This window comes from Sciurus vulgaris (genome assembly GCF_902686455.1).
Source record: "Sciurus vulgaris genome assembly, chromosome: 15".
NCBI lineage: Eukaryota > Metazoa > Chordata > Mammalia > Rodentia > Sciuridae > Sciurus > Sciurus vulgaris.
In genome coordinates this window covers 6,619,217-6,763,395 of record NC_136476.1, presented here as the reverse complement: position 1 = coordinate 6,763,395, position 144,179 = coordinate 6,619,217, and the positions used below count along the sequence as shown (strand labels likewise).

The window sequence follows — 144,179 nt, the reverse complement described above, 5'->3', positions numbered from 1 at the left end:
TCATGGGCAGAGTCCAAACCTTATTTTTCTTGGGTCCTCTGTCACTGGTCTATAGTAGATACTTTATGGTTGTGTATTAAATAAATCACACTCTTATCTGTAAAAAGCTATAAGAAACAATATGTCTTATGCAATGAACCGAATGTGTCCCTTCAAAATTCGTGTATGGAAATTCTAACCCCCAGTAGGATGACTCAAGAATTTGAGGACTTTGGAAGGTAATTAAGTCATGAAGGTGGAGCTCATGAATGGGATTAGTGACTTGTTAAGAGATTCCAGAGAACTATCTCACCCTCTTTTCATCACTTGAGGATATAATGAGAAGATGGTAGTCTTTTACCCAGGAGAGGATTCTCACTAGATCTGAACCAGGCTGGCACCCTCATCTTGGACTTCCACCCCCCAGATCTCTGAGAGAGTTCTGTTATTTACAAGGCACCGAGTCTATGGTACTTTTTTATAGCAGCCCAAACCAACTAAGACACCTTGTAATACAAATGACCGTCAACTGAGAATTCACTATCATTCCTGTTTGGAGAAGTAGACAATGATTCTTTTACTTATTCCTTAAAATGCACTGGTGTCTTGGGTCCTGGATCTCTAAATTCCTTAAAAGTTAAGAAAGAGGAAAATGGATACATGGAGGGGAAGAAAGAAGGAATGAGAGAGAAGTAAAAAATAGAATAAGAGATAAAAAGGGAAGGAGGAAGGATGTTAGGAAAGAAGAAAAGGGAGGGAGACCCATAGCTGTGTCCAACATACAGAGAGGAGTGTGATGATGAGGAAGTAATGTTAATGAATATAGAGTGATCAAGTAAGCACTATTTTTTGAAGATGAGACAAAACAAGATTTAGAATTCTATTTCCAGAGACATGGCAGACTAATCCCTCCAGGCAGAACTAAAATGCTGAATAAAATATTTAAAATGTCATTTGAATGCATGACTTGGCTGGCAAGAAAATATAGGGATGGATTGGAGGCCGGAGATGAAGTATGAATCTAAAAAGATAAGCAAACAGTAGAGAAGCTGTCTAACAACCCTCAAGGGGCCTATAGCTCATATTTTACTGGGCTGTGCCCAGTACGACTTGGAGCTCTAGCAAGGGAACGGGTCCGATTAGAGAGCTTGGGCATAAAGCTGTCTTACCCAAATGCATACATTCTCAACACAGGAGAAAACCTATTCCACACACATTACAAAGGGAGGTATTTGGCATTTATACCTCCATTGGCCTTGGCCACTTCTTCTCAAGAATTTCTAAATACAGGTTTTACTTACATGGGTTTAATGTCAGAATTCCCACTGTCCGTGTGGCTCCCCTAAAGAAAGATACTCTAGAATAAATGTTTTCTTTAGATGGTCTAGCCATCTCATCCACATGCTATGGATACAAGAGAAAAAAGGGAGAAAGAAGAGCCCTGTCAGTTTTCCAGAAATTCTATATGTCCTTTCTGGCCATAATTTTGTTATATGACCAAATGTAGCTTTTAAGAGTACTGGGAGACCAGGCGCAGTAGTGCACACCTGTAATCCCAGCAACTCGGGAGGCTGAGGCAGGAGGATTGCTAATTTGAGGTCATCCTGGGAAATGTAATAATACCCTTTTTTCAAAAAAAAAAAAAGCAATAAGGGCTGGGATATCATTAGTGATAGAGCACTCCTGGGTTCAATCCCCAATACCACATACCAAAAAAAAAAGAGAAGAAGAAGAAGGAAAAGGAGGAGGAGGAGGAGGAGGAGGAGGAGGAGGAGGAGGAGGAGAAATAATAATAATAATAATAATAATAATAATAATAATGCTGGTAAATGTGCCTTTATTCTAAATTCCAGGGTTCTACTAATGAAGAAAAACTGAAGAATGAGTATTGGGGTGGGGAGTTGGGAGTAAGCTCTGCCTTTATCTTCAAACACTGTGATGACTCCCAAAGAGAGAATCAAGGTAATGCTTGTCCCCGGGACATCTTTCTGCTTAGTAAGACAGGATCTTGGAGACCTATTGTGAAATAAATCAGTTTGGCTTTGTTCTCAATGTTTCATTTAAAAAGTTCCAAAAATATTTGAAATTGGGGATCAATTTCTTTTTTGTTCTTTTCCAATTTCTTAAATAGTAAGAAAAAGAGAAGAAGAATCCAAACCAAGAAATCATCTGTGCTGCAATTAAATTAAAGTCCTTTTCCTCAGGAACCTGAAGTCCCTAGGGGAGACAAAGCTGATCAGAACAGAAGAGGACTTGCTGTTTCTTTTCTGTTTCCTTTCATTTTGCTTCTCATGACACAAATTTCCTCAAAAGAGTACAACGGCAATACCCTCCCACAGAGCTGGAAAAACGGAAATAATCAACCAGGGCTTTCTTTTCTCTCTTTCTCTCTCTCTCTCTCTCTCTCTTTTTTTTTTTTTTTTTTTTTTTTTTTTTATGAGCTGTTGTTTTTTGGGGGTTTTGTTTTGTTTTTTAGGCTTCTGAGTAATGCATAGAAAAATGCAATCTTAAATTTCTTGAAGGTTGGGAAAAGAATATGTTCTATAATAAGGGAGCTTCTTAAAAACACACAGTTAATGCTCTAAATGTTCTTAGTGAAAAGGGTCTGTAAGTTTCTCTTTATAAGATTAGCTTTACAATATAAAAAGAAAATCAGAGCACTGAATCAGAAAGCTTACAATATGGTCATACACAATTTCACAGAAATCAGGGGGATAGTTTATTTATTCTATGGTACTTACAGTAATTTATAAGAAAAATAAAAAAATTCTCTTATGCACATATCAAAATGACAATGATGTAGTAACAATCATGCTGGTTTTTTGTTTTTTGGGGTTTTTTTTCCCCCTGGTTTTGTAGTACTGGGGATTGAACCAAGGGGTGCTGTACTACATCCCCAACCCTTTCTATTTTTCATTTTGTGACAGGGTCTCACAAAGTTGCTGAGACTGGCCTCAGACTTGAAATCCTCCTGCCTAAGCTTCCAGAATAGCTAGGATCACAGGCATGCACACAGTGCCTGGCTTATCCTGGCTATTTTAAAGAAAGAATTAAATATTTGGGTTGAGTGGGGGTGTAAGGAGGAGAACTCTGTTGTGTCAAACTCTCACACCTCCACACACTCTTGCACACTCAACATACACCTGAAACGTAAATCACGTGTGAGTCATAGTAGCACAAAAGATTTCCAGATGATTCAGCTTTATTGTAGGAAATTTCAGATATCAGGTCTGTACATGGACAGCAAAAAAAAAAAAAAAAAAAAAAAAAATCTGTTATACTCTAGTATCACAGGAGCGGTGGAAACAAACAAGAAATAGGTTGCTTTTTGAAGAGCAAGTATGGTAGGTACGTTTTGTCATCTACATTTTAAATGAATCCAGATGTGTTTGTTAAGTTTATACCTCGTGGCAGATTGTGCTGCCATCCTCTGCACTCAGTTGTTTTCCCTTCTATTTCTGAGAACACTGGGGTTCATATTAGTAGGCCACCAAAATGTACAACTATTCCAATAGACTTAATTTTCAGAAAGATTGTAACAATGAAACATACTAAAGATAATTAAGGCATGATTTGACATGGATGTATTTTCTAAGCTTGTTTTCAGTCAATATAATGTAGATCCACATAAAAAGGCTTACCCAAGAAAATTTAAATTTTTCTCAGGTAGCGAGTCCAGGAATACATCATCCTGTTCTATTTCTCTCTTTTCACTCTGCCACCTTTAGCAGTTTGCTTTCATCCTCATGGTTTCAATATAGTAGCTGTTCCTCCAGGTATCACATCCACATTCCAGGAAGGAAGAAGAACAAACTGATGAAGAGGAAATGAGAATATTTTTATCAGGAAGACAAAACTTTCTCAGATACTCCAAATAAAATTTGGCATATGCTTCACTGATCAGAAATGAGAGTAAAACCACAAGAAACTGTGGGAAAATGGGCTGTTTGTAGTAAATGATTTGCCATCTCAAAAAAACAACAAAAAAAAAAAACAGAATCTGTTGTGCATGGTGGCACACACCTGTAATTCCAGCAACTTTGGAGGCTAAAGTAGGAGGCTGGCAAGTTTGAGTCCAGTCTGGGAATGAATCTTAGGGAGACTCTGTCTCAAAATTTAAAAATTAAAAGGGCTGGGAATATAGCTTAGTAGTAGATTACCCCGGGTTCAATCCCTACTGCTGGGGGGAAAAAAACAAAAGAATCAAGGTTGTGATAGTAAAGACTAGAAAGAATGTCATAAATATTGAATGCCAAGATTCTAGAATTTCAACCCATGGAGAAAGTAATTAGGCTCCTCGGGGGAGGTATAATGTCATATTCAGTTTTTATTCTCCAAGTGCTGACACACAGTATGTACTCATTCAAAAACTATTTCCCAAACCTCTATTATGTGCCAGGTGCTATTTTAGGTACTTGGGATTCACCCAGATAAAAATTCTTGTCCCCTTAGATCTTCTAGCAGGTGGAGACAGATAATAAACTGTAGTCACAATAAATAAATACGGTCTACAGTTTGTCCAAAGGTGATAAGCCCTATGGAAAAAAAGCCGAAGTACAGCTGAGTACAGAGAATTAGGAACAGGCAGAAGGAACAGGTTGAAATAAAAACAACACAAGAATTACGCATTAATCTGTCTGTTTCCTTCCTCAGACCCTTCTAATTTCCGAAGAGCATAGTGTGTTTTATCTCGAAAAACATAGTTCATTATTTTTTTCAACTCCCTTTCTTGAAAGTGCTGAGTTTGCCGCTGTTATTTACACGAGAAATGTCAACGATTGTGTCAGGCAGTATGGGCAGCTAGACATTGCTCCACACCAGGGGGAATGTTTGCAATTTACTTAAAGGGTTTAATTCCATAAGGAAGGACGAAAATTCAGTGGGATAAAAGCACAATCAACAAAGAGAAAATGCTCTCCTGACCTTGTGTCTTTTGAGTGTCAGTAGCATGGCCTTTCTGGGCAATGTGACTTTTCAATAGACAGAAGGTTATTGGATTAACCCTCCTCTGCTCTTAATAATAAAAATAAGAACTACACACACACACACACACACACACACACACACACACACACACCTCACACTAAGGAGTTACACATCAGAGTTTAGGAAAAAAAATTCCAAAGTCAACATCTCCCATGGGATTGGGGTTGATTGATTTTATTTAAACTCTGGGTGGGTTCTGACCACTAAATATTTGCTTAATTATCCCAGCAATGAAGAGTGATGCTCTCATTAGCAGGGGTTAGAAGCCCATCTGTGTTCTCTGTCAGTTTTTTATACAGGATTGTAAACCTGCAAATTGCATGTATAGTTGGGGAGTCAGAAAACTATAATTGCAGCTCTGATATTCATTATCCCATGAACTTGGGTAAAGCGATTTTCCCCCCTGGGCCTTGGCCTATTTGTGCATAAATTTTAGTTAATAGTACTCCACTGAAATACCCAATTTCATTTTTTTTTTTTTCTAGGCCAAAAAGCCTTGCCTTGGCAAAAACATTGGCAAAAACAATGCCCTATCAGATTCCAAAGCTGAGGTTATTACACAGAACCCAGAGAAACCGCCACACAATTAGAAAGCAAGGGGAATCTTATCACTCTGGAATTTGAAAACAGAGAGATCTCAAACATGTTTGTCCCTCTCCCTGAAGAAAACCAAAAGGGAATGCTTCTCGGGAGGAAACACCAAGAGCTGAATTTCACAAGTGTTTCGGGAGATGACCTAACAAAAGTCGTTTGATACTTATTCCCATCAGGGACAGGTCCAGATTTTGTGAGATCTGAAGATTTTATATTTTTGTGAGAAAAAGGCAGATGTTCTTTAGTAAAAGGAATACTTAATGACTATGCCTTCAGAATGAAAAAGTTACAACACACTGAATTTTTAATAGAAAATATCACAGAATACATGAAGATACTAATATTTGTAACTGTCTGGTATACCACTATAATATTTTCCCTATGTGTTTTGTCTGAATTCCAAACCACTGTCTTCACAGCGCACCAATTTTTTTTTTATTATTGTAAACAAATGGGATACATGTTGTTTCTCTGTTTGTACATGGAGTCAAGGCATACCATTTGTGTAATCATAAATTTACATAGGGTAATGTTGTTTGATTCATTCTGGTTTTTTTTTTCCCTTCCCCCCACCCCTCCCACCCCTCTTTTCCCTCTCAGCCCTTCCTTCCTCCATTCTTACCACCCTCCTTATCCCTAACCCTAAACCTAACCCTAACCCCAATGCTAACCCCTCCCACCCCCCATCATATGTCCTCATCCACTTATCAGTGATCATTTGTCCTTTAGTTTTTTGACATTGGCTTATCTCATTTAGCATGATATTCTCCAATTTCATCCATTTGCTGCAAATGCCATAATTTTATCATTCTTCATGGCAGAGTAATATTCCATTGTATATATATGCCACAGTTTCTTTATCCATTCATCAACTGAAGGGCATCTAGGATGGTTCCACAATCTGGCTATGGTGAATTGAGCAGCAATGAACATTGATGTGCACAGCACACCAATTTTGAAGAAACCTTTTCAGAGGTGGATTTACCATGAAGCTCCGGCATCAGAGCCCTTGACACCCATGGATCCCTTGCAAATTTCCATACTACTCTTGTAGTTCCCTTAAGTCCTACAAAGAACAAAAAAGAAATGCCCATGTCTTAATAATTGTGCATGTTGTATTATAGGATTATATTCCTGCAAAGAAAGGAACATAAAACTCCATTCTCTAAGCTTCAGTGAGAACCACATTTTCTACTTAGAGCTGATGATTGGACAAATTTTCCATACTAGCTTCTGACTCTGTGCTTCAAACTTCATTTTTCCTAACTGGTAGCACAGGCTACTCAGAGGCTGAGGCAGGACAATCACAATTTAAAAGGCCAGCCTCAGCAACTTAGTAAGATCCTGTCTCAAAATAAAATAAAAACAAAGAAGGAAAAAAAAAAAACAGGGGAGGGGGAGAGAAAGAAGTAGGGGAAAGGTGACTAGGGATGTAGCTCAGTGGTAGAGCACTTAAATATGAAGACCTGGTTTTAATCCCTACCACAAAAAAAAAAACAAGGCACAACAGCACACATTTTGCATCTACTTCTCTCACACTTACAATGCTGGGCTCTATAAGTCACACTCATAGTGCATTAATTCTTCCTCACTTCTTTCTAACACACTAGGTCAATTAGCACAACGGGCAATAGAAGTATTCCTAGAAGATTCCCATAACAGACAGTTGGTGTCATTTCCCTTCTAAGTAAACATTGACTACGTCTCCAGAAGTGACTGAATCCAGAAGTGCATTCTGCTAAACTCAACAGCATTCATGGCCAGCCCAATGCCCTCTCGAACAAGAGAAAGAACAGTGGAGGGAAAGTTGGAATGATCTTTAAACATAAACACATTGTTCAATATAAACATATTGTTTAATATGTTTAAAATCTTTTCTGCCAATTTTATGGAAATTTTACAAGTAAGCAGCCTGGAAGTTTAAGCATCATTCATTCAATGGTAAATGCTCTTCTGATTCTTAGTTCTCATGGCTCCATGCTGCCCCTTGAAGGCGCAGGGCAATGCCCAAAGGAAATAGATGTTGAACAGATACACAGTGTTGTGGTTTTCAGATGTGTATTTGGGTTTGGACTTCAGAGGACACAATTTTTCACTCAGCTATGGTTTACTCATCTTTCAAGTCACCCCAAAATACTTGTGGAACCCTATCATCATTTAATGTGCCAAGAGTTGTGACTGATTTCAAAATAAGTAAGCCACAGTCCCTGTCCTCAAGGGACCTAGCATAGTAGAGAAGACAAAAACATACATAAATTATAATGCAAGGCAGACAGTATTGGAAGAACAAAGGAAATAGACGTCTGAGTTGGAGTCCAAATGATCAAACTGTTGGCCTATTGCTTTGAATAATCTCATAACCTCTGATCCTTTCTGATCCTCAGTTTCCCCATCTATAAAGAACAGGTGTGATACTTCATGTCACAAGACTAATATAAAGATGAAAGGTGATAAAAATTATACAAAATTGCCAGAACGTAAGGCTTTCTACAAATATGACTCCCTAGACACTAAACAATCTTATTTTTATATCTACTTCTATTCCATTGCTTAATAAATCTCTGTTGAAAATATAATAATGAATAACATGATGAATGAGATTAAAAATGAGAAAGGATGCTAAGGACTTCCCAGAGAACACCCACCCTTACCTGAATTTCAGAGAACTTTGGACATGGTGAGGAGATACCAAGAACGTATAGGACAGGCAGAGTCTTTCTGTAACAAGTGGCAGAAAGAGAAATCAACTAGCTTAAGCAAAAAAGAGGAAATGGTTGGCTCATAAAAATAGGAGGTTCAGGGGCAAACTTAGCTCTAGGTTGGCAGGACCCTGGATCTGAACAATATTTCTGGAACCAGTCTCTCTCTGTTGCTTGGCCCTGCTCTTCTTCATGTTGGTCGTATTCCCAGGCAGGATCTTTCCACACAGTGGCAAATGGTCACTTGCCTGGCCAGATTTATGTGGGACCAAATTTGCCATCACTGTGGAAAGAGTCTCAGATTCGGAACCTGCTGATGAGCTCACCCATGGAGATGGGCTGGAGGGATGGGGTGCAGACAGGGAGGCACTCAGCCCAAACTGGATCAGGGCCTGAAAATCCAGCAGGTCAGCAGAAGGAGGGGAAAGGACTGCTGCAAAATTCTCCTAAGAAGCACATTTCAGGTAGAGAACAAGAGCAAAAACACAAATGTTTACAGAGCACATATTGCCCTGGTGACTGGAAGGATAGGAAGGTGAGGAAAATTTGATTCTGGCCTCAAGTAGGGGAGGTAAGACATGTCTCAAAAATAAACAGCCCTAATCCACGGTAGGAAGTGAGTAAAGCCCTAAAAGGGTTGATAAATGCCATTTGTTCAGAGAAGGCTGAGATCTCTTTCAGCTGGAGGGATTGGAAACTTTTCAGAAAAGATGTGCCACCGGAATTGGATTTTGAAAGAGCTTGTAGGGAAAATGATGCTCATAAATCATCTGAAAATTGAAATATCTCAGAGCCAGTCCTAGCATTGGCCTTTGAAGCTGTGGAGTTATTGAGGGTCCTGACACCTGACAATTTCCAGTCATTTCTCACATCATTGTCATGGAACAAAGGCAGATAAGAAAGGTGATAGGGTGGTATGTATCCTGCGAAGAGTTACACTCCATTTTATTTTTCAAATAATTATATCTTCTTGCATTTGTTTCTTCACTTATTAATTTAACTAGATTTCTTTCTCGTATCGAGGTAAAAGTTGCATCATATAAAATCAACCATGTTAAAGTATATATAATTCAGTGGCATTTAGTAAATCTGCAATATTGTTTAACCATCACCTCTACTTCCAAAACATTGTCATCTCACCGAAAGAAAAACAGTACCCATTAATTAGTCCCCACCGACCCCCACACCCTAGCTTTCCGCTACCACTGACTTGTTTGGTATCACTATAGATTTACCTGTTCTGAATATTTCATATAAATGGAAGCATACAGTTCGTGACATTTTGTGTCTGGCTTTTTTCACTAAACATATGTTTTCAAGGTTAACTAGACCTCTTTTAATATTCCTTCCTATATTCTGTAAGATGGAGCTGTATAGACTGACTCTGTACCTAAATTCCATACCCAAACTCCATACCCAAACAGTTCACTGTGGGAGTCCATGTCTCCAGGGACCATGTCTTAACTCCTTGGGGCTCTACTGAGATAGAAACAAATTTTCATTGATGTATAATGACGAGTAAATGAGCTGAGTGCAGTAGCCTCCTTAATACATTGTTCTGGATAAACAGAGCCCCTTCTCCAAGGACGATCAGTCAAGCACAAGAGGTAGGCAGCTGCAGGGTGGCAGAGCCTGATTTAGGATTACCAGCTCAATCTTTAGTCCTTCTACCAGGTTCTGCCCTTCACCACAGAATTTGAAATCTGGAAGACTTCTTCATAAACATCCATTTTTTTCCAGAAAATCAAACTGATGCCCTAGAAAGTTAAAAAAAAAAAAAAAAAAAAAAAAAGATATTCGAGCCAGGTGCAGTGGCACATGCCTGTAATCTCAGCAGCTTGAGAGACTGAGGTAGGAGAATCTCAAGTTCAAAGTCAGCCTCAGCAATGGTGAGGCACTAAAGAACTCAGCAAGACCTTGTCTCTAAATAAAATACAAAATAAGGCTGGGGATGTGGATCAGTGTTTGAGTGCCCCTGAGTTCAATCCCCAGTACATTCCCCCAACAAAAAAAAAAAAAAAAAAAAAAGATGTTCACGACCACACAGTTACAGCACCAGCATCCATTACATTGATACAACATGGTTCCCAATACTTTTGTCTCCAGAAGCAAGTACTAATTGTTAAGAAGGCAGCACATCTCAAGAAAATCTATTGACCCTGGAAAAGTAGAAAGGAATCCCATTCAGCAATTTGTTTTAATCTGTGTAAATAAAGGGGATGATGCTACACTTCACAAAGGCAGAAAAGCCAAAACTGGGAGTAATTTTGATCTGAAATTATGAGCATGGATAGGAATGAATGGGCAAGGCTTTCTATCATGTATACACTTGGAGCTACCTTTGGAGTCATTCTTGCCTGAGTGGGGTTTCTTCTTGTCATCATGGCTGATGTCTTCCTGCTTTATGGCTGTAACAATTTCCATCCCGCCACCTCATTTCAGCTTTGTCCTCAAGGGTACTGAGAATAAATGACACAGTAATAGGGAGGGGCGTGTGGCCGATGCTGAGGGGACAATATTTAGGACATGGCAGCAGCGAGGGCATTCTACCCACTCAGGAGCCGCTAAGCTGCTCTTCTCCCTCTCCAAAATATCACCTGTAAAAAGGAGCTCCGATCCTTCTAGGTAGAAATGCAGGCCTGTAAATACCATGTCAGGATCTTTATTTTTTTGTAACATAAAGTTAATGATGCTTAAAATATGCACAATATGTACCCCTGTGGAACACTGAATTATCTTGATGTCTGAACTTCTGGGGATGGTCTATAAAGAAAATAATTCAGAAGTGAGTAGAAATAGATGGAATTGTAAAACGCAATTAGGGACGGGAAGAAAAGCCCCAGGTGTATGCACAGCAGAACAGAGGGAGAAACGAAACAGTGCTCAAATGTGCTCATCCTTGTTCTTTAATCTCCTCTTTGAAAGATTGACTTCCTGGATTTTTGCCTCAGAGATTCGTGAACATTTCCTTAAGATAATTTACTTCTTGCTTTTTTAACTCAGGGAAAAGGTGCTTTGAAAAACAAGCTAACTGGACTGTTTTCCCCTGCAGAGGTCCAGCGCTCAAACCCTCTCCGCCTAAAACAAACAAATAAATCAGAACCAAACCAAAACAACAGCAACGACAAACTTCTAATATTTAAGCTTTCAAAAGCAGGTTGGCCGCGAGTCTCACTAGGATAATCATCTGCACCCTTCTTCAGCCACATATAATACAGTCTTTATTCAGCAAATAGCAAAGTCGTTTCCCGGAAAGTCAAAGGTCAGTTTTTGCTGTATTAATAGCTGCTCTGGGAGGGTCAGTGTTGTGCTATCCTACATTTTTTCCAGGGCCTGGAGATGCAATTTCCTACAATCTGCAGGCAATTTCCCACCAATTTTCTTGGGGAGCTAATAGGCTGTGACAGGAGATGGAGCTAGCAAGCAGCAGGCGGCTTCAGAAAAGACAAATTGCATCTCTGCCACCTAACTGGGCAATCTAGATCGACAGAGTTTATAGCTTTGTAGTGTTATTGGGCCCCATGCTAACAGCAAATCATTCACGCTGCTCGCTGAATTTCATATTCCCTTCCTTCTGAATTTGTTATTGCCACATATCACTTTGTAGCACTTTCCCTGGAAATTGCAATAAAAAGAGGGATCATGTGTGTATGTGCGTGTATGTGTACATATATGTGTGCATATACATATATTTATATATTAAATGTTTCCTCAATTGCTTACCAGAAATTATGAGCACTCAATAATTTCTGTTTACAAAGTTAGGAAGCCAGTCATTTTTAAGCAGTGGTGTAGGAAGGTCGGAAAGAAGACCCAAAAAGGAATGAAGAAGGTATAATACAACAGGTCGCAGTCTTTGGCTGGCAAGTAGAGACTATTCTTACATGTAGTAGGTCCGTGGCTATCTGTATAGTCAAATGCATTTCAAAAACATAATATAAATGTTTGCAAAACATGCTAGCAATACTGATTTACACTTTGTCTAGATTGTTTTTTTTTTAAAGCTGATAGTTTAACAACAGAGATGTTTTCATAGAATTAAATGGAAATGCCCTCATTTTATTTAACTTGTGTGTTTTTGTTTTTGTTTTTGTGGTGCTGGGTATTGTACCCAGGGTCTTGTGCGTGCTCTATCACGAGCTCCACTCCCAGCCCTAAATCTTTTCTTTCTTTTCTTTTTTATTACTTAAATAATGCATGTTGAATCTAAAAGATTTAAAGAGGTTGGACATGATTAAAGAAAAAACCAGCATTGTAGTAACTTAAGCATTATTTTAAAATTAATTTATAAAAGACCTACTCTGTGGCAGGCATAGCAAGTCCTAAGCTGCAAAGTTTAGGACTTTGCTGAAGCCCTGCTGCTGGGATTTCACAGTCTAGTGGAGAAGACAGGCATGTAAACAGATAAATTGCAAGATGTTGTGGTGGCAGCTGCCTGAATGCTACTTTTGAAGAAAGGGGGAACAGAGGTCTGAAGAAGTCAACTGTAATGGGAGGTTGACGAGCTCAGATGGAGCAAATGCAGGTAAATCAACAGCCAAGACTCAGTCAGCTCAGCTTTCCTAACCTCGTTCTATTTGAGATGACTAATATGGAAATAGTAACCAATCTACTCTACGATTATTTGCATCCAGAGACTGTCAGTTGAAAAGCGTGTCACCAGAAATGCTTTGGACAACCCGATCTGTGCTCTGATGATTTCACTAACATTAGGGCGATTGCACACTCCTGTCCTGGTATAGTGTCATGGTGCTCTATCAGTTCATTATCATACTGGGTACCATAACGTTAGGTCAAAAAGATCATCTCAGAGAGAAAAAGAAAGAAGTTTTGGCTGGAATGAGCCCTTGGGTAACAGGAACCCACATGGCTAGGGATGAAGAGCCTTGTATATGCCAGAGTAAAATGCAGAATTCCTAGTTAATCTTATAAACCTCATTCCTAACTTATGTCGATCTCAAAGAACTTTAATTTGGGGTGGGGGGAATACTCCAGGAAGACTAATCACTTTCTAAAGATTAGAAAGCATCTAATCTTTACAGATTAGTAAGCACTGAGGCAGAAACACCTCCCGTCTCTCTGGGATGGCTTGACTGCTGGAAGGAGTATGTAGTCTCTGCTGTATTTGCTGATATGGCAGATATGTCTATAAAAAGTAGTATGAGGATGTTTTTTATTAGTTTATTATCATATCAGGTATGCATAACATTAGGCAAAAAAAAAAATCATCTCAAAGTGAAAAAGAAACAAGTGGAAATTTTCCAACCTTGTGATTTGCAGAGTTGATTTAAGGAGCTCTTCAGGGCTCATCCTGCCTCACTTGAGGACAGGAAGGGGAGATTTGCCCAAGCAGTAGAAATGTAAGGAGTCCCAGCAAGGTCACTAACGCAAATGATCTCTTCGACTCACCGATTGTGAGATCTGAAACTTCATCATCCATACTTATTCACATCCTGAAGCCTTATTTTGATGATCATAAGTCTTAGAGTGTTTTTAATCTCAAAATGTCCAGAGCTAAACCTCTAATAATCCTCTGTATATACTGATTGACTGAATAGAATGAAGAGTGCCTTAGCTAAAATATTAATACAATCATCCTTTAGTATGCACAGGGGATTGGTTCCAGGACCCCTGCAGATACCAAAATCCACAGATGCTCAAGTTCCCTTATGTAAAATGATGTAGTATTTATATATAATCGATACACATCCTCCCATTATTTATGTCATCTCTAGCTTACTTATGATACCTGATACAATGTGAATGATATGTAAATAATGGTTATAGGATATTATGTAGAGAATAACAAGCAAAAACATTTGTACATGTTCAGTAAGGGACACTTTTTCTTTTTCAAATATGTTTCACCCTTAGTTAAGTCCATGGATGTGGAACCTGCAGATACAAAAAACTGTATTCCCCCACACAAGCCAGTCACTACCCATGCACTCCCACTGGAGAGAAATCCAACCGAGTATGTCTGGGAAAGGCCTCAGGGTCTACAGGGCTCCTTCTGCTCTAGAGCTAGATTTGAAAATGCCTGGGATAGGCATGGGGTGAAGAGTAGAATGGACACTAAACATACATCCCGAGGATGGCAGGAACACGTTGTAGAAAGAAGCACGGCAATGGGCCCTCCCTTCAAAGCCCCACTTTAAATCTTATGAGCTATGGGAATTTAGCCAACTGACCTAGCCCGGACTTTGTTCCCTCAACTGCTACAGTGCAGGTAGTTGTAAGGATTACGGGAGGCAACGGTTTTGTGGCTCACCCCATTATGACCAGTGCTGGCAAAGCACTTTATATAGGGAACGTTCCGCCAAGCTGGCCAGGCGCGGTGGCGCACGCCGGTCATGCCAGCGACTCAGGAGGCTGAGGCAGGAAGATCGCGAGTTCAAAGCCAGCCCGGCAACTTAGTGAGGCCCTAAGCAACTCAGCAAGACCCGGACTCTAAATAAAAAATGAAAAGATCTGGGGAAGTGGTTAAGCGCCCTGGATTCAATTCCCAGTACCAAAAGAAAAAAAAAAAAAAAAAAAAAAAGTTTTTATGTAGGGAATGTTCACAGCCTTTCTCCATTTCCTCCACCTTCTCCCTTTTCCTCCTCTTTCCATTTTCTTCTTCCTCCACCTCTTATCCTCCCTCCTACCTCCTTCTCCCAGTTAGCAATGCTATTTCCCCTAGTCAAGCCACTCCCTAACTATGTGATTTTGTGTGTGTGTGTGTGCTGGGGATTGAACCCAGGGCCTTGTGCTTTCAAGGCAGGCACTCTACCAACTGAGCTATCTCCCCAGCCCCCACCCCTAACTGTGAAGTACAATGACTACCAGGTCACATGAAATCAGCGCAGGCTCTGGGTATAGTGCTCTTTCTCCACCCTCCCTCTGTCACTGCATTCTCTTGGTCACAGCTTCCAAAGAGCATGCCATTAGGGAATATTATTTCTCCATGAATAGATGCCTTCAGTTACTTGTTATTTGTAGACAAAATGGTTTTTAATCAGATTCTGTATCATTTCTTGTATGCTACATTCACTTCTCTCTTTCTATAAGTAATAGAAAAGTGAGCCCTAGAGTTGATACCAGCAAAACAGTAGTACACAAAATGGCACCCTTTTGACTCGCTGAGGGCAGCACTTGTGACTGCAAGACCAGGAATTAAGTATGAGAGAGAATTTAGCTCATTCAGCTTCTTTCATAAAGATACATCAAATACTTTCCCAAGATCACGTAGCATTTCATATACTCCACAATCTTAAAAATGTTTTAAAAATTATGAGCAGGGTAGGGTGGTGCACACCTATAATCCCAGTGGCTCAGGAGGCTGATGCAGGAGGATCTCAAATTCAAAGCCAGCCTCAGCAACTTAGCAAGGCCTTACGTAACTCAGTGAGACCCTGTCTTTAAATAAAATACAAAAATGGGCTGGGGATGTTTCTCAGTGGTTAAGTGCTCCTGAGTTCAATCCCTGGTACCAAAAAAAAAAAAAAAAAAAAACCAAACAAAATATTATGAGCACATTTGTATAAACCTAGGAACAAATGGTTCAGACCCTATAAGTTGTCTGAAGGTACCCCAAAATTAGGAATGAATTAGTAAAGGTCACTAGTGAGAAAATACATCTTTCATTTATGTTTAACCTTTAATATTACATGTATATTAATTACTGAATTCTAGGATATTTTAGAAGGACATGAGGTTGAATAGATTAGGAAGGTATGTGAGTCTTCATGAACAGTGGTAAGTGAGAAAGAATTAAAAATATTTCCTACTTAAATTAACTCTGTCCAGTGGGAAAGAAAATTAGTTTATGCTTAGTATAAGGATACATAAAATTTTACTATAATTCAGCCCTAAGGAATTTTTTAATTACCTCAGTAATGAAAAATGTAAAATCACCATAAGCACTTGTACTGGAATCTCACAACACCCTCTCCTCAGCTTAAACCACTTGCCATTTTAAAATTCAATTTTATAAATAAGATATTTCCAAAACATTTGGCCCTTCAGAGCAAGACAACAGTGAGTAAACAATAACATCTAGCTACAATTTATATCTGACAAGGGGGAAAAAAGGTAATATCCATGGATTGTGCTAACCGAACTACGTTTAAATGCAAGCCAGTCATTTCTTAATGAGGAACAGTGACAAAATCACAAATTCCATTGCTGCTCTGTCTTCAGAATTAGTTCCAACAAATAAAAAATAATGACCTTCACTAGTTTGTGTGGTCTGGCAAAGGATTAAGCCAAAAAATAAAATATTTTCCCAATCAGCAAATGTTCCTATGAATGGACTGGCCAACAACCCCAAGTGTATTTCTTTGAATTATATCTCGCATGCAATCCCATTTTTCCAATGATCCATTAGTTAACCAGAAATACTGTACATATTTTAATGGGTTAGGAGATCTTAAGGGAATTGATGCATCTCAAATGAATGCCCCAGGGGACTCTGGTTTATTGCACAGAAGATAATTCTTTCCTGAAAAAGGAGCAAGCTTCATTTGAAATTAAGATTTGGAGATCATAAATGGAATCAATTGAGCCAAGAAGTCCTTTGTAATGTATGGCCCATGGGAGGCAAATAGGCATTTGCAGGTTGAGGAGTAAGAGAAAAGTCTGAAAGAGCGACAGGAATCTTTTCCCCTACTTGTGGCACTTCAGATCCTGTTAAGAGTCTGTTTTGTGAAGGGGACTTAAAGGATTTTCCCTGTCAATGTGCCATACTAACAGAGGAGAGGGAGAGGGAGAGGGGGAGAAAGGAGGAAGAAAGAAAGAGAATGAATGAATGTTGGCCATGTTCCAGAATATCTTGATGCAGTTAACCACAAAGTAAGTTATTAGCTTATTGTAAGTGCAGCCAGTTTTTAAAGTAATGGAGCAGTCCACTGTGGATTGCAGCAAGGAAATGGAACAAAGGGTGTGAAATGAACAGATGGATTTGATTTTAAACAAATTAGACCCGTGACAAGGGATGTAGCAAGTCATTTTTCAGTTTTCCATGCTATGGGTTAACTTCCCTTTGTGACCTTTCCAGCCTGCAAACTCATTGTTCTACCAGGAACTCGGAACTTTCTGGAAGAGCAGCTTTTATGCTTTGCAATTGTAAACCACTGTCTCCTACTTCTGCTAAACTGATCAAACAAGTCACCAGGGGGACTGCCCGAACAGTGCTTGATTACTTAATCTCCAAACTATTTGTTCTCTTAATCTTGTACTTATTCCTGGACATGTTGATAAATACCAGAACAAATGTTCTGGGGGCACCACCCCTTTGTCACCCTGGATTCTGAGTATTTCAGAGCCCTATATTGACATACCCACCTGTGGGGCTTATGTCTACCATAGAGAGATCCATGACATGTGTCACCTCGGTCCCTTTCATGACATGTGTCACCTCGGTCCCTTTCACTCTTTCGTTAGTCCCACCCCAGCCTCCTTGTCCCAGCTTCCATGTGTTCAGTGACTGGAAGTTTCCAGGGAGGCACCATTTTAGCAAGACACACTCTTCCACCAAGCAATGATATCCACTGGTCATATCCAAAATTTCCTTCTGTCTCCTCACCATCTCAGTGAAACTCATCTCCTTACTACAAACACCAACTAGAGTAAGAGTTTTGAAAGACAGGCATATATATATATATATATATATATTTTTTTTTTTTTTCTTTTTTCTTTTCCCCACACTAAAAGGCTCATTTGACCTAAATTGCAAGACTCCCAACTGACCCATGTCCTCTAGGCCACCTTCATAGAGCCATTTAGGATGATCTGATGAAAATGAAAGCATGGTCAGGTTCTGGTGGTTCCCTGTGACCCACAAAAAATGCTCAAGTCCCCACCTTTACTCCACCTGCATCCCCATCCTCCCTATCTGGAGACCACATCTGCCCAGGACTTAAACCCTGCTCCTCCTTCTTCCTATCATGAACACATACTGAAGCATTTACCTTTCTTCTAAACTTTCCTAACTTAGGGCACACTTTCTTAACTGGAGATTGAACCCAGGGCCTCATGCATGCTAGGCAAGCACTCTACCACTGAGCTACATCCCAAGGCCATTCATGACCATTTGGCAAAATCTGAAGTCAAACTAGGTGTGGTGGCACATGCCAGTTTAATCTCAGTTACTCCAGAGACTGAGGCAGAAGGATTGGACGTTCCAAGCCAAACTCAATAACTAAGCAAGACCCTGTTTCAAAGAAATAAAAAGTGGGCTGTAGCTCAGTGATAGAGGACCCCTGGGTTCAACCCGTAGTACCACAAAATATAAAAATTTTCATCTAAAAACATCAGTTCTAGCATCACCCCCTCTGGAAATTTCCCTGAATCACACCACCTTAAGCAAGGTCATTCCTTTCTCATTGATGTTAAAATCTTACCGAGTTTATGACAGTGACTCTCCCCAACATTCACTTCATTTCTGCAAATTCAGCCCTACCTAAATTGTTCTATTAATCACCTATAAAAAGTGACTGAATGACACTTTTGTATTAACAGGAAAGCAAATAATTCAGGGTTTGAATAAGTGTCATAAAATGAGAATATGTGATAGAGAAGAGTCAACACAAAGAGGAGACTGGGAGTTGGTTGGTTTTCCCAGAATGAGAGACCCTGAGGCGTTATCCTTTAGTCTCATTCCATAGATATCAGGTAGAAACCTAATGGACTGAGGCAGGAAATGTGCTGTCGAAGTTCTAGAGATTATATCAGCCCCAACAGCTGCTGTACAATCTGAAGACTATCAACCAGGTCTCCCAAATATGCCCTCCAAACCCCTTTCTTCCCTACAGAGATGTCTGGTTTCGTCAGCCTAACTCTGTTTTGTGGTCATGCCGAATCCAGAAAACGTGTGGCAGGAACAGCATGAGAGAGGCAACAGGAATGCAGAGTGATATCTCTTTGCACGATCAGCTCTCATTTCCTCATTTCTGTAGAGGGAATTAGTGGGGTGAAAAAAGCAAAACAAAGAGCTGAATGGGTCACAGAGAATGAGAGAGGGGAGGGAGACCAGAAAGGTACGTGGGTTGGGTCTAGGAGATTCTTGAAGTTCAGAAGTAAAAGGCCTTGTGACCATTCAGGGTAGAAACAAATTGGGCAACAGAGGAAGGGTTTGTTGAGAAATGCTGCTATGGTTTCACAAGAACATAAAGATGGACTTCATTCAAAATGGCAGCTGCTTTGGCATGAGTAAGGACACACAGGAGCCTTCTAAGGTTCTGGAAATGCTCCATATCTTGAACTGTGTGGTATAGCCTAACTAGATAAAATATAGGAGACCCCATCAAATGTTGAGGATGTACTGATATAAAAAATTACTTTGTTGTTGATCAGAAACCCAAATGTAACTGATTATCTTGTATTTTTACTGGCTAAATCTGGTAACTTTAGGGTGGTGGTTCTTACCTGAGGATGATTTTGTCCCAGGAGATATTTGGCAGTGTCTGGAGATATTCTGTTGTGACTGCTGGGTAGGGGGACATGAACTGACACCAATAGGGTAGAGTCCGGAAATACTACTAAAATTCCTGAATTGCATAGGACAGTCCCCCACAAAAAGAATTATCCAGTCAAAATGTCAATAATGTATACCTCTGTAAACATTCAGCAAAATGATGCTTGCCAATATGTTGTTTTTACTATACATATCACAAAAAAATTATGATAAAAAATAATTCTTAGGGCTGGGGATATAGCTCAGTTGGTAGAGTGCTTGCCTTGCAAGCACAAGGCCCTGGGTTCAATCCTCAGCACTACAAAAAAAAAAAAAAAAAAAAAAAGAAAGAAAGAAAGAAAAAAAATTCTGAACCAACAAAATTATTTACTCTGTAATATTAGAGACCTCAAAATGGGTAAAATTTTGAATTTAGTTGGGATAATGAATCTCAAAAACATCAGAAAATATGGACTCCATTTATAGCTACCCATGTTAATAGGTTTCCCCTAAATATAAGTCCATAAAGAGAGTCATAGTGGAACACCAACATTTACATAAGACTCATGGTTCCCTGAGACATCCCAGAAATCACAGGGATACCCTAAAATACTTTAAATTTTCAAGGGAAATGCAGAGATACTCAACACCAGCCATTGTATCAATGGCTCGCTCCAGGTAGTTCATGGTTTTAAACAGGTCACAAAAGTCAGTGTGAAACAGAAACTCGGGAGTGGTGGTACTCAGTCTGCTTCCAAAATTCAAGAAGTTGTTAAGTTCCCAACTAGTAGATATATCTCATTAATAAGTGTGGTCCTCTAAAATTTTTTCTGTTGTTTTATATGTGTTTGTTTAAACATCTACTAAGTGTATAGACATGGATATGATTAAGTTGTTTGGGCCTAACTATTTAATAAGCAGAACTCTAAATTTCTTTAGGGTTCCATATCATCAAAACATTACTGTGGGGTTGGGGCTGTAGATCAGTGGTAGACTGCTTGCCTAGCATGTGTGAGGCACTGGGTTTGAGTCTCAGCACCACATAAAAATAATAAATAAATTAAATAAAGGTATCATGTCTGTGCACAACTAAAAATTTAAAAAACAAAACAAAAATATTACTGTGTTCTGTAAAACAGAACATTTGGGAGCCTCTACGTAAGAGAATGAAATGGTTATATAAATTCAGAATTTATATAACACATAGCTCACTATTTTGCAGTTTTCAAAAATAAGCACATCTCCCCTCCTTGAGGGAAGGAATGGTCTTATTTATCTTTATCTGTCCAAAGTCAGTAAGTATTTGTAGAAAGACTGTTGAATGAAGAGGAGAAATGACTTTTTTTTTTTGCTTTTCATTTCTTCTTCTTCTTACTATTATTATTATTATTATTTATTTATTTATTTATTTGCGGTACTGAGTAACCTACCACTGATCTACATCCCCAGTCTTTATTTTGTTTTTTGAGACCAGGTCTCACTAAGTTATCCAGGCTGGCTTTAAATTTGCCCTCCTCCTGCCTCAACCACCCATCTAGCTGGGATTACAGGCCTGTACCACCGTGCCCCACAGAAATTACTTTTTAAAGAGGGAGCTTGTTACTCCCAGAAGAATGGAGTCAATGTGTGATTCCAGTCAATGGGATAAAAACGTGAAACTCCACGATAGAGAAAAAAGGAAGGAAGATTTGGGATCAGAAGATTTGAGGAATGGGGCTTCCTCTGCCTTCTGTGTCCTGACATGACCTAGAAGATTCAGACACCTCCTCTGCTTGTGGGAGGGTCACTTCCTGTCAGCACAAAAGGCACAAGATAAAATTCCTTGGGTTGAACGTTGGAGCAGCTAATGTCACCTAATCTATCTCATAATCAGCAGTGGAAAACAGCCCATTTGCCTCGAGATAGCAGAGAATTTTTCAGTGCGTTTCATGCATTGCCACAGGCAGGCTCATTTTGTCACCTGCTTCTCACTTAGCCAACAGCATGAACATCATTGGGCTCCCCAGGCTGGCCCAGGTTCAAATTCCCTGGTTTTCTAGAAACCAGGCCTCTCTGCTCTTGTCCAGGGCAGTAGCCCCTTGACCTTTTGCAATTTTCCATGATTGTGTCATATCCAGTCAGTCGCAGGCAAGCACAATTAGTTGTACTGCCAAGTGCTGATGGAGAAATGCCAAGCTGGTGAGGAAGTGGATCAAAATGAATTGAAATTACCTGCAGAGAACTGATGAGGAAGATACAGGCTGCAGCAAAAATCAATGAGTTGGGGGGTGGGGGCAAGTGTACCGAAGGAAATCAATGAAATCTGAATGGGACTGATCATAGAGAAAAATTCTCTCTTACACAACCTGTGCCGGTCTCAGATGTACAAGGCAAATCCAGCTTTTGTCCAGCTTATTGAAGAGAGCATAACCAGGGCTTCTCAAGATTTCATGTGTACATAAGTTATCCAGGAATCCTTGGTAATTTCTTGTTAACTTATAGATTCTGACTTTAGTAGATAAGGGGTAGAGCCCAAGAGTGTACATTTCTAACAGGGTTTCAGAAGATACTGCACACTTTGAGTAGCTGGTAACTAAAGGAATGTGGCTTCTCAAAGTGTGGCCCTTGGATAAGTATCATCAAAGAAATGGTCAGAAATGTGTTTTTTAACTTCCACCCCAGACAGACTGAATCAGAAACTCTGGGATAGGATCCATGAGTTTTAACAAGCCCTCTTGGTGATTCTGATGTGTTCCAAAGTTTAAGGACCACAAATATTCTACATCTAGATTGCCTTCATATAGGTTTTTGTCCAACTCTACTATGAAAACTTTTCATGTTAACCAAACCCTAAGACACTAAGATCTGTTTGTTGCCTTCCTCTAAATCATCATCCCTATTATTATTATTATTATTATTTGATCATACTTGGGATTGAACTCAGAGGCACTCTACCTCTGAGTTACAATCCCAGTCTTTTTATTTATTTACTTTAGTTTGAGACGGATATCTCACTAAGTGGTTGAGGATGGCCTCTAACTGGTGATCCTTCTGCCCCAGCCTCTGATTAGTTGACTTACAGGCACTCAACACCATGCCATGCTAAAATCATCATCTCTCAAATTTTTATTTCTTATGAACTTTCACATCTTTTATTTACCTTCCAAATTATATCAACAGCTATTGTCTTATCTTGCAAACTTCATTAAGAGCTTCTTGAGATCAGGAACCACCTTGTTCTGCTCTGCATCTCCAACTTAGTAGTGTTTGCCATTTCTGAATAGGTTGATGGATATTATGTTGAAGCCAAATTCAATCAAATGATATGCAGGAATTCATTTCTAGTTTGAGCATTCTTCTCAAGTGAATAAATATAAGTATTTGTATCAATTATCTAATGCTGCACAACAAACCACCAACAATCTTAGTGGCTTAAAGCAACAATATTCATTTTTCACTTTTCATATTTTTTACATATTAGGAATTTGGGACCAGCAAAACTGGCAGTTCTGACTTGGCTTGGGGTCTCTTATGAGTTAACAGCCAGATACTGGCAGGCTAAAGCTAACCAAAGACTTGGCAGGACCTGAAGGATCTGCTTCTAAGATGGCTCACTCAGATGGTCAAAAAAATTGGTGTTGGCTGTTAGCAAAGACCTCAGTTCCTCTCCACAGGGCTCCTTCCAACATGGCAATGGCTTCCACCTAAAGGAAGCAATCCAACAGACCAAGACAGAGTCCATGATGTCATTTTATTAATATTCTACTGGTCACATAGGTTAGCACTGATTCATTGACATTCAGGCATGGTGGCACATGCCTCTAATTCCAGTGACTTAGAAGGCTGAGACAGGAGGATCAAAAGTTTGAGGCCAGCTTCGGCAACTCATTAAGACTCTCAGCAACTTAGCAAAAGACCCTGTCTCAAAATTAAAAAATAAAAAGGGCTAGGGATTAGCTCAGCAGCAAAGCACCCTGGGTTCAATCCCTAGTACAAAAAAGAAAAAAAAAAGACACCATATAAAGACTATACAAGTGCATGAATTATAGGAGGCAAATATCACTGGGGCCATCTTGGAGGCTGGCTATTGCTGTATGCGCCTTGGGGTTGTCGCGGATATTGTATTTGCTCTCATGGACTTCATATTCTTGTGGAAGAAAACAAACAATAAACAAGTTCACAAATAAGGACTTAAGATAGAAACACATGTTTTAAATACAGTTAAAAGGGGTATGAGGCAGGTGAGTGACATTAAATAATGAGAGCAGAGACACTATAAGATCATGGTATTTGGTTGAATCATGAGAAGGAACCTCCATGTGGCACCAGGCAGTGGGGACAGCATGTGCAAAAGTGCTGGGCTGGACCGGAAAAGGATCAGCATGTTTCAGAAACGGAAAGAAGCAAGTGTTGTGGGAGCTTAGCGAAGAAACAGAAGAGTGTCAGTGAGGATAAGCCAGAACCCAGGGAGGGAAGTGGAAAACTGGGAGTCCTATGTCTCCAAAGCCTAGAGAAGAATGTGCTGTTAGCAGGACAATCTCATGCCTTATTTTAAAAGATTCTTGAAGAAGATCCTAAAGAATTGACTGGTGAGTTGGGCAAAGAGTGTGTTGGAGACCTTCTCAAGAGCAGAATCCATGGCGAAAGTGGGGTAAAAAGTCTAATAAATGCATTGAATTGACTCCAGGGATTGAAGATTTGGAGGCAATTGGTGTGGAATTTTTCTGGAAAAGATCTCATGTCATAAGAAGACAAATGGGGCAGTACCTTGAGGGCCATGGGGTTCAGAAAACTTTTTTGTTTTGATTTGGTTCTGGGACTTGGGTTTTATATCTTGGGTTTGGTCTTAAGATGGGAAATGGGCCAGGCACAGTAGCACACTCCTGTAATCCCAGTAGCTCAGGAGGCTGAGGCAGGAGATTCTGCAAATCAGCAAGGCCCTAAATAGCTCAGCAAGAAAGATCCTGTCTCTAAATAAAATTTTAAAAGGGCTGGGGATGTTTCTCAGTTGTTAAGTGCCCCTGGGTTCAATTCCCAGTACTGAAGAAAAAAAAAAAAAAAAGTAGTCTGTCCCATCAGAAGAAGCATGCTGAAGGAAATGAGTAAGATGTAGAAGTTTCTGGAACACAGCAGTTACTCTCATCCTTATCCTTGTGACTGAGTTGCATCTCAACTCATCTAATGTGAGATTCAGAGATTTTTGTTCCTGATTTAATTGGGAATTGTAGTTCCTTTGTTAACTCCTCTCAATTTATGAATAGATACTTACATTCTCCCATCTAATTTATAGTTTAGGGAAGTAATAAATTCTGTCAAAAACACAGAATTTAAAATTCCCATTGATTTAGACTTGTCTCCTTTCTTCCACTCTTCCATTTATTCCTCTGAGTATTTTCACAAATAAATGTGGTTGGATCCAAGACCCACAGGCCAGGCTGTGCTCTGCATAGGGTGTCTCCAGTGATCTGAAGAGGTGTTGAACTTTTTCCTACAGATTATTGAAACAATTAACTTTCACTTAGTGAACTGTGAAAACTATAAAGAAGGACTCTTTAAAAGACAAATATCCAAAACAGCCCATTGGCGTTGGAGACACAGTACCAGCAGCCTCTATTTTCTATAGTTTGTTTACTTTGTTTTAGTCAGCTTTTTCACTGCTATGACTAAAGGACCTGACCCGAACAACTGTAGAGGAAAAAAGGTTTATTTAGTGGCTCACAGTTTCAGAGGTTTCAGTCCGTAAGTGACTGGTTCCATTCCTCTGGGCCCAAGATGAAGCAGGATATCATGGCAGAAGAGTGTGGCAGAGGGAACCAGCTCGCATGATGATCAGGAAGCAGAGAGAGACTCCACTTGCCAAATACAAATATGTACTCCAAAGCCACACCCCCAATTCCCACCTCCTCAGCCACACCCTACCACTTCAGTTACCACTCGCTTAATCCCTATGAGGGGATTAAATCACTGATTAGTTTAAGACTCTCACAAACCAATCATTTCGCCTCTGAAACTTCTTGCATTGTCTCACGTGTGAACTTTTGGGGGACACCTCACATCCAAACCATAACAATCTTACACATATTTTCCTTTTGCAGCCGTACCAGGACCTGGAGAAGATTAAGTGAGAGTGAAAATACAGTCCAGGCCTGCTTGCTTTTTTTCCTGGCTCCTCCTTGGTGAGCCTGAGAAAGGAGCTTAGAGTTACAGAGAAAACACTGAGTCTCAAAAGAGAAATGTCCATCAATCATTGGCAGAGTTGCCGAACAAGCAATTCATAAGCAAGTGTCCAGCCAGTGTCCTTGTGCCTGCATTCTTGCCTGCAACTTGCTGATTGGTTGAAAAAGCAAAAAGTCAAAAGAAATCTATATATATATATATATATATATATATATTTTTTTTTTTTTTTTTTTTTTTTTTTTTTTTTTTAGGGAGTATATTCATCAAAGACTTTGGTAACTAAGAAATGACTAGCCTCATTACGATAGTAAGATGTATACCCCTGGGTGGAGATTTCAGATGCTAATGAAATGTGCAGTGCAGGAAGTAGCATGATTAGATCATGCAATGCTCAAGGAAAATTGTGTAACCTTGCACTGACTCCACCTCTAGCTCAGCCCCCTAGTTACTGTCCTTGTATAAATGTCAGACCTCAGACCAAGATGACTCATTCATTCTCATTCTCTCTCTCTCTCTCTCTCTCTCTCTCTCTCTCTCATTGCCTGCTCTCCCATTCTTGGGTGTAGTTTCCCTTTATAATAAATCTTTTTCAGTTCTATTCATATCTAATACTTCCTTAAATTCTTTTCTGCAACATGTCAAAAGCCTGGAATGTCCATTAGAGGTCTCTTCAACCTCTGGAGAACCCTCCTGGGACCACCTTATAGTGACAGGCCCCTCCTCCATCAATCTTGCTTGTCCCCCTTGAATAGTTCCTATCCTCTTTCAGCTCACCAGTCTTGTATAGGACAGTGTGAAAGTTGTTGCCTAAAGAAAGAAGAAACAAAATCAGTGATACACACATGTTTTAGTTAACATCAGTTTCTGTGGTCACTGTGAGTTAGCACAAACTCTAATTAGGAATCTCCATTCGGGGGCAGACAATTAGGAAGTAAAGGACACTAGACAGGAGTCCACTCTTCAGTTTCTGCAGATGCGTCAACTACCATCATCTATATCAGCACCAGAGGATTCCTTAATTAGCATCGAGATGTTAAATTGAAGTTTTTCATTGGGAAAACAAATGTTTTCAAGAGGTATGGTTGGTTACTATGATTATGTAAATTTTAGTCAGCTTTTGCATTGCTGTGACCAGAATATCCAACAAGAACAAGTTAGAAGAGGAAAAGTTTATTTGGGGTTCAAGGTTTCAGTCAATCCATAGATGGCTGACACTATTGTTCTGGGTCCAAGGTAAGGTAGCATATTATGGGGGAAGGTTACTTAGCTCATGGTGTGGTCAGGAAGCAAAGAGAGAGAGAGAGAGAGAGAGAGAGAGAGAGAGAGAGAGAGAGAGAGAGAGAGAGAGAGAGAGAGAGAGAGAGAGAGAGAGAGAAACGAGCCTCAGGGAAGATGCACCCTCCCAGGGCATGCCCCTAGTGACCCACCTCCTCCAGCCATGTCCCATCTTGCTACAGTTACCACCTAGTCAGTGCATTCAAACTAGGATGGACCAATTAGGTTACAGCTCTCATAATCTAATCATTTTCCTCTGCATATTCTCACATTAACAGGAGCTTTGGGGGGACACCTCACAACCAAACCATAACCTACACACATAATTTTTCTGCAGGAACAAAGTATAAGCACCCAAGGAATCCCATAGCTCAATATTTTCAGAGTGGTATCCCAGTACAGAACCCCACAGGGTTAAATGACCCCATTTACAGAGGAATCTGTTGCCTGATCCAACTAGAAGACTTGCTTATCTGTTGACTTGATCACTATTTGATGATTTGTCCTTATCATGTCTGGCCATTGGTGCTGGCCATTGGTGGGGACACCTCTGTTATAATAATATATGGAACATATGTCAGTCCCCAGGGGACTAGACTAAGCTTTGTCACAGCATGATGATCTCATGCTTCCAAGAATGGAAGCTAAATGGTCTCTAGAGGAACTAGCTCAACATTACTCTGACATATACCATTGGTTAAAGCAAGTCAAGGCCAACCCAAACTCAGGGGGCAGAAAAATAGATCCTGTCAGGTGATAGAACAGTAACAACATCATATTGCAAAGAGTCCTGGCCACAGGGGATAATTGACAGGGTCATTTTCATAATGATCGACTCCATTGTCTGGTGGTGAGATGATAGGGAAAGAGACAAAGAACTCCTACTTCTGATCGTTTAACAAAAGAATCCAACAAATTAGACAAGGTGCATCCACAATCAGAATGGATGCAAACACCCTGGGTTTGTGTTTTGTTTTGTTGGTTTTTTTCCCCATCTTCTTGATAATTCTGAAATTTTCTTCAGGACAAACTTCTTATTAAATCTAATGAAAACCTTATTTTTTTAACCTCATAATTTGGCCAATGATGAATTTCAACAATTCCAAGAAGGAAAACTGTCGATACTGGCACTTTTTATTGGTTGCATCATTAGTATTATCTTCTACCTCCAGCTCCATTACTGGAAGATTTTTAAGATACTTGTACAATTGGTAAGGACAGGTAAGTCAGGACAGGTTAATTCAGAAACTTGCCTTACCTGCACACAATCTGTAACACATCACAATTTGCTATTAGAACACCATGGTCAAGTCCCCCTCTCTGTCTCTGCCATTCCTTGAGGTAGCTTATAAACAGAATGGGACATGTGACCTGCTGAAACATGAAGCAAGTAAAGGCGATATTGTCAAACCTAGGAATAAATATTAGTAAGCCTCAATTTATTAGTTTAGAATATAGGTTTTATACATGTAGATATATTTTATCTTTCCATACCTCTATCACATCCTCTTTCATACTTATCTTTGAAGACTACAATTACCTTAATGCAATACATTATTTGATAGCTTATTTTATAATTAGTATCATAAGAAACAGTTTCACTGCCCCACGAATCCTCTGTTACGGATGAATACATCCCTTCATTTTCAGTACCAGTGGTAACCACTGATCTTTCAATTGCCTCAAGAGTTATACTTTTTCCAGGATATCATTATAGTTGGAATCCTACAATATGTAGCCTTTTCAGATTGGCTTCTTTCATTTAGTAATATGCACTTAAATTTCCTTTATGGATTTTCATGGCCTGACAGCTCATTTCCTTTTAGTGCTAAGTAAGATTCCTTTGGATGTACCACAGTTTATTTATCCACGGGGTTGTATTAGTCTGGGTTCTCCAACAGGGCACATGTATGTGTGTCTTTGGGAAGGGGTGTTGAATATAAAGAATTGGCTCCTGCAGTTGTATAGGCTGAGAAGCCTGAGAATCTTCAGTTGGCAAACTGAAGCTCAGGACAGAAGAAATGATGGTAAAGTATCAGTCCAAAGGCTTGAGAACCAGGAGAGCCCATGCTATAAGTTGCAACCTGAGTCTGAGTCCAAAAGCCGAAGAGAATCAGTGTTGCAACTCCAGGATGGTCAGAGAGAACAAATTTTCCCTCACCTCTTTTGATCTGTTCAGGTCTTCAAAGGGAGTACAATCTGCTTTACTCGGTCTACTAAAGTATTAATCTCATCTAGAAACACCCTCACAGGCATACTCAGAATAATGCTTAACTAAATACTTGGGAATTTCATGACACAGTCAAGTTGACAAAATAAATTAACCACTACATTCACTAACCTACTGTAGAACATCTTAGTAGTTTCCAAGTTTTGGCAATCATGAAGAAAGCTGCTATAAACTTACGTGTGTAGGTTTTTTGTGTGGACGTACATTTCCACCTCATTTGGGTAAGAACCAAGGAACATGATTGCTGCATCCCACAGAAAGAATATGGTTAATTTTGTTAGAAACCACCAAACTGTCTTCCAAAATGACTGTACCATTTTGCATTCCCACCAGCAATGAATGAGGGTTCCTGTTATTCCATATCACCATGTACAGTCTTATATTAACTTTAATATGTTAAATATTGTTGTCAAGTATTACTTTTGTTTGTCACTGAGTTTTTTGGTGCCACTCTAAATTCTGAGCCCAAGGCCATTGTTTCTGTACTTTACCCTAGTCCTGGCTCCTGACTCAGATCCTCCAAGGTAGAAACCATTTCTTCTTTTTCCTCTTCCTCCTCCTTTTTCAAGAAATAGAGCAAGACAGGTCTTAGTGAAGTGCCTGACATACATTAAATGCTCCACAAATTTTAATCATAGTAACAAATATAACGTCCCTCAAATAGCACCTACCAGTTATTTCCACATAGTAAGTGTTTGTAGAAGTAAATATTTTTATGCAAGTGAAATACAGATGCTCCTAGACTTGCAATGATGTTACATGCACATAAGTCCATAGTAAGTTGAAGGTTATCATTAAGTTGAAAATGCACTTAATACACCTAGCCTACCAAGCAACATGCTTTAGCCTAGCTACCTTAAACATACTCCAAACATTAACACTAGCCTATAGTTGTGTAGAATCACATAACACAAAGCCCATTTTAGTAAAAACAATGTTGAATATCTTGTGTATACACACAGATGGGCAGTTACATGGCTGCAAGCAAAACCCCAATATCGATAAAATATTGGCAATAAAATACACTGTATTTATCATTTATCCTCAAAATCACTTGGGTGACTGACAGCTACTGCTGCCCTACGTCAAAAGAGAGTATCGAGCTGCATATTGCTGGCCTCGGAAAAGAATAATTCAAAATTTGAATCATAGTTTCTATTGGCCTCCTATTGCTTTTACACCAATACCAAGTCAAAAAAGTTGTAAATTGGATCATGGTAAGCCAAGGAACATCTGTATCCTATTACCTACTTCATTTATTTTTTTTTCCCCTGTGGGGTAGGGCACACCATTCCTGGAGGTACTGCAATATGAGGTCAATGTATGGAGTTGAAGGAGCCAGCTCCTATTCCATCTCCCTGTCCTAAAATCCTGTCATCTATGTTAAAAGCATCTTGTTGCCTATTCCATCAGTCTCTTCCAACCTGTTAATTGGAGCCTGTCCATATCTATATTTTGGGGGTGGGAGGGTATTGGGGATTGAACCCAAGGATGCTAACCACTGAGCCACAGCCACAGCCCTTTTTTATATTTTGTTTTGAGACAGGGTCTCATTAAGCTGATTAGGGCCTTGCTAAGTTGCTGAGGCTGGCTTTGAATTTTCTGTCCTCATGCCCCAGCCTCCCGAGCTGCTGGGGTTATAAACATGCACCACCATGCCCAGTGCCTGTTCATATTAAATTATATTCACCTCTAACATTTCAAAAATGACATCTGAAAAAGTTTAGTCTTGTGCGTTAGCTAGCACATGCTTCCACTGAGTTCTGAATGCAGAAAAGATCTCTGATTTAGGCTGGAAGAAAGCCAGCTCCTTTGCCTTTCTTGTGATGGAGTGCAATGAGGATTTGCATTTTCCCTGAGACTCTCTTGGTGATTAAAATAACATTATGATTCAATAAAAAGTGCGCCAGGCAGCCTCTCTTCCACATGGTTACATGTCACTGTGGTTGTTTTCTATTTAAAGTTTTAAAAAAATAAAGTAATCCAATCCTGACTTTAGGGTTTGTTCCAATGTTTTTATCAACTCTAGTTTTATTTAAAAAGATCAGCATTTATTTCTTCTGTACTTTTCCTCAAATTTCTAGAATCACTGAAATGTTGATCTGAATGACTTAAAAGATTCCAAGTACTGGCAAATTACAGAATTGTAATTGTTAAACTTGAAATAGCCATCAACCAGATTACCTCAAAATGTAGACAGTGGGCCTGGTGGGGAACTCCTATAATTCCAGCAACTTGGGAGGCAGCCACAGAGGCAGAAGGATTTCAAGTTCAAGGTCAGTCTCAGCAACTTAGCAAGATCCTGTTTCAAGGTATAATAAAAAGGGCTGGAGATGTAGCTCAGTGGTAGAATGCTCCTAGGTTCAATCCCCAGAACTGCCAAAAAAAAAAAAAAAGTTGACTGTGATGTCAATGTGAGCGTTGAATTTTGTGAGACAGCCCAGGAACAGGTTGAGAGAACACTTCCCATTCTAACAGGATAGTCACTGATATTTTTGTGACTGTGCCAAGAAGCTATTCCAGAAGTTCTCACAATTATGCATGGCAAGCCATTTAATAACCTGCTTTTGAACAGCTGTCAATTGCCGACATAAGGAACTACATCAACTACATACAATGAAATTTCTGTTTGAATAAAATCAGAGGGTTATTTACACACGTTGGCATCTCCCAACCTACCTCTAAAGAAATCATATGTGCATCAAGGGCTTGAGCCAATCCCAGGTGCGAAGTTCGCCTAGCCCATTTCACAGTCAATTTGAAGAAGGTGCAAAAGGAGGAGGAGAAGAGAAATTAGTCTGTTTAATACTTTTTAGCTTCTGATAGTATTAGCTAACTGGTGTTTTATATAAATGTTTGTCTGCACGCAGAAACGGGAAGAGAGACTGGCACCAAAATTCATTTCAGCACTTTCCTTGTGTGAGTCATTGGACCAAACAACCCTGCATCACCCAGTGGCCCTCAGAACCTTCTGAGTTGTGGCCACTGTGAGGCTTCCCCTCAGCTCTTGATACCAGGAGTGGGTATCAGGACAGCCTGGCCATGACACTGAGCTCCTCATACCTAGGAATTGCAATAGGAGTAATCACACACACTGGGGAATGATATTGACCAAATCATATTGGTATATCATGTGCACATATAAAATGTGAAAACTAATCCCACTATTTTGAATAATGTACCAATAAAAATATGGAAAAATAAAGAATATAAGACTTATGACACGGGAAAGCACTATTGCCAAAAAATCATTTATATTTTCCCACTATCAATAGGTGGCCATTGGTATTTACCAATGTGTGTCACTCACTGAGGCTTAAAACTTTAACAGTCACCCTCTAATAGACTTTATTCTTTTTTTTTTTTTTTTTTTTGTACTGGAGATTTAACTCAGGGACACTTTACCTCTGAGCTGTACCCCCAGTTCATTTTTCTTTTTATTTCTTTTTTTGAGACAGGGTCTTGCTAAATTGCTTAAGGCCTCACTAAGTTGCTGAGGTTGACCTCAAATTTGCAATCCTTCTGCCTCAGCCTCTGAAACCACTTGGATTACAGGTGTGCATCACTGTGCCCAGCTTTTTTTTTAAACAATCTAAGTCTAATGTTAATAGAGCAGCTCAGAGTAGATTACATGTTGCATTGTATCTTTATTTTAACCAAAGACAAGAGGAAAGGCTAAAAGTCATAACATGAGTGATTCAGCATTTCTGCATGGCAATGATGAGAGCTGAAATCCTGGTAGCACTCTTGATTCTTTTGTACAGTCCAGTCCCCAGCACTGCATAAAAAGGATTTCTAATTATTATATCTCGAGAGCCCATGTCTTCTAGAAGTCAAAATATCTAAAATAGAAATAAATTAGACAATGTGAACAAATTTTTAGGCACCAATGCAGAGATTAAAAAACACCACCGCTGCCAGTATTTATATTCTATATACTAAAAGTACAGGAAGTCCACATCTTCCATATCTGAAAATATCTGATATAAGTTACAGCACAGAGTAGAAGATTACCAGGTTGCCATTAGGTCAGAAATTAGAAACACCAATATGGTAGAAAAAGTGTTTTACACATTGGCAAAGTGGATACCATGGAAAGCACCTGGGCCATGTTCCAGAATGATTATTTGTTTGATAAAACATTATAAAACATTAAAAGAACAAACATCTTAAGTGTATTCTATTTTATTCACTCTTAAAATAAGAGTCTTTCCAGCCTGATGATATGTCATGGGATTGTACAAATTGGCATTTGCAGTTATCAAAAGGACACCCATTGCCTAGAAAGACATGCGAGTTTGCTGTCAGTTGCTGGCTGTCAGCAGCCTTTCTCATCCTGTTTCTATGGAAATTGACATTAGATATGTGGAGGAAGGGGGAGTTAGGTGTTTTTTTATTACATTATTTCAATAAAATGCTATGGTCCTTTTCCTTCTTTGTACCCATCTGAAACTGGTTTCCGTGGCAACAGAATCAGGGATGCTACCTCCTGGGAGCTGAGAGTGAGAAGGCTTACTTTGCTGGACCAGAAGACCAGTTACCAGCTGGCTAACTATTAGTTACAATTCCTTGCATCAACCAAAGGGTGTTAAGAGGAAAAAGAATTGGAAGTGGCCTGAAACTTCCTAAGGAACTTTTAAAAATACAAGATGTTCTTTATTCCAAAAATCTAGTCATTCAAGTAAAACCAGTATAGAGTCAGGGAGGCCTGCCATTACACAGTTGACCACCTAATTCCCCAGGGCCACACAGTTCCTCTCTCAGGCTTAGTCCACCTACTCGTGCACATTCTTGTTTATTTTTTGCAATACTGGGGATTGAACCCAGGGCCTTGTACATGCTACACAGGCAAACTGCAACCAAGCCTCATTTCTAGCCTCTGCTCAGTACTTTCTTATACAACGTGCTCACTTTTCTTAGAAGGGAAAGAGAGGGAAATTTTAGCAAGGATTCATTAGGTCATTTGTTCCTATAGATCAATGTTTTTCATACTGAGTGCTTGGCTTTCCAAGGGACTGTAACTGTTTTTAAAAGGATTGTCACTGCACAGGGTATGTCAAATGGAGAATGTGGTGGCACTAAAATGGCTGTCTACTTAAAAAAAATAATAATATTCAAGAAACCATAGGGGAAAGGAATAGCCATTAAGCTAACCTATTAAGAATGGTGGCACTTTACATTCCAAATGTGAAGCTACGTATCGAGGCTATTACAATTGCAGAGTGCTATGCAGAGGATTCAGTAGAATGGCCATGTAAATTGAAAAGCAAACTAATGTCTCTTCAAGCTCTGGAAACCACAGAAGGAATTTGCTCCCAAGTAGAAAACTCTAGGCAATCAACCAATGAATCAATCACCCAAAGAATAAGAGCTTTCTTTGTCTTTCTCATCAACTGTCTTTTTATGCATAGTAGGATATGGGTCACTTCGTGCAATATCAGAACTAGGATGAGGCTTTGGTAGAGGGCCCACTTGGGTGCTGATGGTTTGTTTTATGAAGTTTACCCCTTTTCTTTAATTTTGCCATATAAAGCATTCTTTGTGAAAGGTTATAAGTAAAATGCTTGATAGAAAAATAAAACTCTTGATCAAGATGCTTGTATTGGATGGAGTTAACAGATCTTACTTATATGCAAATAAGAGAGCCAACTATACAAATGAAAAATACATTCATATTCACACCCTGTGGTCTGGCAATCCCGTTCTTGAGATTATTCCAATAGTTCAAAAATGAAGAAAAAAATTCTATATGTGAAGATGTTTAATACAGCATTAAACATAAAATGTGGTTAAAAACAATCATGCAATATTGCAGAAGTAGTCTAAAAATGATGCTGAGTCATTTGAACTGAAGACTGTAGAAATGTGGGGAAAATAAGGACTTACGATAGCTAATGACAAAATCAAAATATGAAATGGAACATGTATTGTACTTATGTATATAAGCTTGTGAAAATAAACTTGAAGGAAATATTCTAAAAATAGAATCATTAGAACAAAGTTTGGTATTTTTTTTTTTAATGTTTTGTCGTCTCTATACCAGTTATTTCTCTAACTAGGCACACTGCAAGGAAAACAGTTTAAAAAATAGCATAACCCTGTTCACAGCAAAGGTAATTTACCATTTACAGTAAAAAATCGCTGAAGTTCTTTTTTATTTTTTAATTTGTTCTAATTAGTTATACACGACAGTAGAATGCATTTTGACACATTGTACACAAATGGAGCACAACTTCTCCTTCCTGGGATACTAATGTCTGTTTCATTTCACCACAGTCCTTCCCATCTCCACTGCTCCATCCCTCCCCCACTCCCCTCTGCAATCCCAAGTTCCTTCACTCTTCCTTATCCCCCCCTCCCACCACCACTATGGATCAGCATCCACTTATCAGAGAAAACATTCAGCCTTTGGTTTTTTGGGATTGACTTATTTCACTTAGCATGATATTCTCTAGCTCCAACCATTTACCTGCAAATGTCATAATTTCATCCTTCTTTAAGGTTGAGTAATATTCTACTGTGTACATGTACCACATTTTCTTTATCCATTCATCTGTTGAGCTGCTATAAACATTGATGTGGCTGCGTCACTATAGTATGCTGATTTTCAGTCCTTTGGGTATAAACTGAGGAGTGGGGATAGCTGGGTCAAATGGTGGGTCCATTCCAAGTTTTCTGAGGAATCTCCATACTGCTTTCCATAGTGGTTGCACCAACTTGCAGTCCCACCAGCAAAAATCGCTAAAATTCTGACAACTAATGAAGCAGGTGGAAATTGTACAAGCGCTCACTCCTTTTGACTGAAATGAATAGTAAAGAGTTTAAAATTTGCCACCCAGACTGACACACATTCACACACACACACACATTCAAATACTGAAACACACCTTTTCTTCTGATGAAGAATGATCATTGCTGTAGGAAACCAAGGGTACTCTCCTAAATCAACCCATTAAGTAAACCATTTACTGACATCATGAGCATCTTTTTTCAGAGCTGAAGGAAGCTATGCCCAGAGAAGACAAACACCAGTTGTCGTTGGGTCATGTCAGAACTGAAAAGTGTGCATGCCACAAAGCTCTGCATGTTTCTTTAGAAACATGGATTTGGTTATTTCTAGGAAAAAACACCAAGTTCTCAGGGTCCTAGATATTGTAGTGGGACCTGACTTCACTACAACCACCAAGGATGTCCTTGACAGACTAAACAAGTCACGTGATCTGCAAGGTTTTGTTACTGTATACCTTGAGATGGCTTCCTGACTGCCTAAGGCAGGCAATCACAAGTTATGACCAGTTGGTAGGTCCAGTAATCAGCCTAACTGGGCCCTAACTGGCAACTTCTCAAAGAAATACACATTCAATTCACATAGTATTTTGTTTAATCCCTTCAACAACCTTGTGAGGTAGGCTATTTTATTCCAATTTTGTAGTTGCACATTCTGGGATGGGATACTAAGTTGCCTAAGGCTATAGAGAAATGATAAATATGTAACACACCTGGGAATTACAGCTAGGTTAGACTTGATTCCAAACAGAGCTCTTCCTAACACACCAATCCCCACTAGGCTGTTTCTAGTTGTTGTTCTCATTGAAAAATCACTTATGGGGCTACAGAAGAACTTTTAATTTTATACAGAGGTAGTTTATAGATCCCTACTCTTGGTATCAAGGTTTACAATCGCGTGCAGTTCCTAAACGCTATAATTTGGATCTGGAACATTCCTTCAAAGGCCCAGGTGTTAAAGGTTTAGTTCCCAGCTGTGCATTAGTAGGAGATGATGGAAAACGTTGAGTGGGGCTTAGTGGAAGTCTTCTGGTCTTTGGGGGTGTGTCTTTGAAGGAATAATGAAACCCAGTCCCTCCATATCTTATTTTGTTCTCGTCATGGGGTGAATGATTGACTTCACCATGTGCTCCTCCCATGATGTGCTCCCCCCCCCCCGCCCCCAACTAAAAGCAATAGGTTTGCCCATTCTTGAACTGGAACCTCCAAAACTGTGAGTCAAAATAAACCTTTCTTCTTAAGTTGATTGTCCCAGGTATTTTGTTATAGTAATGGGAAGCTGACTATGTATATAAAATATATAATACACTAAATTATCCCTTTGAGGCAAGAAAAGGATAATGATGGAAAATAATTATCACACTAATTCTTGAAATCTACAGGTTCTTAATACTGAAAATAGAACACAAGTTTATACAACAAAAGCATATTGAGAAAATTAGACATTCACTTTGTGTCTAAAAGAAGCTATTAGGAATATAAAAAAGTCTACGAAAGCTTTCCTAGGAATTGTGAGAACAAATATCTTTTGTTCTTAAGGATGGGGCTAGGCCAGTGAATGAGCTAACTTCTTCAGGGTTCTTTAAAAGAATGAATCTATGCTAGAATAAAACTAAATTGGAAAACGAGATTTCATTTATTGCCTATCTTAAGCAAAAAAAAAAAAAAAAAGAACATAAATGAATTGACCTGGGACAAGCTGGCATTCCCATGCTTTGCTGGGGGGCAGTATTATGAAGCCCAATATTTCTGGAAAGCAAATTGGTAGTGTGTTATATCAAAGGTCTGAAATATTTTATCTTTTATTGCAGCAATTCCACTTCTTGGGAGTAATCCTAAGGATAGGAATAGAAATAAGGAGAGAAAAAGACACATGAACACTTTCTTTATAAGGACTATAATATCTCAATGTTCAAAACGGTCTATATATCTATCTAATCTAACAAATGAAAAATAAGCAAGTTATTATATACCCAATTTGCAAATTGAGAATAATTAAGAAAAATAAAGTGAGAAGATGATAAAAACATGATTTCCAACATTTAACTCTGTAGTGTTTGGAGTCTGGGCTGGGGATGTGGCACAGTGGTAGAGTGTTTGCCTAGTCCATGTGAGGCCCTGTGTTCCATTCCCAGCAATACCAAAATTTAAAAAACAAAATAAAAGACTCAAGTCTGATCATCTGGGCTAAAATCTGACTCTACCAATAATTGATTGTGACCTTAAGCTAGTTAGTATTGCTTTGTGTGTCTCAGTTTCCTTATCTGTTAGATGATCTGAACCCAGCAACTACCTTCATTAGGATTTTGTGAAAATTCAGTTGAGAGAACACAAAAATGCTTACCAATCCTTTGATATGTAGTAAAACACTCACCATATGTTAGCAATGGTAAGAACTGTTAGAGCTGACATGGCTGGCATAAAAAAACAATAGTTTCTGGATGAAACCGTGTTTTTACTTTCTTCTTTGCCTCATGTTGTACTTTTCAAATTGAAAAATCAGGTGAATAACATGTTTGTGATTTTTTAAAATCGTCGATCAAAACGTTTTTCTTATTACATAGACACACCTAATATTTAAAAGCAATTAAATGTGAAAAAATATGGAAGTATTTGGCACCTTGCCTGGCTGACACACAAGTTATCCCAGACACTTGCTGGGATGGCATTATTGGGTGCTCTAGCTGGAGGCCAGTCAAGTCCAATTGGTAACTCATACCAAGGCTGCTGAGCTCCCTGCCTATCCCTTCTGTTGGTTTCTCGAGGCAGTGCCTCACGAACACCCCTTCCTTTACTAACAGTATACTCTTCCCTCATTTCGCCCACTGGAAAATTCCACATTAGTCACCTGCCTAGAGGCAAACTCGTAGAAACTGCGTCCTCAATAAATTTAATATGGTCATTTGAAGATTGAAAACACTAAAAAGCTGGTGTTTTACACATAGTAAGTGTTCTAATTTTCAGAGAATAACTTCTAACTATGCATCACCACCCCAATAAAACACTGTGTACATTTTTGAGGCCTCCACCATATCTGAAGACTCATATTCCTTTCAGTTATGTCTAAGCAGAGAAGCAACTTTTTAATAATTCAGTTTCAGCTTAGACCTATCATAAATGTTCTGCAAAGTTTTCAGAAGAGACTTTCGGAACAGATGTCTAACAAACTTCAGAAGAGTAAACCTTATATTTCAATTCTTGGCCAGGCCTAAAGCATGGGTGGGCTCCATATCTCAGAATATAAATACACACTGTTTTTATTATTATTATTAAATTGACAAGATATATTGTACATATTCTTGTTCTAGATCAGTAGTTCTCTAAGTATAGTCTCCAGACCAGCTACCTCAGGACCACCTGAGAATTTGCTTCGGCAATGCCCTCACCTACAGAATCTGAGAAATCTAATTTTGAAAGTAGTCCTGACCAGACTAAAGGTAGACAACTTCTCTAGAAATGTGAACCAATTAAGAACAAAACATTTAGCTGTTTATTATACGTAAGGTAAAAACACATAGGAAAAAAGTTTTGGCTATCTGGATAAAGTTCCTTAGGGAAGAAAAAGACCCTTATACAGGTTTCATCTTGCTCTTCCCTAATGAACTGGACAATTTCATTAGACACTGAGAAGTCACCAACCTATGGGCCCACAGTACAGTGGAAGATGTGTGTTTTTTCAGTTGTATATTTTGGGGTTTGGGGGGATGATGGGGCAGGGGAACTGGCGATTGAACCCAGGGTACACTCTATCATTAAGTTACATCCACAGCCCTTTTTGAGACAGGGTCTCACAAAGTTGCCAAGGTTGGCCTTGAACTTGTGATTATCCTGCCTTAGTCTCCCAAGTTGCTGAGATTACAGGACTGTACCAACCGTCCATGGCAGAGCAGAATTCCACTTAATTTTCTTCTCATCATGATAGAGGCAGCAGTCTCTTGGTGGAATTAAACAATATACTTAAGTTAAGGCTCCAATGCTTCTCGAGGGTCTGTTGGAAAGCTCTGGGAAAGTTATACCATAGAAATGAAACTTCAATTGTTGATATACCTGTTTGAATGGCCTTCGGCTTTGAAACCAACTGCTACTTACCAGTCATGCCATCTTAAAAGCGTTAATCATCAAAAATCCCATCTTTCAGCCACCAAATATCTATTTTATCACTTCACACAGGACCTTAGTGATAATTATCATGCCGATAAAATATTTTGTTCTCTGAAGTACTAGAAATAACTAGCTAAAAAAAAAAAAAAATGTTACAAAGCCAATCTTATTGGTAGAAACCAACGCACAAGGTATAAAATTGGTAGTAGTAAAAAAAAAAAAAAAGATATGATTTGTTGATAAAAATGAGGAAAAATACTTATATAAATCACCAGTGAAAGCAAACTATACCTACAATATTACACAGAGTGGAATGTAAAAAAAATTGTACCTATTGTAAACATTTAAATTAAATGAAGAGGAATTTTGGAGAGCTAGGGGAAAAGGAAACGCGCGCGCATGCACACACACACACACACACACACACACAAAACCCACTCTTAAGATGTAAAAGAACACAGATCCCATAGTAAAATCAGAACTTAATTCCATGTCCTTTGAGGCCATGGGGACCTAGCTTCCCTGAGCTTTGGTTAGTTCTTAAGGATAATGATAACCATTTTCTGAGATTTTTATATGTAAAACTGCCTAGCAGCATAGCCCCTGGCACACAGAAGTGATCAGTATCCCACTGACTCAGAATTGCTAAACCCTACTTTGTAATCCATGTTTAAGGTCAGGGGTATTGGAACATCTGGTACATAGGTTCGTAACAATCACATGATCCCAAACTCCCAGGGGACAGGAGTGGTAACTGCTCAGACCACAACTGAGGAGGAAATCCTTCCACTTGTGCCCTCCATTGTGAGGCAGCCGCCACTCACAATTCTGCTCACACGCCCACTCCTGACCCCCAACACTGACCCTGAAAGGCAGGCACAGGATTTTTTATCATTCTCACAGTCTAAGTAAGAATCAAGTGCCTGGCCCACTTTCCAAGATTCTAAACTCCAAGAACAGTGAGGTTTCCATGCGCTAGAACACCTTATACAGGACTCCTGCCATCAAGTCAGCCTCCCATTCAAAGTCAAACGGAAGTGGTTTCATCAGAGATTCAAGACAATCTATGAAGCCAGGCCCAGTGGCACACGCCTATAATTACAGCAAAACAGGAGGCTGAGACAGGAGAATCCAAGTTTAGGTCAGCGTGAGCAACTCAGTGAGAACTTGTCTCAAAATAAATAAAAAGGGGCTGGGATGCAGCTCATGAACCCCTGGGTTCAATTCCCAACACCAAAAAAAAAAAGGAAAAGAAAAGAAAATTAAAGAAAAAGTTATATGAATTAAGACTCTCAGAAAAAAAATCCCATTAGAAGAATATCTGATGGGGTTCCGCACCTCTGCAGTCCTCTTTCCAGGGCAGGCATCACTAATGCCCAAAGCTGGGTTGAGGAGAGAAAGAGTGTCACCATATCACATGGCTGTCCCCAAATCTGCTGGAGGACATGCAGAGAGCAGGTCGCTCCCAGCTCTGTCCAGGGCGTTGGTCAGGGAGGGGTGCAGACAGCCTGAGAAGGGGAAGCTGCAAGAGGAGGAACCCACTCCTACTAGCTCTGCTGGGGCCCACCCACCTGCATTTCCTCCCTAGAGACAGAAGTAGCTGGGGCAGCCCTGATCCTCAGCCAGAACCATGTTCTGACTGGTCCCCAGCTCTGGCCTGCCCCAGGGCTCCACAGCACTCCTCTTGTCTCTGATTCCTCTTCTTAGCAGTTTCTTGGAAAACTATATATAAAGCATGAAGGGAGATAAAGCACACCCTGTACCCCTCAAAAAAAACAAGACAATTTCTTTACCCAGAACCTTTCCAATGTGCCTCCCCTTTCTCCATGGGCTTGTGGTTACACAGCAAGGAACTAACACTTCCCAGTCTACCTTTTGGCAACCTGCCCTGGGACTTCATCTCTGCCAGTGAAATGGCAAATGCAAGCAATGAAATAAATCCTTTCCCTAGGTGTCCACTCCATCCCCACCGCTGTGAGCACACAGCCACATGGTCACCTTGGGTCCCTGGGTCTTAGATGGGAGAGAAACAAACCCTGTGGCCTTTAGTCATTCAGTTTGTTGGGCCTCTGTACAGCAACTGAAACTTAACTTACAAGTAGAGAAAACCAGAAAGTCAGGTGCAAGAGAGAATAGAAAAGGCAAATGCTACATTAATAAGCCATTCAAATCTGGAGTATAAAAACCTACTTCATTATACAAGGAAGGGGCGAGAGAGAAATCAGCTTGAGTAATTAGGGGTTTGCCATTCACTTAATGAGAAGTAAAAATATTTAACACATTCTGAACATAAATATTTCTTTTGGCAAAAAGTAAACAAAGTAACATTTTTAAATATATAAAAACAAGAAGGTCTTGATGACAAATGAGAAATATTAAGACAAACTGCCAACAACTTGCTGCATCAGAAGAAAATAAGAACATTAAAAATTCCTTAGGTGCTATTTTTAAATAGCTAAGAAAATTGGCTTAAAATTATTAGCCATTCTTTTCTAAAATGCAACAGTAAATAGTAGGCACATGAAGAATAATGAGTCACGTAGCATTTTCAGGGGGAAACATGTTTGGTAACTTATTAAAAGTCTAGGGTCACAGATTTCATCTAATCAAATTAGTAAAAGCTTATCCACAGAGATAAAGAACAGAGATTAATGACAGATCGCAATGGCTGGAAATGCAGGGAGGGATACCTTAATGAGAAAGTGGGACTGAGTACTAGGTATGACTGGATTAAGTAAATTATATAACAGATTAAATAAGTATTAATGAAGTTGAAGCAGGCCAGCTTTCCACCTTTCTTTTATGGGGTAATCAACTCCAGAGCTCTCTGAGTAGCATAAATTATAAAACCCAAGTCACCTATATTTCTTGAAATGTGAAGCTTATGAAGAGAGAAAATATAGACTTGAAAAGACAGAGCTTTCCAGAAGAGATATTCTGTCTTCCAATGAATCACCAGGAAAAAAGTAGACCTTAATTTGTGACCTTGAATCACAAGAGTCTCATAAGAAAGAATGAGTCTTGAAAAAGTAATTGTAGATTCCTAAATTAAGCTGCCATTAATATACCTTCATTTACTCACAATTCTTAGTCTTGAGTTTCTGGTAAGTCAGAAACATGATTCTTAGTCTTGAGTTTCCAGTCAGAAACATTTGGTGGGTTCAGTTTTCACACAGCAGGAGTCCATAACCAAATACATGAAGTAAGAAGCACGTTTTCAAACTTCCTCTACAAATGTATAGACTCTATTCATCAAACCCACATGGATGATCCCAAAGCTTTGATAACAATAGTAAAGAAGGAGAAGGAGAACCACTTATTGGTACTAAAGCCTTTACTGTAATAAACCAAATATATTTACAATTTATACAAATGTTTAACCTTCAACAAAAATACAAAAAAACATTTCACAAGATGCAAAACCAGGAAACAAGTTCATTGGAGACACCACTGCTCTACAAAGGACAGAACGCAAGGTGAAGTGCAAGGACAGAAAGGAAATCTCACACTCAGGCCAGATGTAGGTGACAGATCCCCCAGCAGGAAGAGAATAGGCTGCAGCTCAGGTTAGCAGATTCCGTTCCTCAGTCCTACGCCCCTTGGCCCCTCTGTCCAGGTGGTCTTGGTGCTCCATTTGGTCTAGGTAGGCGACCTTCTGTTGATGGGGTTGTTGCCTCCTCTTTGTAGACAAAGTAGTTCTGTGTCAAGGTTTGGAAACAGATCTGTGTGTGTATGTGTGTGTGTGTGTGTGTGTGTGTGTGTGTGTGTGTTTTCTTTTAAAGTTACAATTTTTCTATTTCTACAAATTCAAAACATTTTGGCCCAATTCAACTATAAACCGTTAAACCACGTATTTTCAGTAGATGACTTCATAGACTGTGGCCTTCTTGTCCCCTGAGCCAGTGACTATGTACTTATCATCCACAGAGATGTCACAGCTAAGCACTGACGAGGACTCTTTGGACTGAAAGAGAAAACAATGGGCAAGTGTTTAATGTGGAACCTGGATACACAGGGGCCCTGCTCCCCTCGGAGGCACCTTTACTTCTGGTTTCACAGGTGATACTGTGGTTGAATTGCCATTTGAGGTAAGGAGCTTTTACTTACCTGGAATATACTGGCTCCGTAGGGGGTCCGCCAAGCATTGAGGAGGTTGTCTTTTCCAGTACTCACGAACCACTTACCTAGAATTAACAAAAAAATAGGTGGTTTTAGCAAAATTAAAATTCCTACTAGTGTTAGCACCTTGAACTTAATCAAGAGCACTGCTAATGAATGAATAATCATACCCAAAGAATTGGTCTATGACCTGAGTAGAGCTTTTAAATCTGTACTCCCCAGTGAATTATCTGTATGATCCCAGTAGAAGAGGTAACAACCTCATTAGCCCCTGGACTGGACTTGTAGGATCATGTCCAACATACAGTATCCCCTCTAATATTGAACCAATGAAGTTGTTCCACTTTGGTCAGTCTCCTAACAACTAAATGGGATTACAAAGAATTAAATGTTAAATTTATGTAGGGCACAGTGGAAGGCTAAGGCAGGAGTATAGCAAATTCAAGATCAGCTTCAACAACTCAGCAAGGACCTAAGCAATTTAGTGAGACCCTGTCACAAAATAAAAAATAAAACTGGTCTGGGGACAGAGCTCAGCAGTAAAGACCCTGGGTTATTCCCAGTATTGTTCTACACCTTGCCCCAAATGTTGAACTTATGTAAAATGCCAGTCATGTTATACAGCATGTAGAATGTGCTCAATAAGTGTTAGCTAGCTAATCCATCTATCCTTCTACCCATCCAACCAGTGCAAAAGTACAGTCTCCACATGAACTTTTCCCCTCACTGTAGCATGGAAGAACGTAGGTGTAGCTAAATATCCCCTGTTCTGACCCTTGGTTCCTCATCTTAGCCATACCACAACGCTTTTCACAGTTCATGCCCAATTCTTCTAAAGATTCCTGCCCACCCTTCTCCAGAGTGGTAACAACTGCCCCACACCCCCACTCAAAACACGTATGCGTCCAAACCTTGTATTAGGCAATTTCATCTCCTGCGGACTTTTCTCAAATTAGCAAAACAGACCGAAACAGACATAACCGTGCTCTGAGGGACATATTAAAACAATAGAATTATTGCATCCAGCTGCTTGGAGAACATTTTTTCCAGATATCATCTCTAACCAGATTTTTTCAGAAAGTATTTTTCCATCTAGGCCGTCAATGACCTCCGGTTTCCCTTCGGTGGGACTCACCACAATAAGCAAATTTGAGGGACAGCACACAGCTTTCATGGAGATGCAGCTGGTACTTGTCAGGCTTGTTCACATGCAGCACTTCCACGTTGCTGCTCTCCATGCCCACAGCCAGCCACTCCCCAGTTGGGCAGTATCCCAGGGAGAAGATCTGTAAGAAGCAGAACGGGGTCACTGATTATTTTGCTCAATAAACTTAGGAAGTGAAAAGGCAACCAGAAAGGCAGGTTGGGGGTGGGCAGGAGTGAAGGGAAGAGGGGATCAGCCAAATCCAGACTGTGGGAAAGTAGACAAGGACAAGAGACCCAGCCCACATGAACCGAGTGGCAAAACCCTTCATGGAACAGCTGGAAAATTTTGAACACTTCCCTCATATGTGATGAAATTAAGGAATTATTCTTAATGATAATGGCATCTGTTTGTGTGTTTTAAAGCCATCCCTATCTTTTAGAGTCACTGACTGAAATATTTAGGGATAAAATGATGTTTGGAATTTACTTTAAAGTAATCCAGTGCCTGCAGGAGGGGATGAGAGTGACGAGATGGGCCGTGAACTGATACCAAGGCTGAGAGAAGAGCATATATGTACAGTACTCTTAATTTCCAGAAACGTTTGAACATTTTCTGTATTTGTATAAATCTGAGAATTTCCGTAAGTTAAAAAAATAAAGAGAAGCCAAAAATAATATTCTACTTATTAGGATATCAGGAAAGGGTAGCAGAGGGAAGACTATGAAAAAAAGCAACAAAATGTTAATGAGGAACATAAAAATGTGTCAGTATATGGTGGTTTTCTGTTTTTGCCCTATTTTTCTGAGCTGCACTGTTTTAATGCCAAAAAAAAGGCATGAAAGTACAAAGTAATGATCAAAAGAACAAATTCTACCACCAGAAAGCACTTAAAATGGCAGAGCACACTCTTACCCCAAACAAGCCTCAATAGCAAACTACTTTCCACAATCCAGAGTTGCTATTTTCATATTATTTCAAAACTCTATAAATCTAGCTGGTCATGAGCTCATTTTTCATAGGATCAGTAATAAGATGGGCATCTGCTGACATAATATTGCGTATTTTTTTTAAGGTACTGGGATTTGAACCAATGGGCGCTTAACCACTCAGCTACATCTCCAGCCTTTTTTATTTGGGGACAAGTTTTCACTAAGTTGCCAGCTGGCCTTGAACTTGAGATTCGCCTTCCTCAGGCTCCTGAATCACTGGAATTGCAGGCATGTGCCACAGTGCCTGGCCTGCTATGCTTTTTTAAGCTCCTTGATGCAGGTCAAATGAATGAACTTCCAGAGCTGTTGTGACTTTCCCTACCCTGCAGATTCTTTAAGCTCTATTTTAATAAGAATCAAACAATCACCTCTTACTTTGCATTAGAAGGTAAGAATAGGTACAACACACCAGCAGAGCTGGATATAGTCTTCACTGTATGAATTCCTTAAACAAACACATCTGGAAATAGAGCAGCTAACAAATTTTAACCCACAGGGTTTTAGAAGCCACTTGAGGAGTTTCGGGCGGGTGGGGGTGGGGGTGAGGGGAGTTGTTTGTTTATTTGAATCAGTTCTCCAGATTTAGCCCCTATCTGTTTGTCCTTCTGCCATCATCCTGGGGTGGGAAGGATGTTGCACACAGGCCACCTCAGAGATTCATTCCAGGGCAAGCGAAAGCCAGTCGTCACCTGTGAGGTGAAGTCATGCTGCTGCAGCTGCCGCCCCTCGCGCAGGTCCCAGGACCTGACTGTGTTGTCCAAACCGCCTGTCCAGAGCTTGGTGCCATCATTAGAAATGTCAATACAGCTGGCTCCGTCTGTGTGGCCCTGGAATTGCCTGATAAAACAAACCAGATTGAATAATGATTTCCTGCCAGAGCTCAAGGTAAACACTGTTGTGTTGTTAGTTTTGGACTCTCTGTGTGTCATCTCGTCAGTGTCTGCTGATGTATAAGATCAAACTAACCTTCCCCCGAGGAGGAAAGGAAACAGCACCTGCAGATTTTATTTTCTTTTTTCACAATCCAAGGGCTAAACAAATGCAATGCCATTGGAGGTTGCTCCCCAGAAGTCAAACGTGCTACTAGGGCTTCTTTGATAAATTTGTCTAGAAGGGAAAACTCCTCCCAGCTCTGGAAAGTGTTTAAGTGTTAAAACAAAACAAAGGACAACACACAAAATCTCAAGTGTATGCCTTAAGGAAAGATTAAGGTACTGTACTTCAATAGTGAAACTTGAATCCAGGAGGAGCAAGTGACTAGATTGTAAGCTCTGGGACAGAAGCAGTCTCATTCCATGAACAAATCAACATGGCAATGCCCTTCCTGCCAGCAAAGCATGAGCTCACCTGTTTGTTCAACCTTGCTTTCTGAATTAGAAAGAGCCCTGTGTTAGGAAATCTGGACTCCCAGAGACAAAGGGTCATGCTGGCGTCCTGACCTCAGAAGCACTGGGCAGAGACAAAAGTAATTACTGAGGAAGGCTGGTGGACACGTTGGCAAGACCCTGTCTCCAAGCTGAGCACATGGTTTTTCGTTATAGAAGAATCTGATATAGTATCTAGAAAGCACTAACAAAAAAACAACTGGAACAGGGATCTGCTGAGGACCAGTAGTGCGCAAGGCACCAGGTGGGGCCTGCTGTGGGGAGGTCACCAAGGCTGGTGGTCCATGGTGGTGATGGCCAGGGATTTGGTTCTGCATGCTGAGAGGGAGTTGGCAGGAGTGGCCAGGACAGACAACAGAGGTCAGGACCCACCTTCAGCACCAGGCAAGACCTGGCGAAGAAGTGCTTGCGAATTCTGACACTGAGGAGGTTTCCATGCCATTTCTTTCTCTGGGCGCCCAAACCTCACTATGTCCACAGAGCTCTGAACATTTTTGTTTTGTTTTGTTTTTGGTACAGGGGATTGAATCCAGGAGCCTTCCAAAACTGAGCCCCATCCCCAATCCTTTATATTTTGAGACCGGGCCTCACTAGGTAGCTGTGGCTGACCTTGAACTTGCAATCCTCTTCCCTCAGCCTCAAATTGCTGGGATTACAAGCATGTGCTATTGCACCCAGTCAGAGCTCCAAATTTTTAAGTTGAGCTTGGAATTTGAAAATGTGTAAGGGAAGGAAAAATTACCACTGTTGCCCTGAGGCAAGACAAGAACCATTATTTCAAAAATTCTTCCCTCTATAAGCTATTCTGAATATCCACACTTCAGGATCTGTCCCAGGTCCTCTCCTCCCATATGCCCCACCTCTTTCCTCACTGTAGCCAGGCACGGGCATCCCACCCAGGCCAGAACTCCTCCAAGAACCCCCTACCAGTCCCCCAGGCCTCAAGAACTCCCTGCCTTGCCTGTGCTTCTTTTCTTCAAATAGTTCTGGCAATTCAGGGAGTCCCTCTTCCCTCCAATCTGACTTCTTTTCACCTCTTCAATCGGCAAATGTTTAATCCTTCACCCAAGACATCATTATCCCCTCACAGCCCCCAATGGGTGTTCCTCCAATCCACCACCCTCCGAGAGGGTAGCTCCACATTTTTATTCCCAGGCTATCAGAAGGCAGAATGTGCAGTGCCACAGGAGGCACAGAGTCTCCGTTGCCCTGTCACACAGAGCAGTCACATGTAGTCAGTTCATACTGAGAAAGACACATCAAGTCCAATTCCCTTACATCTAATAGGCACTGACTCGGAGAGAGCCAGCACAGAGGAGTAGTTCTGGGTACAGACAGAAGAGAAGGATGTCTGGGCTCCAATTTTGGCTCTTCCACATCTGACTGTGTGACCTGTGGCAAATAACTTTGTACCTCAGGTTTTCATCTACAAAATGGGGAGAATAGCAGTGCAGATGTTATGTTATGAAAATTCAATGGGCTAATATTTGAAAATGCTTACAATTTCAGTTTTTGTTTTTTTTTTTCTTTTTGGTACTGGGGATTGAACTCACAGGTACACAGCCACTAAGCCACATCCCCAGCACTATTTTGTATTTTATTTGGAGACAGGGTCTCACTGAGTTGCTTAGCACTCGCTTTTGCTGAGGCTGGCTTTGAACTTGCGATCCTCCTGTTTCAGCCTCCTGAGCTGCTGGGATTATAGGTGTGCGCCACTGTGCCTGACTAAAATTTGAATTTGGGAGGGATAGAGAGAAGGAGGAAGGAAAAAAAAAATTAAACCAAGTGACTGTAGCTAGGCTAAAAGGGGCTTTTGGCTCCAGCTCTAGAAGTCCATTTTGCTCAGTCTGCACTACGTCACAAGTGTCACTCACATGCAGGGACAGAGCCAGGCCTGGTGACACTGGATTTTTATAAGGAGGTTTGAAGGAAAAGTGACCTGCTGTGAAGGTGTCTATGGGCCATCCCTTCTCTCTGCACCCGGGCACCCAAAAGCATTAGAGGGGGCCAGCTTAATGAGCCACAGGCCTCGAACCACAGCATGAACAAGATGGTTTCTGAGCAGAGATGAAATGTGGCACCGAGCCAAGCACACCCTGACTTCTAGCACTGGTGCTTTATTAGTGCTTTACTTTCAGACGACTTTCCTATAATGCTTCCGTGTGAGCACCAGCCAGGGCAGCAGAGCCACAGCAGTTACCAGGGTGAGGAGGGCAGATTCCAGGAAGCAGGCAGAGCCCTGTTCACTCCTAAGTGAAACAAACCCCTAAATGGGTGTCTTATTTACTTATTGAGAAACATGGATATTTTAAAATCATTTTGTGAGCCCAATCCATGGACTCTCCTCTTTTGCTTTTTAATGTCCTTTTGTTGACTTTTTTTTTTTTTTTGGTTATCTTATCAGTTGACTCCTGTTTGCACAAAAAAGGTTCTAGCCAAGGCCAAAAACATCTAGAATTGAGAGCGCTTCATACTTCCATGTAATCCATATTATGCTAATGTCACCCCTTGGCAAAAGCTAGACTTGGCTTCTGTATGCACACTAAAGAATGGGAACAAGAAAAGGATGAAGTCCTGTTAACCTTCTGGCTCAGCACCAGGACCCTACGTTCTCTGGAGCACCTAGCCCCAGGCCTGGCACACAGCAGGCCCTTCACAGATGGACTGCAGCCTGGGCAGCCACAGAAGCTGAGGTGCGCAGGAGCCTTCTCCTGAGGCCATCCACTCTTCCCTAAGGAAACTGCTGGTGCTCACCTCACAAGCGTCTGATTGTGCAGGTCCCACACAGCGATGTTGCCGTCACTGCAGCATGAGAAGCAGACCTTGGAGTCGGGGCTGATGGCCAGGGCGTAGCAGGCGGGGGCCGAGGATGTCAGCTCTGCCTTGATGCGAGGGGTCGGAGCAGCCAGGTCCCAAATGGAAAGAGTGCTGGCTTCCCCTCCCACAATGAGAGTGCAGCCATCAGGGAGCAATTTACATGAACGGATATAATTATCTCTATTCTGTGAAATAAACATAATTCAATTGCTATGATGCATTACGGAGCAATAACAGTGCTGTGTTTGCTAACTGCTATCTTGGGTTTTAACTTCACAGTGGCATTTCATGGACTCCCATTTCTGTAGTAAATATAGGTGCCCAACTGCCACTGTCTCCTTCAAAATAAATTCACAGGCTTGCTCATGACTCATGTTGATGGTCAGATCACTGTTCCTGACTCCCTGCTTCACAAAGCCCTGAAAGTAACTGGGTGGTAAGGCAGGTCTACATGCATTGCTCCACCCAGAAACCACTTTCGAAGCCAGTTAATCAATCATTTACCTCTTCCCCTCTGTTATTCACTATTTGGAAACTGTAGACCCACTGTACAGGTTCTGGTTTCCATTACTCTTAACTATGTCTTTATTAGAGGATTTAAAAACTTTAATAGCTGCTTTCTCCAATTGTAATACAGCTGCTATCCTTGTGAGCACCTCAGTCCACATGGATGTGCTATCCTCCAACTTGAATCCTAATGAATAGGCTTAAAAGTGGCCTGTCTTTCAAAGATCAGATGAACTTGAAGCACAACTTCAAACGAGAATAGTCCTATTACTAGAGAATATGTCGAAGTATAAGTTTCATTAAAGGAGATCTTTTTCTTAAAAATTTTCTTCTTGGTGCATGCATTACAATTATACGTACTAGTGGGAATCAGTATGATATATGCATAGATGCACATAACATCATTTGGTCAATTTCAGGGAACTGAATTCATTCCCTGAAATTGACCTACCCTTTCCCATTCCTCCTCTGTCCACAGGAGATATTTTTAAGTTGTTAGATTAAAAAAATACACTGTAATAACTACCCACAAATATTTGTATCTCAAAAACAATGCCACTCTGCTTTTTGGAAACACTGGCTCTGGAATGCTTATACTTTTCAGACAGGCAGGCTGTGAGCAAATTGAGGGGGTAAACTGCACCATTTGCAATAGCAAAAGGCAGGCTGACACCATCCTGAGTGGGCAATAAGGGCAGCCCAGTTGACAGGGTGCTTAAGGGCAATGATGTGAGGTCTATAAATCCTGGGGTTACACTTTAGAGACCAGAACACGTCCTAGAGTGTCTATGTCCTAGAAAAACGTGAACTGGCATCCTCAGATGCTGGGACAGGGTGGCTTCTGTGCTCTGTAAAAGCACTGCCTACTGCTCCAGTTTGACTGACACCCTGGTTCCCTGCAGTCATCCCTCCGCCCTTTCCTGAACTTCAGGTTGTGAAACCAAACCAGCTCTCCAGGTCTCCCCTAACAACACAGACCCTGTTCAGAATGGCTTTCATGCCACATTATCCAATGTTTACTATTCAATATTTATCTGAAGGCTGTAGGGAAATTAAAAGTAGAATGGATTGCAGGGATCAGAGTCCAGGCCTCACTGTGCTTTCTTCCACTCACTGGAAACCCCCCCACCACACACACACACACACACACACACTTTATAATATACAGCTACACAAGGAGAGCTTTCTGCAAACCACTGTAAAATATTTTAAAAAAGAAATCCATCAACACTGGGCTCTAACCACAGCAACGGCAACAAATGAAACCTTCACTTTTAAGGGAGGGGTGGGGGGCTATGCCGCTAACACAGGAAACAAGGGGCTTCCATTTCCTCCTAATGGGAATAAAACCCAGGCCTGGACAGTGATTTCCTTATTGAGTCTCCAGGGAGAGATTACCCTTGCGCGCTGGTTCCTGCTCACTCACCAGACAGTCGAGCTGAGAGACAGGACTCTTGTTGCCAGGGTGGCTGATGTCCCAGACCTTGACACAGCCCTTGCCACCCGTGTACACGTGCCTCGTGGGGTTGCTGATGGTCACTGCACACACCACCTCCCCATGGTTGAGGGTGTTGATCTGGCGGGCATGTCGGGGGATTCCAGGTCCAATGAGGGCGTCAGGAGGAAAGGGCACAGGCTGCATCTGACCGTCTGCTGTGACATGGAAGGAGTAGGCACTTTTGGAGAGAAGAGAGAAAACACACTGAGTGTGAAGGAATCAGTCATGACCCTGGCTCTGCTCTAGAAGGAAGACAACAAAGAGCAAAGCTTCCCTTGGGATGGTTTCCCTTTTGAAATCAATACAAGTTGAAGCGCTTACTGATGGAACACATTTAAAATAAATGATAGTCGGAATCTGGGATGTGCCAAAAGAAACTTCCATTGAACTCTATTAAAATTTTAAGACTAAAAAAACTGTGCTTTGCCATTCTATAAAGCATTCTGTCAAATCCCATTATGAAACAATGTGCTTCCAAATTAACATAAAATAGCCCCTACCATGGATCTCATATAATTGTATGATTTCTTATTATAATTTAAAATGATCATTTTCAGGGTTTAAGATGAAGCCCTTAAGAACTCATAACTACACATAGTAAGTGGAGTATTTCAACACTAAGGAACAAAAAACAACTTTTAAAATACACTCATTTAAAGCTTGGATTCAAACTCTATTTCTGAATAACCAAGAGAAAAGAGATCCTTTTACATTGAGCGACTTGGTGACAAGAGATTTATTTAAATATTTTTTTAAGGCAGGTCTTGCTACGTTACCCAGTCTGGTCTCTAAACTGCTGGGCTCAGCTGGGCCCACTGGCACGTGCTACTGCTCCCAGCAAGACTGATGTTTTGTTTTGAAGACGTGTTTAATAGAGATTTCAGTTTTCCTATTCTACAATCTCCCTTGCCTACCTTCATCACTAACCCCTTTGGCCTCAGGCAGCAGAGCTCCCAGCTAAGATTGCTCTTTCCATCTTTGCCCTGGCCAGGTAATGCCCATATCCTGACCAATGAGGTGTAGGCAGAAGCTGCTGGGTGTCACGTCACCTAAGGTTTTCACCTGAAAGACAGGTGAGAGAGGGGCCCATGGGAACTCTGTGCTTTCTCTTCAATTTTGCTGTGAACCTACAATTACTGCTCTAAAAACCGAAGTTTATCAATTTTTTATAAAAGTAAATAAAAAAGTAAAGAGAGGATGTGCCTGGTCTCTTCTCTTATTCCTTCCCATTCCCTGAACTATGAGCAAGATGACTGGAGTTCCTGCAGACCTCTGGGGCCACAAGGTCACTTTGAAGATGGAAATTAACTGCTCAGGGAGGGAGAACAGAAAGATACGATGCAGAGGCCCTGTTACACCATGGGCCTCTGCGCTGCTCAAGGCTGCCACAGTCAGTGTCTTTTATAGGAAAGAGAAATAACTTCTATATTACTTAAGCTACAAGGTTTCCCCCCCCCCCCCCCATTACAAACAAATGAACTGAGTCCTGGTTGCACATTTCTATTTCCATGCCAAAATCCAACACTTATTTTTAGTTCCGATGAGTTAAATTATTATTTAAGCTCCAAGAGAAAACATTATGGACATTACCAAACATGCATGAAGACAGGAGAGAGGAGGGTAGAAAGAGAAGTGTTTTCACCCCACATCCCGATGGACAGAATTCTGCATACCCAGGTGAACATCACAACTTTCCCTGTCTTCTCTGAGGTATACTAGGACAGGTAGAAGTTCAAACCACAAACACTAAATGGAGTATGTACAATTTCCTCCGTCTCACGACCCCACTAGGTAATAAGACTGGCCCCTTTCTGGAACTTGTCATTGACACCCATACCTATGTAAACACCATGAGTACTAATGCAGGGCTTAAGTTTTCATTTTAATAGTAACTCAAATTCTGTCTGATAACTTAGCACGTACAAAATTGAAAATTGATACAAGATACCAACTCTTACTAGCTTGCGCTTAAAACCCACATACTTTTACTTGGAAATAAAATGCAGGTTATTATAGTCCCTTCATAAAATCAAAATATCAAATACACGGATATTAAAATTCTTCAAAAACACAATCTTTTATATCTGTTATCTCCTGGAAAACCAGTTCCAATAACTATTATTAAATGGCTATTTGGCCCAAATATTGAATGTCACTCTTAATTTGAATAAATGAGCACATAATGGGAATCATGCAGAATGTTCTGAGAAATAATTAAGCACATAAAACAATACACCTCAAAGCCCTCATATCACTGAATCACTAAATCTTTTTTTTTTGGTGGTACTGTGGATTGAACCCAGGGTGTCATGGGTACTACTCACTGAGTAGTACTACTCATAGTACTACTCATGGGTACTTCGCCACTGAGTTACATACCCAGCCCTTTTATTTTAGGACAGGGTCTCACTAGGTTACCCAGGTTGGCCTCAAACACAATACGCAAAGTCCACATGACATTTCAATATATGCATATTACAGTTGGATGAATGGATAGCAATGCCACCTACTATGGGACGTCTGGAACTGTAATCAAATAGTACTTTGTTGCTTTTAAAGATAAGACTGCCAAACTATAGGGGTTTCAGTCTATTCGTGTCCTACAAGAATTCTGGATTCAAAATAACTCTAGGAGAGTGAAGTCCAATGGCAAGTTCTATGACCAGATATCAGGCGCCACGATCAAGGAGCGAAAGTGTCAAACTTCCCAGGTGATGCTGAAGAAATGACAAGTGAGCTTCTATAAAATAAAACTACTGGGTCGCATATGTAGTTAAGGAGGAGAGAGGAGCTTCTTGTGAAAGCCCTCTTGCTATGGCATGGTGGAGGAAGGTCCCGCTCTCTACGCACCCTCAATCAAGGTGGGCACCCACAGGTGAGGCCAACTTCCCATCAGACACCCCTCAGTAATCCCAGATTTTCAGAGGAAGAAAATTTATCTTACTTCAACTGGAACCCTGCTTATTATAGAATTGAATGTTCCAGATTAAAATAGATGCACGGAGTCCAGACGGGAGATCTGTATGCTGGTCTTTGGAAGACACCCACTTCTCTCCCAGGTGTCCTCTTCTTTAAACTGCACAGGAGGTCTGCGATCATCATACTGAGGCAATTTTAAATTGATTCACAGTGCAGCGAACTGCTGCCAGAAGCTGTGAACATTTGTCTGTCCCCGGGGAAACCCATATGGATGTTAATACATCAGTCACAGGAGGAAGTGGGCAGCACCCGCTGAGCTGGGGAGCCGCATCAAATGAACAAACCAGAACAAAGCAAAGGGCTGATGGTCTTGAGGAGGAATCCAGCGGAAGGGGAAAAAAGAGGGGTGAATCAGATGTAGGCATCACTTATTCACCCACAAAGACAGACCATCTTGATGGCACATCATGACAACGTTAAAGGGGTCTGAAAAGGAAAACTAACCAAGGAAGGGGATTTATAAACAGATAGTGGGTAAGTTGTCTCTTCATGCGTGGAGGGCACATTTCCAGATCCCTGGGGGATGCCTGAAACCAGAGAGCACAGGACTCTCTAAATACTTACTGTGCGTTTTTTCCCCCCTGTACATACGTAATGACAGTAAAGTTAAATATTAAAGAGGCATATTGAGATGAACAAGATTAATAATAAAACGGAAAGATTATAGCAATGCACTCTAAGTTATGAGAATGTGATGATCTCTCCCCAAATATTTTACTTTTTGCCTTTTCACATAAAGGAAGTACTTTACAGCTTCTCTTTAGTATATCTTAATTGCCAGCATTGCTACTCTTTTGCCTTGGGGCCTCTATTTAGTCTAATAAGGATTACCTGAACACAAGCCCTACAGTACCACAAAAACTGATCTGATAGCTAAGGCAACTAGTAGAGGACTAATGGGTAGGCAGCACATACAGTGTGGATACACCATACAAGGGGATGATTCACATTCCAGGCAGGATAGATAGAGCAGTACACTGTGAGATTTCATCATGCTACTCAGAAAATGCAAATAATTTAAAACTTGTGAATTACACTGGGCGCAGAGGTGCACACCTATAATCCCAGCAACTCATGAGGCAGGAGGATTCCGAGTTCAAGCCCAGACTCAGCAACTGAATGAGATCCTGCTTTAAAACTAAAAATTAAGACGGGATGTGGCCAGTGGTATAGCACCTCTGGAGTCGATCTCCAGGACCACCAAAAAAATATAAAACAAAATAAAATAAAAAGTAAATTGCTTATATCTGGACTTGTGCTTAATACTTTCAGGCTGCATTTGACCATGGGTAACTGAAACCATGAAACCACAGGTAAGGGAATGATAGTATTTCTAAATATCCCTCAAACCTGAATTCAGAATGAGGCCAAACACAAAAAACTATACATGGTATGACTGCATCTATACAAGTTCAAACACCAGCAAAATTCATCATGATACTGAAGGTCAGAGTCGGGGTTACTGCTGGGGACATGAAGGGAAACAGGAAGGTTTCAGAAGCCCCGATCCAGGGCTGGTTACATGGGTGGGAACCCTTGGTGGAGAGCGGCTGAGCTATACATATGTGATACACATGTTCCATCTCAGTTCTTAAAATTTAGATTCATTCATTTACTCAAGACAAAGAAGAGGAAAGGCCCCTAACCAATTCACCCATTACTTAGGTCCGCAACCCAGTTGAGAGCTTAGCCTTTGGTATTCGGTGGACCTCACGTGCAGAACCCTGTGTCCCCAACAGCATCAACTGTGGATTTCCTAACTGGCTAGCCTTAAGACTATGTGCCCATTTCCTGATCCATAACACAGGAATAATAATAAAACCTAAGAGCTGCCCCATAGTAAAGTACATGGTTGTTGAAAGGATTCAAAAGAGGCGACAGTGGGGCTGGGGTTGTGGCTCAGTGGTAGCGTGCTCGCCTAGCATGTGTGAGACCCTGGGTTGGATCCTCAGCACCACATAAAAAATAAAATAAAATAAAGATATTGTGTCCATCTACAACTAAAAAAAAAAATTAAAAAATAAGAAAGAAAGAGGTGACAGCTGCAAAACACTTAACAGAGCACCAGACACGTGCAGCATCGTTACTGAACCGTGACTTTAGGGAAAGGAAAGCGGGGCTGTGCTGAATCAGGGCTCTGATCTCCACCAGTGGGCAAATGTGAGCATCAGGGTGCTAAGAGGGAGGAAGAGGCAGGGTGAGAGTCAGGAACGCAGACCAAGGGGCAAAGAAAACCACAAAATTCACAAACCATAAGAGATGAGCAGGGGAGGGATGACACTTGGTAAAGTTATGTGAAAACTTTGAAGTAAGGGTGTTTGGATAGGATTGTGGCAAGCTGCAGGGCAGGAAGATCGAGTACCTGGACCCCTGCCTGGTGAGGTCTGCAGACTGTACCTTATTCAGCCTCACAACTGAGCCTGGCCTCACTTCACCATTTTTTGTTTGTTTTTAATTTATTTTTATTGTAAACAAATGGGATACATGTTGTTTCTGTTTGTACATGGAGTAGAGGCATACCATTTGTGTAATCATACATTTACATAGGGTAATGGTGTTTGATTCATTCTGTTATTTTTCCCTTCACCCCCACCCCTCCCACCCCTCTTTTCCTTCTATACAGTCCCTCCTTCCTCCATTCTTGCCTCCCTCCTACCCCCACATTATGTATCATCATCCGCTTATCAGGGAGATCATTTGTCCTTTGGTTTTTTGAGATTGGCTTATCTCACTTAGCATGATATTCTTCAAATGCATCCATTTGCCTGCAAATGCCATAATTTTACTCTTCTTTATGACTGAGTAATATTCCACTGTGTATATATACCACAGTTTCTTTATCCATTCATCAACTGAAGGACATCTAGGTTGGTTCCACAATCTGGCTATTGTGAATTGAGCAGCTATGAACATTGATGTGGCTGCATCTCTGTAGTATGCTGATTTTAAGTCCTTTGGGTATAGGCCAAGGAGTGGGATAGCTGGGTCAAATGGTGGTTCCATACCAAGCTTTCTGAGGAATCTCCACACTGCTTTCCAGAGTTTGCAACCTCACCAGCAATGTATGAGTGTACCTTTTTCCCCACATCCTCGCCAACACATACAGTTGCTTGTATTCACTTCATCTTCTGATTCTAGCAGCTGCAGATCAAGATCAATTCTCATTCTGAACTCTGGTGGTAGAACTGAAGAATCCATAAGAAGGGCTGGGTGTGGTGTGCACACACCTGTGATTCCAGCAACACAGGAGGCTGAGATAGGAGCAGCAAAAGTTCCAGGGAGTGAGCTCAGGAGCACTCGACCACTGAGCCACATCGCCAGTCTTATTTTGTATTTTATTTAGAGCAGGGTCTCACTGAGTTGCTTAGGGCCTCGCTTTTGCTGAGGTTAACTTTGAACTCGTGATCCTCCTGCCTTAGCCTCCCAAGCCCTGGGATTACAGACATGTGTCATCATGCCTGGCTAAAGTTCTCGGCTAGCCTGGAAACTTAGTGAGACCCTATCTCAAAATATAAAGTAAAAGGGGCCAAGAGTGTGGCAGAGCAGCCAGCCCTAGGGTGCAATTCCCAGCACCCTCCCACCCACACACAGAAAAGAAAAACTGAGTGAAATCAACATTCATTTGGAGCAAGGGACTTTTCATTTACTGGCACATAACAGAGGTGAAGGAACTCAAAGGAAGGAGCCCCCCTCTGGGTTCCTCAAAGCAGTGGAGAGCTGGAGCTGGAAAACAAGACTGAGTTTGGAGGAAGCAGGCTGTGTTTCCCGAGCAGACAGGCTCCTGTTAATAAAACAATGCTGTGTTCTGCAGCCAAAGGAAAACAGGTGTTTACAGAGTTGTCAGTTTGCTGGAAATAGAACTGCAGTGGCAGAGTCAAGTAAACAGTAATGAAGGGGCACGGACCCCAGGAGATGAGGACTATGGCCAAGCCCCTGGTGCCTGGGGACTCGGCACTACTGATATGAAATTTCTTGCCGTATTAACAAGTCTCAAAAATCCTATCACGTCAAAAACCACCACTGGATCTTCAAGCTTTTTAAAGCTCACGAGGCCCTTTACAATTTAGTCTCAACAAGTCTTACTTGATGTGACCCTAAACTCCTAGCCATGTAAGAGAGAGAGAAGAGGCCATTCCCATAAACTATCACAGGTCACTTCCCAAGCTGCATGTAGACTGTTCTCTCCTGCCTAGAGGAGTACCACCTCCCTCCCTCCCCTCTTAACTGCCAGCATCTCGCCAGGCTGAGTGGTTATTCTCCAGGGTCCTGGTTCTTCCTATGAATGTCTACTACAGCATTTATCACACTGGACATTTCTGTCCTCCTTCTTCCAGAGTTCTCCAGGAATGACTTCACCAGTGCACATGGAGCTGGTATTCCAACAATGAATCAGAATGGAACACAAGTCATCGACTGCTACCTGGTCACTCATAAATTGAGACATGAAAGAAAGGTGGTGCCGGGGAGGAAAATAAGTTGAAACAAGAAGGTGGGCAGTTGTACTATAACAATCTGGGTCATGCCAGTCAACTTCCAAGGAATGTGTAGCATTCATCTCAAATGTGGCAAAGAGACGGTATCAACCATCCGAGGGATAAGGCAGTTCCTGGAGAGCTAATTTCAACCACAAGACACTGAGGCAGCCGTGGCTGAAATCTGGGGTGGATGTTGAATGCTCCCAAAGCAAGTCAGACAGAGACGACCACGGTGCACTTGGGACAGGCTCTATCCTGTGTCTCAGCAATGGAAGCAAGATTCACATGCCTAAGAGGTAAGGAGGCACAGGTTGCAGTTTCAGTTTAGTTGTTAGAAAGATGAGGGGAAAGCAGGCATGGGGGTGAATGCCCATAATCCTAGCAATCTGAGAGGCTGAGACAGGAGGATCACAAGATCGAGGTCAGCCTTGGGAACTTAGCAAGGCCCTTAGTGTGATCCTGTCTCAAAATTTTAAGAAGGGCTGGGGATGTAGCTCAGTGGTGAAGTGTCTCTGTGTCCAATCCTCAGTATTCACCCCCCCCCCCCAAAAAAAAAAAGTGGGGACTGTGATTCATTTCTTTAGGCCTCATTTCTTTATTTGTACAAATGTGTCCTGACAACAAATGGTCTATAAACAGGCCTGCTAAGTTGTGGGTAAATAAAGCCGCATGGGAATGTACTTCAAGAGAATTATGAAAACCAATAAATATTCAATCTTTGGTTTCTATATCAAAGGGTTTATTGGTCCTCATTATTTAGAGATGGAAGTGGCACTAGGGAAGCTAACACACCTTCACCCATATAGTTACTAGGTGGCAGAGCCAACCTGCAAATGGAGACCTCAGTTTGAATTTGGCTTCTACGTCAGCACTACCTCTGACTTACCCCTCAAGAGGGACAACGCAGAGCCCATCAGGACAGGAACATGGTTAGGCAAATCACCATGATCAGAGTGGCTCATTGTGGAGCTCAGAGTTGAGATCTGGGCCCAGGAGATTTTGAAAGCTGGGGTTACCTGATTCCTTCAGAAATTAATGGAAATTATATAATTTATAATTTGAGGATACTCTTACCGAAAACCTAATGGAGGTCCATGGGGAACAGTATTAGAGAGGATTTCTAAGAAAATATGAGCCTTATTATTCTAAGATTTCAAGAGAAAAAAGAAAAAAGTAGGTTTTTAGGTGTCTAATTCATCTGCTTAAGGGTGAATTCTTTTGTCAATGAGTTTACTTTTAAATTTTTTTTTTTTTTTTTTTTTTTTTTTTTAGGGTCTGCACATCTAACCCAAAACATCTATGAATTTCTTTACTTCTGTCAAGATTTTTCCATTTTAGCATTCCAGCATCATCCCAAATAGGAAATATGAAGCTCAGGGTAAAAGTGTTAACCTTATTTGGAAGATAGCATTTCTAATATCAATGGAAGGTTTTAGTAACAAATTACAAGTAGCGGACTTCAAAGCATTCACATAGGAGACTTACTGTTTGAATCCTTAGTTGAATGCACTTCTAATTCTCTTTTTTTAAAAGGTAAATACAAAACTTCTTAAAATGAGTATGGAGAAAAAAAAAAAAAAAAACAAAGAAAATAAGAAGAGATGGCCCAGCTGGTAAACACAGAGGTTCTCTGGTCAGGTTCTCTGGTTAGCATTTTAAGATTCTGAGTCCTGGGGCCTACTTCCACCATCGATCAATGGATCATAACATACGTCATCTACTGCTACCTGGTCACTTATAAAAGGTTGCTCTGGCAAGGAAAGCAAGCTCAACGCTGTGAGGCAATGATAGGTTACTAAGTGATAAGATATTTACAAACTTCTAATTGCACTGGGTAGGAACAAGGCTGGTAGGCAGGACCAAGACACAAACGGAAAGATTCCTGGATTAAAAAAAATAATACTGCTGTTCCAAAGCTTAACGTAAAAATTCCAGCAAAATAACCACCCACTACCCAAAACATGAGCAACACAAGGAAGAGATGTACAAACCACATCTATCTCATCAAAAGAAGTCACTTCTGAAGTGAAGAGGGAGAGAAGTGAGGGATGATGGGTAGCCACGTATAACTAGTATCAGAGAAACACCCAGATCAGAAGGTAGAAAAACAAAAGCTAAATTAAAGCCAACATGGCAATAAGAAAGCACAGAATAGGCATATACTTTAAGCATTTAGCAGACCCAAAAAACTTAAATTCAATTATCATTGTGATGGTTAATTCTATGTGTCAGTTTGACCAGACCAGCAGAGTCCTAGATGGCTGGCAAAACACTTCTAGGTGTCTAGGAGGGTGTTTCTGGAAGAGATTAGCATTCTGGTTGGTACACAGCAAAGACGACCCACCCTTGCCTGTGCACGTGGGCCTCACTGGGCATCATTCAATGTGCTGAAGGGCCTGAACAGAATAAAAATTAGAGTAAGAGTGATACTGCTGTCCCTTGGTTCTGAGGCCTTCAGACTTGGAATGGAAATATACAGCTGGCTTTTCTGAGCCTCCTGCCTGCAGATAGCAGATCACAGGATTTCTCAGTCTCCATCATCATGTGAGCCAATTCCTCCTAATAAATTCCTGTTATATTGGTTCTGTTTCTCCAAAGAACCCTAATACAATCATTCAAAGTATAAAGAGGATTGGATTTGCAAGTCCACTTAATAAGACAGCTATAGAATCGAGAGTGATCAACAGAGGAACCAGGAGAAAGATCAGGAAGGGAAAAAGTGAGGGGGAAGGAGAAGCTCCTGGCCACTAAACTGTCTCCTTGGCTAGAAGCTTAGGGATGGTCTCCAGCCACTGCTGCAAAACATGTTTTCTTAACAAGCAATTTTACTTCAAAAGCAGTTATGACTTTCTTTTCCCTTTAGGCTCTAAATCCTAAAAGGTATTTTAGAGATTTATTTAAACACTAAACAAGTGGGTAGAAGATTTCTGAATTACATGTCTGGTATTAAAACACAGGGTGAAGAGACCGGGAACTAACCTAGAATCTGAAGCCAAGCTGTTATTAGTCTGAGTTATTACTGACCTCAAGGTGCTAGTATACCAGGCTGGGAGAGCTTGGCCCTCAGGTATTTTTAGGGAAAAAAATAATGCTATAGGGCCAGGAAAAATAAAGTCTACCTCAACTTTCAAATTTCTCCATCAGTGATCTCCGCAGAGCTCAGGGGTATAAATTTCTTAAAACTAAAAATGAATTCAAGTTAAGCTGACTGAACAATACCAATTAAATCTAGCCTTGAGGGTTTAAAAACAAAGTTTGGATGATCTCTTATAAATCAACACTACTTATTTCTAAAGTGCAAAAAATATGAGTCTTCTTTCAAAAAGAATGAATCACAAGGTCTCATACCATCCTGGACTCTCACCTACCACCAACTGATTGCAATTAACATCTGTTACCTGTGTATCTCTGCTCAAGGGGACAAGGAAACTTCAGGAACTTTAACTCTATTGGGACAAAGCAGATGGAAACATGCGGTGGACTTGTGATTATAACCCAAGGTCAAAGCGTGAGTGTCGCAAGACATGAATTACTAAGCGCTACTGGAGAGACACCATGGATGGGAAGTTATCCCCAAATCCTTCATGAAGAAGGCAGTAACTAAACTGTCTTTTTTTGTTTGTTTGTTTTAGATGGACACAATGCCTTTATTTTATTTATTTATTTTTATGTGTTGGTGCTGAGGATCGAACCCGGCACCTCACACATGCTAGGCAAGCGCATTGCCACTGAGCCACAACCCCAGCCCCTGGAGTGCCTTCGAAGGACTGAAAACACTTGAACAGTACTATGGTTTGGATAAAGGCCCATGTGCTAAAGGTTTGGTCACCAGACCGCGGTGCTAGTAGGAGTTAGTAGATCATTAGGAGATGGAACCTAGAGCAAAGTCGCTGGAAAGTGTGCCCTGAAGAGGTATTAGAACGCCCACTCCCTTCCTGTCCTTTGCTTCCTGTCCAGAATGAAGTGAGCAGCTTTACTCCTCCACACACTCCCATCATAATGTGCTGTCTTGCCACAGGCCCAAAGCAACAAGGTCAACCCAACATGAACTAAGACCTCTGAAACTGTCAGCCAAAATGAACTCTTCCTCCTCTTAAGTAGATTATCTCAGGTATTTTGTTATATTAACAGAAAGCTGACTAACTCAAACAGAAATTGGTGAAGACTGTGAGAAGGGAAGGTAGGGGTCAGGGTTGTAACTCACTGGCAGAGCACTTGCCTAGCAAGTATGAGGCCCTGGGTTCAAATCCATAGCAACACAAAAATAAATAAATGAATTAATTAAAAAAATAAATAAGAAGGGAAGGTGCTCCCAGTAGAAGAGGCATTTGGTCAACACAAAGTTCAAAAAAAGACAGGACATGAGGCTAGAAAAGCAGGCTGGGGCCATATCACCAGTGGGTCTTGGGAACATTACATGTAATGTCACTTAAAGTCAACAATGGAACATCTCTGAGCAAAAAATGGATCTAAAACAGGTGCACTGGGGTACCCCTGTAGTCTCAGCTACTTGGGAAGCTAAGATGGGAAGATCACTTCAGCTTGAGAGCTCACTGGGTCCAGGCTGGACTTCACTGCAAGATCATATCTCTGATAACACAGGATAGGATAAGATAAGATAAAAAGAAATCCTATCAGGTATGTGCTTTCTTTTCTTAAACCCAGTAGGTTCTCTATCATTGAGCTATATCCCTGGTCCTATTTTTTAATTTTCTACTTTGAGACAGGGTCTCAAATGGCCTAGGCTGGGCTGGGGAGATAGCTCAGTTGGTAGAGTGCTTGCCTTGCAAGCACAAGGCCCTGGGTTCGATCCCCAGCACTGCAAAAAAAAAAAAAAAAAATTGCCTAGGCTGGCCTGGAAGTTGTGATCCTCCTGCCTCAATCTTCTAAGTCACTAGGATTACTAGAGTACGACACCATATCTGACTTCTGATAAGTGCTTTCTAAAAACAATAAACTGACAGTGATTTGATTAGGGTAAGAAGAGAACACAAAACTCATCCAGGCTCTGGTTGACAAAAGTGAGTATGAGAGAACTATAGGTCTTAAAGAGTAAGACTGGGTTAAAAATATGGGAATTAAGTAAAGACCTAAGGCTTGGTCCTGGATGTCAGAGAGAAGGGGATGATGCCTTAATAAAGAGCAGTTAGGAGACACTGGTGTGAGTATGACGGATGGACAACAACCAAGTGGGCTTGGAAGCTCTACTGAGCCACTGTGGAACGTTGGGATACAAGTCGTCCTGCCCTGTTGCACTCTGATAAAAAGCAAGGTGAGGCCAGAGGGCCTTTGCATCTGCTGGTGCCTCCACCAGAGGTTCACTCCCTGCCCCTAGTGGGTTTGTGGAGCTCTGGACACAATTCTGCAGAGAATCCTTCCCAGTGGGACCAGCCCCTCTATCCCCTGCCTTACATTTCCATACGACAGTGTCCCTCTGCCATTGAGTTCTTACAACCACTACAGCTCTACAGTAGTTTTTGAGATTATCTGGTTAATGTTATCACCCTGAATATGCCACTTTGACATTGTTCTCTGACCTGAAGGAAGTGAAAAAAGGGAGATAAAGGAAAGACCTTCCAACACCCCCTTTCTGGAGAAAAATGGGTTCCTGCAAGGCACAGTAGTGGACATCGGTGCACTTGCTATTTGTGAGGTTGAGGCAGGAGAATTCCAAGTTCAAGGCCAATCTCAGCAACTTGGTAATATCCTGTCTCAAAATAAAAAAATAAAAAGGGATGCGGATGTAGCTCAGTGGTAAAGCACTCCTGGGTTCAACCCCCAGTAGCAAAAAAATTAAAAGATTAAAAAACAAGTCCTAAAACTTCCCATAAGTCCCTTATTGCCAGAGTCAGGGAATCAGCATAGAAGTGGACCTGTACAAACAAACCTACCAACATACCTCTCACCTTCCATTAGTTTTCCCAGTGTCTGTCTTAGTCACCACCCCTTAACTTACTACCTCCAGTCCAATTCCCTTTCTCTTATCACTGCTTCACAAATTGATCGCTCCTTTATAGAAAAGGTGTATGAGCTGCCTGTTTGGTTCCTTCTTGACATCTTTCTTTTCTTATAAGGATTCTCATGTACATGTAAAATTTTAATAAAACTTGTGTGCTTTTTTGCCATTAACCTGTCTTCTATGATTTTCATTCCTATATCCGTTAGAAACTCTAAGAAGGCAGAGAAGAAATGTTTCTTTCCCTACACACCATTCCTAGACTCTGAGCTCCTACAGGGTCCCCTCTCTCTGTCTAAATGAAATCTGTAGAAGCATGGATGGGAGGGAGGTGACAGTCTAGATTTCAGTGAGCAGATGATGCAGGAACTTGAAATCACATCCCACATGACAGGGTTGAAGCAAAGGGCCAAACCAGCCAGAAGAGAAGCCTTGTGGTGAAACAGACGTCTCCAAATGTCTGAAGAACTGTCACAACTCAGGAGGCAGCAGGATTCAAAGTTCAAGGCTAGGAGAATTTCAAGTTCAAGGTCAGCCTCAAAGCTGAAGGTGGAAGAACACTCCTGAGTTCAATTCTCAAAAAGAGGAGGTCAGATTAGCAGTCCACATGAGGTCACAGGGTACGAAAAACAAACACAGATGGGTCAATGTTCTAGGGACACCTATTCTGCTCAAGGGCAAGAAGTTTTCACAGAGCCACAGAAAGTACATGGCTTTGGACAGCAGTGGATCCCTGTTCCCTGGGTGCACACAGTCAGAGGCACATGGGTCAGAGGCATGCCTCACTTGGTAAAGCCATCACAGACCTGAACTACAGATGCACATGCATACTAATGAGACTTAAGGTCCCCCTTGCCCCAACGGAACTCTGTCAGCTTTAATACTCTTGGGAGGCACTCATCCATCTGCATATGAATCCCACAAGCTCTAGCTGTGCATGACATGCGGCCCCTGTCCAGGGTCTCCCAGATCCATTCTTTCCTTCACGTGCTTTAGTTTCATGAATGTGCCTCACCCCAAGGAAGGCTTCCCCATCCTGACTTTGGTCACTTCTAGACAACTGTTTATCACCTACTGCTCTGCCTCCACAGCACTAATCATAAGTTTAACTACAGTATTTGCTTCTCTTTAAGTGACTACATCAACAAGACCCCAAAGGTGAGAGAGCATGCCCGGGGTCTGCACCAAGCCTGACCCTGAGGTCATATACAGAGTCCATGAACAACCATCATGTCTTCCAGCCGCCTTACTCAAACATCCGATGAACTGGAATTTCCCAGGGAATTATTTACATAACCTTTAACACCTTGTTCACCCCACCCCACCCTGGACATATTAGTTTGTCCTCATTTCTCTTAAATAGACCATACTCAATGTATGTTCTGCAAATATTAGCCACTGCCTGAGCACTGGATGAGCACGGTCGTTAAGGACAAGCATCTAGAGACCTTTATACAGCAACCTGACAGGCACTTATAACTGTTGACACAACTTGGATTTTGTGGCTTTCTCCCTTGTTTATTCTTATTGTATGTTTCAAAACTATCAATCTTTGATATGCTGGGAAAATTCTAGGCTGTCACTATAAATGGTTTGAGAAATACTGTGAGGCAACATTACTTTACTAGATGATTAAAAACACCAAGTTCTCCCATACTAATTAATGGATTAATATTGGCAAAAAGACTATACAGCCCAGATCCTGGCAATGGGGATATTCACTTATCCCTCTGCTATTAATTAATTCTGTCTTCCTCACCGAGTATGGCTCACCTCAAACATCAAAGAGAATCTTTAAAAATACATTGACTGGGAGAGAACAGGAGCAATACAGATCTAGAGACCAAAAGTCACTTTGACCAAGTCGAGAAAAGCAACCTTATAAAGGAGTCTCACCACACTGCTACTGTGTCCCTGTCCTTGTCCCTAGGCATTCCCAAGAAAACACACACCATTGCAGTTGACCCATGTTCCCCCGGAAGAGATCTACCAGCTCGGTAGGCATTCGGCATTCGGCAACACTGCCCCCATCCCACCCACCTTGCCCTCCCTGGGCCTCTGGGCCATCTTAAATTCTCAAACTTTCTGCTAATTTCTAGCATAGACAAAGCCTTGTTTCCTCTTGAATCAAATCACTGTCAAATTGGTATGACGCAGGAAAAGGTGAGCGAGGGTAACTACTTTCCTAAAAAGCAGGCGAGAGGCTAAGGAATTCGATTTTTCCCCAGGTTGGTGGTTTCTTTGAAACGAGGATCCAATCGAAATCACACAGTGATGAGTAGGTGGCTGGGGTTTTCATTTTCACGCAAGTGAAAGCAGACATACGGTGACACAGGGTGTGATCCAGACAAACCCTTGGCCTTCCATGGTACCTCTTATTTGGAAAGGCAACATTTCAAAAGGTCATCTGCCTTTTTATCATAAGAAAAGGCAGTATAAATTTGCTGGAATTAAATACAGACCCCCCCCCCCCTCCCATTATTTCAACTCTGTTTTGTATAAAACCCGAGAATTTCAGGAGTTCTTTCAAGTCGTGCCTCAAATAATTAAGATCATGGAAAGCAAGGGATTTTTTTTTAAAAAAAGTGATCCAGGAAGAATAGCAAAATTTTTCCAAATTCTGAATGTTTTTGTGCGCTTTAAGCTCTCTCTCGCTTCCCCAGAAAGCCACTTTGCTTTTTATAACTGTAGGTCTCAGAGTTAAGCACTCATCAGAACTGTAATTGGGGGAAAACACACCAAAAAACCCCAAAAAACTGTAATTGGGGGTTAATCTGGGATGTTGGCATCCCACAGGACCTACCCTTCAAATACCTCAGTTCCACCAAAATAAGGAAAAGGAGGCACTGAGCTGGGTACAGAGATGACACACTTCAAATCTCTGAGGTTAAGAGTTCGTGACAACTTACCACCCACGGCCCAGGGGCACAGTGCCAGTGAAAATCCAGCAGCTACCCTCCAACCAAGCGGCAAAGCGAAGAGCTTTCTGAAGGAAGGGTCAAGCAAGCAGGGCCAACCACCTCCAGCTCAATCCTCCCACCTCACCCTTGTCTCCAACAGCTTCCCTCCAGAAATAACTAAGTGTATGAGCTCACCCACAGGGAGAAGACAGAGGCATGACACCTACAAGTTGCCTATTTATAGAAAGTGTTAACACTCCTGGGCAAAGACACCAGAAGTCTCCTTGGAAACACCCCGGCCTGTACTCCCTCTGGAATCCCAATCTGCTGACACTGCGGCTGCTAAACAAACCAAAACCAAGGCACAGAGGTACTTACGGTTTTCCCCCAGGGATTCCTGCCAGGTTTGGAGGGATGGTAGGGACTCTCATGTGGGGAGGAGGATCAAAACCAACCTGCAAATAAAAATAAGGCATGGCAGACTCAGTTTATGCAAGGTAGGCACTTTCTGAACGCTGACTTTCCATTAGAAACTCGTGTATCCCCAAAGCAATACAAGTGGGAGCAATAAGAGGGCTTGCATTTTTTTTTTTTTTTAAAGTATAATGCAATTAAATAACATAACCATCTCTAGATACCTCGAGAGACACTTCCTTTTGGAAGGTGGAACAGGGATATGATCTACTTGTGCACGAGAACCAGCTTCCCATGGTAAATCTCTCCCATAGACTTGATCCTTCCCTGATCAGGTGCCAAGAGAGCAATGTTGGTGCTTTGAGCCAGAGAGTCCTTTTCCTTGTTGGAGGCTGTCCTGGCCATTGTGGGGTGACCTCTACATTCAAGTGGCAACAGCATCCCCCCAGTTTTCATCATCAAAATGTCTCCAGGGAGCAAATCCCCTTACTTATATACCACTCATCTAAGTTCATGCATGGATTCCCTACTTCTGTGCACCTGAATGACAGCATCTAGTCTCTTTGCTGCCCATTTTTGAACTCTTGCCCTCCACTGCACACCCATTCCTACAAGCACAACAGAAGGAAAAAATAATGAGCTTTAAAATCTCCCTGAATTATATGTTATTTTCAAGAGGGGAAAGGAGAGAAAGGTATGTGACAGTATTTTAAAACAGTCAATGGAAAAATCTTAGAGCTTCTGTTTGATACCGAATATTCTACTCCCTTTCCTGTTGCAATCAGTGACAACAGTCAATTTTACTCTTCAAATGCAGCTGTTTATCTTCTCAGCCCAAAACTGGGTCATGTGCACAGTGGCAGAAGGTAGGACAAGAAGACAACAGACAGTCTGGCCTCGCAGGTTCACGATCTGTCTTTCTTTCTACTTGTCATACACGAATCACTTGTAATACGGGAGCCATGCTATTGGGTGTAAAGAATATATAGACACAGAAAGAGAACGCTCTAACTTCCCAAATGTCTGCCCCCCTGCATAAGGTTTCGATGGGGGGGGGGGGAGGAGAGTAAAAAAAAAAAGAAAAGAAAAGAAAAGAAAAACTTAAGAAATGAATGACAAGGCTTCTGTGAACCACTAGTCATTTCATCGCCTTTAAATTAAAAAAAAAAAAAAGATCTACTTTGGTGGGAGAAAACCAGATGTCCCCCGGACCACTGAAGGAGCTCTAAACACTGCCTTTTTTCATGGACAAAAACAGTAAAACAAAAAGCATTTGGGCCTCACTTAATGAACCAGCACGCTGATGAAGGCTGACAAGAGGAGGCCAAGGGTGCAGGGGGAACACTAAGGTCTTTGTGTGAGAGGTGTGTGGGGCCGGCTGCTCCTGCCCCCATAGCCTGGGGAGGCCTGCGTGCCCCTGGGACTGACAGCACTCACTGAAGCATGTGGCTTTTCCCACCCAAGCAAAGCCCACCAGCAGTGGCCTACCATTGGGGACCGCCCGTAGGCCACCACGGCGGCCGCAGCGGCAGCGCTCATCTGGGGAGACATGCTGTGTAAACTGGCGTAAGCAGCGCTGGGGCTGGTCAGCTCGCCGTTCATGCCGGCATGGGGGACCATCCCAAAGGGAGCAGGGTACGGGCCGGGCACTGCCAGGGGTGTCCTCAAACCGGCGGCTGAAAGGAAACACAAGCCGCATGTCACTCGACTGTCCGCTCCAGTCAAGCCTGACCAGCAATTCCAGAGTCATCTGTTAGTGTCATTTGTCACGGGGAGGGAGGAAAAGAGGCTTCCCGGGCAGCAGGGAGATCACCTCCAATTTATACACTGGATCCAATCCTCCCCAGAGCTAAATTCATCTCCAGGACAGGAAGGACCCCAGCAGAAGCAAAACCCACAGATTTTCTCATTGGTATATATGGCAGCACTGGGAAACCGGGGGAATTAATCAGCATCATCGTACCCAATTCAGAGAGCAAACCAAGGCACAGACACTGTTTACCTGACTTAATCTCAAAAGAAGACTTTCTTGATAAAATCCAAGATTTCTCCTTCAGTCCGAACTTTCCATTCCCTGGTACCAATTCCAAATGAAAACCAAATCCTAGATTTACGTAAACCAAAGCATGGATTTAGGAGGAATATTCTGGTGCTTGCTTTCCTTTGGACTCAGGTTGTTATTTTTTTCCTTGCCCAGAGAGGAAAGTTATGAGTTTACTCATGGGCTAGAGACTCAGTGGAACCCTCCTGATTTCTAGAGATTCCTGGGGGATGTACTAACAGAAAATCAGCCAACCACAGTCAGCAAGAAGCTCGCTCTGGCCTTGAAACTGGCCGTTTCGGTCAATATTAGCGAAGTCAGACACACAGGATAGTTTGGTCAGGAGCTTATGTTCAGAATAATTATCAGAAACTTGACTGAAGTCCCTAGGATTTGGATAATTCGGAAATAAAAGAAAAGCTGAATGTAGACAGTTGGAGACCAAATAGGGTGCAGCTGCTGAGACCCAAGGACAAACATCTGCTTCTTACCGTCCCTGTTTCAGAGACAGGAAGGAGGGTGGCGGCAAGGGCATTTTGTATGCATAGGGAAATCGCGTCACTAGATTAACAGACAATTTACTGAGCTGGGAGAGGGAGGAACAAAACGCAGCATAATAAGAGGCGATGCTCTACCCGCTTGGTTGACGAGGGGCTCCATGGCTGGAGGCTTGCCCAGGCCTGGACGGAGTCCTGGAGTGGCACTGGTGCCTGGCGTTGGCATGTCGCTCCGAGGCGTCGGCGTACTGGATTTCAGAACAGGCGTGCTGGCTTTTTCATGCTGGTATCATTAAACAAATTAAATGAGTATTATTTTTAATCCAAGCCATATTACACAATTTATCACAACAGCAGCTGGGACACTGGGCACCTTCTAGCTACTCCCTCAGCCAATTTTCATAAATCCACACAATGTTGACAGCATTAACTTGTGAGCGAGAAATGTTGACCTTTCCTCTTCCTGCCAGAATTAAAACTCGAGCTAGAGACAGAGAACATGATCACACTTCTTCCTCCACAGATTTTATTTTGAAAAGAATTTTCCATCGGGCTTGTGGACTCGGGCTGTGTGCCAAGTCAGAATAATGACCACCCAGAGAATAACTCCCAGTCACCTGGAAGCGTGGGCTCCAGCCATGGGAACGTCTGAGGGAAGTCCCTTTCTCTAATCTTGCCTTTAGGTAGCTGCAGATTTGAGACTAATGAGGAAAGACAGTGGGACCATCGATTTCATGAGAAGCAAACCAGCATTTCAGAATGAGCTTTGCCTATAAAGAACACCTCTGGGGTTAAGTGTGGGGACCCACCTGCCTCGCTACCATGTGGACCCACCAGTGCACACGGGCGACTTAACACAAGCCAGCTGTCAGCACCGCAGGAGACAAGACAACAACAGGGTGGCAGGGCAGTGTCTTTTGCCTCTCAACCTCCCTCGTCCCCATGGCAAAGAGCATGGGCCAGCTCTCTCTGTCATGTACTTGGTGGGCTGTGTGGCATGGCAAGTTCATCAGGCTTTCCTCCCCATGAGTGACATGGGGTAACAACTGGGGGACTATATAAGGAATAACCAGGGTGGTAAGGGACCATCATGTGTGAAGAGATGACAAACTTTATGAAGTTTGTTGAATGAATGCACAACCACATGAATGGGCTTTGATGCACTCCAAAGCCATCAGTTTTCTCTAGGCCCCCTCCAGAACCTCCTTGTGTACATCACTGTTCCGATGAGCTCTCTAATATCAGGGCATGCTCCTACCAGGCCCCAACGTGATGAGACAGTCTACCAGGTAAGTGGAGAGCTTAACAAAGTCAAGACTTCCTAGGAGGTTTGAACTATGTGCCAACTGATAAATGTTATAGAGTCGTGTCACAAACACATTCCTTGTGTAAGAAGGCAATGATATGAAGCTTGTACACCCTACCTAACCACGATTTGTAAGAGACCACTGCAGAAGAAAAAGTAAACACACTGACTGGGTAAAAATGAGAGAAGGAGTTTTGCTTTTTAACACTTAAAAGTACAATGCAGCTGGCCATGGTGGCGTAGGCCTGTAATCCCAGCAGCTCAGGAGGCTGAGGCAGAAGAATCACAAGTTGGAGGCCAGCCTCAGCAACTTAGCATGGCCTTAAGCAAGTTAGTGAGACCCTGTCTCAAAAGAAAAAAAATAAAAAGGGTTGGGGATGTGGCTCAGTGGTTGAGAGTCCCTGGGTTCAATCCCTGGTACCAAAACAACAACAAGTACAACCCTCAAAAGCAAAACCCTCACATCTCAAATTCTTCAGTGTCCTGTGGTCCACAAAGAAAAATGCACTGCCAAATAGGCTATCAGTTCTCTTTACATACCAAGCTCATTTCTTTGGATTTCAAAGAAGTAGAACTTCCCGAGGAGGCAGTGGAAGCTGGGCTACTGGAAGCATCTTTCTTCAGCAGGCGGTTTTTGTCGATTCCATTTTCCCGGGGTGAATGGGCAGGACTTGCTCGTGGAGAAGAAGGGTCCTCAACAAGTATAATCAAAAGTTTTCATGTTTTAGCTTACAGCAGACAAACTTTTCCACACTAATTCTCTAATTACAAGAGAATATTGGAAGTCCTTTAGATGGGGGCAGGGGGCGTGACATGCCGAATGATGTTACAACAAATGAACAAGAAGGGGTCTGCGGAATACCCAAGAACATTATCATAAAGAAAATTATCAAATCCCTCCTTGTGCCCAAGCACTTTCTCTAAAAGGCACTGAAAAGAAAGAGGAGACAGACACTCAACCCAGAAATCCAAAATGACTAGGGAAACAACTTTCTTTTAATGGTGCTAGATGTCAAACCCAGGGATTTGCAAATGCTGGGCCAATGCTGGAGCTATACCCTCAGCCCAGAATTTTTTTTTTTTTTTTTTAATAAAGGGAGTAACAGTTTGTATCAGTTAAGACTATTATTGCTCCATCCATCTACAATATTAGGTTCTTGATATACACAAATGCAAAATGGTCCTGTTTCATACATTTACAATTGGGTTTTTCTCACAACACTCTTCAAGTTATACTGAAGATAAACTTTGACAAAAGGAATGATTACCTCATTGGACACATCCACAACTAAGTTGTCATCGCTTTTGTCACCATCGCTGTCCTGGAAAAAAGAAATTTTACTGCTGTTTCATATAGGCTAAGAATGGGTTTGAACATTGTTAAATTTCTTTCATAGCTCTAGGTAGCAGACAAGTTAGAAAACTACTTGAAACATGCCTGTGGGCTCACTTCCAGATTGCCAGCCCTTCCTATTAATACCATCTTCCCTTTCTCATCTGTCCCAGAGCTATGCAACACTGCTCCCAGGAATTCTGCTGCAGTAGCAAACCAGCTCTCCAATCATAATTTGCTTATAGGAGAAAGCAAGTTGCAAAAACTGTGGCACACTGTAAAGGCATAATAAATGTTTGCAATAAATACCTAGATCTTTTCTGTAATCTGAAATCCCTCTCATAATCTGATATCTGCATACCCTTACATCAGCATTCTTTTCCCATTTGATTTTCAAATTAAGTACACAATTTCACATCATTACCTTTATACGTCTCACCTTGAAGGCAGATGGCCAGCCAATCTGGTGCTCGTTGACAATTCATATTACAAAGACAAATTTACTTAACCCATTTTTCCACGGGGTTACTAGTTACAGCAGAAAACAAAAAAAGATCCAGTTTCATGTCAAGAATAAACCTCTTCAGCAATCAACTTTTTAGAGATATGAAAGGAGTACAGACGGCAGTGTTTGGAGGGTATTGCCATTCTGCAGTAGGATTCTTATTGACGCCTCAAAAGACCCGTAAAATTTGCTAATCAAAAGAAATTCTGAGATTGCACTGAGTGTGTAAGAGATTCAAAAAAGCTGCTCAGTTAAAGGACATGATCCCTGCTCCGTCAAAGTTTGGGGCAGGCTGTAAAAGTCTTTTTTTTTTTTTTAAATCAAAAATCCTTATGTCCTTTAGTTCAGAGAAATACAATAAGCATATGGAAAAATTAGGACCTCTCAATGGGTCCAAATTCTTAAAAAGAAGTAAATCTCTAATTTAGGATCCAAACTTTTCTGCTGTCACTGTCATTAAGATTATACAAAGAGTACTTGAGAAATGTTAATATATACAGGTACAAACATTAGCCACAATGGCCTTCTGTGGGCCCACAGTCCATGCTAGTCCTCAACTCTAAATTCAGATCTTAAATGTTTTTCCCAACCATACCCAGAACTGCACGTAGGAGACCCTATTCACTTTCTTCAGTAGTGTGTTACAAGATATACTTTAGTCATTGTTATGAGGGCACCATGCAATTCACCAGTAACAACATAAAATTACAACCAATAAGGAAGCCAGGGTAATCTAAAATAACAGTCTATTCAAAGAAATATTTTCATAAAAAAAGAGAAAAACTAATAATAAGGAAAATTTGTTTTCTCTCAGGAAAGCCCACAGAGAAGCACAACCATTCTACAGTGTTAAATGTGTGGCAAAAGAATATACACTAAAAGGGTTTCCCTTTTAGAAAAATTATAAAAAGAACTGTGCTGTATATAGGTAAATTGGCAAAAAGTAGCAGACAATTTTTTTTTTTTTTGGGTGCTGGGGATCTAAACAATTCTTAACACATTATTCTTTTTAACGTTTAAGAAAATTTTTATTTTTCTAATTGACACATAATAATTATATATGCTTATGGGGGTACATGTGTAATAATTCAGTACATACATACACTGTGTAATGATCAAATTAGGATATTCTGGTACCTGCTGTCTCACCTCCCTCTATTCCAACACCTTCCTGCCCCCTCTAATGGAACTCTGAAATTAGCTTTTCAGTTTTCTGTAATTTAAATCTTACCTTTCTATTGGACCTTTCTGCAAATATAAACCTTCATAGTACAGTATACTTTTGTCAGAAGTTTTTCCCTAAATTCTCCAACATGATCTCCAGACATCATTTCCAACCACCTATCCAGCCAAATACACCTAGTACAAGCCATGCTGCCAAGCTAGAGATTCTAGGTCACTCACTGCTAAATAACTTATTATACACATGAGCCTACTAGAGAACAAATAAGAATTGCGTATCAGCAAATTCTACAGTTTCTGCATGCCATGGACCTCCTACTTGCTTATTAACAATTAATTTAACAAAGGGAAATGCATACATGGGACATTTGAGCAACAGATAAGGGGAGAAGGTATGTATTATAAAGCTTGTGGGGGCTGGGGTTGTAGCTCGGTGGTAGAACATTTGCCCGGCATGTGTGAGGCACTGGTTCAATTCTCAGCACCACATAAAAATAAATAAATAAAATAAAGGTTTGCTAACAACTAAAAAAAAATTAAAAAAAAAAAACGAGCTTGGGTTGGGGTGGGGGGAACCAATGACTGGTTCTTAGGATATTATTACACCATAGTACAAAATGGACTGACTCGAGAAACTGTGGAAAAACACCCAATCCTGGGTAGGACCCAATCTAGGAATTCTGATTAAGAGCACAAATTTTGGAGTCAGACTGCCTTGAGGCTCTGCTACAGGCCAGGACCTCTGACAAACCACTTTTAAGGTCCCGGCCACAGTTTCTATATCTATGAAATGGAGATGATGGTACCGAACTTATTGGGTTACAGTACACTCAAATGAAATAATCTATGTAATGGCACAAGGCACCTGGAAATAACTTGATTTGATGCTCAAGAAATGTTACCTAATGGCATAAGCAAGCCTGCAGGAGATGAAGGCCAGTGTTTAAACTTCTACACAGGCTGTACAAGTGGACATTTGTTCCTTCAAGGATAACAGGAAGTGGCCCAATTCAGCATCCTACTCTCATGTTGTTCTTGAGAACTCACTGGTGGAGACACACAGGGCAAGTCCAAGCTAAATGATGGCAACAATGATCAAGACTCCGAGGCCAGAGCTAAGAGCCACGTGGCCTGACTTGCTCTCCTCTGAATGTGGCTTCAGTGGATCTGTGTCAATCAGGTGAGTGATCTCATCTGCAGGGTGTAAACTAAATGCCTCTGATGTTTAATCTGTTTTTACTAAGGACTTAAATCACCCACTGCAGAAGACCATAAGCTCTACCTTAAATCTAACATGAGCCTGGATATCTTAACTGAAGGGTATTTTGGCCAACATTTTTTTTTTTTTTTTGGTACTGGGGATTGAATCTAGGTGCTAACCACTGAAACACAACCCCAGCCCTTTTTTATTTTTTATTATTTTGAGACGGGTTTTTGCTAAGTTGCTGAGGCTGGCTTTGAACTTGCAATCTTTCTACCTCAGGCTCCTGAGCTGCTGAGATTACAGGCATGCAACACTGCGCCCAGCTCCAAATTTTTCACTCTATTTGTGTACAAGGGGCTACCAAATTTGCAAGGTCTAAGACAAAATGAAAATGCAGAGCCCTCATTCAAAAACTGAGATTTCAAAGATGGTGGGGTAAGGCCCTTCTAGAAGCAGGGCCCAGTGCAGCTACATGGTCCATGAAGTCACATCTAAATTTTCAAAATCCCTCTTAAGAGTAACTAAGGCAGATCACTTCTTGGCCTTTTGGCAAAGATTAAGTGAAGAGTTACTAAGGCGAAACGTTTAAAATGTAAAATTAAGTCCAAGAGAAACACAATTTACAGCCCTAAAGAAAAAGAATATCTTATGATATAAGAGTTTACTTTGAGCTGGGGATATAGCTCAGTTGGTAGAGTGCCTGCCTTGCAAGCACAAGGCCTTGGGTTCAATTCCAGCACTGCAAAAAAAAAAAAAAAAAAAAAAAAAAAAAGAGTTTACCTCTTTTTAATGTTTTCTTTTCTGTGTGTGCAAGTGACAGAAACCAGGGCCTGGCACATGCAAGGCAAGCCCTAACACCACTGAGCTACATACATTCCCAGTCCTTTTTTCCATTTCTTCACCTTTTATTGTGAGACAGAATTTCGCTAAGTTGTCCAGGCTGGTCCCAAACTTGTAAGGCTTCTACCTCAGTCTCCCGAGAGGCTTAGATAAAAGGCATGTGCCCTCACGCCCAGCTCTGAATGTGGAACTATAATGGAAATCTTAGATTACACTTGGATGCTCACTTAGAAAGTGAGCAGTAAGCAAACAAATGACATTCAAAGTCCTTCATTTACTCACATAGTGGCTAGAATCCTTATCATCCACCTTTCGTTTTTTGATGTCGTTAGAAAATTCAGGCCCATTTCTTCGTTTATCTGTACCTCTTAGACTGTCTGGGACCAAGAGGGAATTACTCTACAAGACAAAAAAAAAAAAAATAGAGAGAGAGATTAATCAAAGACTCCTTTGCAGGTCTCTCTGTACACATGAAAACCCATCCTAGAAGTGGGAACTGTTTTAGGAAGGTGATATCTACACCTTTTATTCCATTTAAGTCATCTGTCTGCAGACTTTGATGGCAAACATTTAAAGCTTTCCACACTTAAAAGGACTCTGTCTCTGCTATCAAACCTTACAAATCCTGGTGAATCCTTTAGGCCCTGCTCACTCTAAATGTACTCCTGTTCTATCTGGTGTTGGAGAAATTGGGAGCTTGCTATTTGTACGTGAATGAGTGTTTATTCTGTCCCACTGCAACTTCCTAGTGAAGAATATGAAGGACTGATGAGTGAATCTTCAGACTGCTCCCAGGCATATTCTGTAACTCCTAAGAGTCACTATGTACCACTCTAAACAGACATAAAGGAAACAGGTGGGATTAACAGCATGGTTTCCTAAAAGGCAAATCACATTTTCCATGGCAACGATGAAGGAACTTTTGAATTCTTTTAATTTATTGTTGAAAATAAGATTTGGTGTTGCTCGCCAGTAGCACTGAAACTTAAGTCCCACAGGGGAAGAAATCTCAGCCAGTAAGGCTTCAATAGCAAGACCAGCTCCCACACACAAAGCAGGAACAAGGACTAATCTTTTCCACCAGCCACACAGGATACTTTCATTGGCATATGCTGAGTGCGAACTGTTGACCCAAAGAAAACAGGCATTTGAGATATTTTGGGGTCACATGACATGATCTGACATCCCTTCAATTCCCATCTCCCCTCAGGCTAAGGCATGAGAACATGTTACAATGAGTTCTTTTAAGTGCAGGATTAGCATATGCAAGGAGGCAATTTGTTCAGCGATGTGTTACTGCCCTGAACAACTGTGAATGAGCTGTGCAAAAACCTCCCTTCACAAAGCCCAGATAACCTTGATTTCTGAAAGATGTTTTAAGAACTAAAAGCAGGTGTCCAGGGCCAACAGACAATTATGTTACCTTTCTGTTACAATTTAAAATAGAGAAGGGCAGGGGAAATCTTTACCTTGGACCACATCTAATGTGACAGTATATAGCAGGAGCAAAAATTTTATGGTACATCTTTTGAAGGCCATGAGTTTTTGATCCCCACCAGCCAGAGGTAATCAATCAGCCAGGTGGCTGGTTCTCAAATCTCCCCGGGGAAAAACCTGGACCCCACCATGGGAGTGCTCCCAGCTCAACCTCACACAGGAGGAAATCAAAACGGGGACCAGAAGGCAACGTGAGGCCTCTTGGCCCACTTCAGGGGCTGATTCTAAAGCGAGCTGAGCTCTTTTATTCGTGACTGTTGAAGCTACACAAATGCCAGGAGGCTCAGATAAAAGGAGGTAGAGGGAACTAGGCAATTCAATATGGAGAAGCTCAAAGTAATGGCTTTACCACAGGGGCTGGGGCTGAAAGGTGAGATGGCTGCATCCCTGAACTAATTACCTTCATAAATGTCTGCTAAAAACTAACCCCTCCAACCCTGCCTCTCAGCCTGACAAAGGATGCAGGAGAATTAACACAACTCCAGGAAGTACTGAAATACACCTGGTCCTGTTCTAGATTGTTTCAGCCCTAAAGTCTCCTCCAGCTCTGCATATGCAGAAGGGAAAGGCATATTTCACTCTACTTCACATCAGCCCAGGTACCCACAGAACATGGCAAAGAATCCAGGTCTGCTGCAATTTCAGTCTCCCTCCATGTGGCCACCTTTCCAGCCCTCCGTGTAATTAGCACCAGGCATCCAAACCACTCGCCATTCTGAGATGGTTTTTTAATGTCTTATTTTAAAAATCATGTCAAGTGGAATTGTGCATGTCAAAAGTAAAGTGCACCTCTGTTGGGAGCAACACAATTTGTTAGAAACAATAACATTTCTACAGCTGGCCCTTTAAGGCTGTCAGGCTTTGAGGCCTCTGCTTCTACAAGTTAGAAGTTATTACTGTAACTTCCGCTCGAGCAGCTTAAATGAAGTCTATAATCTGAATGGGTTTTGAAAAGCTCTGAAGTTCCTCTAAATTTGGACTGGGCTGGTAATTAGCATCCCTGCTTTATCTGAAAATTGGCCCCATTCACTGGGCAGACTTCAACAAGTTACGAAACAAGACATCTCTTCATACCTTTGATGCTGAGACTGACTCAAAACAGTGCAGCAAAGGGGGTGGGAGGAGCTGAAAAGGCCTGGGAGAGCCCTGAGACCCAGGGCATCCCTGGCTCCCACTGCTGCGCAGCAACACCCCACCAAAACCACGCCACGTCCTTGTACCTTTGTTTCCGGCAGCCCAGTTCTGTGTGTGACTGGCCAGCTCTCTGGTCCTGACACTGCTCTTGTGGTTGTTCTTGATATAAGCAAACAGTTTCAGCCTAATGAGCTGCGCTGGCAGCAACAGCAACCGCCTGGTTTCTTAACGACTGCCTAGGGGATCCTTATCTTTGTGGTTCCCTCGTTTGTTCTCCAGAAACCCAAAGTGACTTCGTGGGTATTGCTACACGTCTCAAGATACCCAAAATATTTTCCCCTCATGCACCATCTGCTACTTCTTCCTTACGGCTGAAGGGTGGAACAGAGTCATTTTGCCAGTCATAATGGTTACTCCTAGGAATCTCAAGAATTAAGAGACAATTCCTGATAGTGACTGAATATCCTTTTGCTTCTTCAAATTTTAGGAGTCTATGCTTATAGAATAACTATTGTACATTACTGAACAAACATTTAAGAGGAGACCAAATGCAAAAGAATGAAACTGAGGTTATTTTGCTTTAGGTTATTTAAAAAGTCACATACTCCAAAGATAATTAGACCCAAGCCAGGAAAAGAGACCAAAGCAAACTTTAAGAGAGATACTTTTCATCCCTCTCATTTTATGTGGAGTACTATGATGTCCAAGCCAGAGTGGTTTACCTAAAGCAGCTCTTCCTACACCTACAGAGTCCAATTATGTCAAAGTGCTACCCCTCCCAGACCTGCGATTTCTCAGCTCAGATTCTGTACACAGAATACTTACACCCAAGTAAAAATCACTCAAAATCCACACTGGAACTTTAAACTACTGTGTCTGACAATGTCTCATGTCTGCTTTCTATGATATTCCCTTCTAACCAACAGTTAACATACATAATCCCTTGATGTAACTGGTTCCGTGCTTATCACTTCAAAAATACAAACACATATTTAGAAAAAAATTGATATTTTACAACCTACTTTAAAAATGAACTGAACAGCCTGGTCAACACAGTGAGACTCTGACACTAACAGTAATAATTGTTTTAAATAAATAGTTCAGAATTCCTGCCTTTCCATTCATAAACCCTGCTGCTCACAACCTAAGCTATACCCTTACAAGTATCTCAGCAGAGCAACAGCAGTCCCAAAACACCCAGGACCAGCCCCACAGGCTGCCAATCCTCACATGTAACAGTTCTACAGACCTATTTGCCACCTCTGATGTCTCTTCCTAGGGTCCATATTTTGAAATATTTTAATCTACCCGATAGCATTCATCAAGTGAAATTCACTTTTCAAGTATTTATCTGCCAAATAAATATTTAATCGTGAATCAGACTTTTTTGATCAACCAGTGTTATCAACTGATTGACAGACTCTCATCCCAGCCAAGAAACTCAGTGTTTTATTTCACCTTGCAGCTGGTGAAATTTACATATCTGCCAGGACTTTCCAAACATTGTAAATACTGGGCAGCCTTCTATCACAAATGTCCCAAGCACTGGGATTTCCAGACTGTATATAAATTTCTTTGTTTTAAAATTTTGTTAAGAAATAAACAAAATCATCTTATTTACCTTGTGTTTTCTACAGGAACTCAAAATAGGAAATTATACAGCCTACAGAAGATATTATAAACCTGAGCAAATCAAGATCTGAAAACACAGTGTTTTCAAAACAAACTGAAATTCTAAAACCATAATGATGTTCTACACCTTATGGTTGCACACGCTTAAGGATGCAGAGCCAAGTAAAATGGTACAGGGAGAGAAGAATCTGACAAGCCTCAAAAAGGAATAAAGATCCTCCTAGAATGTTCAGTACTAGATAAAGAGGTCTGGCTTTCTCTCCATTTATTCATAGAAACTACACTTCAGATGATCAGATGCCAGTTAAGGTACAGGAAAGGAGGGCCCCACAGCAAGAAGGGACCTCTCCCTCTGAAGAAAACCAGTAATTCTTTTGAGAACATCAAATCCCAGAGAACATCTTCAGGGGCAACAGGTAAATCGTTTGGCATTATAGAAGCTTCCTAAGGGTCCACATCCACCTGACCTAGCAGAATGGCTACATGATACAGAGAGCTTGTCGGAAGAAAAGGTGGCAGATCTTCCCGTAACATGACCTGCATGCACTCTCTAGAGGAGACGAATCGGAGCACGAATTCCTAACCAATCCGTGGGAACCAAGACCTCCCCCTGCTGTAGTGGAATGGGTGCAAGTTAACTAGACAGTTGGCCAGTATGCAGAAGAAGCCAATATAGCCTATTAAATAAAACAAAAACCAAAGATCCCCATGCAATTATAAAATCATACCTCCGTATAAGAACTTACAAAGCAAGTAGAGGAGTCTACTGAACTTCAGAGAGTATCCAGTAGAATAAAAAGAAAATATCAAGATTTGGACTCTGAATCACCCTCATGTTGACCATTCTGGAAGTGGACGTACACACTTTATGTTCTGAACACTCAAGACTAATGTAGCAAAACCCTGGATGCTTCAACAGGGATAAAATCCAGTCTTTTATGGTCTTGTTCCAGGAATTTGGCTTTCTTTAGCAATCTAACAGTAATGACTGTTCTCATCTACTGAAACAAATCTGGAAAATAACTCCAGAAACTACGAAAGAAAGGTTTAATGAAATGTTACACTGTCAATGCTATAATGCTACCAAACACTAGTGACAGCAGCCTTCATGTATCTCGAGGACTCAGAACAACTCTTCTGCCAACAAGTTTTAAACCTTGAAACCACCAGCAGCAAATCTGAAAGGAAAACCCACTCAAGGATGCAGCAAAGCTAGATGGGTTTCCCTAATGTGAAAATAATGCACATTATTCAAATGGATTTCTTTAGCTGCCACACTGATTCCCCTTGGGAACTTTCTCTTCCCCGCAGGAAAAGTGTTTGTGTCAGAGGTACAGATTGGAAACTCGTGACACTTCATTTATCCTCAGTTACACTAAGACAGTGGGAACCTAATTTGCTAGCACACTCTACACTGACAATTAACTTCTCCGTGAACATTAAAACAATTAGGCAAAGGCGCACCCCACCACATCTGTGTGCCGGCTCCATCTACACCTGGTACCAATTAAGCCATCACCCTGTGCTGTACTTTTTGCTGCAGTACAATTGGTCACTCATGTATTTTTCCCTGACATTTCAACAAATACACTTTTAATCCATAAAACTAATGGGATCACCACTTGTCAACAACAAGTAGAAAGTAGAGGATTTTCCCACGTGGCAAGCACATCGTAGCTCAGAACCCTGGGCGGTGCAGTAGGTATGAAGGATGTGCATCTGTGCTTCCTAGCTCATATGCAAAACACGGGAAAGAACGGAGTGGCTGAACCCCCACCCAGGAACTCGCACTGTCAAATGCAGATGGGTGACACAGGAGGACTCTCGGAATGGAATGTGGGTGTTTCTGTGTTTCGCTAAGACGAAGTAGAAAGTCAGTGTATGCCAGGGGTGATCAGGCACATAAAGTCACATGATGTCTTTGCCATCTCCTTACCCCCATCGTAACCTTCTCCAGGTAAAGCAAAACAAAAGAACTTCAAAGGTTGCAGCAGACAATAAATACAATTACTTTAAAATAGTTTCTAAACCAGGAGTGCTGGGCTGCAAGCAGGGTGTGGTGGCACACCCCTGTAATCCCAGCAACTCAGGAGACTAAGGCAGGAGGATGGCAAGTTTGAAATCAGCCTCAGCAACTAAGTGAGGCCCTAAGCAATTTAGGAAGACCCTGTCTCAAAACAAAAATAAAAAGGCCAGGGATATAGATCAGAGGTTAAGCAATCCCTGGCACCATAAAAAAAAACCAAAACAAGACAAAAAACTCAAAAAACTGAGGTGTAAAAAATGAATTGGGAGGAAAGAAAAATGTTCTTTACCTGCCTTTAACAACAAAAAAAAAAAGAAGATCCCTTTTCTCTGTTAAATTGTTGTTTAATCTGGCTTCTTCAGTTATACTCAGACCCCAGCATCCACCTGGTGAGTGGCTGCCCTCACAGTAAACACACCTCCACCTGGTGCACACCACTCCCAACAACCAAGAGACCACCAAGCCTTTTCTTTCTTCAGAGATTTATCCTACTCTGAGCAATAATGCCAGTTCTCCCAAAGAGGGTCTGCATTTTAAGCACAGTTTCAAATCCCACCACAAGAGAAACCCACAGAGGCAACAGCTTAAGAACACTTAAGTGTTCTCTGCTATGCCTAAAAATTGACATTGTACGTGACTTATCTAAGTATTAGCTTTTATTTCCAAGCCATAGTTTGACATGCCTGGTCAAAATTAATCCATAAATGTTTGGGCAAAACAGTTCTTGCTAATCCCTGTTCAACTTTGACAAAGTTGGGTATTACATGAAAGTGATCAGTTAATGAGAAGCTGAGCTGTTTCAATATGCTGGCACAAAGAACCATCAGTAAGTGCCTCACTTACACATGGTACCTGATAAAATCTGCATTTTTTTTTTTTTTTTTTTTGGCATGCCACTGAGCCCTTTTAAATTTATTTTGACACTGGGTCTTCCTGACTTGCCTAGGTAGAGCTAGCAATTTACTGCACCCTGATACAAATTGTGTGTTGTTTTTGGTACCAAAGATTGAATGGTAGGGTGCTTTACCTCTGATTCTCATCCCAGCCTTTTTTATTTTTTACTTTGAGACAGAATCTCGCTAAGTTACCTATGGCCTCGCTAAGTTGCTGACACTAGCTCTGAACTTTCCATCCTCCTGCCTCAGCCTCCATTGAGCCACTGGTATTACAAGGAAGAAACCACAAGTAATTGCACTGAGTGCAACTGATAAAAGCACTTGATAAGCCTTGCTACTACTCTGCAAATGTGTGAGGACCACTCCTGAAGCACCTGCTCTGCTGGACAACCACTATGGTACTCACCATTTACAGAGGGAAGTCTTACTTATAAGAGCCAGAAACTCACCTGGACCTGCCTTCACCAAAATTCATCTTCTTTTTACCACCCTTCAATGCTGTTGTAGTTCAGAATTTTTCAGGAAAAAGACTCATGCTATTTTCTTTCTTTTCTTTTTTTTTTTAATTTGTTCTGTTTTATTCACTGCCATAACTCTGAAATCTAGAGCAGTTCCTGACATCTAACAGTTGCTCAATGAGTATTTGTAAAATGAAGAATGAAGTAGTAAGTCTTAATTTCTTTCTTGTCCTCTACAACATTTAATGTCATTCTAAGAAAAAATAAAGCTTTGGGTGGTCATGAACTTGGAGTCAGTCCGAGCTCTGTCAATTAGTTAGTAAAGAAGAGCTGGAGAAGAAAAAAATGAAACTATTTTGTTTGCCATGACTACCTTTAAGTTCAACATATGAACCCCTAATGCTTTGTGAAGTCAGTTATGGAGAGACAGCACAGTCCCTCAGACATGATCTAAATCTCAACCTGTATTATCTAAGTAACCATGTGACTAGAAACAGCCGTCTCCTTGAGCTGTCTCACTGATAAAATGATGGTGCTGTCTTCTGACTGATAAGGTAGGTAAATGGTACTCAAACTTTTCTGGATCAGGAACGCCTTTTGCAAATTTATGAGTTATGATCTGTTCCCAGAATTATACCCAAGATCACTGACCCACAACACTGCATGCCTCAGTTTGAGTCCATCCATGACCCTGCCTAATTGCACACATCCTATCTACCCTCCAGAGTCACCCCCAGACACCCCAGGGTACTCCCTGCTTTTTCAAATATTGGTCACATGAGTTAAGATTTCAGTGTTATTACATTCAAAGCCATTTGTCTGTGACATTAAAAGGGATGAATGCAAAATGGCAGCAAATATATGTATCACCTCAAACTGTGCTTGGCACACACTAAGTGCTCAGCAAGCATCTGTTAATAAATCCAAGTCTTTTAACACACATTCTGCTACATTCCTTACGAGCCACAACTCTGTTGTTTCTGTAGTTCCAAGTCTTTCAGGAAGATGTATTTAAATGACATTTCCTTCAATCACAATCTAATGCTATCTAACTTGAAATTAATTGAAATATCTAAAGTTTTTTTATTACTACTGTATACTACTGAAGAAATAATAGCCTTTCTTAAGGTTATTTCATGTATCTTTGCTCAGCAGCTGCACTCTCATAAGGAGGCTTATACATTTAAAAAAAAAAAAAAAAGAAGTTCAAAGAATTAGACAAGAGACAAATTTAAAACCAAGCAAAAAACACAGCAACACCACTAAAAAATCACTGGTTTTATCATATCCCCCATTCAGAAATAAGAATGTAAGTGTTCACATTTTCACTGCTATTACTTTCATTTTCTAGGTTCTATATGAAAACAGACTGCTTATATTAAGGCTCATTTGTTTCCTAAACATAAAAGCTTAAACTAGCAAACTGAGTAATTTTGTGTGTGTGTGTGTGTGTGTGTGTGTGTGTGTCTCTCTCTCTCTCTCTCTCTCACACACACACAGGTACACACAATCTACCAACCCATTTTAGGCTCACAGCTGAAAACCCATACACATCCACATTCCATCTAGATTTACCTAAGCCTCTGAATTTTTTGGCACTTGATTTAAGTATATTCAATATAGAAGAGAAAGGAAAAGGTAATAATAATGAGTCTTAGTCTTTTGAGGGCTGAGGTTTTCAGAGTTTGGTCCAAGGACCTTGAGTGTTACAGAGACCCTGGAATAATCTGCCTCTATGGTGGCAGATTTCCTTCCCAAACATCAACAACCCAACTGTATCATAACAAATCAAATACAGAAGCTGATCAGAAACTAAACTCTTTTAAGTCAGACACTAAAGACATTTGCAAACCTGTAAAAAAGAATGCCAATTTATTCTAATAAAAACGTGTTTTGGAAAATAGAGATTTCTCATTAATGTTATTTATACCAGTATAAAAAATTAGCTCTTACAGTGATTTTTAAATGTTTTTTTCTAACCCAGTAAAAACTAAAAAAAAAAAGTTCTTAGGAGCCTCGATTTTAATTCGAAGGCAGAAACAAAGATCTGAGACCACAAGCTTTGAAAAACATTGGTCCAAAGCAACTGTCCTTCACCTCTGTGGGCAAAAAAAAAAAAAAGAAAGAAAAAAGGCAGCAGTGCAATCAATTGACATTATCTGCCAAGTGAAATCAGACTTCATGATTCAAACCACTTTATTAAATAAGTACTTATTTTATACATATTTATATGTATTTTTGTATTTATATTTTAAGAACTAATAGTGCACATCTCATTATACATTGCTTCTCTTACTCTCAATTTTATACCAAGTTTAAAGAGTTCCTTAATTTTATATAACTGTAATGCAAAATACCCCTTTTGAGGACAGTCAAGAATTTAACTCCTCTTTATAGACTGAATTAAATGTTTAGGTTACTCCCCATTTCATATCACCAGCACCCAGGAGTTGTCTGCAGTAATTAGGCAGAGAACACAGTTACACAGACTTATTCTGAAAACGTTCATTGAAATGACCCCTAAAACTTGTCCAAAATTTGATATGATAAAGGATACAAGTCAATAACACATAAGTCACCATCTCATTTACATTATTGCACAGACTGGCTCATGTAACGACCCACTCCATTTTGATCGGAGAGTTCATTAACTGCTAACTTGAACATGTGCACTTAAAAACAATCCAGTCCCCTGAAATTCAAGAACTGATTTGTACTTCCCTCCACCCAATGAAGTAAACTCCCCCAATGAAGTAACCATTCATATACATTTTTTAGCCAAAAATACAAATAAGGTTATTGGACCCTGAAATATAGACACGCGCAGAGGTTGAGTCAGACCCATACCAGTCTCAGTGTGCAAACCTCAGTTCACAGCCCACAGCATTTCAGAGCCACGCTCCAGGCTGCACCTCTCCCTCAACTGTGAGGCCAACGTCAGATGATTTCTGCTGAAACTTCATAGTCTTGTCTTTCTGTATCTTTGTCACCTCTCCTTGGTTTTCTGAAAAAGGGCTTGTGGTGCATGCCAACACACCTCTTAAACTGCAGACACATCCCACATGCCTTAAACATAGTGAGTGCTCAATCAATATAGTCATTTGAGGTCAAAGAGTAATAATGGGGGTGGGGGTGGAGTTTAATAAGAAGGAAGTCTCAGAGCTAAAAGTAAGTTAAAAAAAAAAAAAAAAAAAAAGGTAAAAATATGCTGCACAGGCTTTTCCTACATATCTTCTGCCATGTGCTTTCTGACCCAGGCTTAGGTTTTCTGATTTGATATTCTACTGAATGAACCTGGCAGAAAATGATGATGATCTATATGAACACTGAAACAGCAAAACATATAAAGGTCGCTTCCATGAATCAAAGCAAGTTTACTGAAATTTGTAGTTTGTGCGTTGGGTATTTTATTTCCTAGCTATAATATTTTGTCCCTCTCCTTCCATTCCCCACATTCTCCACAGATAACTTGTAGTACAAGTTTTAAAAACAAGCCATCTCTGCCTTTAACCATGCCCCTCCTCTAAACACATCCTAATACGTGAAGCACAAAGATCCGTCTCAAAGAGAATTTTCAAAGTAACTACTACTGTAGACAGAGGAAGGAGGGGGAAACCCAAAAATTATCGAACTGGAAAAATTAATGTCTTCTGCCCAAACTCCTAACAAAAAAGTATCAGAACAGGGCTGAGAAGTACAGGTAGTGGTAAAGTGTTTGCTTGGCATGCTAAGGGCTCCGGATTCCATTCTCAGCATGAAAAGAAAAAGTCTCAGAATGATCCCAAAGTTCAGTATCCCATTTTTTACTGTGTTAAAAATGGTTAAAATAGGGCTGGGGATATAGCTCAGTTGGTAGAGTGCTTGCTGGGGTTCAAATCTCCAGCACCGCAAAAAAAAAAAAAAAAAGTTAAAATAGTGCTATGTTTAGAAAGAAGAGGTAAGGAGGCAAAATATGTAGCTATTCCAGGTGAAATGAGTCAAATTCTTATTATTTGAGCAATGCATTTTCAACACAGGTCTACCCACAGCTCCAAATGTGCATCACATGGGCTGGGGATATGGCTCAGTTAGTAGAGTGCTTGCCTCACAAGCACAAGGGCCTGGGTTCAAATCCCAGCACCGCAAAAATAAACAAGCAAATGTGCATCACATAAAATGGGTATGATTCACTCTGGTGAAAAGATGAACTCTGTAAGCACAAAACCCTATCCATTGAATTTCCTTGTTTGTAAGCATTTACTCAGAAGCTTAGTTCTGATATCTAAAATAGACTGGAACTTCAAGTTTGCACTCCGAGAACAATTATACAAAGAAAACTAGATATGGAAACCTAGCAACTAAGATGCATTTACAGAGGATAATGAATGGTTTAAGTAGAAGCAACACATCACTAACCAACTTCACATATGGAGGGTGACTTCTTGCCTGTAAAGCTGATTTAAGATAAAAATGAATACTCTTAAACTACATGAAACCAGGTCTCAGAATGCAATGTTATGTCTATTTTTAAAGTGGGTCCTGGACACATACAGATCAAAGTGTATTTCCAGGTAAGTAATTACTGCAAACAGCTTCACCTCCAAATCAGTCCCCTCTCATTTAACACAAATTTTGTTTAAAAAAAAAAAAAAAAAAAAAAAAGACAGGAGGGGAAATAGTCATACAGGACAGACATTTTTAATAAGAAAAAGGAAAAGCCCAGGTCACTGAGAGATGGGGAGTGTGTGTCTGTCTGCACTTGAGTTTGCAGAAGGACGCTGGCAGGTATCAGGGCTGTGTTTGTGTGTAGCAGGCGCTGGAGTACTTACTGTGCCCGGCTCTCTGTCTGCTCCCGAGGTTACCAAGAAACGCACAGACATGCCCGTTCAGACACAGAGGCAAGAACAGAAATAAAAAAAAGGGGGGAATAATTAGAACACAAGCCCCAAACAGTTTTAAAAATGGCTTTTATTTATATAAGTCATTGCACATTCCTAATACAGTGATTTCCTGAAAATTACAGTATTTTGTAAACATAAGATTTACAGTTTAACCATACACAAAGCCTATTTTTTAAATTTCTTGACAGAATAAATTACTTTTCTTCAAAAAATTAGTCAAGTGCAATTTTGCCCAATATTTAATGCATACTAGAATTAAAGCCTATGAAACTAAGTAGTAACAGATGCAATTATCAAACCTTTCATTTGAACACATTCACTTTCAAATTTAACTTCTTATTTCGCCCCATTTAACAACATTACTTTCTTTGAAAATTACCCAATTAAGCAGTTAACAGTTTTCCATAATATGGTACAGGCCACTGGCATTAACTAGGCAGTTGCCAAGATGTCAAGATGCCTGCAAGTCTAGTGAGATCGAGAAATCTAAGATGCTCACAAGCAAACCCTGCAAACTTCCAGGGCGAATGGAATTGTGTGTCAGTGAAAGCTTTGCGACAGTTCCTCTTATCTCATTGTTTGCTCTCTGTATAGGTTGGGGCTTTCGTTAGCGATGCACGCAACTTTGCAGCATGTCTGAGTATGAGGTCAAAGTCCTAATCCGGTTTGCCCGGCCTCTCACCTCTGTGGTGCTCTGCATCGTGGTGCTTCTTGTCATCTTTTATTGCCAAGTGAGACTGCCCACTCAGAGCACTAGACAGCGCAAGAAGGCTGGCGCTGCCCCCGAGGGGCGGGATGCCAGGAGGCTGCAGTCCCGAAGGGTGAGGCGTTAGGGGAACCGGGGGTCCGTGGCCATGAGAAAGATGCTGAGCTTGCAACTGCTGCTGCTGTTCGTGGCGGTGAGAGGAGAGGAGGGGGAAACAGGAGGAGGACGTGGTGGTGGTGGTGGGGATGAAACACGGGAGACGATGCGAGAAACAGGAAGTGGGACGTACACACAGAAGGGACAGAGACAAGGAAGAAAGGGGGGGGAAATGAGATTAGTACTTTCAATGCAGCAAAAGTTTTTACCCTCACAATGACTTCTCCCCACCATCCCAGAATCAAACCCTCAGATGTACACTGTCACTTCCTGGCATAACTCACGTCCTGGGAGGAGAGATGCTCATTATTAAGCAAGTCTGGCTAAGTCAGTAAGCACCTGCACACAAGTTTCATCTCTAAGTGCCTCCAGGGACGAAATCCAGTGTGTCACTGAATCTAAATGCCGCAGATTTGAAGTCTCATCTTGATTTCAGAGCAGCTCAGTTGGGGGAGGTAACGTGCACTCTACAGTGCACAAGCACGACCTGACTAGTCCCAGTGACCTGGTGACTACCCTTCACTCTATCCTCCTGCATTAACTTAACACAGGTTATGATGAGACAAAAATCAAATGCTACCTTTAATGAAGAGAACCCAGAAAAAGTAGGAAGTGGTACGTGGCTATCTCCCCAGCACCACTCAGACACCTGTGTGTCCCTATGTCATCCAGTCCTCTCTGAACTATGAGGAAGTCCTGATGTATGCTCCCATTTCTCAGAAGGAACCCAGACTCAAAGGCACTGCCAAAGTTCTCCCACAAGGCAGGAGAAGACTACAGCCATTTCCAAAGCCCTGTAAGCTGCTCTCTTTCTCATACCACTTTTGGGGGTGAAGGGGCATCGTGACAGCTGAAAGACATCTTAGAGATGAAACTTTGCTTATCCCGTCCTTTCTCCCAAGCCCCACACCTCAACCCCACTCTTCCTGTTTAGATGAAAACACCCACACTGGGACCCAGGGAGGATAAGAAGCTTGACAAGGAAAACGCCTCACTAACCCTGTGGGACTCCAGCCAGGGAGATCCGAGGCCCCAGTCCCACTGCCGCACTGTGCCTCATTCGCTTCACCCATTCCAAAGGTTATAAATCTGTTCACATTATACAGAACCATTTCTCTCATATATTATATTTAAAAGCATGTTGTGTGAAATGAGAAGGTATCCAAGAAATGGCCCCTACACCATAAATCTGAACACATTTCAGCTGTCCAACATAAAACGGTTTTTGATGAGACAGTAAAAACGATTAAAGCTCAATTTCTAAGGTGTAATGTTAGAAAATTCTTAAGATTCTGATTTGTGCTCACTTTCCTGGGACTCAATTACTCATTTTATTTATCGCTCCCTTGCACGAACTGAATATATTAAATCTTCATGCCAGATCTACAGTCACTTCCACCCAGACCACAGATTTTTAGTTGAGTCCCAAACATGCTTCCCATGCAAAAGTAAAACACCATCTTGAAATCAGAAAGCAGAGGCTGCAGCAATTAAAAGAAGTCCAACCATACTCATAACCTTTAAAAGAAATGATGGTACAGGGGGTTGAACTCAGGGGCACTCTACCACTGACCTACACCCTCAACCCTTTTTATTTTTTAATTGGTCTCACTAAGTTGCTGAGGCTGACCTCCAAAACTTGTAATCTTCCTGCCTCAGCCTCCTGAGATGCTGGGACTACAGGCCTGCACCACCGAGCTGGCTTTAAAGAAATCTTTAGGAGTGCACCATCTTTAAATTTTCATCCCTTTTTAGACAGCCTTGTTGAAATTAGAGGGAGAAAGGGGGGTTGAGCCTTAATAGCATTCCTGAAAGGTATTTAAAAACTACTCATTCACCATTTGAGATCATAAGAACAATTTCTTTATGTGTAAAATCACCTTCCTGTCATCCCAAAGACACTAAATCTTGCTCTGTCACCTTCTAAGGGCTGGGCAGCAGTGAGACATAAAACTGAAGAAGCTGGCAGCAGCATCACGGTCCACTAGGCATGCTCATTAGCACTTAATTAGGAACTAGACACCTGCCATAAGAAATGTGCTCAGAGAAGGATGAGGAGCAGGTCTGTCCTACCAGCAATTACTATCATTACTTGGAGAGTAAGAGCTATGTCCGGCTTCTGGGGGGGAAGGCAATGATGCATACACAAGCAAGTGCAGCGGGGTAATTAAGCACAGCACTGATTAAAAGAAGATGAGAGAGGCCAAGCAGAGGGGAAGGGATTTAACTACAGGGTGGAAGACAGCACTCTCTCCCCTCTCTGCATCCCCACTCCCCAAAAATTCCAGAATAGAGCTATTGGAAGAGCCCCTTGGAGGTGGGTCAAACATACTGGGATGGTATCTGGATACACAAGATAGATGTAGAGCCTTCACTCCCAAAATCCAAGTTAGCCTCCAGAAAGATAAACGGGAAAGCAGACTCTGACATACTATAGAAAAGAAGAACTGGTTTAAGTAACAACGTGGCTTTGTCACAGCTAAGAAGTAGATTTGTGTAGACCTATGCTTTAAACCCAATAGTTAGGCTGATAACCAGCAACAGGGACATTCAATAGCCTACCTGGCCGCAGATAACTCCCACATCTATCCTGCTCTGGCTTTCCAGACCCCCTGAAGAAAATAGCTGTCTATCACCAGAGGAAACGGGTATTATGTTCTTTCATCCTGGGCTCAGCCATTCTTGATGCTAATGCAGTGTCATGTCACCCCAGACCCCGCTACCAACTTCATGAAGAAAAGGAAAATCTCATCAAACTAGAAACAGTAAGCAGCAATCAGATGGGTCCCCAATGTTGAAGACACTGTGGTTCCAGGAGATGGGGATCTACTACCTCATGTTTTACCTCTTGATCCTGCTGGGCACTGCTCCTGGGCACTATGATATATTCATGTCTGTTATCCAGCCTGAGCAAGAAGCATAGGTACTGAACTCTCATTTCACAAATGAGACTGGTTCAAAGAGAAGAAGCTAGTCAGAAGGCTCTGAGCCAGTGGGAGGACATGCAAACTTCTGCTTCTAAAGCATGCTCTAAAGAGCTTTACTCCTGTAACCCCAAGCAACCCAGTCCTGTTGCCAGCATAAGAAGAGGGCAGTCTCCACTGGATACTTCATCCTTCTCTTCATGCCCAGTCTATGAGATACTCTTCAGAGCACCCAATTCCAGGCATCCCAGGACGGATCCACCATCATTTTCCAGCCTTAACAGCAGTGACCAATATAAGTTTGTTCATAGATTTCATGAACACCATCTCTTTCATTTCACTTCTCAATGCCTGTCCCTACAACTGTAAAAAGAAGGACATCGTTTGCTCCCTGCTGTCTTCCAAGGAAATTTTTAAGTAACAATCAAGCTTCCAGAGATAGTTCTGGCTTTTGTTTCCAGAAGTAGATACTTTATAAGTGAAAAGTGTCATTTCATTTAAAATTAACTTAAATGAATATAGAGAGCCCATTTAAAGAGTAAAATGGTTAGCTCCAAAAGGGCAGCCCATACCTTCAGTGCAACATGGCCCCCAAGACAATGTGGTACCCACCACCCTCACCAAAAGGAGAAAGCATGAATGCCATTTAAAGAATATATTTTAGGGCAAAAGTGATACTGACATTGCTATATAGCCAAAAACCCAATGGCTCCCACAATCAGGGGAATTTACATATGAATGTCCTCCATGGACCAAAATCTGCTTCCACCATTTGGAAAACTACAAGATGTTTTACAAAATGACAGCAAAGGAGATTCAACTTTCTATTTGGTCACAAGTTTATAATGATTAGGAAACTATTTTTAAAGGCAACGCTTGGAGGACACACAAGCAAAATTATTTACATAGCTACTAGTAAAGATGTTTTTGAACTAGACATGGTGGCACATGCCTCATACCCAAGAAAATAGGGAAGCTGAAACAGAATAAAATCAAATCAAGGCCAACTTTAGCAACTCAGCAAGGCACTGCCTCAAAAACTAAGAAGAGAAACTTGGGAGGCTGAGGCAGGAAGATTTCAAGTTCAAGACCAGCCTCAGCAACTTAGCTAGATCCTAAGCAACTTAGTAAGACACTGTCTCAAAACCAAAAAATTCTTAAAAAGGCAGGGGATGTGGCCCAGAGGTTAAGCACTCCTGGGTTCAATACTTGTTATATAAATTTAAAAAATAAATAAAGATGACGCTTTTGATGAGCAGTGGTGGTTTTTAGCAAAGTGGCAGTCCCTCAGGTTATCAATGGAGATCAGTGGTTCTCAAATAGGGAGACTTCTGCTCCCTCCCCCTCCCCATGCCAGGCACTTTTAGCACTGTCTAGACACTGATGGATGTCACATGGGCATGGGTGCTACTGGCATCTAGTCGGTAGAAGCCAAGGATGCTACTAACATCCTACGATGCACAGGACAGTGCTCCACCACAGAGAACTTCTATGTTCAAATCGTCAACAGTGCTGAGGCTGAGAAACTACAGTCAAGACCTAAGCTGGAATCCTGTCCCATTACATTTGTTTTTGCTTCTTTTTGCACTGCTGGGGATTGAATCCAGGGCCCTGTGCACGCTGGGCAAGCACTTTACCACTGAGTTACATCCCCCAGTCCTGTCCCATTACATTTGAATTCATGTGCTTATATGGCAAGTGACTAGCCAAACTGCTATTTAAAAAATAAAAATACTTTTCAACATGAAAGCTTTGAGTGTCCCTTCATCACCATCTGAGTCCCTTGTTGCAACTCCAAAAAACAAAACAGTACAAAAAACACCCCAAACATCTGCTTTCCAGAGGTCCCAATAACAATTTCAAAATAAAAAACTACCAACAACAACAACAACGAACACCCTCGTATATTTTATAAAACAATCTGGAAAAGAGCTACGCTGGAAACTTTCACATAGTATTCTGGTGCTTCAAAGGAAATCACGGAAAGGTTTAGGATCGAGGATAAAGAGATACACACACTTACTCTAACTGAAACAAACTGAATAGGCTGAGAGTGAGACAAGAAAAACAAACACCAAACCCTGAGTTAATGATACCGAAAATCCACAAGGAATAAAGTAACCTCATCCATGTCAAACAACAGCCATGCATTTAGAATTTTAATTCACATTTTACTTAGTGCAGCTTGGGTCAATTATGTTCCTATAATGAAATTGACTTTGCTGTTTACATTCAAAGCTGTAATGTAATGGTGTAGTGGTTTCCACATTTTTGCTTCTAAAACACAGGTGCAAAACATGGCTTATCACCAGAGTTGCCTGTACAACTGAGGAGGGCAATGGGTCCTTCCCAAAGGTGGCCAACACCCACCTTTTTCTCACTGAATGCTCGGCTGCATACCACTGACCATGCAATCAACTTGAATTTCTGAAATGTAACCCACTTTATAACCCCAGGAAAAACTAGGTCACAAAAATCACAAACTTGACCCAATCAGACCTAAAACCGTGCTCCTAAGTGGCATCTTGAATGCTAAGAGTGACAGTAAGTGGCATTTATAGCACTTGGTATATAAACACTTTTAAAAGGGGACAGAAATGTGAAAAGTAGCATTTGTTGACAGTTCTCTCCAAATCACTCTTCCATGATTTCTGCTATTTCCCTGTTCTTTTATACACTCAGTACTTATCTTGGGAGACTACAAAAAAAAAAAAAAGAAAGAAAGAAAATCGGTAAACAAGTGGGGAAGGGCAGCCTGGCACAAGCAACATCAAGGACACTGTAGGATCTGCTTGAAAACCTTCCATTATGTGAATGGCCTCTCCGGTGAGGAGGGGCAAGAGGGGCAAGGGCAGGTAGAAATGGCTTACTTGGACCAAGAATTTGAAGTCACTTGAAGACAATAATAAAAAACAAAGTAACAATGTACTGAAAGGTCCCATATCTCAATACAGAAGTCACCAGGACTACCTAAGAAAAGGGAGAAAGGCTTTGCAAACCATCTGAACTCAACAAGAGAAAAAAAAAAAAAAAAAAATTGAGGTGGGGAGAGAGATACCCAACAATAATCCATTTTAGAAAATGGGCAGGTCTGGGGGCGTAGCTTAGTGAAGCAAGAGCAATTGCATACCACCTGCAAAGTGCAGGGTTCCATCCCCAACACAGTCCACCTCCCAGGAAAGGCCAAGGACCTAAACAGACATTTCTCAAAAGACACAGAAATGATCAACAGGTATATTTTTTAAAAAATTGCTCACTACCACTAGTCACCAGGGGAAATACCAATCAAAATCACAATAAGATATGGCCTCACATCTCTTTTGGATGGCTCATAGAAACTGGTTAAGCCATTATGAAAAACAATTTGGAGGTTCCTCAAAATAGAACTATATGATCCAGCAATCCCATTTCTGGATACATATCCAAAGGAAATATCTGCATTCCTGTGTTGATGCAGCTTTATTCACAATACCCAAAGAAATGGAAACAACCCAAGAATCCACCATGAAATGAACTGACAAAGAAAACATGATACATATGCATGATGGAATTCTATTGAGCCTCTAAAACACAGGAAATAAGCCAGGTGCAGGGGCAGAAGCCAGCAATACCTACAACTCTGGAGGCTTATAAATTCAAGGCCAGCCTGGGGCAACTTAGTGAGACCCTGTCTCTAAATAAAATCTCTAACAGGCCTGGTGATGTAGTTCAATGGAAGAGTACCCCCAGGTTCAATTCCTAGTAGCTAAAAGGGGCGGGGGCAGGAAATAATATCATTTGGGGCAACACAGATTGGAAGACATATTTAAGTGAAATAAGGCAGATTCAGAAAGACAAATGCCCTATCTCACATATACATGGAATCTGGCAGAAAGCAGAAGGGTGGTTGCCAGGGGTTGGGGGGAAATGGGGAGATATTGGTCAAAGGGTACGAAGTTTCAGTTTATGCAAGATAAATTCTAGAGATCTAAAGTACAGCATGGTGACTCCAATTAATAACATTATTGAAATTTGCCTAAGAGGGTAGATCTTAACTATTCTCACTGTACACCCCCAACACACCCAGTAACTGAAGTGATGTGAAGAATATGTTAACCAAGTAGATCATGGTGATGATTTCACAATGTATACATACACTGAAACATCAAGAAACACCAGAAAGAAAACTGATTCCATGTAGGCAGGCATACACCAAGACAAAATGCCTACACCCTCAAGAATCTGATCTCATCTTTACTCTTACAATCCACAGGTCAACTCATTCTTTATCCGCTTGCTCATCCCGCCTTCCCTATGTGGCCCTAAGGGTCGTGACAAACATCAGAGCCCCAGGTCCTAAAGGCCTGAATTAGAGCAAGTTTTAAAAGCCCATGATTAGGTAAATCCACTTCAAAATCCATACAGACGTTAGATGAAAACATGTTCCACATCATCAGCCATCAAGGAAATGCAAAGTAAAACCACAAGGAAATACCACTTCATACCCAACTAGATGATTACAATCAAAAGGATGGACCAGAAGTGCCGCATACAGAGCAACTACAAAATTCTCATTACTGCTGTGGAGATGTGAAGTGGTGCATCCACTGTGGAAAACAGGCAGTCACTCAGGAAGTTGAATATAAAGTTACTAATCAGGTATGGGAGTGTGCACCTAAAGCCCCAAATACTTGGGAGACTGAGGCAGGAGGGTCACCTGAGCCTAAGAGTTTTAAGACCAGTCTGAGCAACAGAGTAAGATCCTATTTAAAAAAGGGTACTAGACTAGTCCACATCGTGTACAACCACAACAATGGGAAGTTTACAACATGTCAAAATATATTCTACTGTCATGTATAACTAAAAGAAGAAATAAAAAAAAAAAAAGTTCCATATAACCCAGCAATTATACTTCCTAGGTATAAAGTCAAGGGAAAAGAAAGCATATCTACACAAACAATTGTACACAAATGTTCAAAGCAGGATTACTGGCAATAATAACAAAATAAAAACAACCTAAATGCCCATGAACTTATGAATGGATAAACAAATGTGGTATACTGACACAATGGATTATTACCCATCCAATAAAAAAAGGAACTTAAGCACTAGTGCATTCTAGAATGTGGAGAAACCTTAAAAACTTTATGCCATTATGCCAAGTAAAAGGAGCCAGATTCAAAAAGGCAACATAGAACTAAGATTTCATTTATATGAAATGATCAGAGTAGGTAAAGCCACAGTGATAGAAGAGACTGGTGACTACCAAGGGTTAGAGGAGGGGGCATGGGTTTTCTTTTGGGTATAATAAAAATGTTCAAGAATTTTTATTACACAATAAAAACAGTGATGGTTATACAAATTTGTAAATACACTACAAACCACTGAAGCGCAAGCAAAGAGGATTTGACAGTATGTAATTATATCTCAATAACAAACACACAGACATAATCCCTGAAATAGGTACTACACTTCTACTCTAGAGCATTCTTTTCTTTCTGAGAAAAGAGGGGAAATTTAAAAGTATGCTTTGTTCCAAAGACATCAAGTAAAGAGTAATATGAAAATATGTGGGGAAATTTTTTTCTTTTTAATTTATTTTTATTGTAAACAAATGGGGTACATGTTGTTTCTGTTTGTACATGGAGTAACAGCATACCATTAGTAGAATCATACATTTATATAGGTTAATGGTGTTTGATTCATTCTGTTATTTTTCCCCCCCACCCCTCTTTTCCCTCTATACAGTCCCTCCTTCTTCCATTCTTGCCCCCCTCCCACCCCCATTATGTGTCATCATCCACTTATCAGCGAGATCATTTGTCCTTTGATTTTTTGAGATTGGCTTATCTCACTTAGCATGATTTCATCCATTTGCCTGCAAATGCCATAATTTTATTATTCTTTATAGCTGAGTAATATTCCATTGTATATATGTACCACAGTTTCTTTATCCATTCATCAATTGAAGGACATCTAGGTTGGTTCCACAACCTGGCTATGGTGAATTGAGCAGCTATGAACATTGATGTGGCTGTATCTCTGTAGTATGCTGATTTTAAGTCCTTTGGGTATAGGCTGAGGAATGGGATAGCTGGGTCAAATGGTGGGTCCATTCCAAGTTTTCTAAGGAATCTCCACACTGCTTTCCAGAGTGGCTGCACTAATTTGCAGCCCCACCAGCAATGTATGAGTGTACCTTTTTCCTACATGGGGAAATTTTAAAAACAATGCTTCAGCAACTTTTCTGTTAACTATGACTACACAGAAGAATCAAGACACTGAGGCCAAAACCTGCATTTGTCAGAGATACCCAGTGGTACTATGAATTTAAAAATTGACCAAAGAAGACAGAGACATAAAAAAAGCCGCCTTTGCAATGCTGCTCCTTACCTTTGAAAATTTAATAAAAGGACTAGAGTGTTGGAATGCAAGTGGAAGGTACGTCACTAAATCTAAGTTGGTGGAGCTAGAAGATCCCCGTTTGTTATAGCTATAGAGTCTTCTCTTGGTAACAGGATATGCATTATTCTCCTTGGGTGAATTTGTTTTATAAAGAAATTTACAGCTGGGTTATTGATGGGCTTTCCAGGGATTAGCTACATACTCATAAGAATAAGAGGCTAACCTCACCCTCTTAAACTTCACACACTACAATCCCATAGACAGCTGACAGCTACAGCCAAAGGAGGAAAATAATCCAACATTTTGCTAATCCTTAAACCAATCATCTCATGCAACAGTGGAGAGCCCTTCCAGTCTACAACTCAATCTCTTAGGGACACAAAGTCGCCTCCTGTGAACACACCACGAGTCGGCACTCGAAGCCACCCCCTCCACACACACACAGATATCACCTGATACCCTCAAACATGTTTATTTCATAGTAAGTTGCTTGAAAGCAGAGAGTTATAAATTTGCCTATGAAGTGGAAATATACAAATCTAACCAGAAACTGAAGCCACCACAGCCCCTGACAGGAGTTTTATCACGGAAATAAGTCACATTAGAGTCAAGTGAATGAAAAAAGAAAAATGAGCCCTAAATTTCCTGAGTTCCTAAAGTTCAAAAGCACTGCTCCTAAAGTTCAAAAGCACTGTTAGGTATAATTTTCTTATACCTAATAGCATTCAGAACACAACCAGAAATCTGGCACTTTGTGGACAGAAAGGACAATCTCCACTGAGATCATCTGTCCATTTCTTCTTTCTCCTTCCAACTCTTATAAAGGTGCTTGTAACTCTGGGTCAAGGGAGGCACTGTCCCCCATCCTTATGTTGTGTAAGGAAGCTAAGGATGTCTTGAGTCACATTTCTGCCTTCAACTCCGTCTCCATCTGTCCTCAAAGTAACTTTTTTCTCCTGGTTTGGAACTTTTAAGTTTGTTCATCGAAAGCTAAATGGCAGTGCTTTTTCACTGCTGTGTCCTTATTAAAAGGCACTCATGCACAACAGCTTAATGGCAGGAGCAGAGCATCTGGCTAGGTCTAATCTCAAATACCCACTTCCATGAAACCACTAGAAAAAGCAAAGGAGGAGGTGACCCGCTGCTCAGAGCAATCACCCCCACAAGGGCTTGGCCAACTGGGCCCTAGATCTGTTACAGGCACTTAGAGAAACGAGAGATAAATCTACAGTTCGGGGAGTTGGGACCACATGGTGGATGTGAAGGCTGCCTCCAAGGTCTTACTCCCACAAAAGCTGTGGCAATGAATGTATTACCCATCTACATAGGGGACTCTGACAGAGGTTAACCGACTGCACGAGGTCACAAAAGCAGTAAAGTGATACAGTCAAGTATCCTGCCCAAGTCCCTCTGATCCTTGGACCACGCTTTTTGTTCAATGCAACACACGCAAACAATATTATGTGTATTGCCACAAACACCATGAAGTTTGGCAACAGGTAGTTAGAAACAACAATGCAATTGTTCTCTTTAAAAAAGAAAATCATGCCAGGCGTGGTGGTGTACCCTTGTAATCCCAGATACTGGGGAGGCTAAGGGCAGAAAGATCACACATTAGAGGCTAGCCCCAGCAAGTCTGCAAGACCCTGTCTCAAAAAAAAAAAAAAAAAAAAAAAAAGAGGGAGCTGGGGATATGGTTCAATGGTAGACAGCCCTTGGGCTCAATCCCCAGTACTGGGGAGGTGCACAGTAGTTTCTCCAAATATCAACTAAAAAGCTTATCATTCTTAAATATCAGTACTGTACGTAAATGGAAGGCAGGTGGAAAAGAATTAAAATTCAGTATTTTCTACCAGACAGGAAAGCTAAGATTTCTACGCTGGTGAGAAATGGGCAGCATTCATTTACTTAGCAAGGACAGGAGGCCAAAAAAAAGTTATGACCTCTCTCTTCCTCCTAAGAGAACCCGCAGGACAAGGACAGAATGAGTTCACCTAGGAGCTTGGCGTCCTTCAGAACATTTGACTGTTTCCAGGTTTGCTGAAGAGAAATATCTTGAGCCCTTTCAAGCAAGCAGTAAGCTCCTTGATTGTACCTTAAAGGGAATGAGACTGTTTCGGCTCATTTGCATTTTAAAGGGTACTCTTTCGTGATCTTTCACACTTGTAATAGATGTCTAAACCGTTAAATTACTATTTCTTTTCTTAGCCTGAAAGTCGATGCAGACTGAGAGCGTGGCCTCTCCTATTGTTCTTTACCCTAAGTCGGTCCCTGAACAATACTGACAGCTGCTATCAAACTAGGCTGCATTGACTCCAAGAGCAGCTGCTGCTTGTAGGAACAGACAGTCTCCCGGTACCTCCTCCCCTCTGGGGAGACAGGTTGACACACTGCATGTTCAATGAAGGGGTACAAAGGTCCACTGAATTGTCAACCCAATTTTATGCTACTTCGATTTTCCAGGATGCACACAATTCCTTTCAAGCAAAAATCAAGCATATGCCAGGGCATTAAACTTACGGTGCGAGATAATTATTGATCACTGCAAACTTTCTAAAAACCTCCTGACGTCAATTAATATACTGATCTAAAAATTTCAATGACAAAAGCTGCCCATGCCAGTATGCTGAAGACATGCAAGGCGCATAAGTCTTGTGTTGGGCCCAATTCACCAATTTGGGTTATTGTTGCAACGCTATCAGACCTAATCTGCCTTTATAATCTCAACAACATTTTCCCTGGACCCAAGCCATTCGTAAAATTAGCGATTCATCTGCTCTTCTAAAACGACCTGATTTTACTCTCTGCTTTGGCTCAAAATGGATATTACCTATAAACATCTGGTTAATGCAATTTCCTCCTTTCGAAAGTGTAGGTCCAAAGGAGATTCACAGGTCCTGGGCAGTGCTTTTAAGAATTTAAATGTAAGTATTTTACCATTGAAAAATTACATGTGAAAATTTAGAGCTGCTCAGAAAACAAACATGTTCCACAAAGTTGAACTGGGTACTTGAGAACTGCTTTGCATATGTTTTCCTTTAATCAAAACAGGCTTTTCTATCCTCATTCATTTGGGTTAAAAAAATTCTGTGCTCCAGCTACAAGTACAATTCGCTATTAGTCTTTGCTAATCAAACACAGTACATGCAAAAGTACCAGTGAATATTTGATTTGATCTCTAAAATAAAGCAATTCATTACACAAGAAAAGGGTACAGAAGGCAGCAGACAAATGCAGATGTAATTGTGTTTTTTGTTGAATGTGATTAGAGAGCCCACTAAGTAACAGTCAAAAATGTGATACTGAAGGGGAAGAAAGGCAGAGCCTAGATCTGGGGGAAGAGGAGGGAGAATTGTTTATGCAGAGCTAAGCTGTCAAGTGTAATAAAGCAGCTTGAATAAAATTTAAGCTGAAAATCCACTGAAGCTCCCCATTTCAGGGAGGAAAAAGCTATTAAAAGGAAATGAAGGTCACCCTCCCAGTTTATTTCACCTAATTGACTGCCAATAGCTTACCACAGGCAACCCAACTGCAGATCTGCAATTGAGAAACTGATGAAAGGAGAGTTTTCAAGCTGAGGCTCATTCTTTAATCCTCCTTGGCTCTTATGTTTTTTCTCCATCTCCAGTTGGGATGTAATTTTAAGCCCTGATGGATTAACTGGTTCCATTGTTTGTGGCCGTCATTGGACTATGGCACTCTTAATCCGTACAGCAGCATGTCTAATTATCATTACAAAGTGTCTGAGGGAACTATAAAGACCAGCAGGGCATCTTCTCACAAGCAATTAACATAAATTGATAAATGAGTGATTTGAATCCGCTCAAGGCACTCACATATGAATAAAATCAGAAAGGACCCTCCCTTGTTTCGCAACTTCTTTCCCCTGGTCTGAGAGGGGGAGAGCACATGAGAACCATCCTGGGTCCTGTGGTGGGCAGAGGGATGAACTCATGCAGGGGACGGAAGGCACAGTTCACCGGGTTCCTTAATGCAGAGCAAATGACTTGTGATTGACAACCAGTTGCGGCAAGAAGCACTAACTGAACTCAACAGAGAGCAGGAACCCACTGAAAAGGCTAGAGAGCACTAGGGCAGACAATTAACACTTCTTCCGCGGCAAGAGAGCACTCTTTCATTGGTATGCCACTTAAAAATTCATGAAAGAGACACAAGAAAGCAAAGGAGCAAACAGTTACATAGGTCCGAAAACCCCAGAAAGGAAAATGCAAAAGCAAAGAGAACTCCCGTGAAAAGGTAATTCAGCGACCAGGCCTGACCTCCCTCTGGTCCAAAGCTGTAAGACAGAAGCAAGGAAAGTATTTAGAACTCTCACTTACAGCTTTTACTCAACTAATGGAGCAAAAGTGGTTGAAGTGCCCTAAGGATGAACTACATTTATCTTCCCATGGAAAAGCAGATTTATCTACCTTCCCATCCACATCGTCCTTATGCTAGCTAAACCCTCTTCCCCTACGCATCTCAGAATACCCCAAATCCGCTGCTACCCTCCCTTACCGAACAGTTCAACATCAAGTGACACACAATCATACATAGACACGCATTAAGACATCCAACTATTAAGAAATGAAAGCTGGTTATACACACTGTAGGAGGTAGACCTGGTAGGCCACGTACCCCGATGATGGCATTCAACTCTGCCATGGTCACCTGTTTGGCACGTTCAACAGCCTGGGCCACCTGTTGTTGATGCTTTAAAAACAAAGAGAAGAAAACATGTTAGCAATAGCCAGGACATTCTAATAACAAAAAGACAAATGCTGCGTGCAATTCAGGCTGAATGAAATTTAATGGTTTAAACGGGACATTTCTCTGGCACACAGTATTTAAAAAAATACAAGAACAGGCACACTTAAAAATGGTGTTTCCTTCTTCTCTCCCCACTCCAGTACTGGGGACTAATAATCAGGAGCAATTTATCAATGACCTGCATCTACAGCCCTTTTATTTTGAAGACAAGTTTCAACAAGTTGCCTAGGCTCATGTCAAACTTGCTATCCTCCTGCCTCAGCCTCCCCAGTTAGCTGGGATTACAGGCAGGCACCACCATACCCAGCTTTCCCTGTATTTCTAACTTAACTTCTGATCATAATTTTGGCTCAAAATGGCAGAAAGACAAAAAAGACATGAAGAATAGGTAACCTGAAGCCTTAGGCAACAGAGAGAACAGGATTTAGAAGGTCATCCTGGATCACAGAACAGGTTTACAATGATGAGTATAGGCAGATGAAGTTTACAGCAATTTTAAAACAACTGTTTCAATACTTGAAATTTAAACATCGAGTCTGTGATCACTTCTCGGATTAATAAATCTTGACCCACCAGCAGTTTCTGGAAACTCTGGGAATTCCTTTTGTTCTTTCATCCTTTTGATTTTTCACCCTTCCCAGGGGAAAAGTAGGGCTCACCCTCAGCTTCAGAGGATGGAAATTCACCCTGTACACTTCCCAACTACACCCAAATAAAAACCACATGTTTGCTTTAGGAGGCATGAGACTAGTATGCAGGCCAAGATAACTAAAGTCTAAAAAACTAGATTCAAAAGGACTATAAATGAGCCAGGAACAGCAGATGCCAACTAGATCCAACCCCAGTATTCTGACTCCTACTCCTATAAGCTCTTCACCTGCCTCAAGATACATTCATTTTGCACATGCTGCAAACACATTATGGCATTTATAAGGCGGTATCCAAAGGGACAGTAAAGCTTTTCAAAGCAAAACTAAAATATAGTCTTAAAGAGTCAACTCCACAGATTATTCATATAAAGAGCATTCCCTCTCGAAATATTAAGGTTAAACCTCAAGAACACTGTATCTGAATAAAATGGCTTGGCTTATCTACATATATGACTCATTAAGTGAACAGAATGTAAAGTGTTATTTTATTCTTTGGACTACTCTCATCCATTCAATCAACGAATGTGATATATCTTTTTTTTTTTTTTTTTTTTTTTTTTTTTGCAGTACTGGGGATTGAACCCAGGGCCTTGTGCTTGCAAGGCAAACACTCTACCAACTGAGCTCTATCCCCAGCCGAATCTGATATAAAGGCACAAAAGAAGGGTCTGCTGCCACAGTAGTGGACCCTGTTGGAATCATTTTTTAAGTCAACATAAGAAAAGCTCTCTACTTAAACAATAAAAAGGACACTGGAATCATCAGTAGCTATCAAGCTTATACTACTCAGAGAAAACAAAAGCTTTATATTGATAAGGCATTTTGCAGTTTTCCACAGAAAAAAATTAATTTGGGGTTGAACTATTGTCACCACTTTTACAGTGTGCCCTCAGATGTGTTAGACAGAATAGCAGGGGGTTTACACACTTCAGCTGTAACAGATGTTCTTCACGCTTGTTCCTTGTGATAAAATTAACATCTTAAAACTAGCTAATTTGCAAACAGAGAAGCAACATAATTGCACTTTAACAGCTGAACAGTTTTACTTACTTCCTGAGACAGAAATGGGATGACTTGTGCACAAATCGTATTCAATCTCTTGGCGATTTCAGTCTACAAAGACAAAGCCGTACAAATGTTTAGAATACTTCACAATCAAAAAAATTTCAAAAAGGTGAAACTTCATACTTCCAACACTTGCTTCCTCCTCTACTCTGACTCTGGAAGGCATAACATTGTTTCCACAGGTTATGTTACCAATATTTGTCTTTAGATAAAGAACAGATATCAGTTCCTCTTTGCAAAGGTACAACTGCACACTTTATTGGCTACTTAGTAAAAGATAATGGTAGTTGAATTGAGTCAGAAAATCCATGTGGTTTAAGGCTATCTGATTTAAATCTGGAGACTGCAAGTCCCATAATAGACTTTTCAATGATAGCATACCACAGCACATTTATATAGTTATAGCAAGTTCATTCAAGGTGGTGTCAGAAAGTCATATCAGTGCAGCTTGGCTTTCAAAGATGTGACCTTCGGTAAGAAAGGGGCTCACTGACTTCCTTCCCACATGTCCCGACTTCTGCATAATAAAAAGAATTTTAATGCTAGTATCCTTCACTATCTCAAAAATTCCAAACAAACCAAGAAAACATCACTAAAAACAGAACTCAGTTGTAAAGTGACTGTCAAGTCATGATATTCCTGGGTATTTTGGAAAGTTTTACCAAACAGAAAAGGCCAATGGTTCAGCAGAACATAACAGCATGTGTCCTGTGTATCTGTCAGGAAAAGTCCCTACTCAGCTACACACCCACAGCAGTCTCTCTGCTACAGGGACAAACAGGTGAGGGAGGGACTGGAGACTTCCAACCTAGGGGAGGATCCAGCTATACCACCTCCAGTATCCTACAGCAATGCAAAGCAGCTCTGTTTTCCTCTAACTCTGAGAAATCAGTTCTGTTTTGCCCAAAAAAAGAAAAAAAGCATCTGTAAAGAGGCCCAGCATTGACCTTATTTGCTGCAACATTTTCTGTCTGTGCTTACTAAATGCTGCCTCTATTACTGAATTAAACAATGAAGAGGATCAAGAGAAGAAAATTACAAAGCAAGCAGGCCATGCCCTTGAGAAAGAGAGAATAGAATTAAGTAAGATAAGGTAAAAACCCCAGGAACTTTACAATCATATATATATATATATATATATACATAGAGAGAGAGAGAGAGAGAGAGACAGGCTTTTTTGTCCTCTAAGATGAATCCAGTTAACTAAGCAGCAAGTTTTTTGGCTTTATGGGAATGGATTTAGCCAAAACAACCCAGTTCTCCCAGATCACCAATGAAACAGGGTTATAGACCCTGCCATGGGAGAAATGTGCTGTAAGGGATAATGGCTGGTACAGAAAGCAAACCAATGACATTGCTTTAGCCAGTGGGGCAAACAGATATATGCAAAAATGGTGCAGCTGTACAAGTGCAAAAACAGAACTGAGTCAGCCCCACCCAGTTCATTTGACCACAACCACCCTCGCAAGTTAACTCAAGGTCATGGCTCTCCTAGAAAGCATGGGTAGGCTTCCCTTTCCTTTAAGACAGGGTTATGCACCACACACACACACACACACACACACACACACACACACACACTCGCGTAAAGGAGTAGGGATGCTCTTTGTGGTCTCCTATTTAAGTCCCCATTTCCCACCTACCATAGATTCCAACAGCATACATTCTGTACTTTCCCCTTCTCAAAAATCCACTTAAGATTTTCCAATTTTAAAAATGACAGATGCACTGGGAATGGTTGACACATGTCTGTAATCTCAGCTACTGAGAAGGCTGAGGCAGGAGAACATAAATTAGAAGCCAGTCTCAGCAAGGCAGCAAGACAGTGTTTCAAAATACAATAAAAGGTCTGGGGTGTAGCTCCGAAGTACAACACTCCTGGGTTCAATCCAAAGTGCCATTTTTCAAAGAAAATGTACACTTGGGACTGTGGGGTATAAGCACAGGGGTAGAACACTTGCCTAGCATGCATGAAGCCCTGGGTTTGGTCTTAGAAGTGATGTTTTCTTTTTCTTTTTGTTTTTTAAGACACACTCTCACTTAAAGCACATACCACATGCACACAAAAAGAAAATAAAGTTAAAATACCCCTAAGTCCATTCTCCAAAAATAACCAGAGGTAACATTTTGGTGATCCTGGGCTACCATCTTTTTAAGCTCTCACTTTATATGCAGAAGCCCCAAGTAAGACTATACTTTAAGTATAGTCTTAAGACCAAGGGGTCCCCACTCTACACACTCACTTTCTATAATTTGTAGGCCACTCAAAAAAATGGGTCACAGACACCTTCCCAGTCAACATACAGATATGAATGAGTACAACATCAATATATTCTACTACATAAGCACACCAAGAGTTAAGTATTCCTGACACCAGTGGGTATATGTTCATTTAATATTCCACAATTACACAACTCAGGGTCAAATAACCCTCCACAAGAGCTCTAAAACAAATTCCTGAAAGTGAAACTTCTAAGTCAATGTGTGTGCATACTTTAAAATCATAATGCGTGCTGCCAAACTTGCCCCGCAGAGAAGTTGTACCAATGCACATTACCACCCATCTACAAGGGTGCTTGCTCTCCCAGTGTCAATATTGGGTTTTCTTGACCTTTTTTTTAATCTTGATCCATCTAACAAATTAAAAAATGACCTCATTTTTATTTGCATTACTTGGATTCTTTCTGAAGTTAAATATCTTTTCATATATTTATTGGTCCACTGTATTGTTCCTTTCTCCATTTTTTGATGGTATTTAATCATTACCATCGTTTCATAGTTCTTCACATAAGACAAATATTAACCTCTCATCACAGTTTGCCCAGCTCGCCTCTGTCTCTCCGCCTTGCCTAATAAGTTATGTGACCAAACCAAGGAAATTTCTTCCCATGCTTCTGGCCTTTGAGTAAGGGTTAGAACACACTGAAATTAGGCTATGCTTTTTATACTCAATTACCTGATCTTCTGGAATTTATTTTGGTTTAGGAAGAAAAAAAATGCCTTCATCTTTAATTAAACAGTAATCATGTGTTATGTAATAGAATGGCTTGAAGGCAGAATTGAACACTGTCACTGGACAATTAAAACCCATTCTGAATGCGATAAATTTGTACTGTAAATCTTTAACAAGATTCAAATGATCAAAAAGTAAACAAGGACAGGCACCACCCCAGCTACTGGGGAGACTGAGGCAGGAGGACTGTATATTCAAGGCCAGGCTAAGCAACTTCATGAGACCCTGTCTCAAAATTAAAAAATAAGAAGGGCTAGGAATGTAGCTTATGTAAAGCACCCTTGGGTTCAACCTCCAGTACCAATAAGTAAATAATAAAAAGTAAACAAAAGAAATAGATTAAAGCGAAGACAATATAAGCTGGGTTAGACTAAGACTGAACCGGGAAGAACAAAGTTACAAATCAAGGCTCAAACTGAAGTGGAATCATCAAAAGCTGTGCCGCATGTCCTGAAAGTTCTAAATAAATGGTCTGGAGAAGAAATGGAAATAAAAGTCATGGGGGAGGATCTTATTCAAGCCGTTGCCTCCCTCTCTAAACCCTAAACTATACTGACCAGTGAACTTGATTTTTTGAGCCTGATGACCTAAATTCAAGTCTTGCTTCCACTTTCAAATTGGTATACCCTGCACAGGGAACTGCAAGGCTCTGGGTGACAAGAACAGCCTACCTCCTGGTCCTGTGCAGATGCAGGGAGCACTTGACAATACTCCGAGATTTCCAAAAACACCCTCTTCCCTCCCCAGGGGGATTTCATAAACATCTCCCCATCCCGTCCAACAGTCTGGATGGCATTAGCATAAAACCTGACAGAAATTCTTGGTATTACCTCTCGCTTCAACACAAGATCACTCTAATAAGATTCTTCATTTAGCACGAGCTAACAAGTAGCAATGTTTCCCACCCTAATGCAGGTCACAGAGCCTGTGGGTATGATACTCTGGATATTGGACCCTGCTTAAATCAACACTGAGAGAGTTCTGTAACCTTTCTACACACTGCCTTTCACTTCTTCCAAAGACTAGACAACTCCCAGGAAAAAACTGTGGGCTGGCAGGGCATGCTGGCACATGCCTGAAATTCCAGTTTGAGGCCAGCCTCAGCTACTTAGTGAGCACTTGTCTCAAAATAAAAAAATAAAAAGGGCCCAGGATGTAGCTCAACCATAAAGCACCCTTGGTTCAATCCCTGGTACCTAAAAAAATAAAAAATAAAAATAAATTAAAAAAAAAAAAAAAAGCAACATGGACCAACAGAATGTTTCACCTAGAAATTATTTTCCTGCTTAAAGCTGAAGAGGTATTTGTTACCTGGAAGGTCACAATGCTTTTAAATAAACTTTTCCTGAACCCGCATTTCTGACACTGCATAAGACAGCAAAAAAAAATAAAAAAATAAAAAAATTAGCATCCCCAAACCAAAAGTGCAAGGAAGACTCCCATCCAGAAATTTAAGGAGCTGGGTGAAGGCCTCATCATCAAGCCTTATTTCAAAGACAGTCTCTGCCTGCTCACTGAGCAGCAGGAAGCAAGGATTCAAATCATCTCTCTTGGACGATCTTTCTATGTGCTCTTTGTCCAAGCCAATTCCCCTCACTGATTTGTATATGATAGAATTGGCCCTTATCATCCAAAAATTGAAGTTTGTGTCTCAGCAAACCAGAGCTAGGTGTCCCAGGCCTCCTATCATACTAACAGCAACATCTCTAACCTACTTCAGAGTTTCATCAAAATCAAGTGATCTAATATATGAGCTACAGGTCTACTATTCTAAAGAGCTATACAAATTTCAGAGAGCTTCCCAATCCTTCAAGACCTCCCTCAAATCCACTCAGAAGCTGCACTTGCCCGTTGACACCAATAAACACACTCTTCTCTACACTCTTCAAAATCCTCCATAGCACTTACTCTCATTTGATAAACTAAACCTACACACAAAGCTCCTCAGCCTCCTCACGGCTTCCTACTACAAGTCTTCTCAACACAAGATGGAAAGTTAACAAGACCCCCAACTAAATACATATTTTTCTCCCCAGACCTTCCTCACCAAAACTGACCATGGGTACACAGACCAAAATGCAACCACATGAACTGTTACAGAACAGTGAAAGAGTTAAGGCTCTGTTTACAAAAAGAAAGGTTAGTAGGTATAAGATTCATGAACCTGGGGCTGGTGCAACTCAGTAATAGAGTGTGCTCAGCAAGTGCAAAGCCCTAGGTTTAATCCCTAGAGCCCACCCTACCCACACAAAGATTCACGTTCTTTATATGACCAAATACTGCAAATCAAAACCTGGTACAAGGCTTTTGAGATGAAGATATGTTCTGGGCATCTGAACTTAAAAGAGTTTTAGGATTCTGATTCCTAAAAGCTCAGCTTGAGTCTTCACACCTTGTCTAATTATGAGACCTAAGAGCACACCTCCTCCAGCCCCACCTGCTTCACTTCCCCACTACACACACATCTTAATGCTGATGAGTGTTCTTAGAAGCTCAAAACAGGGTGAGGACTGCAGAAAAGTAACTGCCCTTGGATCTCAAAAAAATCCCTTGGCACCCTGCCCAAAGTCAGCTCAGGAGGGGAAACTCCACCAGGATTAAATTCCAAATCGATGAATCATCAAAAAGGGTGCTCATCCTGAGGGCTGGCAAACTGATCTCTTGGTTTCCCTGAATCAAGTGTGAAGCCAAGAGAAAAACAGTGGAATGTTAGTAAGAAGCATCTGGCAACAGATAAACGGGCAAGAACACGAAAACAAAGCACAAAAAAGGAAATAAGTGTATAACTGCTAAATCCCTTTGGACCAGAAGTTTCCGAGTCTGTGAAATGACAGCTTTAAATACAGAAAAAAATGTTCAACCTCACCAGCCATCAAACAAAATGTAAATTCTGATATAAGTAACAGTTTCATTTGGAAACAGTTAAGATGGTTGAATAAATAAATAAATAAATAAATAAATAAATAAGATCCAATGATGATGGGGGGCGGGCAATTGGAATGATCACACATTACTGATGACAATAAACTGTTACCATCACCTTGGAAAGCAACTGCGCAATTTGTTTCAAGAGCAATGAAATTATTCAAACCCTTTAGTAGGGCTTCCCACAGCTAAGAATTTATCCTAAGGAAATAGTTCAAATGAAAAGCATTCCATGCATGAAGCTGTTCACTGCAACACGCGTTTTAAAAAGCCTAAGAAAAAAGGCCAGGTAAAGATGGAAAAGCAGTTCAACACATCACAACCGTCTGCAGAGTGTTTGAAAATCTTAACATTTGCCCTCCTGTAAATCAGCTGTCTAATACTAGGGTGAACAGTTAAATACACTGCACCAACCCACAGGCATGGCAAGTAACCATTAGAGTCATACTCAGGGTAACAATGCCAAATGGCCAACACATTTACTAGACTGAGGGGAAGGAGAAGAACAAAGACACTATGTTACCATGCCTCTGTTTTTCACTCATATGCATGTGGCCAGGCACCATAAGCTGAAACCCAAGGTAAAAAGTGATTATGCTCGTGGTAGGGTTTTTGGTGACGTCTTTCCACCTCCAGGGACCTTGTGAGCACTGTTTTTAATTTATTGTTTAAATTTATTTTCAAATTGGAAGGAGAGATAAGAGCAGTTAGGCTCACCACCCAGATGCAATAATACTAACAACCCCTCTAACTATTTGGGTACCTGGCTCTTGTACAATCCTCAAATCACATAGGGAGAAACCAATGCTTAAAGAAAATGATTTGCTCGAGATCAGTAAGCAAGATTAGAAACCACATATCCTGCCTAGTCCTTTCTCCAAGAAGCAAAAGTGGGAAGCTGGGGCACACTCAAGACCAGAAACAGCTGACAAACTCAGCTTTGTCTGCAAAGCAAAACAGTGGGGTGGCCAGCCGGCCCCAACAGCACTGCAGGAACACAGGGCCAAGGCCACGTCATCTCCTGCCAACAATGGTGCCACAAGAAGTGGTCCCACTGCCTGTCAATGACAGGGTCACACTGTACACTTGCTGACCTAGCTGAAAGGTTACACATGTCAAAACAGGTATTTCATAACAAACTTTGCTTTATAAATTGCAAACCTTAAGTATAGCCAAACTTCATTTCATAGTCTTCCTCACAGGCAGACAGAATTATGGGTCAACCCTAACATCAATCTTGCCCCAAGAGGAGCAAAATCCACAAAAACATATCTAGTTTCTGAAAATGATATCAAATACACCAAGTGAATTTGGGACATAATGTACACAAACAGTGTACTGGCTGGGTGCAGTGGTACACGTCTGTAACCCCAGAAACTCAGGAACGCTGACACAGGAGGATCACAAGGTATAGTCCAAACTCCGAAACTTAGCAAGATCCCATCTCAAAATTTAAAAAGGGCTTTGGTGATGTAGCTCAGTGGTAGAGCATCCCTGGGTTAAATCCCCAGTATTGGGGGGGGGGGGGGGGGGGCTGTGTACCAAATATGATATGAGCAAAATATTGCAAATAATCATCCAGTATTTCCTTCCCCTTCACAGGAGGAAAGGTCCCTTTGCCAAGAGACAACCTTCAGGATATCTAAACGATGATTTATTCCTGTAGCACCTTGCTTCACAAATACATTCAAAGGTAAAAGATAGTTTACCTTAAATTCTAATATAGCACAGAAGATCTCTGCTTAAAATATAACTCCATCAATAAAAATCACGAACACATATTAGGAAAATATAAATTACAAGAGTGTATGACACGGATTGCTGTGTATGTTGTGTATTGGGAGAGAGCGTGGTAGTTGTGGTGATGGAAAGAGAACCCAGGACCCTAAGCACACACTCTACTCCTGAGCTACCAGCCCACAGTAGAATCTTTTGTTAGTTTGGTACATTGTCTGCAGGGCTGGGAGACTGAAACCAAGGCCTCACACATGGTAGGCAAGCACTGTACCACTGAGCTACATCCCCAGTCCCTCAATAGTATTATCTTTAAGTTGAGGTTCTAATGGTAAATGAGGTTGCTGGTGGTTTCTAAAGGTGTGTGCACATACAGGATCAACCCAAGGGGCTTGTTAAAACACAGATAACTGTCCCCAACCCTGGGGCTGCTGACTGAGGTGGTCTAGGCCTGCAAACCTGCATTTTCCCAAGCACATTCCCAGGTGATCCTGCAACTGTTAGGCTGATGGCCACGTTGAAGAAACACTGCCCTCCATTCACCACATACCACTGAGGCAACCTGCTGCTTAGCACCTGCCAAGTCCCCTGAAGTCTTTCTAATCTTTCCTGACACCAAATCCCCTGACACCAAGTCCTCTGAGGGAATGGACTAAAAGGTTAAAATAACTTGCCTAAGGTCAAAACAAGCTAGTGGGGCGGTAAGGACAGCCTTTCCCCAAAAGTCCTGCCACATCACAAGGGCCAAAATCTCTACACATTTTTACAAAATGAGATCAAGGCAAGAACACAAACCCAGGCTACAGGAACACATTTGGCCTCCTGCGGGAAAACCTCAAACAATAATCATTTAAATTATTCCACCCATGGCCATGTAATCTCACCCTTTCTTAAAAACCAATGATTACAACAAAACAAAGAGTACCAGATGACAGAAACCTTTTAGTGGCTCAACTAATCAGAACATAAGTCACCAATTACTGGCAGACAATGACTTTTATGTTCCGTCTCCCCCTCACTGGGCTGCTCCCACAGCATTCTCCACCTGAACCCTTTCCAACCAAGCCCTGACTCTTATCTATCCTTCACTGCTCCATCTTTCACACTTGCAGCTTCTCTGAAAACAAGGAGGGGTTAAAAGAGAGGAAGAAGAAAAAACGTGCTTTAGGCTGCCCAGGCAGAGATAGCAACACTAATTGCTCCCATTCTCTGGCTGCTAAGGCAGATTGCAGGGGCCTGCATCTCTGGAGAAAGCTCTCCTATCTTTGCTGTGGCTCTCAGCAGAGCAGCTCAAGTGCCCTTAATTGTTTATGTTCTTAATGCAGAAGCCTCTTGAATGCATTCATTTTTAATAGCAGGCTTGAGTGTGGGGCCCATCAAAGAATGACAAAGCAACTCTATTCATTGGTTCTCCTTCCAGCAATGATGGTCTTTTGATTTATTTGCAAATGACAAGCTTGCCAGGGCCCACTTGAGGGTTGCCCTCATTCCCCCACCCAAAGAATTCAGTTGCATTTTCCAAGATGAAGTTGAATCTGCAATGCTGTGTATTTGTGTGATTTTTCCCCCCTTCAGTTCCTTCTAATTAATGACTTAAATGTTTTGACCCAACTGTTGCCAAGCAGAGCATTTGGGCTTTAATTTGTCATTTTGGTAAAGATGCATCTTTGACAAAAGCATAGCAGCTGTTTCAGTTCTAACTAGCACATTTCCATTATTCAGAAACCCTTATTATGGAGTTCAGGAAGGGCCTGTTCACAGGAAAGCCTATTGACTTGTCCCAGAATGGGGGGGGGGGGGGGGGGGGGGGGGGGGAGACAGCTTTTGGTGGCCTTAAAAGAAAATTTTAAAAGAAAATGCACTCTTTGGCCTCACAGAAGGTTTTCAAGACAAACTCTATAGGGTGAATCATGGACCATCACCATGAAGTCACCACCTATTGTTCTCAGCTGAAAAGAGCAGGCGTCTCCCTGAACACACCCCAAAGCAAGCCCACACCCTCACCTCTCCTCACAGATCCTAGTAATTAGGCAGCTCATGAGAAATTAGATAATATCATACAACCACAGGATTAGTAGGAGGAAAAGTCAACTACATCATCATCACAGAATGAAGGTTAAAACTGCAATCATGAAACTGAAATATGCCTATGTAAAGACAGAGACTACAAAAGAATTTGCAAAAATCAAACCATGGCTGAAAACCAGCTTACACCCTTTCACAAAATCTGTAACATTGCTTTCTTTGAATAAATTCTAAAACATTCCTTTTTAACTGTAGCTACTCCTGAGGCCTGTGTAATCTGTCTTTGGTTGGTACTGACCACCAGCAGTCTATGGTCCCAATTTCCACACCTTCCATCCTGACAAAGCAAACACCCTGTGCACCCAATGATAAAACGCATCCAACTTTAAAGTATAACACTAGCCTTGAGTGTTTCTCATGGTCCCCACCCCATATCTTGTTTGGAGATCACTGGAGAAGCAGTTTGGTGTGACCGTTTTCTCAATGCATTGAAATCTTTAGCCAATCCATACAGTAGAGAGAATCTTCCTGAGCAAGAGGACCAGGGGCCAGTGATGCCCTTACTTTATAAGCATGCTACAGCTGAATGACCCACACTTATGGATGGCAGCTGCCACCATTCTTCCTGAGGAACTTCTTAGGGAAAGCAGCTACTCCACAAGAAGACCCAAGCCAATGTACCATGCCAAGTAGCAGCAAAAACAGCTGCAAGTCTGCTGTGTGAACATGTTGGGAAGGTTCCAGGGCAAGATCAGCCCTGTACCCCAAATTCATAGTGCTGAAATTTCAGTCGAGAAACCCCAGTCCTGGGCTATATTCCAACTCCCCCAAGGATTAGCTGTTGGCCGAAGGTGGTCCTCTGGAAAGGAAGACAAGACCCCCAGCTTCCCAGTTGAAGAGGGAATTTTCTCTCTCTTTTTTTGTTTCTTTTTTGTTTTGTTTTGTTTTTTGGTACTGGGGGTTGCAACCAGGAGGTGCTTAATAACTGAGCCACATCCCTAGTCTTATTTTTATTTTTAGACAAGGTCTCAACAAATTACTTAAGGCCTCACTAAATTGCTAGACTGGCCTCAAACTTGCAATCCCTCCTGCCTCGGTCTTTTGAGTCACCGGAATTACAGGCATGCACCATATCTCACCTGGCTGGAATACTCTTTTCAATAAATCTGCCAAAAAGTTCCCGAACTGACCCTCAGAGTAGCCAGAAGAGGGATCTTTAAGAGATGGGGCTCTATTTCAAAACTCATACCAAAGTTGGCCCGAGGACAGTGAAATGCTGCATCCAGCAAGTTCAAAGGGGTGGGGAGTAAAGACAAAGGTTGGGAATCACTGAGGCAGAAAAAGAACTTGTAAACAATTAAGTCAATGGCCAGGAAAAAGTTTATTTTGGGTACTGTGGATTGAACCCAGGGGCACTCTACCATGAACTACATCCCAGCACTTTTATGCTGAGATAAGATTCTGCTGAGTTGCTCATGCTGGCCTTGTACTTGAGATCCTCCCGCCTCTGCCTCACAAAGAGCTGGGACTGCAGGTGATGCCAACATATCTAGAACAATCCATTTTTTAAAATCTTTTTAGAAGATGATTAAAATGAAAATCTGGGACATGAGCTAAAATTTTTAAAGCAAAACCCCTGGAAAAGCTTAATCTAATTATTCAGAAGACATTAAAAAGCAAAAGAACACTAGATGACAAGATGTGACAGATGTACAGGTTCACTGGATATTGACTCAGTGATGCATGTGGAGGCAAATAGGAGTAACATTTAGAGTACAAATAAAATTCTTTACCAGAAAAAAAAACTCTCCATCATTCCATTATAATACAATCAGCAGAGAAACCCAAGCAAAAGAACAATAATTACCATTCCTCCAAGATTAACCATCAACCTACTTTCAAGAGGGAAAAAAAAAGTGTGTTGTATGTCAGAGACTCTATTCTTGGCTACATGGATTGACCAAAAATATACATGATTAAAAGTATGCCAAAGAAAAAGCCCAAGTCTCTTATGCCACTCATCATCAATTTATAATTTCAAAATTATACAGTGTTAACAATGTTGTTTTAAGATATACTGGGGAAGCATTAAATAAAAAGCAGAAAGTGATTGAGGGTAACAGAAGAATGAACAATTTATAAACCAGGGGCCACCAGAAGTTACCACACAAGTTACTTTACAAGTGGACAAATCAATTTACGTGCCCATGTGTGTGTTCAGAAAACATCCTAGATATTCTCCCATTAATTATGTGGGTTCCAGGACATGTCAATTCTCGTTTCCCAGAGCACCAGAAACCAAATTTAACCCACATATTCTGTTACACTGGTCTGCACTTGTGTGGTTCCCACAGGGCTGGGCTGGCTCAATAACGCTGCGCTCCTTCTGGAAGAACAGAATAGACTTCCTGCCATTTGGACTGTGAAACACAGTAATCCACCAGGGAATAAAGGTCAATGTTGCACTTTTGGTCATTACTGAATCATTTGAGATGATCTGTGGTGAGGATGAGAGGAAAATCGAAGGCTGGGAGAACACTGCAAATGGCTTGACCTCAGACCAATTTTCATCTCCATCTGTCTAATAGACATGTGGATAAAAAGCCCTCCCTCCTTCTGGGCCACTCAGCTGCTTTCAAATCCGAGGCACAAGCCAGGAACCAGTTAAACAATATATTAAAAAGGGGAAATAACCTTCTTAGCCTCAGACCAACGCTTATTCAGGTTTTAGGTCATCAGTTAAAATTTGGAACAGAATTTTCTAGTCTGCAAGCGGTAAGGAAAAGTAGAAATTTTAACTAATAAGGAGAATCATCTGCAGTGCAGGGACATGTGCCAAAATCTCCTTACTTGTACATGCAAATATATGCATGCTTACACCTCCACCCCCCACCAAGACATCCACACGATTTCTATTGCATCTGCTAACACACACACAAAAGGGAACAGCAGTCCCGAAAACTGCATGTTGCTGCTAAATAAATCTTTTTTTTTTCCGAATGTCCAATTAAAGCCACTTCATCATTATTAAGGCATTTCAGTCCTTAAATACAAAACATTCTTGAGAGCCCAGGGCCCAATTATCATTTAAGTCATGGAATCAATGTTAATATCCCTTGCATTTTATACCAATATTCCCCTTCACTGGTTTGGTTGAGCTACTTTTTAAAGATAATGTTGTGCCATATATAAGTTTAGGCCCCCACAGTATATCAATGTCAAACAACATCGTGTCAAGCTAAGATTCAATTCAGGTAAGTGCCACTGCCAAATTTTCTTGTTCCCAGACGGGCTTTAAGATTATTTTATTGCTTAAAATTTAATTTGTTCCAACTCGTGTCTCCATGACAACGTTGGCTAACCCTGCAAATCATTTGGGTAATTGGATATCTTATCTTTCTATTGCTCTCAAATCGAATGATTCTGCTAGAATTGTAACAGCCAATCAAATTTACAGTCCTCTTGAGTAATAGACTTGGAAAAGTAGCCACATTCATCTCTTCTTTACAGCCATATTAACCAGTATGCGACAAACAGTAGAATATGGTCTTCAAACTCTACTCCAAACTATAAATAGTGTCAATACCAATATTCTCAGAGTGCGAAGTCTACTCAAAAGGCCCTTCTTCCCTTTTACATTGCTTTAATTTGAGAAGCAACAATTGATACTCATTCTATAAAAACTTTGAGCAATTTCAGTGCTTTGAGGGAAACTGACAAGAGTAATCCCAGAAGCTAATTAGAAAAAAAGAATTAAAAAAAAAAAACTTGAAAAAAAAATTGACCTGTGTTAAAATAATAACCAAAACAATAATAGCTGCACAAGATTATAGGAAGGCACTGACATTGAGTCACATTAAGCCAGGCGTGGTGATACAAGTCTGTAATCCTAATGACTCTGGAAGCTGATGGCCAAGTTGGAAGCCACCCTGAGCAATTTAACAAGATCCTGTCTCAAAAAATGAAAAGGGCTTGGAGTGTAGCTCAGTAGTCAAGCACTCCTGGATTCGATGCCCAGTACAACAAAAATAAAAAATAAGAATGAACACAAATTTAACAACCAATTCAAAAATCTCTGTACCCTTAGAAATATCTACCATCTAAAATTTGACACTTCCTATGCTTCATTTAATTAAATAATATCACAGCATCCATGGTAGTTAATGATGAAATACAGGTTTCTTTTAAGAATCAAAAAGCAGCAGTTCCCATCTTGAGTTAGTGGTATGATTTTGGCCTCTGGTTGGCTAAAAAGTGGAGAAGTTGGATACATTTCAGTGGTCCAATTCCCGTCTTCTCAGAAGCTGGGCTGACACAGGCTCCAAGGTAGCTCACGGCCCAGGCGGCCCAGGCACTGTAAAAAGAGCCAGCCTGCTTACAAATGGAAAAGGCCAGAACCCAGGCCAACTGGCAGACGGAGGGGGTTGTCAACAACCCAGTGCTTCCCCCAGACACTCAGGATGTCAGGGCCGCTTCTCAAGCTAAACAGAAATGTTAACAGGGAGCTCCCCAGCACACCACAGCAGGTGGCTGAGCTTTTAAGCTCCTGAGAGCAGGTATTGGCACAACTTGCCTGAACTGTGTCTTCCTGCATCCCAACTACTACAGACACACCAAAAGTTTCTACTGCTTCGTACTGGGCAACAGGAGTCAAAAACCTGAACTTCCCATTGGATCAATCTCAATGGTTCTACTTTTCTCCCTTGAGAAGGTTTTTGTTTGTTTGTTTGTTTCTCCAAATATTTGCACATAAGCACCAGTTGTGAATGTGACAAAAATCTCAAGCCTGTGGAGTCAGTCGATGGAGAAATAACACGACTACTTTACTCAGACCTTCGTGCCACACTATACAGATTTCACAGCAAAAAAACTACACACCGTCCCCCGCACCAAGGCTTGAGGCCCTTCCTTTCTCTAACCACAAAGACAACTTACCTTGTAGTTCCATACACACTACTCCCCACCCTTGTTTTCGGGATAACGAATTCTTCAATGAACAGTTTTCCATGTTACATTAAAAAGAAAAACATCTCAAATACATAACCTACCCTTTATTCTACCAAAACTCAATTCAACAAAACAAACCAAATCCTCTTTCTTGTTCACCCATTGCCTTAAGTGAAAAAACACAACTTTGTTCCTCCCTGGTAGTTATAATTAATTACTTCATGTTGTTGTTTCAAGGACGGACACAACATTTTACTCTATAAGGCGTTTTAATTCCTTTTTATTTCTTAGACTGTAGGGACTGCCAACATGGGCTGTATTCTTTTAAAAAGTTGCTTGTTTTTTTTTTTTTAATTTTTCCTTTTGAGCCTAAAGATGAATGCTTATGATCTGAGAAAGAAACACATAAAAGACTTACAACAGAGGGGAGGAAAAGGAAAAGTGAACTGATTCAGAAGTAGAGAAGAAAGAAGCTGGACTTGGAAAAAACAAGATGAAGGCAGGTACAAGTGAAGGAAGGCCTATGTTATGGTTTGGATCTGAGGTGTCCCCAAAAAGCCCGTGTTGATGCAAGAATATTCAGAGGGGAGATAATTAGATTATGGGAACTGTGACCTAATCAGTCCATTTCAGTTTGAATGGACCGACTTGGTGCTGACTATAGGCAGGTGGGGCATGGCTGGAGGAGGTGGGTCACTGGGGGCATTCCCTGGAGGGGTGCATCTTCCTTGTGGTCCCTTTTCCCAGGAGTTCCACGGATGGGGATTAAGACTTACTCTAATGTTCCCACCGAAATCTCATGCTACAAAAATAAAATAAGCTGACTTTTGAAAGTCAAAGAGCTGAAAAAGACAACCATCTGAGAATGGTTTAGCATCTGTAGCTGCAGGCTGCATGGCCACAGGATGCCCTTCCTTCTATCCCGGTGGCCCATCCTTTATTTTCTTCATCCCAGACCAAGATGTAGATCAATGTTAAGACCCTCTTCCCTAAACTCAAAGTGACCTTTTTATTTCCACTCGCTAATCCATAGAAGCCTTTCAAATGGCACAAATAAAGGCGGCTGCGTTTTGTTCTCTAAATCAATTTTCTCCCCAGACATCAACTAGATGTTCCCGCACAGAGAAAGAACAGCCCTTCCCTTCTAATTCAAAAATCCATACTGCCATTGGCCTTGCGAACTGCTAAACAAGCAGTATCGGCAAGTCACTTGTGTTCTGTAATATATTTACTGCAAATCCCAATGGCTTGCCTCCAGATGCAGTTTTCTATTGTGTCTGAGCGTGTCAATACACTGGCTGGTCACCATACTTGTAAGCGGCTCTGACCGGCTGTTTGCTCAAGGAATCAAGAGGGCACCAGAAAGGAACAAAGGCTGAGCTCCTGAAGAGCCAACCTGGAGGACACAGTCTTACAGAGACAGCTCCACATGCTGGGAACCTCAAAGAGGTTTCGTTTTCTGGCCCTTCACACCCCTGTGCCACCCACAGGTAAAATTCCCCACCAGAACAATTTCCATACAAAGTTCAAAATCAAGACTCCTTTTGCAAAATTATTTTCCAGCTTACTACCCATCAACACTAAAGCCATTGCCCCTAGCAAAATCACTGGTCACATCCCCCCCCTCCCCCCCCCCCCCCCGCCCTCCGCAGGGGCAGGGGTGGGTAACAGGGATTAAACTCTCAGGGATTAAACCCTAACCCTAACCACTGACCCACATCCCCAGCCCTATATTTTGTATTTTATTTACAGACAGGGTCTCACTGAGTTGCTTAGTGCCTCGCCGTTGCTGAGCCTGGTTTTGAACTCCCAGCCTCCGGAGCCATTGGGATTACAATGGTGCACCACTGCACCCAGCCACTGGTCAGATCTTAAAGGTGCATTATAATTCAAGTTTCATTAAAGTGCCAAAAGGAAGGCAGACAGAAAGGCTTAGTAAGGGAGTCTGGTTTTTTTTTGGTTCAAGTACAAATCTATGCTTCCAGGTGACACTTGATAAAGAAAGCACCTTAACACCAAATAATGGTGGAGAACCTAACACAATCATGCCCAAATCACAAGGGGCAAGTCTAGTGGGAAAACCTTATGAAAGCCTGCTAAGACAGAACTCTCTCACATCAAGTCTAGACTGAAGTTAATAGCTAAAGACAGGCTTGATCCTCTAATAAGCCCCTCCAAATTCTCCAGATTATCTTTTTTTCCCCAGCAGGGGAGGGAGGGGCTCTGTGTAAGATATATAACATGCAGGTATTATAAAATGTTAATTTATAGACTTGACATAAGAGAGGTGGGTGTAAGATGGATGTTCACTGTGTATTTTGAAATTTCTCAAAATCAAAAGTTTAGGAGCACAGGGGGCCAATGTAAAGACTAAGTAAAATAATCAATGTCACAGTCATTATATTACCAAGAAAACTGGTGATTAAGTCAAGTTTAATGCCTTCCAAGAAGCTTGTAACGCAATTTATCCACAACCCCATAGGCAGCTGTGGTCGTTCTTAAGCAACACACCGCAGTTCCGGGGCAGTAATGTATGCATGTCAGTTCACACCCACCCAGGCCTCGGCAACATGCTACTTTTGTTTTCTTTCTCTTTTTAAATACAAATTCAAATGCATTACTATAATTAAACTCCTCATTAAGATGTCCCAGTGGATATTCTGACTGTAAATCGCCTTTCCAAAAGAAAAACAAGTGGTTAGATGAGATTATTAGAAATGCAATGAACAGATACCACTTTTAATTTTAGCCTAAGGACCCCCATTGGTACTCAAAGTTTAATCTGGGTTCCATGAAGTTGCAGAAGGATCCTGAGATATATACAAACAGAACTACTGGACAGAGCAATGTTGTGTGTTCGTGTGTTTAAAAAAAAAAAAAAATGTGTACAAGTGGGTTTTTTGGCAAAGTAGATTTCATCTGATTTTCAAAATGCTCAGGACCCAAACCACCTGCAACTACCACTGTAAATGAAGAGTACTCTAAACACACTGTATGCCAAGCACCTACGCTGTAGAACTCACTGGGAAGGTATAGACACACATTTCATGCTCAAGTTTCAAGTGCACTACAACCTAGTTGGAATAATAACAGAGGCATGAGAACAAACCTTATGATAGATCACAGCAAAGTAAGTGATGTGACAGCCTCTTCTTAGTGACCTCATGGAAGGTCCTGAACAAGACCTTGGAGAAAGCTGAGGAAGGTCTGTGACATCTGACCCAAAGACCTGGACTGTTTATGAAGTAAACAAGAAACACACTTTCAGCATGAAGAGACCCATTTGGCTGGATTAAAGGGTCTACAGGGAAAAGAAGGGAGATGGAGCCAAGTAAGAATGGAGAAGCACTCAGAGGCAGACACAGAAGACTGTGAGTGACAGAGTGGGAAAAAAAGCTTACAGAGGCCCAAAGCCCCAAAACCCTGATGACATACAGAATTTACCACCGTAAAGGTTCTCCCATTCCAGGGCTAGAGCTGCAAGGGAGCCGACAGGTGTGAAATGTAGGTTAGTCTCTGAGCTAGAGAGGATATACCCTAGAGTCAAACTAAGGGTGTGTCCTGAGATATCAGCATTTTTATTTTAACCTCTCCATTTAAAATGTCCATTCATGGGGGCGTGCAAGTTCAAATGTACTCAAAGTCTACCTCCATCTCACCTAATGGGTAACAACTAGTGAGTATTTATTAGCACACTGGGAAGAGATTTCAGGGACGCGTAGCAGGTTGTATATACAATTCTACCCTTTCCAGAAAGCACACACACTTATGGACAACCCCCACATAATAGTTTTTCTATTTGGCAGATGAAAATTTTAATTCAATTGAGAATCTTCAGATTTTGTTCTACTCCTAGATTTTTGGTTTGGTTTTGTTTTGGGGTACAGGGAACCCAAAGGCACTTTACCAATGAGCCCCATTGCCAGTCCTTTTTTATTTTGAGGTCTCACTAAGCTGATGAGACTGGCTTCAAGCTTGCAATCCTCCTGCCTCAGTCTCCGAGTTGCTGGGATTAATAGATATGCACCACCATGCCTGGCTTGTTTATTGTTTAAACTAAAAATGGCCAGTACCCTACCTGCTAACAAATTTTGTTCTATAACGAATTTTTTGGCCAAAAAATGACAGAGTAGGTGGTGGGCTAGAGTTGTGGCTTAGTGGTTGAACACTTGCCTAATGTGTGAATGGATTCAATTCTCAGCACCACATAAAAATAAATAAATAAATAAAGGTCCATTGACAACTAAATATTTTTTTTAAAATGACAAAATAGGGCTGGAGATGCATCTCAGTGGTAGAATGCTTGCCTAGCATGCCAAGGCCCTGGGTTTGATCCCCAGTACAGCAAAAAATTAAAACACAAAATTTCCTTATTAAAAAAAAGTAGAAATTTGCTTTTTATACCTAGTATGTGAGCTTGAAGGGGAAAGGACTAAACAATTAAGTCAGTTATGATTCAAAGCAGGGAAATAGAACAAAACAGTTAATTATTAAAAAATAAACCTTATGCCAGTCACAACAGTGCACACCTATAATCCCAGCAACTTGGGAGGCTGAGTCAAGAGGATCACAAGTTTGAGGACAGCCTGAGCCCTGCCTCAAAATAAAAAAAAAAAAAAATTTTAAAAAGGCCTCCCCAGTATACATTAGCCTCCTCCAATGTATGTTGCCCAGTAGTAGAGCACTCCTATGTTCAATCCCCAGTACAGTACCAAAAAAAGGGCAGGGGAATTAGCTCAGCTCAGTGGTACGGCCACTTCCTAGCAAGTATATATGAGGTCCTGAGTTAGCTCTCCTGCACCAGAAAAATTAATGTTAAATAATGAAACACATAATTGTGTTAAACCACACGTTATTTGATAAAACCATATGTTTCAACATTTCAAGAAACATGGTGACTAGGTAGTCTACCAACTGAGCAATTTTGAAAACATTTTCGCAAACAATTTTTGAGAACTTTTTTGTTGAATTTAATTGAATGGCAATCCTTGAATACCATAATTTATGTTAAAATTTCAGTGTAAATTTATTTCATTTTCCAGATGAAACCATGCATCAGAAAAATATTGGAAAATCTCTCCCCTATCTGTGCACATCTATCTCCGACCTACACACAATAACTCCACTTAAAACATCAAGTTGGAACCTGGCAAAATGGCACATGCCTATAATCCCAGTGCCTCATGTTCCCCCCACACCCCAACCATCCTGTGGCATGCTTTTTACTGAAGAAATCTCCAACACCATTAGTGAAAGCTATTCTGAAGGTATAAATGCCTAATCTTGTCAAATAAGCCATTTAATTTAATTAAAAAGCACTATTCTAAATATTCCACAATAAAGGTACTAGCTGTGAGAATTTCAATTTAAAAGAAAATCTGAGGCAACAGTAAGCAACGGTGTGGGTGAAGAAGTGAGTTGGTCAAAGTGTACAGTCAAGTTTCTCAGTTCCCTCCTGGTCAATCTGCAAAGAGAAGCCTGGCATGGTGGCTGCACACCTGTAATCCCCCCAGCAACTCAGGAGGGAAGCTGAGACAGAAGATCTCAAGTTCAAAGCCAGCATTGGCGGCAACAGCGAGGTGCTAGCAACTCACTGAAACCCTGTCTCTAAATAAAACACAAAATAGAGCTGGGGATGTGGCCCAGTGGTCAAGTGCCCCTGAGTTGTCCCCCATACCAAAAAAACAAAAAAAACCAAAAAACAACAACAAAAGAGCAAAGACTGCTCCCTGGATGCTTAAAATGGCCCCAGGAGTCAGTCAGTGAATGTATCTTTAACTACCGCTCATGATGGTTTATTTAAATATTTACTAAAGAAACAGATTTCCTTTCTGCATTTTTTAATAAACATTATTTGGAAGAACATCTTAAGCCCTCTGGCAAAAGACTCTCCTCAAATTCCATACACAGTGCTGGTTCTGTGGTGTGTGCTGGGATGGTTCCTGCCATGTGAGACAGACAGACTTTGGTCTATAACTCCCTCACTTACAAAGAGGGAACCTCAATGAAAGAAACAGAACCAAGGCAGATCCTACAGGTCCCAGCCACCTCAGCAGGACATTTAGGAGGGAAGGGTTCTGACCCTGCACTGGCCTAGCTCTGCCTCCCTAGCCTCTCCTTTAACATGACTTTGCTCATTCCTGTCCTTATAGGAAATTCTGATATTTTGTTCTGTGTGGATTTCGGAGGTATTCATTTTGAATTTTTAAAATGGTATTAGACTTAAGAGTATATCTCAGTGGTAGGTAGACTGCTTGCCTAGGTGTGTAAAGTCTTGGGGTTTAATCCCAAAAAGAAAAGAGAGAAAAAAAAAAAAATTATACCTGTAATGAAAATATTCCTGGGCTGGGATTTATCTCAGAGGTAGAGCACTTGCCTAGAATGCATGAGGCCCTGATTTCATCCTCAAAGGAATGTCGACGGGGAGGGGAAGGGCATAAGGCGGGGAGACAAGAGTGACCAAGAAAGATAATCTTACTAAACCAGGCATGGCAATACACACCTGTAATCCCAGCTACTCACGAGGCTGAGGCAGAAGGATCACCAAGTTCAAGTCCAGCCTGGAAACTTAGCATGCCACGGTCTTAAAATAAAATTTTAAAACAAGGGCTAGGGATGTTGCTTAGAGGCAGCATACTCTCCTGGGTTCCATGACTAATACTACCAAAAAAAAAAAGAAACAGAAAAAAGGTATATGGAAAATGAATCATGATTACTGAATTTTCTGATGCCTTCTTAAATTGCATGTCTGAGGCGTCACTCTCTTTAGCCCAGCAGAAGCCCTGGAAAGAAACCAGCCATAAGCCCACTACTGACAGAGCTAAGGAGGTAGCTGCTAAGTACTGGGAAATTGGCCCTGCTTGATTTAAAAAAAAAAAAGGCTAATCTTACACCTCAGAACCTAGGCTTTATATACACCGGCAGAGTTCTCTCTTTGAACTTATGCTTGTAAAGGACAGGTCTAGCTAATGAAAATGAAGTTGGGACCACTCTAATCTTGATGACAGTTACCCTCTTCATATTACAAGGCACTTAACACCTGATGGAGCTTAATTCTAAGTGGCTATACACTTCAGCTAGTCAGAGATCACAGGGCTGGGGTGTAGTTCAAGGTAGAATGTATAGCTGGTATGTGCAAGAAGGCCCTGGGTGGTTCCATCCCCAGCACCACAAAAAAAAAAAAAAAAAAAACACCTCAAGGTGAGAAACTAAAGACAAAACACGTGATTAAAAAACAGGGCGGTAACTGGCATCATGGCACAAGACTGTAATCCCATTTACTCTGGAGGCCAGGGCAGGAGGATCACAAATAAGAGGCCAGCCAAGGCAATTTGGTGAGACCCTGTCTCAAAATAAAATTAAAAAGCCTGAGAATACAGCTCAGAGGTAGAACACTCCTGGGTTCTACCACAGTACCCCTGACCCCCCCCCACCCACACACACATAAAATAAAGTAAAACTTAGAACAAACAGTAAATGCAACATGAGAAATAAACCCTCAGGGGAATCCCTTATACAATTCTACCTAAATACTTTAAAAACAAAACAAAACAAAAACCTCACTAAAAAGCAATTTATTTATTTATTTATTTTTTTTTTTTGTGGTGCTGGGGATTGAACCCAGGGCCTTGTGCTTGCAAGGCAAGCACTCTACCGACTGAGCTATCTCCCCAGCCCTAGCAATTTATTTTTCTAAGAGAAATTTTTTTAGAGCGCACATAGAAATTCCGTTTCACTCAGAAATGTATTCATTTCTTCTGTTCTTAAACATATTTTAACCAGAGAACAGTGTTATTCAGTCAGATACAACTTTCTATGTACCCATGGTTTGTTGACACCCACAGATCTAAAAATCACAGAAAACTAGCACTGCTGGTATTCCTAACTTTTAGAACGTGTGCCCAACCCGATATGTCCTGTGAACCACAAGGTTGAAGCTGGGCACAATGGTGCATGCTTGTAATGCAGAGACTTGAGAGGCTCGGGCACAAGAATCACAAGTTTGAGGTCAGCCTCAGCAATACAGCAAGGCACTGTCGCAACATAAAAAGTTTAAAAAGGACTGGGGATGTAGCTCAGTGGTAAAGCACCCTGGGTTCAATCTCCAGTACCCCCACTTGAGCAAAAAAAAAAAAAGTTAAACTATTCAACACAAAGAGAACTGGAGAAACATGAAGATAGGTTGATGTGGGTCACAACACACAGGCCCAAGGGCAATTCTACCACTGGCTCATCTTCCTAAGGGCAGCCTCGGGGTGGGGACAGGGAGCAGCACTAGTTACCTGAAACCAGGCAACTACAGCTAAAGTTTCAACAGATGCTGGGTTTAAGCAAGCCCCAGACATGAACATGTGCCCATAGCTGCAGGCAAAGCAAAATACCTACCCAATTTACTTTACAGAATGCCTACAGAGGTCATGGGACTGAATCACTACTAAAACCTATAAAACTCAAGTCGCCAGTGACAATTCATAGTCTGGCTTTATTAGCACACAAAAAAAGATACAGTAGTGGGATAAATAAAGATTACGTATGCAATTTACAGTACATTTTGTTCCCCAAAATATCAAATAAGATAATACCAAGCCACGGAACAAAGAAAATCAAAGATCAGGCTGTTGTACACACTGTGGTACTATCCTTGGAAACAACCAGACACACACTGGCTCCCTATTTTTCAATGTACTCCAACACTCAAGTCTCCACCTCTCTTTTGTTGAGAAATAGCTACAGCTGAGCTGGGGATGTGGCTCAGCAGCAGCAGAGTACTTGCCTAGTATGCATGAGGCCCTGGGTAAAATCCCCAGCACTACCAAAAAAAAAAAAAGAAAGCTAAAATTCACTATCTACGTGTTTAGAAATGGACAGACAGGGATCTATTAAAAATCTCTAAGGGGGAAAAATGTCTTAATGCTATTCCCAGGAGCTGGCCTGTCTTTTCAGTAAGGAACCACAAATGGGAGCAGAGAAAGTCAGAGGAAGGCTTATCAGGAAGTGTTGACGCGACACAAACAGGCTGGGAGCACCACACCAAGTAAGGAAACCACAATTATACCACTCTTGATTTGGCCCGCGCCTCCACTTTAAAACTTCCAGACCCAGAAGCTGGTGGTGAGATTTGACACTGAACTCTTTAAAACCCACTCTTTCCAACAAGCCCGTTGAAAGGTGGGAAGGGAGAGCAGTCATCATACTGCAGACAAATCTTAACGGCATTAAAGCTCTCTACATGGAAAGTTTCCCCATCGCTGCATTTTTTTTTTTCCTCCAGTAACAAAGATGTTGTCAGAAATGACAATTTTTTGTGTCCCCTGATGATGCCTTGCTAGCATTTGGTTATAAGCCATAAAGCAGGAATAATTTCAGCCTGTCAGGAGTCTTCGCTAATGCCCAGTTTCCCCCTAGAGAGAATTCCTGTCAAATCTAATGAGAGCTCCAAAGGCCCTCTCTACAATATAATGAGCACTTAGGCCATGCTGGTGATCAGGCGGCGAAAAGCATCAATTTGAGCCTGGCTGCACCCTGGGGGCCAGACGTCACCAGTTTTAATAAGAATTATGATTACTAGCTGCACCAAATGCCTCCTCAGAACTTATTATTAATGTGTGACAGTCAGAAGGATGTTTTTCAAATGTAAGACCACTTTAAACTGAATTATAGCATTACTTTGCACACCACTCTAGTTAAGGGTCTGTCAGCATTTACAATATAAACTAAATTTCAGGGGGCTTAATACCCTACTATGAAGAACATGGTCTCTCTCAGCATTTCACATTTTTCAAATTACGGAGCCAGTTATACACAGCATATTATTAATGCACACATTCTCATGGATGGACAGTATATGCTCATAAATGCCCAACACAGTACAGAAACTCACTAGAAAACTATTTTCACACCATGGGGTTTCTGACACATTTTCCCCCTTCTCCCTACATGACAGAAAGATCACTCTGCCATGTAACCTACAGCAACCCACAAGAATTATAACACCTCTTTTATCTCCCCCAATAAACCCTGCACCAGCATACAACATCACACAAGGGTGGTGTTCCCTTATAAAAGAGTCGATGAGGTTATTAAATCCTTTAAGTTTATGGATTTAAAAAAAAAGCTATCTCCTCTTACACTTAAAGAATATTTGTCTCCGCCCCCCACCACAGAAAAAATTTGCCCTTGAGGGCACTTTAAAAAAAAAAAAAAAAGTAGCCAGGCACATTGGCACACACCTGTAATCGCAGCAAACTGAGGCAGGTAGATCACAAGTTCAAGGCCTGCCTTAACGACTTAAATAAAAACAAATATTAACAGGGTTGGGGATTTAGCTCAATGGTTAAGTATTACTGAGTTCAAGTACTAGTAATGGGGGTGTAGGGGGCGAAGCAAATTAGAATTCCTAAGCAAGGTTTATCTGCATAATTAATTTAAATGACCATAGACATGGGTCATAGATCTTCTAGTTCATTTACTATCAACAGGCACAACTGTCTCAATAAGGCACTTGCCACTGAAATAATACAAAAACAAAGGCACAAACCCAATACAAACTAGGCTACTAACTTTGCAAATCAGAGTAAAATCAGCACTATTTTAAAAGCCCCAATTACATTCCTAATGAGAGGCCCTGAACTAAGCTATCACTTTCCAAACACATATCTGAGAATAGATCTAATGTACATGATAACTTAACATTATGAAATCTATGATGAATTAAAAATCAAAGAGCACAGAGTTACAAAAGCAGAATTCAACTCTGAAACACACTTGCTTAATGAAAGTCTTTGAATATAAGGAAGATCTGAAGGCTGAACTAATCAATTTCTCCACTGTGCCCCAGCCGGTCAGCCATGCTCTTTAATTTAATGAAACAAGGGTTTGAGATGAAATAGCACATATACATCAAGTAAGAATTGTATTGTTGCACTTTGAAATGTGTCCAACTGTGCAACTTCATCTGATGATAATTTTTTAAGAGGCAATCGATTTCTAAAAGACTTATTGTACCAGCGTCTTGATGAAAAAGTGAATGTCAGCATATCTCCAGAATACTTACACCCTGCCATTAATGCTTTCTTTGGCAGACAATGACTACTCAATCGAGGGTCCTTTGGGCTGAGCAATCATTTAGCTTTTCTTCTCTTATGAGGTCCTTAGTGCCTTGTTCCAGCTCAATACTCTTTTTATACACCATTATAGTAGCCATAAGTGTGAATTTTATGGGAACTTGCAAACTCATAGTCATAGCTACAGCTTTCCAGTCACTAATCTTTTCATGCTTTTAAAACCACTAGGACTAAAGCAACTCTCAACATATGCTGTGGCCATAAAAGGATGCTTTTTTCACCTCCAAACCTGCATCAACTGAGAAATTTCTCAAAAAGATGTTTGCTGATAAGTCACCAATCCTCAGGGTTACTCAGTGTAACCTCAAAGCATAAGGAGTACTCCAGTTAGTCACATACTTTGTTTAATGATTTTAAAAAACTCCTACTAAACATTCTTCTTCCCCCCACAGGTCTACACTTTCTTCCCCAACAGTACAAACACATTAACTATTCTAAACTTGAGCAATTCCGAAAGATACCCCAGATCTTTCAAGAAGAATAAATCTATCCAGGTGGAAAGTAAACTCTTGAGTTTCAGTTCTTATCTGCCTATAAAAAGGATATTTTACATTTCCACATTTCACGTAGTCATTTAAACACTAAGTAACTGTCAAGAAGCAATCCTTGCTGCAGAATACTACCATTACCAGCGCATAGGAAGAGATAGGACACCAAGGGAAAAAAATGATAAATGCCCACCCTACAATTCCAGGCTAAAGACAAAGTCAGTATTATAAAATAATGAAGTAATTTCTCATTTCAGCTTGAGATTCAACTAAAGCTTACCTGCTTATGCATTTCAATGTTTAATCCATATGACATTTCATAATACTGTAAAAAAGAAAAAAGAACCCAGCATTTCATTAACTCACTTTTTTATAATGCTAAGAATATATATTTAGTAATATTTATATGAAAAGAAGAAAAGCCCAATTTTTGATACCTACCATCACATAGTGCCTCTGCATTTCTGTTTTTTCACTTGCCAGTTTCTCACATTCCAATTTAAGGCTATGAAAACAAAACAGGCAACTTAATGTAAACATTATGTCACTTGTTTTAACATCTGCCTCACATATTTGCACTTCAAGTAAAAACAAAGACCAATTTGGAAAAACCATAAACTATCTAGGGTAAACACCCGAAAGCTTTGTCCTTGAATTTAATAGAGAAAAAGAATAAGGTGAACAGTACAGGGTATTCATTCAATGCAATTCTTTTTCTTCTTGATGCATATCTGGTCAGATGCCAACAATGAAAACTCTGTCAAAACAGATTCCTCCTCATGGTCATCTGTTCCTTCCTTGCAAAGTTCACTTCTCTAGACTACATCAAAATCTGGCCTTGGCACACTTTTCAGTCTTCGGCATAATCTGTACCATCTTTGCCAATTTAAAGTCTCTAGGTTGGAAAACCTTATCTGTAAAATTACTTCTACTATGGCTGCTCCCTTTCAAAATCTTTGATTTTTAAATCCCTGCCAAAATATGTCAAGCAGCTAACTGCAATGAAGTGGGTTGAAGTTCTCCCTGCTCAGTAAACACAGTGTGTGCAAGTATGCCTCAAGCTCTGGAGATGAGATAGTATCTACAAGTAGACAAAAGGTCAATAATCAGAAAGCCCCTGACAACATAAGAAAATTCACACCCAAGTCACTCAGCTTCATCTGTGTTCTTTTTCTTAAGCACAACAAAAGTAAAAATGTCAATACAGCTATTTCTTAGCTCCAATGAGCCAAAACCTCATAGGATCAAAGGAAATAAACGAACCTTTCTGGAAAATTCACCATGGACAGAGTACTTTACCAACAGTTTCATTTATAAATCCTTTGAAGGGAGGTATCATTACCCGTAACTAAGGCTGACATTAATATAAATCTGACTCTACTCTCTTGTCCCACCCAAAACAACCCAGAATGAGTAATGTAGCTGTGCTTTCCTCTACTCACTATCCATCTCCTACCTCATCATCACCAATGATGGGCGTAGCTAAAAGCATCTAGCCTTCCCTAATGGACTTTGTCTCAGAAAACCCAATTTTCTAGCATAGCAAACAGCGATTTCAACATGGCTTTGCTTCCCTGAACCCGCACTCCAGAGCTGAGGCATCGATTGAACCAATGTCTCAGCTCAGCCTGTTGCAAAATAAATAAATGAAGTGCAAATATTGACGGTTCTCATGCAACTCCTAAATACACGAAAAAGGACTCCCTGGAACAGCAGCAAACGGGCAAAAGGGAAACAATGGGAGGAGGAGGAGACAAGAGAAAAGAGGCGGCCCGGGAAGAGACATTAAAGGGGGTAACTTGAATGACAGGTCTTAACTGCGACTCCACACGCCACCGCCTGGACGCAAGTACTAAGTACAACCACCGCCGACACCAGGATGGGAGATGAGGGGCACCGGGCAGCGTGGGCGACCGACCACTCTTATGACGCGGCTGGACACGCACCTGTGATACTGCGCCTGCAGGAACTGGAATTCCTCCTTAATCCGGTCCAGGGACTCCGGGATAGTGAACTTGAAGGGCTGGCCTGCAGCCTGATGCGGCGTCTGGTGACGACCAGCGAGGGGGACCGAGGCACCAGAATGCGGGCGAATGGATAAAGCAGAAAGTCAGGGGAGGGAGAAACAGGAAAAGACATAAACAAAAATAAAGTTAAAAGTGGTGGGAAATCGCCCCAAACTCGACTTTACGATTCACTTTGGAGAGAAAGTGGACCTTCCTCCTGTCCTCAATTCTAAAAAGGCTCAGAACAGTATCTCCTCCATCCTCCCGGACGGATCGCGCTGAGTGCCTAGGTCAACCAGACTGCAAGGGAGCTGGCCCCAGAGCCAAGGCAGATCACGTCGCCGCCGCCGCCGCCCCCTCCCCCATGGGGGTGATAATGACCCCAGGGACTAGAAGAGAAAAACAACTGCCTAACGTTTCCCATTCCCAGAGTCGCCGGGGCCACCACCGGGCGCACCGGAACGGGGGCTACATTGACATGTAAATAAGCAAGAAACAAAGGGGGGGGGGAGCGCCCCACCCGCCTCGGGAAAGGGGGAAGGATGTGGCTCCAGGAAAGAAACCCAGCCTCCCCCGGCGCCCTCGTCCGCCCTGTCTAGACGTCAAATAGGAAGGGGCCCAAAAGGAAGGGGGGGGTATTGAGTTTCAGTTCACTCCCTGCAGTAGGAATGGGCGAGCCCAAGACCTCCTCACCCTTGCACCGCTGGGGGCGAAAGGGGCCCACCAGGTTACAGTAGCCACTTGTCTCCTTACAGCAACGAGAAAGCACTTCCACAACCCACGCTCCAGTCCCCCATCCACCGACCCGACCCGGCCGTGGCTCACCGGGTGCCGGCTCTGCGGGAACATTGCTCTGGCGGCTGCCGCGGCTCGGTTCCCGGACAACTCAATTCTCCGCTCAATTTCCAACTTTAATCCCGCCGAGGAAAATTAAGCCAGGAGGCCAAACAGAAGCTGGGAGCGCTAGGGGCGCGCTGACCACGCACCCGGGCGCGCTCGGCGGGGCGCACCGGCCTCTCGGCGCCGGCGGCAGCTCCTGCTTCTGCTATACGGGCTCCCGCCCTCAGGGCCACATTGTGGGGTGCCCAGGTCTGGGCTGGTACAAAAATCTGCGCGGCGACTCTGGCGCGCAGGAAGAGCGCGTGGGGGTTGCGTTCCAACCCGCGGCCCTCGGCCGCCCAAGCAAGGAGGTGGGGTCGCGATGACTCCCGCGGCTCTCCCTTCCGCGATCCGTGTGCCGGGCGCCCGTCTGGGGCACACAAATCCAGGCGGGCTGTTTTTCTTTGCTCTTCCGACCTGCCTCCTCTCCGGGTTTTCCCCCGCGATAGTGGTGGCAGTAGGCGAGGGGCAGGTGGCGCGGTACCCCCGACTAACCCACACACAAACAAACCCCGCGGCGTTCCAGGACAACTCCGCGAGTCCCGGCAGTGTCTTCGGCCAGGAGCTCACTGGCTCCTGCAAAGCAGCAAGGTCAGAATCGAAGCTGAGGATCCGCACCCGGTGGTCCAGAGTCTCAGCTCCGACTGGGGAACGAGAGATGACGAAGCGTGGAAAGTGCGGAGGGCGCGCCGGGAGGCGGCTCGGCACGCCCCGTGCGACCAGCACTCGGTGTTCTCCGCGGTTGCACAAACCCTCCTGGACCGACGGGGCTACTCCTCCTAGAGCAATCCCGCAACCACCCGCTGTTTCTCGAGCCCGGGGCGCATTAGGGCGCAGTAACCCGCGCGCACTCGTCCCGGCCGCACAGCCGCTCAGGACCCTTCCTTCGCGTCCCTTCTTCTTGGGTCTTCTTATCTTCCCTTTTTCTCACTCTCTGCAAAGGGCTCTCCAGCCCGCTGCAAAGTTCTCTACGACCCCGGGAACGACATCCGCGAAATGGTGGAGAGAAGAGCAGGAGTGCGCTCTGCCTCTCGGTCCACCTCCCCAGCGGGCAAACTCCGAGGGCGAGTCCCGAGTAGTCACAAAAGCGCAGCCGGAGAGGATTCGGTCGCCGCGGGACGGCGGAGGGCCCGATTGGTGGCGCAGGTCCCGCCCGGCCGTGGGGGGGTGGGGGTGGAGCAGTCGGCCGCCTCGGGGACGCTGGGCACCGGGTACCCGCTGCTCCTGCTGCTCCTGCAGCCGCCGCTCCCACCGCCGCCGCCCGCGCCTCTCGCGCCGGTTACATTAACACGCGGTTTCACACTCCGGAGCTAACCAGCGCCGGCCCCGCCCAGCCCCGCGCGGGCGGGGGCCGCAAGCACAGAGCCGGCGGGGGACGCGGGCCGGGACTGGGATGGGGGGAGCGGAGGCCCGCGTCAGCCAATCTAGTGAGCCATGCCCAACGTGGGGCACTGACGCAACGCCTCCCCGGAGCCTATGACAGCGCCGTGCCGGACTGCCCCCTCCCCCTCCCCCTCCTTTCTCACCCCCAACTCGCTTCCATCTCCGCCGTCTCCCCCGTCTCCCCTCCCACCCGCCCCCCACCTCTTCTCTGCCAGCCGCGTCCTCCCGGGCTTGGTGAGGAACAGTTCCTGGAGGAGCCGCGGGACGCCAAAACCAGCCAATGGGAAGCTGCGAAACGCGGAGATTGGCACGAAGGATTGGAAGGTCGGTGGGAAGGAGAGCGGCGGGGCCGAACTGTCAATCAAAGTAACGTGGGGCTGGCTAGGGAGCGCGCGAGAGCGCGCAAGCTGGAGGGACCGGCTATAGTGCAGCTGCGGAAGCTGGGGGCTAGAGTTTGCAGAAACCTTGCCACTTGTTCACTTTTCCCTTTAATGAAAATCTTCAGATCTCAGTGAAAGTAACTTAGAGACTAACCGTGTTGTTTCTTATAGGGAACGAGGGGGTCGCTTTTTGGTAATTTGAGCAAAATATGTTTTTCGGCGTTCATCCTTGTTTGATGCTACTCTTTGAAAGTGAGGTTTGTGAGGTTTGTTTTACCTTGAGCTACCTTTTCATGGATACAGGAGAAGTGGACTGTGCACTTAATGGAAAATGCATAAATGAGCAACTCATTGGCTGGCATAGGTACACCAGCGGCATTAGTCCTGACAATAATGCCCGCCCACTCCACCTATCCCCTTTGCTTCCCAAGTAGTGGGTTTCAGGTTTTATTGGAGGATTTCAAGCCATTTTGCGAAAAGACCGGCCTGTCTTCTTGGCGGGAAGGATTCCTGAGGTGCGACCTATCTTAGGTACGTGTGTCCCAGGCGCAGATGGCTCTCCTTGGGGCGAGACATTCCGGGTCCTTGTCTGACTTCGCTGTGTACCGGGAAGGAGGAGGTGGCCGAATGTTTCAGGAGCCTCTCAACCAGGAGACCACGAGTCTGTTTCCCAGTTCTCGGGAACAAAGAGAGACAATGGAATAATGCAGCCCCGAGACCTGAAAAACCTGCCCCGCCTACCCCACCCCCGTATTTGGGTGGTACCCCTGGACCTGAGCAGTGTTAAGTAGTTGCTTAGGAAGACTTGGATACATGGAGTAATTAAGGTACTTATTTGATGGGACTTTAGTTGAAGGGAATTTTGAGATTTTACATAAGAGACAAGCTGTAGAACTCAGTCTCCAGGTTTTGTCTATATGTCCACACCACACAGCAGAAAACCTTCAGAGTTAGCACATGTATACCTTTATTTATTTTGTTTTGCCACTACCTATACTTTAAAGAATAGTTCAGTGGAGCTCTTTGCATGTGAGCAGTGAGTGAATGGTGGTATGTTAGCCAAGTGGTGGTAACTTCCTCGCTAAGAAAGGCACATCTTCCACAAACATTCATCTTATGTTGGAACCTAGTTAACAAGTATTTGGTATTAAAACCCTTCCTCTCATTCCCATTATTTTACCTTCAAGAGTCTTTTGGGAAGGATCTTATTTAAGTAGACATGCATTTTATTAAAAAATTTGCTTCTACAGAGATCTTTTTTCTTTGAAATATTAAAAGAATCATTTTAGATAATACATTTCTCTGTTGTAGTTGTTTTTAAATATGTATGATATTGATTGGTATATAATTGCATCAATCCCAAATATCAATCATAAATGAAATATAAAAGAGCAATTTGAGCCAGTCAGAAGGCCACAGTAAATTCTTAAAACAAGTTTGGCATGGCAGCTTTGGGACATTTTCATTAAATGGAATTGGGAAGGGGTTTAAGTGTTCATTTTATTTTGCTAACATGGAACATGAAAAGAAACAAACATTGCCTCTCTCCTTGGTTAAACTTGGTGATGGTGAGAGCAGGCTTGCTCCACATACAGGACATTTGAAATAAGATGATACATGGACAACTAGGCTTTGTGATTTGGCAGCCTGTGCCCCTACAAATCATCATCCAGTGATTGGGTCACAAATGCCAGTCTGTGGTCAGTTCATCCCATAATCAGTGTCAGGACAGGGTAGAAAGTGCTTCAATGCCACAAGTAGACTTTGCATACACCCAGGTATCTCCCCGGCTTCCCTGAGTTTTACCTGGCCAGTGTGTCTTGACTAACTGGCACAAACTGGCATTTAAACAGAAAACAAAAGAGTATTTTTGGACAGAATCAAAAGTATTGCTACTTCTTTCCCCATCACTTCCTTCAAAATTCTAACACATTGTCCCTTTTTTTTTTTAGGTTCTGAAGATTGAACCCAGGGGTGCAGGGCCACATCCCCAGGTTTTTTTTTTTTTTTTTTTTAGACAGAATATTAATAAGTTGCTTAGGGTCTTTCGATCCTCCTGCCTGGGCTTCTGTAGCCTCTGGGATTGTCAACTTGCACCCCATACCCAGCCACATTGTCTTTAAAATGTTCTCTAATTGTTCACAGAAAATGTGTCCATTCAATATTATCAGTTTGCTATGAATAACAACTGGAAATACTCTTAACTAGAACCTCCTTACCCATAGAGTTTGAAACCAGGCCAGGCCTTCTGATTTTCTCAAAATGTAATCTGTGTGTGTGTGGGGGGGGGGGGGGGGGGGGGGGGGGAATTCCTAATGATTTTTAAATTGAAAGGCCTTTAATTGGGTGTATAAAGATGGGTGGTTTGGGAAGATTTATCATTCAGTGCATCCTCCTTGAGAATGGGGGAAGTCTTTGTCTTTTTTCAAGGTCATATTTTCTCCGTGATTGTCATATTGTAATAATTATATTACAAACTCTCATCAAACTACATTACAAATGATGGTGTTTAAACAATCAAGTTGCTTTTATCTTACGTTTTAAATAAGTAATATATGTGCAGATTGCCTACAGCCTATTTAAAAAGAAAATAGTCCTAGTCAAGAAATCCATAATTTTGATCTTATATTTAAAGTCTGTTAACCATAATCTTCTTAACCTTTATCATATTCATATGTCAGTGATGTTTTCACATAAAATAATATTGTGTATACTACTTCCATAGGAAATTGACTTGAACCAAAACAGTACTTCTTTGATCCTCTGCAAAAGAAACAAAGATTGGCAGATTGTTTATCTTAGCATATGGGTATATTTCCATTCATTTATTGCTGATTATTAAATTTTCAACTAATAGATTAAATAATTATAAAACAAAATGCTGTACAATGTAGATACTAGACACAACAGGAAAATATATGGATGCTGATCATAGAAATTAGACTTGTTTGTTTTCAGTAGTAGAAATTGAACTCAGGTCATAGCACTGATCTAAGCAAGAACTGAGCTATATCCATAGCCCTTTTTGTATTTTATTTTGTTGACTGGGTCTCACTAAATTGCCTTTGACAGACTGTGAACTTGCAATCTTCCTGCCTAAGCCTCTGAGAAGGTGGGATTACAGTCACACACCACCATACCCTCCTCATTTTCTCTTCCTTTTAATTGCAAGTTATTGCTCATACATTTCCTCATTTGGCTTTTTTTTCTCCCCCCTGAAAGTTTTCTGACACCTAAGAATGTAGGGTCCAGAAGAAATGTTCCCAGCATTGCTTTATAACCTTTTCCTCCTCCACCCCATTACCAAAGAAAAGGATGGAATGGGTATGGAGGTGGAAGTGGAGGGAAGAAGGCAGAGAAGGAAAAAAATCAGTAGCAGATCCATGCAGCAGTAAAACCTCAAATAAAATCACATCCAGAGAACCTCTGTGGTTTCACACAATATGGTAAAATTAGAGATTGCAGGAAACCAACTAAATTAAGCTGGGAGCATTTGAAGAGAAACGAGCAGACTTTATGGAAATGACACATTGACTGACCAGTATGCTTTTTTATCAACAATTTCTTTGTTAAGACACAGATCAAAGGAACCTGCATATGTTTTCGTTTTGTTCTAACTAGAAAATTACATCCAGATGTTTAATAGGCATTTGGTTGGTTTTTCAGCATTGATTAGATATGTTGGTTCTGTTTGCTTACAAGTGTAGCCGGATCATTAGCTAATGCAAAGAAATGTTTGCTGTGAGTTGCTAATTAGGGCTTTTGGAAACTCTCCATGCTCAAGAACAATTTGTACAGTGGCCAGAAGAACTTGTGGGACTTGGGGAAGTTGTTTTCCCTTCTCTGGTAGGGTGGGGAGAAGCAGCCAGCCCTGTTCCCTAATCTCCCTTTGCCTAGGGGAATTGTGATGCGATCCCCAAGGATTGGAGTGCAAATAAATTAGGAAGAGACCACACAGGCATTCCCAAACACAGAGATAAATGCGTTCTTTCTGAAACCGCCACTCTGCTGTCTTGGGGGGCAGGGTGGAACATTTAAAACGGTGAACATTAACATGTGGAAGATGCTTGGTGCTAATGTTATCAAATACACATCATTTTTAAGTATACTTTAGAGACAGATGGGAAAGCCCTTTATGATAAATGAGTGTACTTGAATTCATTACCATAGTACTTATAATTAAAAATGTCTCCTTTGCAATTTCAGTATTTTACAGGGTACAAGAGACCAAGCTGGGGAGTGAGAAGGATGGGGATAGAAAAAGGAAAGGAAGAGAGGAGTTTTGGAAACTGGGATGAGCCTGGGAGGAAATACAGTATTTACTTTCACAGCCCACCCATTTGTTTACCTTGTTAAAGCCCAAAAACTTGTAGGAGATCAGCCATTCACTCCGTATTCAAATAAACTGTTTGAGAATTTGAGGCACCAAGTGGATAAACTAATTAGCTAGCCAATCATGTTTTAAAAAACAAACAAACAAACACAGTTGCTTAACTGTGTCTGAGCCTGGAGAACACCACCTCACCCAGGGCTAACCTTTTGTTTACTTAAGACTGTTTTTTCCAGAGAGGTATCTGCCCCAAATAGCATGTGTTTATATGCAGTCATCAGAGTTCAGATGTAAATGCCATTTTACCGTGTTCTTTTGCATAGTTCTTTTGCATAGTTCAGATATAAATGCCATTTTACCGTGTTCTTTTGCCCCTTCTAAACCTGTTTACACATGTAATGCACACAGATGGCACACGCCTATGTGTTAATGTAGTCTGATTAATTTGGAATTTTCACACCAATGAAATAGACTCATGATTCGTTACTTTGGAATATTTCAAACAGAAGGCCTAGCTGTCAGAGGTTTCCATGTCTACCTGGTGAGATGCCCTGGAAAAGCAGTCAGTACTTGGGGACCCGATCAAATGCTTTATGGAGTTCAGACCATCATAGGTCTCAGTGAAGGTAATGCACACCTGCATACTCCCCACCTTTTTTAAAAAACCCATTCTCATAAAAGATGGCCTGATACACTTGTTTCACTCCTTCAATCTAGCATTTAGCACAACAGAAGCCAAAGGACATTTGGTAGACAAAAGTAATAAAAGGAAGCCCTTTTGATACTTCTTCCCACATATTCACATAACAAGAGCAGACCTTGGCCCCTTAAAGTTCTCTATAATGACTCACCTTTGCTGCAGGCTAAGGAGTTGGTAGGAAATGCTGGACGTTTATCCTTGTACCTTAAAAGCTTTGTCAGTATCATTTAAACAGTATTTCTTCCTGAAGCTAGCAAAGTGTTTGAAGGGTTAAAGCTTGAACTCAACTCAACTGTGATCTCAGCGTATTCTTCATAGCATAGTTAAAGGCAAGTAAAGTCTGGCATGGGGAGGGCTCCAGCAGGCAGGTGTATTCTCCAGACATAGTCATGCTTCTAAGACAAAGTCTAGACCTGGATGACCATGTTGAACAGCAAAAATAGAGAATGTGGGTACAGCCCAGGTACTAGCCTGGGCTCTTTAAAAAGTCAATGTCAAGCCAGACACAATGGTTTTAGGCCTGTAATCCCAGCTACTCAGGTGGCTAAAGCATGCGAATCGCAAATTCAAGAGCAGCCTCGGCAATTTAGCCAGACCTTATTTCAAAATAAGGGCTAGGGATGTAGCTCATTAACAGAGAGCTTGCCGAGCATGCACAAGGCCCTGGATTCAACCTTCAGTACTACTTGTGTGTAACAGTGGTCCACTTATGCTTTGAATATAACCCTCCCGGG

General features: G+C 41.5%; 2 protein-coding genes and 1 long non-coding RNA gene across 13 annotated transcripts; 2 read left to right on the top strand and 1 right to left on the bottom strand.

The window, feature by feature from the left end:
* Positions 1-43,989: 43,989 nt before the first annotated feature.
* Positions 43,990-136,741, bottom strand: TLE1 (TLE family member 1, transcriptional corepressor). Of its 11 annotated transcripts, none has more exons than XM_079112305.1 (21): positions 136,599-136,741; positions 135,714-135,814; positions 134,209-134,272; positions 134,048-134,092; positions 107,498-107,560; positions 105,636-105,740; positions 91,540-91,744; positions 90,786-90,802; positions 78,617-78,733; positions 74,539-74,592; positions 73,811-73,963; positions 72,103-72,247; positions 71,429-71,530; positions 70,915-71,102; positions 69,391-69,467; positions 52,631-52,880; positions 50,635-50,882; positions 47,185-47,332; positions 45,495-45,645; positions 44,348-44,424; positions 43,990-44,204 (listed from the first exon to the last, which is right to left on the bottom strand). In XM_079112305.1, the coding sequence occupies exons 1-21, from the start codon at positions 136,620-136,622 to the stop codon at positions 44,097-44,099; spliced, it is 2,442 nt and encodes an 813-aa protein (XP_078968431.1). In that variant the 5' UTR covers positions 136,623-136,741; the 3' UTR covers positions 43,990-44,096. The 11 variants fall into 11 exon arrangements, with proteins under 11 accessions (XP_078968431.1, XP_078968434.1, XP_078968435.1 ...); XM_079112308.1 differs by having other exon boundaries at positions 91,540-91,741; XM_079112309.1 differs by having other exon boundaries at positions 105,666-105,740.
* LOC306645450 lies at positions 111,763-116,974 on the top strand. The gene is made up of 2 exons (XR_013759655.1): positions 111,763-112,872; positions 113,047-116,974. It is a non-coding gene; the product is annotated as an uncharacterized lncRNA (long non-coding RNA).
* Positions 136,742-136,974: 233 nt separating the features above from the next.
* LOC306644934 (uncharacterized protein) lies at positions 136,975-140,394 on the top strand (the record flags this gene model as incomplete). Its single annotated transcript, XM_079112175.1, has 4 exons — positions 136,975-137,505; positions 137,595-137,669; positions 137,732-138,359; positions 140,368-140,394. 4 exons carry the CDS (start codon positions 136,975-136,977, stop codon positions 140,379-140,381), a joined length of 1,248 nt encoding a protein of 415 aa, XP_078968301.1. The 3' UTR covers positions 140,382-140,394.
* Positions 140,395-144,179: the final 3,785 nt, after the last annotated feature.

Coding starts and splice junctions, on each gene's coding strand:
- TLE1 (XM_079112305.1), bottom strand. CDS start 136,622: ATGTTCCCGCAGAGCCGGCACCCG. Junction 71,531..72,102: donor GCCCCTCGTCAACCAAGCGG/GTAGAGCATCGC, acceptor ACGTAAATCTAG/GATTTGGTTTTCATTTGGAA. Junction 50,883..52,630: donor TCTCTCAGCTCGACTGTCTG/GTGAGTGAGCAG, acceptor TTTATTTCACAG/AATAGAGATAATTATATCCG.